We start from the raw sequence: 144,179 nt of genomic DNA on the forward strand, positions 1-144,179 counted from the left end.
TGAGACTGCCGTAACTCTTGAGAGTACCACTCATCTAGATATGGAGCTATCTCAGACTTTGAGAATTACGATCTGGAATCAGAATACACTACGCTCTCATGATGAAGAAGCATTGGATTTCCCAGACCGCATAACTACCGTTTTGTGTTCTCTCCAGAAAACAGCACACTCCATCCCTCTGTGTAGCAGAGAAGCAAGATCCACACAGCCTTTATAAATAGCACAACGGAGCAGATCTTGACTCAGTGGACTTTCATTAAAGGAAACACCGCCAGCCCATGCAGCTATCCAACTGAACTATTCCACATTTAACACCCAAAAAAGTAAATTAGCCCTACCAGCATTGACATACTGCAATTGTCAATTGGGTATAGGATAAAGTGGAATGTGCATTATTGTTAGTCGCTTGTCTTGTCTAGGGTTATAACTTATGCAGAGACATGGTAGTGACTATACAAGCTAATTCGAAAGTTCATCGTTCTTTATAACCTGAGTTATAGTTTCCTATTATTGTTAATTCTGCAATGTTAATCTGTTTATCCAGTGTATATCAACGCCCCTATCCATCTTTTGTCAGTACATGTCTGGGATTATAGTTGAAGCCTGCTAATAATTGTTGTTCCTTTTAAGTCTGCATTTATAACTGTATAACTCTTTTGCTTTATAGCACTGAGGGTGATGTTCTAATAAGTCAGTAATGTGATCTGCTTTAATACTGCATCCACTAGTAAATACAGTGATATGCTTCCCCACTCAATACAAACAAGGGTAGCCCTATAAATAGTCTGAGGTTTGGGACACATTATCAAAATACATGTATTGTGCAGCTGGGGCGTAGATTGCTGCTGTTCCTATTTGCTGCTTATGCAAGGTTTAATGACTTAGAAGCTCATTTATAACGCAATAGGGCTCCCTATGTGTATTTACTATTCCTCATGTATATCTTGTGATATTTAATTGTATACCATAGAACTGCTTAGTCAGTTGTGTCCAATCTTCCTTCTAATGCTGTTCACATACTAAAGCTAGGACTAACTTATACAACCCTTTGTTTTGTTCTTATGTGTTTACGCTGTATAGATTTTGAACTATGGGTGCACTTGAATACAGTCAAGGCTTACTCTAGTATTTTATTATAATGACTATGTCTGTTTCATCTGCTTAAGGTTCTGTGTTAAATGAGATGTTCACCTGTCTTACCTGATATATGTTTTAGGTTCTACACTTAGTGTGACTCTTTCACTCCTAGCACAACCTATCCCCATGTACTACCCCAGTAGCTAAATAAATGGCGCAGTGCTACCTGTAGTGCCCATACTTGTAACTTTATAATAAGCCCTCCCATAGCCCCATTCACATTATTAATTGGACATTCTAGATAGCTCTTCTCCTCATTCCCCTTTCATTCCCCTCCTTTTCTAACACGAGCGGATCTTGCCCGCTGATTTCTTTCTCCCCTTTCTAGACCACCTCGGTCTGAGAGCAATCAAACAAATACTACGCCACACTTACCTCATTCCTATTAGAATAAATAAACCTGCAAATTCTCTTCATAGTAAGGCGTGGGCCACATCTCTTATATATAAAATATAAAACTGAGGTTCCATTATTTTATGCACAAACATATGTTCCGGTACTGACATCCCTGTTTCACATGGTTATATATAGCAATCTCATATGCCTCTTATCCATTGTTAATATATACCTTTCCATAGGAGAGTTATGAATACGGGTCATAGGAGTATTTTCCATAACGATTGTATATATTCTCCTCTAAAGGCGCATAGAATTTACTCCAAGATTTGCTACTTCTTTGGTTTACGACTATGCTTATGTCATAAGGATGTATATTTCAGAATTATGCTATCTTTGTTATTGGATGAATATGTTATGTAACCTTTATTATAACCTCAATAAAAAATTTAAAGGAAAAAAAAAATTATTACTAATTTAACATACAATATTTCTATTTAAATTAGTGAGATTATATTTATGCAAGACCTGTTGAATCCTAATATTATTTTTAGAGTTAAAGAGATAGTGACCAGCAATGCAAACTAGTGCAGGGGTCAGGGTCATATCTCATATAAATTATCTGTAATTCCCAACCATCACTAATGGAATCACATAATATCCCCTTCTAAACAGCTAAGGGGATATTGTTACAAGGCATTCTGTCTTTCTTCATTATTTTTAGATAGCAAGATATAGTGATTAAAATGTATATTCATTTTTTTATCTTGGTATTGCTTTAGAGGTCTCCCATAAATAAATACAATATACAGTGGTACTTACTTGGACAAGTGAATTTATTAAAATGTATCAATCCAATATGCATTGTGAATTAAAAATTACAAACTAAGCGCAAATACACTATATTGTTGCTTTGAATTATACAGTATACATATTAAATTAATACACATGAACAAATTTCAGTTTATGAACCCACTTATTGTGGGACTCTTCATCTATACTATCTATCTTCATCTATGCCATCTATATCAATAGGCACAGCCATATTTGAGCTGACAATTTAGGTGCCTATACATGGGTTTTTTGGACAATTCTCACATAGGCATTCTTGTGTTTTTAATTTGTTTGTAATTATTTTAATTGTTCTTAATAAAAGTTATGTTTTATTTTTGACTTCTCTCCGTTTCATAGGAACAGGTGATATTTAATGCATTGTTTTAGCCAGTTCTTTCTGACTTATATGTAAATATTCATAACTCCTGTTGGGTTAGTGAGCGAGTATAGGTGTTAGGTTTTTTTCAGTTTGCGCTCACCATTGACTTCTACAGAGAGAAAAAGGTAGCTCGGTCACAATATTTGGTTAGGTTTCGCCCACTCGTGCTTGTCAACTTTTTAAATACAGGAGCACCCCAACGTGCGCAAAAAGCCTCTGTCTAGCAAAGTTAGCACTCCACTTGTAATCTAGCCCTGCATTATTTAAGTATTGTATCTAGTTTAAAATGTTTTTTTTGATTGTTATTTCCATTATGTTTAGTACTTTTAATGGCAAATCCCTGCAGTAAAGTTTATTTGACTTTTAGTGGTGCTGTCACAGTGTTATAATATATATGTATACCAAGATTTAGTAACAACAGTCAATAAACATAAAGTTAGAAACAGAAATGTGCACAGTGAGTAAGTCATACTTAAAGTAATCTGACCTCCTTTTAGACTCCCTAGTGCACAGTGACATCAATATTTTGCATCAGGAAATCTATTGCTACAGCTATGGATCTTACTGTGAGGGTCTGGATGTTCATGCAATTAATAAGAAGGGTTGGAGGAGCAGCGAAGCAATGAGAGAAGCTGGGTAATGTAATATAGAAACAAAATTTGATTCCAGCCTCCTTTCCTTTTAGAATTAGACCATTATCGTCACATTTGGGTGATCAGTTTGTAAATGGCAATGTTTCAGGCCTGTTATGGACTCTTAATCATGCCTGAGCTGGACTAGGAGTTCCCAGAGTTGCCAGGCGGGTCAAGGGTTGAACAGTAAACCAGCACCATGGAGCCTGAACTGTTTGAATCCTAGGCCCCTGCTTTCTCCCCTCTCCAGAATAGACAATCCATAAAATAATGCTTTTATCTAACTAAAATAACCAAACTTATAATTATCCACAAAGACACTTAATATATCTCTGTCATAAAATTGCCCTTGGATGGTTTCTGTTCTTTCCATTTTCATTTTATACACGACACTAACGTTATCCAGTTCTAGATCTCATTGATAAACATGAGGTAAAGCAAAATGACTTGAATATATTATCTGTGCACATAAATTAAGGAACAATCCAGATAACTGATTTTAATTTTCATATACAAAATAAATACATACTGAAATTGAAAAAAAAAAAAATAGATATATTTATATATATTTCCACATCTTCAAAGATAAATAACAATTGCAAAGTAGAACACAGAACCTACAGTACAAAACAATCATGCATAAATGAGTTTGGAAAGTTGAAAAGTCAATAGAAACACAATGGTATGAATATTTTATTTGCTAAAATAATGCAAGTGGGAATAAATCTAATTTAAATTTCTCTCTGGTATATAAAAATGCAATATTAAAAAATAATCATAAATAAGAGAGTAATATAAGAATAAATAATGTATTCAATCAAATTTAATAAGCTATAATGTACAATTATTTAACTGGTAAATTGGTAGTACAATTACTATAAACATTTTTTTATATATTAGGGCAATCGATAAACTGTCTGAAAATAAATTAATGCTGTTTATTCCTTAAGGTTACAATATAATTTCCACATAAAATTAATTTTACTAAAGATAGAGGAAAACAAAACAATAACCATTAAGTGTAAGAGATTAAATGAAAGTAATGCAATTTTTACACATATTCTTTAGAAATTCCTGTTGCAATTAACTCCTTCTGGGCCTGGGGTTAGAAGAATTTTTCTACCATTGGAGGCCATACAGATTTTTATGATTTGCTATTCGTCCCTTTGCACTTTTTGGTTAAGGCTTTTTATATATACAAAGGAAAACTATATATTTTTTCAGCAACAATTCAGCTTTCATCCAATGTCTTTTTAACATGATTTATATTACTACAGTTTAAAATACATAATAATGCAGATTTCTGCTAGGTAAACACAAAGGGCCAGATTATGAATGGAGTGCTATTTAGCGCTTATGCTAAAGCGCTAATTGTGGTAGAATAAATCGTTTTGCGTGCGTCGGGTTGCGCTCGTATTGTGAGTTGAAAGTAAAAAGTTATCACACTCGTGCTATCCTGACACGCGTAAACAGCGTACTTCTAGCGCAATTATAATATTGCGTGCACTATAACCTATTCCGCCATAGAAGTCAATAGAGAAAAAAAGTGGAAAAAAGCTAACCCGAACGCATATTCTCATATACGATATGAATATTTTACATTCCAGTTGTCTGCAAATAGCAGAATATGTTCTATTTATTCATAAATACATATTTCTACATATATCTAATGTATTTTGGAACAATATATATCCATACATTATTATGTATATTTATAGATATGTACAGGTATTTATAGGAATATATTTTTAAAAATACATAGAACATATTCTGCTAAGTGTAGAACATTGGAATGTCAAATATTTACACTAAATACACAGTATAACACAGTATATGAATATTGCATAAATATGATTTTACATGTATTCATTTACTTAACTTCAAAGTGTTCCAATGCACTTAAATATATGTCTATATATGTATACATATGTATTTATGTGTTTACATGTGTATATATGTCTGTAAGTACATATATACACATAAATATATAAATACATATGTATACATATATAGACACACACACATACAGGATATATATATATATATATATATATATATATATATATATATATATATATATATATATATATATATATCCATATCCATCTTTAGACGTGTATATGTATGTTTCTCAATGTTAAAGCCCTTTGCCTGCCTTTTTTTTCTAACACCTGAGACCTCATATCTCTAAGCACTTATAACTTTTGTGTGCATTTTTTTTTTAATAATTGTTATAAGCTGATGTTATGATGAGTGCAATATATTTTTGATGTTTTGAGAGACTTTTTCTTTTTGCGAAAAAAGCTCTGAACACGCGCTAACCCGACAAACATTAACTTAAATTGTGCCCAAGCAATCGTGTTTACTTTCAACTCATAATACGAGCGCAAGTTAACCTGCACGCAAATGGTCGGAAAAACTCAATATCGCCATTGCACTCCACTCGTAATCTGGCCCAAAATCAGCATTAACCTGGTTACAAGGCCAAACTACTACTCAGTTCCAAATTAAAAGCATAGACATTTATAGTCTCTAAAATTATACATATTAAAGGAACATGAAATCTTTTTTCTTCTTTTATGATTCAAATACAGAATACAATTTTAAAAAAGTTCCCAGTTTACTTCTATTATCAAATTTGCATCGTTCTCATGTTATTTTTTTTTTACATGACAGGAAATAATGCTGCATCTAGTGCTTTTGCTAATGTATAACACTGTTTCAAAACTGCTGCCATATAGTGTTTCACGCTCTTGAACTTACCTTTCTGCTTTTCAACAAAGGATAACAAGAAAATGAAGGAAATTTGATAATAGAAGTAAATGAATAGTTGTTTAAAATTGAATGATTTTTGAATGATGGAACTAAATGTGGGTGTTTTATGTCCCTATAAGTAATATTAAAACTCTCATCAGGTCTTCATCCATATAAATACCTGTTAATTTTAAAACACCTAGATTACGAGTTTTGTGCTATACTTGGTGCGTAAATAACGCAATAAAATGAGCGATATCGCACTTTCCATAGCGCTGCCATTACGAGTTACTGAAAAACCTCCTTGTGCTGTGTGTTATGGTGCATTAAGCTCCATACTGCACAAAAGCAAAGGGCTGAGTTTACGTGTGCTCGTGCACGCTTTCCCCTATAGACATAAATGGGGAGACAGTGTTAGAAAAAAACTATCACCTGCCATCGCGGAATGGCAAATCGCCTTAACGCAACGCCATTGATGTCTATTAGGGAAGGAAAATTAAGTTTAAACCTAACACCCTAACATAAACCCCTATTCTAAACACCCCTAATCCATTGCTCCCCGACATCGCTGACACTAAATAAAATGATTAACCCCTAATCCGCCACTCCTGACATTGTCAACACTAAATAAACCTATTAACCCCTAAACCTCAAGCCCTACACATTGCAACTAATAAACTAAACCTATTAACCCCTAAACCGCCATCCCCCCCATATAAACTAATAAACTAAACCTATTAACCCTAAACCACATTCCCCCCACATTGCAAAACACTAAATGAAACCATTGACCCCTAAACCTAGCACCCCCAACTTTAAATTAAAATAAATAAAAACATACCTGTGAAATAAAAAAACTAAGATTAAACTATAAATTAACCAAACATAACTATTCTAATAAAATAAAAAAAACTACCAATTAAAAATCCTAAATTACATGAATGAAAAATACAAAACCTTAATTACAAATTTAAATAAACCTAATACTACAAAAACATTTTAAAAATCTTACATTACAAAAAATAATAAACACTAAATAGTTGAAAAATAAAAAATTCTAAGGTTACAAAAATAATAAACGAAATTATCAAAAATAAAAACAGTTACACCTAATCTAATAGCCCTATAAAAATAAAAAGCCCCTCCCCAATAAAAACACCCCCTAACCTAACAATATCCTTCTAATAGCCCTTAAAAGGGCCTTTTGAAGGGCATTGCCCTAAGTTAAACAGCTATTTTACCTACAAAAAATTACAAAATATAAAAACTTAAGTCTAAAAAAAGCCTAAGCTACCCATTGCCCCTAAAGGTGCATTTGTATGGGCATTGCCCTTAAAAAAGCATTCAGCTCTTTTACTGCCCTTTAAAGGGCATTCAGCTTTTTTACTGCCCAAAGCCCTAATAAAAAAAAAAACCTCAAAGAAATGAAAAAAAAAACAACTAACACTAACCCCAGAATATCTACTCACAGTTCCTGAAGTCCGGTCATCCATCCTCATCCAGGTGGCGAGAAGTCTTCATCTAGGCGTCCGGTCATCCATCCTCATCCAGGTGGCGACATCTTCCTCCATCGCAGAACCATCTTCAATCTTCATCCCAGTGGTGCGGAGCTGAGGAGGCATGGAGCGGAGCTGTCCAGGACCGACGATGGCATCCTATGCAGAGCTTCCTCTTCATACGATCACCGCCGTACACTAAAGCTTGAATGCAAGGTACCTGTTTAAAAATGGGGTACCTTGCATTCCTATTGGCTGACATTTTCAAATCAGCTGATAGGATGAGAGCTACTGAAATCCCATTGGCTGTTCTATCAATGAAGATAGAAGATAGTCCCACGATGGAGGAAGATGTCGCCGCCTGGATGAAGACTTATCGACACCTGGATGAGGATGGATGACCGGACTTCAGGAACCATGAGTCGATATTCTAGGGTGAGTGTTAGTTTTTATTTTTTCATTTTTTTGGGTGTGCTTTTTTTTTTTTTTTAGATTAGGGCTTTGGGCAGTAAAAGAGCTGAATGCCCTTTTAAGGGCAGTAAAAGAGCTGAATGCCCTTTTAAGGGCAATGCCCATACAAATGCCCCTTTAAGGGCTATTGGTAATTTATTGTTAGGTTAGGGAGTGTTTTATTTTGGGGGACTTTTTTTATTTTTATAGGTCTATTAGATTAGGTGTAATTGTTTTTATTTTTAATAATTTAGTTTATTATTTTTTGTAATCTTAGAGTTTTTATTTTTCATATATTTAGTGTTAATTATTTTTTGTAATGTTAGATTAGTTTTTTTTTTTCCTAGTGTTAGTTTTTTTAATCATGTAATTTAAGATTTTTAATTGATAGTTTTTTTTATTTTATTAGAATAGTTCTAAAGAAGCAATGAAGTCGTCCTGAAAGGTAACCATTGTTTAAGTATAAACTATTATCATCATTTTAATGCTTTAAAGTTCTATTGGATGAAGTTAGACCGCCATGTAGGAGCCAGATTCAAGTTTGGTGAGTACAATCTTTGGGGTTTAGTGTGTTTTTTATTTGTATTATTATACTTTTGAGCAGCATATAAACTAAATGCCCTTCTCAGGGTAATGCCAAACCAAATGCTTTTTCAGGGCAATTTTTAGAGTAGGCTTTTTTAGATTTAGTTTAGTAAAAGTTTTTTATTTAGGGGTGTTTTTTGTTTTTAAATGGGGCTTTAATTTTAGAATAGGCATAACTGTCTTTTTATTTTTGGTAATTTATTTGTTTTTTTCTGTAATGGTAAGTTTTTTATTTTTTGTAATAGTAGTTTTTTTCATCTAATGTTAGTCTTTTCACTTAAAGGACCAGTCAACACATTAGATTTGCATAATCAACAAATGCAAGATTACAAGACAATGCAATAGCACTTAGTCTGAACTTCAAATGAGTAGTAGAATTTTTTATAACACATTTTAAAGTTATGTATATTTCCACTCCCCTTGTACCATGTGATAGCAATCAGCCAATCACAAACGCATATACGTATAGTCTGTGAATTCTTGCACATGCTCAGTAGGATCTGGTGACTCAAAAATTGTAAATATAAAAGACTGTGCACATTTTTTTAATGGAAGTAAATTGGAAAGTTGTTTAAAATTACATGCTGTATCTGAATCACGAAAATTTAATTTAACCTGAGTGTCCCTTTAATGTTAGTTTTTTTTTCATGTAATGTTAGGTTTTTGGTTTTCAGGTATGATTAGTTTTTTTGGGTAACCTAGGGGGTGTTAGGTTAGGGAGGTTAGCTGGTTAGGGGGTTTAGATGTTAGTGTGTATTTTGCAATGGTGGTTGTGGCGATTTAGGGGTTATTAGTGTAGCAGGTACTTTGCAATGTGTGGTGTGGTAGTAAAGGGGTTAACACGTTACCTTTCGCTATTTGCCGTTAGTTTCAGCTTGTAATACGCTACCTAACTTCAGCTCTTTGTTATTAGTTTCAACTTGTAATACGCTACCCAACTGCATGCAAAGAGCCAAAATTGAGTGGAGTGGGCGTGTGAGTGGGAGCAATAAATAGTGCTCCACTTGTAATATAGCCCACAGTAAGGGAGATGTACTTATTTAACCAAGTGGAAAATGACTGACAGCAGAGTGTTCCGCACTTTCTAAAGAAGCAATGAAGTCGACCTGAAAGGTAACCATTGCTTAAGTATAAGAATGTCTGTTGTATTGTTGCAACCAGGTGTATAATGGTTGTTACTATTTAAGTAGTTAAGGTAGTCTGTAACTTAACGGCACTGACATAAAATTGAAAAAAGTTTGGACAACTTCCAGATAAAATTTAAAAGGCTTTAATGACGCGTTTCTCAACCAGCTACGGGTCGTTTCATCAGATATAAAGCAGATAAAATACACTTCAAATTGTAACATTATATACACATTTGACTAATTAAAACCGGAAGTTGTCACTGAAAAAATAACCAATGGGTACATCTGAAAAACTCCAACTGAGGTGTCAAAATCGTATCCTCAGCTGTTACATTCTAGCATTATTTAAAAATTATTCAACAATCAAAGGATTTAACAAACAAGACTTTGTTACCATAATGTGTTCATGTCGATGTGAAAGATAAGGGAGTATATATACACAGAATCCTAAGTATATTTTATTGTTGTTATTATTTCGACCTTTTTGGGGTAGTATTGAACTGAATGGTCACATTTATTGGGTGCAATGTTTTAGATTTCTTGATAAACCATAAAATTTATAGTGTCTTATTAAGTGTATGTGTGCACTAGTGTGTTCATATTAGACTGTGTGTTTTGATTAGTGAAGTGTAGATTTACTTTAAAATCCCTGTTTAACAAAGGAATTTAAAGGATATGTATATCATATGCCTCTTGAGTGTTTGTATTTCTAACCTTAGACCTATCTATTTAAATTCTTCTTATATGTCTTTTCAAAGTCTTGGAATGTATCGACATATTCACTCCGTTTTCAGAGAATAGTAAATGGTAATAATAATAAAAAATATATATAAAAGTAAAGAATCTGATTCAAAATAAATATGTTAAGTGGACAAAAACTTTTTTCGAATAAAAAAACTTTTCTGATTTCGTTGGTGACTGCATTCCTAAATGTCTTTGCAACCAAAAAAACATTTATGTGCAAATGATGTTGCATATCCAAGTCTTAAAAACTATGTGTTTGAACCAAAAGATGTTTAAGAAATGCGTGTTGTTGGCTGCATGTGATCTGAAACATATTTTGGTTTTATATATATGTGTATTATCCAAGATGAATTTTTGCTCTAGTTTTTTTAAATATACATAGATGTGTTGTGATAGTAAATGTGTTTGATATTAATCTGAAACACATTTTTTGGGGGTATATATATGTATGTATTGTCCATAATTAGTGTCTTACTTCAAAATTTTTCGTGCTGTAATTCGGTTGGATATATCTATATTAGACTAGGTGTGGTATATATCTACATGAATGTTAGAAACAATATATTTAAATGAGTATGGATTATTTATCTAGTATATATAAAAGAGGAATTGGTAATTCTGAAGGTATATTATGACAGAGTTTAAACTAAAATATGGTCATGGAATCATATGTGTGTGTTGAAACTAGTAATTTCACCTTGTTTTTTGGGCAATGTATATGTGAAATTTGGTCTGTATATGGGTTTGTGAATGTGTATAAACATATAATGCTGTGTATGTGAATGTGTGTTAATGTTCACTAGTCGGTGTGTGTGTCCTCCAAATAAAAAATGATGTATGTGTGTGTCTGTAGACTATATTAACTAAACAGTGTGTATGTACTCAAAAATACATGTAATAGTGTTAGTGAAAATAGTTAAAGTGTGTTGGTGTTTCTGGTACTAGCTAACCCTATTGGGATCTCTAAGGGTTCCTAGAGGGGAATTGGGGTGGGACGAATTTTGGAAAAAAGTCTATATTTCTTGACCCCATTTTTGGTGTCCATCTCTATTATTTAAATGTGCCTAAAAAGAGAATGATGTGAATCTACTAGTTGAAAGCTGCTAAATCCAAATTGGCGTTAAGCCCAAATGGGTATAGAGTCTTCAACCGGTAGATCCAAAAAGTTTCGCGTTGTCTGAGTCTGATTAATCTATTGTAATCCGTGTTTTTGGGAACATAATCTATCGGAATGTATTTGAAAATATATGGGTTCCCATTGTGTTTCAATAAACAATGATTGGGTATACTGTGTTTTATGTTCTTTTTTCTGCAATTTTTACAATTCCGGTGGTGTTCTCCCCATCTAGTTCTCAATTTTCTGGAGGTGCGGCCTACATATTGTAGGCCGCACACACATTCCATAAGGTACACCGTATAGGATGATTCAAAATTGAAGAAAATGGGAATTTGAAAGGTTTCACCTGTGACCATTGATTTAAAAGTTTTTATGCTGGATTTAATTATTTTGCATGTGCCACATCCTGCTTTCCCACATTTATACAATCCACATAGGCCAAAAATCCCCCTATTTAGTATTTGAGTTTGGTTAGTCTTTTTGGTGTGTATGTGTTTAACTTTTTTACTTGGAGCAAGTTTGCTTCTAAGAGTAGGAGCTCTTCTATATACAAATTTTGGTTTGTCTTTCACTAGACTTTTCAAAATTGGATCCCTCTGAATGATATGCCAGTGTTTGGACAATATATGCTGTATCTTATTAAAATCAGAGTTGTATTGGGTAATGAAGCATATGTCTTTTAGTTCTGAAGAATCTGGTTGACTTTTGTTCTTATTATTCACGAGAATATCATCTCTATTTAATTCTGATGCTCTATGTAAGGCTTTGTCCAATAGTGACGGAGGGTATTCCTTCTCTAGGAATCTATTGTATAGAATATTACTTTGCTCCAAAAAGGTGTCATGATTGGAACAATTGCGTTTGATTCTGCGAAACTGACTATAGGGAATGTTACGTATCCAATTTTTATGGTGATTACTGTTGAAATTAAGAAAGCTATTGCTGTCTACCTCCTTAAAAAAGGTTTCGGAAATTATCTTCTTGTTTTCAAAACTTAATGTCAGATCTAGATATTCAATTTTGTGTAACTGAATGTTGGCTGTGAATTGGATTCCCATATTATTGTTGTTTAAATGAGTGATAAAGTTGTCTGCTGAAGAGGTATCACCCTCCCATAGGAAAATCAGATTGTCTATGTAACGGCCATAGAAGATCAGGTTCGACCCCAAGTTTGCAGAGTAGATATATTTCTCTTCAAAAAAAACCATGAATAGGTTAGCAAAACTTGGGGCGAACCTGGTCCCCATGGCCGTACCTTTTGTTTGCAAATAGTATTTGTCTTGATATAAAAAATAATTATGTTGTAAAATGAATGCGATGCTTTCCAAAATGAAATCACACTGTATGTTTGGTAAATAAATGTCTTTTTGGAGATAATAGGCAATTGCCTGTAGCCCTAGTTCATGTGAGATATTTGAATACAGTGAGCTAACATCGCATGTGATCCATAACAGATTCTGATCTGTAATATTGATGTTGCTTAATTGTAGTAATAGATGTGTACTGTCCTTAATATATGAGGGTAATGTGATCACGTATTTCTGAAGGTATTGGTCTATGTAATATGATAGATTGTATGTCAAATTTCCTATTCCCGCAATAATTGGACGTCCTGGTGGATTTGTTTTATTTTTATGAATTTTTGGTAAATGGTAATAATGGGCTATGCTCGGATTTTGTATTCTTAAATAATCTTTTTCACTTTTGTTAAGAATTTTTAAAGAAAAACCTTTGTCTATATGTTCAATGTATGACTGTAAAAAGTTGGCAGTAGGATCTTTGTGTAAAATTTTATAGTAATTCTTGTCATCCAGGATCCTGTTGGCTTCTTGGATATAGTCCTCAAGATCCTGGATGACAATTCCCCCGCCTTTGTCGGCGTCACGAATAATAATGTTTGGATTATTTTGCAAACCGTAAATAGCTTTCTGGTGACTAAGAGTGGCATAATTTTTCTTGCGTTTTTTTGTATGTAGAATCTTATCGAAATCCTCCAGAACCATATGTGGTTATCTATTAATTTAAAATATCTCTACTTTCTACTAAATATAATATACTAAATCTCTATTGTGAAACCACTAAAACCAACACAGATAAATTGTGAAAATAAACTATATCAGGATCCTCCATTATTTGTCAAACAGTTTATTTAGGAATCAATATATGTTAATAATAAGATAAATATTTACAGGTATATATATATCAATCTATTTTACAGATACAGTCCACATTTTAAGATACAGGGCAACTTTTCTAAACTAACCCCAATTGTGCTACACAGAATATTATCCCAGAAATACTTAGCTAGATTCTCTGTGTCCAACATCATCCATCTTTACAGCATGCCCAGGATACAAAAAAAGAGGCAGAGGCTCTGGTGTTACAATATTTTATAACCCAATTCAAAAGGGAGTGGCTTATCAAATGCCACTCAAAAAGACCAATGGGAGTGTCTATAGTTCAGAGAGAAAGGTGTACCTGGGGGAAGGGATCCCAATAACAGCTAAGTGAATATTCCAGTGATAAAATGTCACCACACCATATTCTGGAATAGATCAATATATTCTCTTCCTACATTGGTTGGATTGAAATTTGATTTGTTTTTAACATCGGTATGTAAAAATTCTTCAAAAAGATGTGTGGTGAGGTTATCTGTTTCTGCAAACAAACAGACTGTGTTTTTGTTAGATTGCATTGTGTCAGTCAGAATTAATTGTGTTTGAGAACTTTCAATTTGGTTATTTTTGAGTTTCTTATTCGCAAAATATTTTTGTAATGTTAATTTACGCGTGAAATTGTTTAGGTCCACAAAAATATCAAACATTCTAGGAGTGTTTGGGGGGCAAAAAGATAGACCCTGTTTCAAAACTCTTTACTCATGAATGGATAGTTGGTGTGAGGAAAGATTATATATACCCTGATCTAATCTGGATAATTCCTTTTCCTTGGCGGCAAGGGCTCTACCTCTTGAGCCTCGTTTTCTGGCATATGGGGTCTTTTTCCTGCTCTTATCTGTGGGCTTTCGATTCTCATGTGTGAGCCTATCTCTAAAGAAGGAGAAGGGATCTGACTGGTACTTGGACTATCTAGCAATGGAATATTATCTCTGCGTTCAGTTGATAGAATTCTAAACCTGTTTGGATGTTCAAAATGTTCTTGATATGTTTGATGATGTGTGGAACTGTGATGTGCATTGTGATTTGGTGTGTTGGATCCTGGATTAGAATGTTTGGAAGAGTTAGGATAGTGTGTATATGAATCTGATCGTGGATAATAGTGATTCATTTTATTTACTGGCTCATCTTGGTGATTCTTATAAAAAATATCCCTTTTGTTGCCTGACTCATGTTGATAATTCCTTTGATAGGCATTGGATATTTGATGTGTTCCTGGTTTGTTTCTATTATTATAACGCCAATTTGGATTTAGCAGCTTTCAACTAGTAGATTCACATCATTCTCTTTTTAGGCACATTTAAATAATAGAGATGGACACCAAAAATGGGGTCAAGAAATATAGACTTTTTTCCAAAATTCATCCCACCCCAATTCCCCTCTAGGAACCCTTAGAGATCCCAATAGGGTTAGCTAGTACCAGAAACACCAACACACTTTAACTATTTTCACTAACTCTATTACATGTATTTTTGAGTACATACACACTGTTTAGTTAATATAGTCTACAGACACACACATACATCATTTTTTATTTGGAGGACACACACACCGACTAGTGAACATTAACACACATTCACATACACAGCATTATATGTTTATACACATTCACAAACCCATATTCAGACCAAATTTCACATATACATTGCCCAAAAAACAAGGTGAAATTACTAGTTTCAACACACACATATGATTCCATGACCATATTTTAGTTTAAACTCTGTCATAATATACCTTCAGAATTACCAATTCCTCTTTTATATATACTAGATAAATAATCCATACTCATTTAAATATATTGTTTCTAACATTCATGTAGATATATACCACACCTAGTCTAATATAGATATATCCAACCGAATTACAGCACGAAAAATTTTGAAGTAAGACACTAATTATGGACAATACATACATATATATACCCCCCAAAAATGTGTTTCAGATTAATATCAAACACATTTACTATCACAACACATCTATGTATATTTAAAAAAACTAGAGCAAAAATTCATCTTGGATAATACACATATATATAAAACCAAAATATGTTTCAGATCACATGCAGCCAACAACACGCATTTCTTAAACATCTTTTGGTTCAAACACATAGTTTTTAAGACTTGGATATGCAACATCATTTGCACATAAATGTTTTTTTGGTTGCAAAGACATTTAGGAATGCAGTCACCAACGAAATCAGAAAAGTTTTTTTATTCGAAAAAAGTTTTTGTCCACTTAACATATTTATTTTGAATCAGATTCTTTACTTTTATATATATTTTTTATTATTATTACCATTTACTATTCTCTGAAAACGGAGTGAATATGTCGATACATTCCAAGACTTTGAAAAGACATATAAGAAGAATTTAAATAGATAGGTCTAAGGTTAGAAATACAAACACTCAAGAGGCATATGATATACATATCCTTTAAATTCCTTTGTTAAACAGGGATTTTAAAGTAAATCTACACTTCACTAATCAAAACACACAGTCTAATATGAACACACTAGTGCACACATACACTTAATAAGACACTATAAATTTTATGGTTTATCAAGAAATCTAAAACATTGCACCCAATAAATGTGACCATTCAGTTCAATACTACCCCAAAAAGGTTGAAATAATAACAACAATAAAATATACTTAGGATTCTGTGTATATATACTCCCTTATCTTTCACATCGACATGAACACATTATGGTAACAAAGTCTTGTTTGTTAAATCCTTTGATTGTTGAATAATTTTTAAATAATGCTAGAATGTAACAGCTGAGGATACGATTTTGACACCTCAGTTGGAGTTTTTCAGATGTACCCATTGGTTATTTTCTCAGTGACAACTTCCGGTTTTAATTAGTCAAATGTGTATATAATGTTACAATTTGAAGTGTATTTTATCTGCTTTATATCTGATGAAACGACCCGTAGCTGGTTGAGAAACGCGTCATTAAAGCCTTTTAAATTTTATCTGGAAGTTGTCCAAACTTTTTTCAATTTTATGTCAGTACCGTTAAGTTACAGACTACCTTAACTACTTAAATAGTAACAACCATTATACACCTGGTTGCAACAATACAACAGACATTCTTTTACAAAGTAACGTGTACGGCTAAAACTGCAGACTTTTTACAGAGAGTCGCATACTGCAAGAAACAGAGAGGACACCCCAACACACAGTATACTAGCCGCTGTATAAGGTGCTAGCAGGCGAGATTGCACTGGTCACAGAACAGTGACGATTCCTTTGGTAAGCATAATACATGTTTCCTCCATCTTTTTGAAAAGACATATTACACTATGTGGAGTCCCCTCTCTACTTTTTAAGGTTTACATATCCTTGAGTCGAATCCACGGAGCATCTGGAGGATACATGCCTATACACAGTGTACTGGCCGCTGAGTAAAGTGCCAGCAGGCGATATAGCACTGGTCAGAGCTCAGTGCAACTTGTTTTGGTAAGCGCAATATTTGTGTTTTATTATCTGCTGTGAACCAAACAATATTACACTATTGGCGCCCTCTTTTTTCCTTTCTTTTTTCTGCCACAGTATTACCCCCCCCGCTCTCTGGGACCAAGAGGAGCTGACCCGCCACAAACACGTCCGGCGGCAATCTGTTTTCTATGGACCAAGACACAGTTTTTTAACACATTGGGACTTGGTATTATATCTATGATAACTATCACTCTGCCTTAGAGGATCTATTGCATTTTTATTTGCATATCTGTATGTTTTTATTCTTGTTGCATCGTTTGTTTTTCTATTTGGGTGCAGAGTTATTTGTCACTCCCATTATCTTCCCGCCCAGATTTTTCAAAACCAACAGCGCGCCTTTTTGTATCCCCTTCTGGGATACTATAGATTGATTGCTTAAGTATAAACTATTATCATAATTTTAATGCTTTTAAATTCTATTGGAACTTCTATGAAATTTTAACCATAGATAATTGGGAGAAATATGTTTATGAGAGAAAAACAAAACTACTGTCTAACTACTCTTCCCTTTAAGCTACAACTCTTAAACTGTAGAATTCATAAATATTTGTATATCTGTACATCATTCTTCATTTTAAATCAATGCAATAACTATCACAAAAATAACTTCAAAACCTTACCAAACTAGCGGATAGATTACGAGTCTTGTATTATGAGTAAAAAGCACCATTAAGCCTCGAAACGCTGCTTTTTTACTACCGCTGGTATTAGGAGTCTTGCAGATTTAGGGGCACCGCACACTTTTTTGGCCTTACCGCAAATCAACTTACGCAATTTGCGTATAGTCTATTTTCAATGGGACATTCATAGCACCAGTATTACGAGCTTGTCCTGGGAGGCCAAAAAGTGAGCGGTACACCCTATCCCGTCAAGATTAGTACCACATTTTAAAGTCAGTAGTTATGAGTTTTACACTACAAAGCCATAGCATTTAACTTATAACTAAAGTGCTAAAAAGTACACTAACACCCATAAACTACCTATTAACCCCTAAACCAAGGCCCTCCCGCATTGCAAACACTAAAATAAAATTATTAACCCCTAATCTGCCCCTCCTGACATCACCACCACTAGAATAAACATATTAAACCCTAAACCTCCGCACTCCCGCCTCGCAAACATTAATTAAATATTATTAACCCCTAATCTGCCATCCCTAACATCGCAGCCACCTACCTACATTTATTAACCCCTAATCTTCCACCCCCAAATTCGCCGCCACTACATTAAATTTATTAACCCCTAAATCTAAGTCTAACCCTAACACCCCCTAACTTAAATATAATTAAAATAAATCTAAATAAGAATTCCTATCATTACCTAAATAATTCCAATTTAAAACTAAATACTTACCTGTAAAATAAACCCTAAGCTAGCTACAATATAACTAATAGTTACATTGTATCTAGCTAAGGGTTTATTTTTATTTTACAGGCAAGTTTGTATTTATTTTAACTAGGTAGAATAGTTACTAAATAGTTATTAACTATTTACTAACTACCTAGCTAAAATAAATACAAATTGACCTGTAAAATAAAACCTAACCTAAGTTACACTAACACCTAACCTAACCCTAGAATTAAATAAATTCCCTAAATTAAATACAATAAACTAAATTTAAAACAATTAGCTAAATTTCAAAAACAAACAAACACTAAATTACAGAAAATAAAAAACAAATTACAAGATCTTTAAACTAATTACATCTAATCTAATAGCCCTATCAAAATAAAAAAAGCCCACCCAAAATAAAAAAAAAAACCCTAGCCTAAACTAAACTGCCAATAGCCCTTAAAAGAAATCAGCTCTTTTACATGTAAAACAAAATACAAACAACCCCCCAACAGTAAAACCCACCACCCACACAACCAACCTCCCAAATAAAACCTAACTAAAAAAACCTAAGCTCCCCATTGCCCTGAAAAGGGCATTTGGATTGGCATTGCCCTTAAAAGGGCATTTATCTCTATTACAGCCCAAAGCCCTAACCTAAAAATAAAACCCACCCAATACATCCTTAAAAAATCCTAACACTAACCCCCGAAGATCCACTTACCTGGAGAAGTCTTCATCCAAGCGTCAAGATGTCCTAAATGAAGCTGGCAGAAGTGGTCCTCCAGACTGGCAGAAGTGGTGCTCCAGACAGGCAGAAGTCTTCATCCAGACGGCATCTTCTATCTTCATTCTTCCGACACGGAGCGGCTCCATCTTCAAGACAACCGGCGTTTAGCATCCTCTTCAATAAACGTCTTCTTGCTGAATGAAGGTTCCTTTAAATGACGTCATCAAGATGGCGTCCCTTAGATTCCGATTGGCTGATAGAATTCCATCAGCCAATCAGAATTAAGTTTGAAAAAATCCTATTAGCTGAGGCAATCAACCAATAGGATTGAGCTTTAATCCTATTGGCTGATCCAATCAGCCAATAGGATTGAGCTCGCATTCTATTGGCTGACTGGAACAGCCAATCGAATGCATGCTCAATCCTTTTGGCTGATTGGATCAGCCAATAGGATTTTTTCAACCTAAATTCCGATTGGCTGAGAAAATTCTATCAGCCAATCAAAATCTAAGGGACGCCATCTTGGATGAAGTCATTTAAAGGAACCATTCAGCAAGAAGATGTCGATTGAAGAGGATGCTCTGCAACGGATGTCTTGAAGATGGAGCCGCTCCACGTCGGAAGGATGAAGATAGAAGATGCCGTCTGAGTTAAGACTTCTGCCTGTCTGGAGGACCACTTCTGCCCATCTGGAGGACCACTTCTGCCAGCTTCATTGAAGACATCTTGCCGCTTGGATGAAGACTTCTCCCGGTAAGTGGATCTTCGGGGGTTAGTGTTAGGATTTTTTTAAGGGTGTATTGGGTGGGTTTTATTTTTAGGTTAGGGCTTTGGGCCGCAATAGAGCTAAATGCCCTTTTAAGGGCAATGCCCATCCAAATGCACTTTTCAGGGCAATGGGGAGCTTAGGTTTTTTTAGTTAGGGTTTTATTTGGGGGGTTGGTTGTGTGGGTGGTGGGTTTTACTGTTGGGGGGGTTGTTTGTATTTTTTTTTACAGGTAAAAGAGCTGATTTCTTTGGGGCAATGCCCTGCAAAAGGTTTTTTTAAGGGCTATTGGTAGGTTAGTTTAGGCTAGGGTTTTTTTTATTTTGGGTGGGCTTTTTTATTTTGATAGGGCTATTAGATTAGGTGTAATTAGTTTAATGATCTTGTAATTGTTTTTTTATTTTCTGTAATTTAGTGTTTTTTTTTTTGTAATTTAGCTAATTCTTTTGAATTTAGTTAATTGTATTTAATTTAGGGAATTTATTTAATTGTAGGGTTCGGTTAAGTGTTAGTGTAACTTAGGTTAGGTTTTATTTTAGAGGTTAATTTGTATTTATTTTAGCTAGGTAGTTAGTAAATAGTTAATAACTATTTAGTAACTATTCTACCTAGTTAAAATAAATACAAACTTGCCTGTAAAATAAAAATAAAACCTAAGCTAGATACAATGTAACTATTAGTTATATTGTAGCTAGTTTAGGGTAATATTTTACAGGTAAGTATTTAGTTTTAAATAGGAATTATTTAGGTAATGATAGTAAGTTTTATTTAGATTTATTTTAATTATATTTAAGTTAGGGGGTGTTAGGGTTAGGGTTAGACTTAGATTTAGGGGTTAATAAATTTAATATAGTGGCGGCGATGTTGGGGTGGCAGATTAGGGGTTAAAAAATGTAGGTAGGTGGCGGCGATGTTAGGGACAGCAGATTAGGGGTTAATATTTATTTAACTAATGTTTGCGAGGCGGGAGTGTGGCGGTTTAGGGATTAATATGTTTATTATAGTGGTGGCGACGTTGGGGGCGGTAGATTAGGGTTTAAAACATTATGTAAGTGTCGGCGAGGTTGTGGGCAGCAGATTAGATTTTAATAAATATAATGTAGGTGTCGGCGATGTTGGGGACAGCAGATTAGGGGTTCATAAGTATAATGTAGGTGGTGGCGATGTCCGGATCAGCAGATTAGGGGTTAATAAATCTATTGTAGGTGTTGGCGATGTCAGGGGTGGCAGATTAGGGGTTAATAAGTGTAAGATTATGGGTGTTTAGACTCGGGGTTCATGTTAGGGTGTTAGGTGTAAACATAAAATATGTTTCCCCATAGGAATCAATGGGGCTGCGTTACTGAGATTTACGCTGCTTTTTTGCAGGTGTTAGACTTTTTCTCAGCCGGCTCTCCCCATTGATGTCTATGAGGAAATTGTGAATTAAGCAGTGCTGGTATTGGTGTGGGGTATGGAGCACAATTTTGCTCTATGCTCACTTCTTGCCTTTTAACGCCGGGTTTATAAAAACCTGTAATACCAGCGCTGTAGGTAAGTGAGCAGTGACAATAACGTGCAAGTTAGTACCACACCCCTCATAAAGCAAAACTCGTAATCTGGCCGTAATTAAGTTAAAAAAAGAAAAAAAAAACCTCCATGTATAAACCAGCCCACTCTAACATTTTCAGGATATTAAACTTCAAAACAATTAAAGAAGAAAAAAAAATACATATACAGTATATATATATATATATATATATATATATATATATATATATATATATATATATATATATATATACAGGGAGTGCAGAATTATTAGGCAAGTTGTATTTTTGAGGATTCATTTTATTATTGAACAACAACCATGTTCTCAATGAACCCAAAAAACTCATTAATATCAAAGCTGAATAGTTTTGGAAGTAGTTTTTAGTTTGTTTTTAGTTATAGCTATTTTAGGGGGATATCTGTGTGTGCAGGTGACTATTACTGTGCATAATTATTAGGCAACTTAACAAAAAACAAATATATACCCATTTCAATTATTTATTTTTACCAGTGAAACCAATATAACATCTCAACATTCACAAATATACATTTCTGACATTCAAAAACAAAACAAAAACAAATCAGTGACCAATATAGCCACCTTTCTTTGCAAGGACACTCAAAAGCCTGCCATCCATGGATTCTGTCAGTGTTTTGATCTGTTCACCATCAACATTGCGTGCAGCAGCAACCACAGCCTCCCAGACACTGTTCAGAGAGGTGTACTGTTTTCCCTCCTTGTAAATCTCACATTTGATGATGGACCACAGGTTCTCAATGGGGTTCAGATCAGGTGAACAAGGAGGCCATGTCATTAGATTTTCTTCTTTTATACCCTTTCTTGCCAGCCACGCTGTGGAGTACTTGGACGCGTGTGATGGAGCATTGTCCTGCATGAAAATCATGTTTTTCTTGAAGGATGCAGACTTCTTCCTGTACCACTGCTTGAAGAAGGTGTCTTCCAGAAACTGGCAGTAGGACTGGGAGTTGAGCTTGACTCCATCCTCAACCCGAAAAGGCCCCACAAGCTCATCTTTGATGATACCAGCCCAAACCAGTACTCCACCTCCACCTTGCTGGCGTCTGAGTCGGACTGGAGCTCTCTGCCCTTTACCAATCCAGCCACGGGCCCATCCATCTGGCCCATCAAGACTCACTCTCATTTCATCAGTCCATAAAACCTTAGAAAAATCAGTCTTGAGATATTTCTTGGCCCAGTCTTGACGTTTCAGCTTGTGTGTCTTGTTCAGTGGTGGTCGTCTTTCAGCCTTTCTTACCTTGGCCATGTCTCTGAGTATTGCACACCTTGTGCTTTTGGGCACTCCAGTGATGTTGCAGCTCTGAAATATGGCCAAACTGGTGGCAAGTGGCATCTTGGCAGCTGCACGCTTGACTTTTCTCAGTTCATGGGCAGTTATTTTGCGCCTTGGTTTTTCCACACGCTTCTTGCGACCCTGTTGACTATTTTGAATGAAACGCTTGATTGTTCGATGATCACGCTTCAGAAGCTTCGCAATTTTAAGAGTGCTGCATCCCTCTGCAAGATATCTCACTATTTTTGACTTTTCTGAGCCTGTCAAGTCCTTCTTTTGACCCATTTTGCCAAAGGAAAGGAGGTTGCCTAATAATTATGCACACCTGATATAGGGTGTTGATGTCATTAGACCACACCCCTTCTCATTACAGAGATGCACATCACCTAATATGCTTAATTGGTAGTAGGCTTTCGAGCCTATACAGCTTGGAGTAAGACAACATGCATAAAGAGGATGATGTGGTCAAAATACTCATTTGCCTAATAATTCTGCACTCCCTGTATATATATATATATATATATATATATGCTTATATATCAGCTCGCTAGCATTTAGACATATTGAGGCCTATTTATCAAGCTGTCAACCGCAAATACGCTGGAATTCTGCAGCGTAATTGTGGAGAGCCTGATTCCCCTTATTTATCAAAGCCAACAGACCGGCAAAAGTAGAAATTTGTGATGTAACATACGATCCGCCGGTCTCAGTCCGACACAGATCGATGCTTACGTCATTGCAGATGTTCCAAATACAAATTCGTCACTATCTGACTACTTTTGCTACTTATCAAATTTCTAACAGGTATGCTTGCCACTATTCTGGCCCAGCATACCTGGTTTTCAATCCGCCCCCTGGAGGCCGCGGATGCCATAGGAATCAATGGGAGTCTGAAAGCAGCGAAAGGTTATGTCCCATTGATTTCTATGGTAGAATAAAAGTTACGCTTACATCTAACACCCTAACATGTACCCCGAGTCTAAATACCCCTAATCTGCCGCCCCCTACACCGACACCACCTACATTATACTTATTAACCCCTAATCTTCAGCCCCTACACCGCCGCCACCTACATTATACTTATTAACCCCTATTCTGCCGTCCCGACACCACCGCCACCTAAATAAAAGTTATTAACCCCTAATCTGCCGCTTTGACACCACCGCCACCTACATAAAGTTATTAACCCCTATCCCGCCACTCCTGGAGCCCACCGCAACTAAATAAATACATTAACCCCTAAACCCCTGGCCTCCCACATCACTACCACTTACTAAACCTATTAACCCCTAAACCGCCAGCCCCCCACATCGCCATAAACTAAATTAAACCATTAACCACCAAACCTAACAATCAGCTAACTTTATATTAAATATCAACTCATCCCTATCTTATAATAAATGTAAACTTACCTTTAGGTTTAAATTAAACTATATTAAACTATATTAAACTAATAAATAATCTACACTAACTATTAGACTAAAGTTACATTAAACTATATTAAAATAATAATTAACCTACCCTAACTATTATACTAAAATTACATTAAACTATATTAAACTATTAATTAATCTACCCTAACTATTATACTAAAATTACATTAAACTATATTAAACTAATAATTAATCTACCCTAACTGTTAAACTAAAATTACATTAAACTACAAATTAAATTAACTATATTATATATTTGAACCCCTAATCTGCTACCCCCAACATCGCTGACACCTACACTATATTTATTAACCCCTAATCTGCTGCCCAAAACCTCGCCGACACCTACATAATGTTATTAACCCCTAATCTGCCGCCCCCAATGTCGCCGCCACTATAATAAACATATTAACCCCTAAAACGCAGCACTCCTGCCTCGCAAACATTAGTTAAATATTATTAACCCCTAATCTGCTGTCCCTAACATCGCCGCCACCTACCTACATTTATTCACCCCTAATCTGCCGCCCCCAACGTCTCGCCACTATATTAAATGTATTAACCCCTATATTTCTTAAAGGGAGAACTTATCCACTCTCCAAAGCTGAAACCAAATTCATGGAGGAATGCATCCAAGAGAACCTAGCTAAAGGTTTAATTTGCCCTTCCTCCTCTCCTGCTGGGGCAGGCTTTTTTTTCTGTCAGTAAGAAGGATGGCGGGCTCAGACCCTGCATCGACTACAGGGCCTTGAACAACATAACCATCAAGAATCGCAATCCCACACCATTGATCAATCCCACACCATTGGACTTACATGGGGCATACAATCTGATTCGTATCTTTCCAGACCACAAATGGAAGATCACCTTCAACACGAGATCTGGACATTGCGAATACCTTGTAATGCCTTTTGGGCTGTGTATCGCCCCTGCAGTCTTCCAGGCATTTGTCAACAATGTCTTCCGTGACCTCCTCAACCACACTGTCATTGTCTATCTGGATGACATCCTTGTTTTCTCTTCTCACTGAATTAACAAAACAGAACAAAAACTGTAAACATTGGTCTCCCGAAGCCATAAGTGCCCTCTCTAGTCTGAAAAAGGCTTTCTGTCCAGCTTCTATGTTCTGCCATCCTGATCCTGACCTACAGTTCACTTTAGAGGTTGATGCCTCCGAGATAGGGGCTGGAGCAGTTCTTACCCAAAGGGATCCTTTAAACTCCAAGTCACACCCTGTAGCCTTTTTCTCAAATTGCTTTACTCCTGCTGAGAGGAACTACAATGTGGGTAATCGTGAACTCCTAGCCATTAAGATGGCTTTGACCAAATGGCATCATTGGTTAGAGGGCACCGCCAATCCCAATCAGATTCTCACCGACCACAAGAATCTGACTTACCATAGACTGCTTATCGACTCAATCCTCGACAGGCCAGGTGGGCCTTGTTCTTTTCCCGCTTTAACTTTGTGGTCTCTTATCTTCCTGGGACCAAGAACAAGAAGGCGAATGCCCTTTCCCGTCAGTTCCCTCACTCAAGTGATTCTTCTGAAACTCCTATTGAACACATCATACCCCCTCCTGTGTGGTTGCTTAACTAAACACCACCCTTCTACAAAGATTGCAACATGCCCAGTCTAGTAAACCTCCTGGAGCCCCCATGGCCTCTGATATCCTCTTTGTACCTCTGAACCTACACATCCCTGTGCTAGCCCGGACTCATGATAGCAAACTCTCAGGACATCCTGGTTTAACTAGAACTTTCAAGCGTCTTTCCTAACATGTATGGTGGCCTACTATGACGTCTGATGCTCAGGAATATGTGAAGAACCATTGTCCATTCACAAACAACCATGGACACATATAACAATGGATTTCATTGTAGACCTTCCTCCTTCTGACCACCAGTTATTTGGGTTGTGGTGGATCACTTTTCCAGACTGGCTCATTTTGTACCCCTAACCAAACTGCCTTCTGACCATGAATTATCATCTCTCTTTCTCTTGCATGTGGTACAACTTTATGGCATTCCTGTTAATATCGTTTCTGACAGAGGTCCACAGTTCAATCTCTGCCTATTGGAAAGCCTTTTATAAATTGATTGGAACCACTGTTTCTTTGTCTTCTGGCTACCATCCTCAAACCAATGAACTAGCTGAGAGAGAAAACCAGGATCTTGAAACCTACCTTAGAGCCTTTGTCTACGCTCACCATACCAACTGGTCTGAGTTGTTACCCCTAGCTGAGCCGGAAAAAAAACACTCATTGGCACTCTTCTCTTCGAGCTGCAGCAGCTTGAAATGGAGAACATCCACTACTCAGTCCACTGGGGTTCCTGCCGCAGACCGACACGTCACTAGACTCACCACTCATTGGCAATGTATTCGCTCTCAGCTGCGTTCAGCTTTCTCTAGATATAAGAAATTTGCTGATCGTCATAGAGCTTCTGTACGTGCCATCCCAGTGGGTGAATGTGTTTGGATCTCTACTCGACACATTCGTCTACGTCAACCCTGTCACAAATTGGGACTCAGGTTTATCGGCCCTTACAAGGTCCTGAAAAGACTGTCTCCTGTTGCCTACAAAGTGGCCTTGCCCAAAACCCTGCACATACACCCAGTCTTCCATATCTCACTACTCAAACCTTATATCAAGAACAGATATACCCGGCTCCAAACTCCTCCTCCTCCGCTCCGTGTCCGAGGTGACTCTGAATATGAAGTAGCTAAGATCCTGGACTCCAGGACTGCAGTATCTGATACATTGGAAGGGTTACTCGGTGGCAGATCGTTCCTGGGTCCCTGCCCATGATGGGGCGGCAGATTAGGGGTTAATAACATTATGTAGGTGTCGGCAAGATTGTGGGCAGCAGATTAGGGGTTAATAAATATAATGTATGTGTCGGCGATGTTGGGGGCAGCAGATTAGGGGTTCATAAGTATAATGTAGGTGGTGGCGATGTCCGGATAAGCAGATTATGGGTTAATGAATCTAATGTAGGTGTTGGCGATATCAGGAGTGGCAGATTAGGGGTTAATAAGTGTAAGATTATGGGCGTTTAGACTCGGGGTTCATGTTAGGGTGTTAGGTGTAAACATAAAATATGTTTCCCCATAGGAATCAATGGGGCTGCGTTACTGAGATTTATGCTGCTTTTTTGCAGGTGTTAGAATTTTTCTCAGCCGGCTCTCCCCATTGATGTCTATGGGGAAATTGTGAATTAAAAAGCAGCGCTGGTATTGGAGTGCGGTATGGAGTACAATTTTGCTCTATGCTCACTTCTTGCCTTTTAACGCCGGGCTTATAAAAACCTGCAATACCAGCACTGTAGGTAAGTGAGCAGTGACAATAACATGCAAGTTAGTACCGCACCCCTCATAACGCAAAACTCATAATATGGCCGTAATTAAGTTAAAAAAAAAAGAAAAAAAAAAAACTCCATGTATAAACCAGCCCACTCTTAACATTTTCAGGATAGAAAACTTCAAAACAATTAAAGAAGAAAAAATACATATATATCAGCTTACTAGCATTTAGACATATTGAGGCCAATTTATCAAGCCGTCAACTGAAAATACGCTGAAATTCTGCAGTGTAATTGTGGAGAGCCTGATTCCCCTTATTTATCAAAGCCTACAGACTGGCAAAAGTCCGACACAGATCGATGCTTACGTCATTACAGATGTTCAGAATACAAATTTGTCGCTATCTGACTACTTTTACTAGTTATCAAATTTCTAACAGGTATGTTCGCCACTACTCCGGCCCAGCGTACCTGGCTTTTAATCCGCCCCCTGGAGGCCGCGGATGCCATAGGAATCAATGGGAGTCTGAAAGCAGCAAAAGGTTATGTTCGCTGCTGCCCGATATCCCATTGATTTCTATGGTAGAATAAAAGTTACACTTACACCTAACACCATAACATGTACCCCGTGTCTAAATACCCCTAATCTGCTGCCCCCTACACCGCCGCCACCTACATTATACTTATTAACCCCTAATCTTCCGCCCCTACACCGCCGCCACCTACATTATACTTATTAACCCCTATTCTGTCATCCCGACACCACCGCCACCTAAATAAAAGTTATTAACCCCTAATCTGCCGCTTTGACACCACCGCCACCTACATAAAGTTATTAACCCCTATCCCGCCCCTCCCGGAGCCCACCACAACTAAATAAATATATTAACCCCTAAACCCCTGGCCTCCCATATCACTACCACTTACTAAACATATTAACCCCTAAACTGCCAGCCCCCCACATCTCCATAAACTAAATTAAACTATTAACCACTAAACCTAACAACCCGCTAACTTTATATTAAATATTAACTCATCCCTATCTTATAATAAATTTAAACTTACCTTTAGATTTAAATTAAACTATATTAAACTAATAATTAATCTACACTAACTATTAGACTAAATTTACATTAAACTATATTAAAATAATAATTAACCTACCCTAACTATTATACTAAAATTACATTAAACTATATTAAACTATTACTTAATCTACCCTAACTATTATACTAAAATTACATTAAACTATATTAAACTAATAATTAATCTACCCTAACTGTTATACTAAAATTACATTAAACTACAAATTAAATTAACTATATTATATTTTTGAACACCTAACCCTACTCAAATAATTTAAATCAACACTAAAAAAATACTAAGTTACAAAAAACTAACAACTAAGTTACAAAAAATAACAAACACTAAGTTACAAAACAAAATAAACACTAAGTTACACAAAATAAAAAATAAATGATCAAAGATTTAAACTAATTACACATAATCTAAGAGCCCTATGAAAATAAAAAAGCCACCCCCCAAAATAAAAAAACTCTTGCCTACAATAAACTACAAATAGCCCTTAAAAGGGCCTTTTGCGGGGCATTGCCCCAAAGAAATCAGCTCTTTTACCTGTAAATAAAAAATACAAATACCCCCCAACAGTAAAACCCAACACCCATACAACCAACCCCCCCAAATAAAAACCTAACTAAAAAATCCTAAGCTCCCCATTGCCCTGAAAAGGGCATTTGGATGGGCATTGTCCTTAAAAGGGAATTTAGCTCTTTTTGCAGCCCAAACCCCTAATCTAAAAATAAAACCCACCCAATATATCCTTAAAAAATCCTAACACTAACCCCTAAAGATCCACTTACAGTTTTGAAGATCCGACATCCATCCTCCAATCAGCCAATAGGATTGAGCTTGCATTCTATTGGCTATTCCAATCAACGAATAGAATACGAGTTCAATCCTGTCCAGACTAGAAAATGTATGTTAAAAATACATATAAAAACTATAATAAAATTTATGAACAATAAATATATATAAATACCCTTTTCAAATCAGTTCACATTCTCATGTCCCAGTGGGTCTTCTAAGCCCTTATTTATTACCCCTGAAACTAACCTCACCTAGGGGTACTTCTCATGGAAAAAAAAAAATGGGGAAAAAATCACACCATTGGGATGCTGGTGACCCACAATTGGGTCTAAGATTCTAGATCACCTAATAACCTAATCTGGCCCTGACAAAGCCAGATGGTGAAACAATCGTTGGCATTCTATAGTTGGCTCCCTGAAGTTTTTTTTTTTTTTTTACCACACCAATAACACAATCATACAGCTTTACTACACTTTTACCACGGCTCTGAAAGAAATAAAGGAAATTGGAAATAGAAATATTCTATACTGGATATTTGCTTGCTGCTGAGAAAATCGTTTATTAAGTTTATAAGGCTTATCAAAGGTAATCCAAGGTCTTAGTTACCTGCTCTTTAAATACCGTATTGTAATGCTCATGGGATATTCCTCTATCAGACCGAACTTGGCCAGTAGTCTTGTTATCCCGGCATCAAGCCAGAAAGATAGGGAATATCTTTCTTTTCTTTTTTTATATAGGGAGCATAGAAAGTTAGTAAGATGAGGAAGGCGGCACTCACCACAGGCAGGGCAGTCCCCAGCGGCAACGGCAGAGTGGTCCAAGGACAAAAAACTAGAATGGTCAGGCAGGCATGGTATGGCAACAGCAAAACAGTCCAAGGGGACACCACTAGAATGGTCAGACAGGCAGGATTTGGCAACAGTAAAGCAGTCCAAGGGCACACCACTAGAATGGTCAGGCAGGCAGAGTTTGGCAACAAAGAGGCAATCCAGAACAACAGGGGTTAATAAGCAGAGCAGTCAAACAGGCAGGGTTCAGCAGCAGTATATCAATCCAGAAGTTAGGGGCTATAGCAGACAGAGTAGTCAGACAGGCAGAGTTCAGTAGCAGTAATCAATCCAGCAATTTAGGGGTTAAGAGGCAGAGTAGTCAGACAGGCAGAGTTCAGCATCAATAATAAATCCAGCAATTTAGGGATTATGAGACAGAGTAGTCAGACAGGCAGAGTTCAGCAGCGGTATAATAATAAGGCAGTAAGAAAAGTATGATCTATCATACCCAGGAGCACACAAAGTAGCACCTATACTTGGGCAGTGATAGATCGTACAAGGAACACTTACATAGGCATAGGATTCATGCCAAAAGCATCTGACCGGCATCAGAGAGGGAGAGGAGCGTGCAGCGATGATGTCAGCACAGCACGCCTCTAGACCCAACACAGTCCTAGGCAACGAGCAGGGAAGGAGACACCGCGCCCCTAGCAATGGCTAGTGTGGCGCGGTGTGACATAGCCCCCACTTCTGGGAACCAGAGTCGGCCTCAAAGTATGAGCAGCATGGAAACTTGAGACCAAGGATGGAGCATGCAAATTATGGGCAGGAACCCATGAACGATCTGCCATGAGTAACCCTTCCAATGTATCAGATACTGCAGTTGTCTGCATCTGAATCTGGAGTCCAGGATCTTAGCTACTTCATATTCAGAGTCACCTCGGACCAGGAGCGGAGGAGGAGGAGTTTGGAGCCGGGTATATCGCCACCACCTACATCGCCACCACCTACATTATACTTATGAACCCCTAATCTGCTGCCCCCAACATCGCCGACACCTACATTATATTTATTAACCCCTAATCTGCCGCCCACAACCTCGCAGACACCTACATAATGTTATTAACCCCTAATCTGCTGCCCCATCATGGGCAGGAACTGCAGTCCTGGAGTCCAGGATCTTAGCTACTTCATATTCAGAGACACCTCAGACAAGGAGCGGAGGAGGAGGAGTTTGGAGCCGGGTATATCTGTTCTTGATATAAGGTTTGAGTAGTAAGATATAGAAGACTGTGTGTATGTGTAGGGTTTTGGGCAAGGCCACTTTGTAGGCAACAGGAGACAGTCTTTTCAGGACCTTGTAAGGGTCGATAAACCTAAGCCCCAATTTGTGATAGGGTTGACGTAGACAAATGTGTCGAGTAGAGATCCAAACACATTCACCCACTGGGATGGCACGTACAGAAGCTCTATGACAATCAGCAAATTTCTTATATCTAGAGAAAGCTGAACGTAGCTGAGAGCGAATACATTGCCAATGAGTGGTGAGTCTAGTGACGTGTCGGTCTGCAGCAGAAACCCCATTGGACTGAGCAATGGATGTTCTCCATTTCAAGCTGCTGCAGCTTTAAATGGAGAACATCAAAGAGAAGAGTGCCAATGAGTGTTTTTTGCCGGATCAGCTAGGGGTAAGAACTCAGACCAGTTGGTATGGTGAGCGTAGACAAAGGCTCTAAGGTAGGTTTCAAGATCCTGATTTGCTCTCTCAGCTAGTCCATTGGTTTGAGGATGGTAGCCAGAAGACAAAGAAACAGTGGTTCCAATCAACTAACAAAAGGCTCTCCAAAAGGCAGAGATGAACTGTGGACATCTGTCGGAAACGATATTCATAGAAATGCCATGAAGTCGTACCACATGCAAGAGAAAGAGAGATGATAATTCATGGCCAGAAGGCAGTTTGGTTAGGGGTACAAAATGAGCCAGTCTGGAAAAGTGATCCACCACAATCCAGATAACTGGATGGTGGTCAGAAAGAGGAAGGTCTACTACAATGAAATCCATTGTTATGTGTGCCCATGGTTGTTTGTGAATAGACAATGGTTCTTCACATAATCCTGAGCATCAGACGTCATAGTAGGCCACCATACATGTTAGGAAAGATGCTTTAAAGTCCTAGTTAAACCAGGATGTACTGAGAGTTTGCTATCATGATCCCAGGCTAGCACCGTGATGCGTAGGTTCAGAGGTACAAAGAGGATATCAGAGGCCATGGGGGCTCCAGGAGGTTTACTACACTGGGCATGTTGCAATCTTTGTAGAAGGGTGGTGTTTGGTTAAGCAACCACACAGGAGGGGGGTATGATGTGTTCAATAGGAGCTTCAGAAGATTCACTTGAGTGAGGGAACTGATGGGAAAGGGCATTTGTCTTCTTGTTCTTAGTCCCAGGAAGATAAGAGACCACAAAGTTAAAGCAGGAAAAGAACAAGGCCCACCTGGCCTGTCGAGGATTGAGTTGATAAGCAGTCTCTGGGTAAATCAGATTCTTGTGGTCGGTGAGAATCTGATTGGGATTGGCGGTGCCCTCTAACCAATGACACCATTCGGTCAAAGCCATCTTAATGGCTAGGAGTTCATGATTACCCACATTGTAGTTCCTCTCAGCAGGAGTAAAGCGATTAGAGAAAAAGGCTACAGGATGTGACTTGGAGTTTAAAGGATCCCTTTAGGTAAGAACTGCTTCAGCCCCTATCTCAGAGGCATCATCCTCTAAAGTGAACTGTAGGTCAGGATCAGGATGGCAGAGCACAGGAGCTGAAAAGAAAGCCTTTTTCAGACTAGAGAGGGCACTTATGGCTTTGGGAGACCAATGTTTACAGTTTTTGTTCTGTTAATTCAGTGAGAAGAGAAAACAAGGATGTCATCCAGATAGACAATGACAGTGTGGTTCAGGAGGTCACGGAAGACATTGTTGACAAATGCCTGGAAGACTGCAGGGGCGATACACAGCCCAAAAGGCATTACAAGGTATTCGTAATGCCCAGATCTCGTGTTGAAGGTGGTCTTCCATTCGTGGTCTGGAAAGATACGAATCAGATTGTATGCCCCATGTAAGTCCAATTTGGTGAAAAAGCGAGCATCCTGGAGTGAGTAATACAGTTCTATGATCAATGGTATGGGATATAGATTCTTGATGGTTATGTTGTTCAAGGCCCTGTAGTTGATGCAGTGTCTGAGCCCACCATCCTTCTTAAAAAAAAGCCTGCCCCAGCAGGAGAGGAGGAAGGGCAAATGAAACCTTTAGCTAGGTTCTCTTGGATGTATTCCTCCATGAATTTCGTTTCAGCTTTGGAGAGTGGATAAGTTCTCCCTTTAGGAAGTGGGGCTACGGGAAAGAGGTCGATCTTGCAGTCATAAGGACAGTGGGGTGGCAGCACGTTGGCTGCTTTTTTCTCAACCACATCTGCAAAGTCTGTGTATACTGAAGGAATGTTAGAAGGAGTCTGTATACTGGCTATGGGGATATTGGCAGAGGAGTGATTTTAGCAAGGCAGGAGTGGAAACAGGAGGTACCCCAGGAGGCCAGTTATCCCTCAGCCCAGTCGAACTGTGGATTGTGTACCCAAAGCCAAGGAAGACCAAGGATGATAGGCTGTGCTGGGGAATGAATTACCTCAAACTGCAGCTGTTCGGTGTGAAGGACCCCCACAGTCAGGGTCAGGGGTGCTGATTCAAAATGGATCAAGCCTGAACCAAGGGGGGTGCCATCCAGAGTAGTTATTTTGAGCCAATGTCTTTTCTGCAGAAGAGGCAAGCCACCTTGAATCCTGAAACGATTATCCACGAAGTTCCCAGCTGCCCCTGAATCAACGAAGGCTTGAGTGTGGACAGTATTCTGAAGGAAGGTAAGGGTAACAGGTACCAGGATCCGAGTGGAGTGAGAAAATTTAGTAGAGATCATGCTTAGGGGTACCCCTGTGTTATCCCCTAAGCATTGGCTTTTCCCGGCCGAATGTCACAGTCCTTTAGTTGGTGGGAGTTAGATCCACAATAAAAGCATACTCTCAGTATCCTTTTTCTCTGTTTTTAAGACTCTGAAGGTTTGAAGGAGGAGAGATCCATGGGTTCCTCCACTGAGGTAACTGGAGCTGCTGAAGGGGTAGTGGATGCTGCCGAAACTAGGCGAACAGGAGGATGGAAGGGAAGGACCCTCCTTGTTCTGTCTCTCTTGGCTTGTCTCTCCTGAAAGCGAGAGTCCAGACTGATACAAAGTGTTATAAAGTCATCCAAAGAAGAAGGAATATCATGATAAGTGAGTTCATATTTGATGCTTTCATGCAAACCCTTCCTAAAGGCTGCTTTGAGAGCACTGCCACCCCACATGGTTTCAAGTGCTGAGGTGCAAAACTCGATGGCAAATTGTGCCACAGTTCTATTGCCCTGGCGTGAGATCCAGGACAGAATATTCTGCAGCAGAGGTACGGCCAGAAGCCCCAAACACAGAAGGTAAAGCAGAAATGAACTCATCAGCATCATGCAGGAGTGTAGCATTCTGTTCCAAAATGGTAGAGACCCAGGCTAGGGCCTTGTCTTTCAGTAAGGAAATGATAAAGGTTACCCATGAATGGTGAGATTGAAAGGTGTGAGGATAATTGTGGAAGTGCAGCCTGCATTGGTTTAGAAAGCCCCTACAATCAGTAGTACCTTAATACTTGTCAGGCAATGGTACAATGGTATCCAGGGTATACTTCCAGAAGCAGAGGAGGAAGTCACAGTACTAGGAGCAGGGGCTGGTGAAACAACAGAAGCGGTATCCTTCGCTGTAACTAATAAGGAGAGTTGAGCAGTAATAGCCTCTAGCTTGGAATCCATATTCTGCAACTGTGTGGTATGGGTTCCCAACATCTGTCCCTGAAGATAAACAGCTCGTGGCACCTCATTTGACTGCATGGCCCAAGTATAATGTAATGCTTGTGGGATATTCCTCTATCAGACCGAACTCAGACAGAAGTCTTGTTATCCCGACGTTGAGCTGGAAAGATAGGGAATATCCCAGAGCAGAGAAAGTTAGTAAGATGAGGAAGGCGGCACTCACCACAGGCAGGGCAGTCCCCAGCGGCAACAGCAAAGAGGTCCAAGGACAAACTACTAGAATGGTCAGGCAGACAGGGTTTGGCAACAGCAAAACAGTCCAAGGGCACACCACATGAATGGTCAGGCAGGCAGTATTTGGCAACAGTAAAGCAGTCCAAGGGCGCACCACTAGAATAGTCAGGCAGGCAGGGTTCGGGAACAAAGAGGCAATCCAGAACAACAGGGGTTAATAAGCAGAGCAGACAGGCAGGGTTCATCAGCAGTATATCAATCCAGAAGTTAGGGGCTATAGCAGACAGAGTAGTCAGAAAGGCAGAGATCAGCAGCAGTAATTAATCCAGCAATTTAGGGGTTAAGAGGCAGAGTAGTCAGACAGGCAGAGTTCAGCAGCAATAATCAATTCAGCAATTTAGGGGTTAAGAGACAGAATAGTCAGACAGGCAGAGTTCAGCAGTAGTGATGCCGCGAACATAAAATTTTCCGGTCGCGAATGGCGAACGCAAACTTCCGCAAAAGTTTGCGAACGGGCGAACCGGGCGAACCGCCATAGACTTCAATAGGCAGGTGAATTTTAAAACCCACAGGGACTCTTTCTGTCCACAATAGTGATGGAAAAGTTGTTTCAAGGGGACTAACACCTGGACTGTGGCATGCCGGAGGGGGATCCATGGCAAAACTCCCATGGAAAATTACATAGTTGATGCAGAGTCTGGTTTTAATCCATAAAGGGCATAAATCACCTAACATTCCTAAATTGTTTGGAATAACGTGCTTTAAAACATCAGGTATGATGTTGTATCGATCAGGTAGTGTAAGGGTTACGCCCACTTCACAGTGACAGACCAAACTCCCCGTTTAATGCACCGCAAACAGTCCATTTGCACAACCGCAAACTCCCCATTTGCACAAGGTTGGATATCAAGCTAGCCATGTCCCGTTCCTTGTCCTCACTGATGTCATTGAAGGTCTCTTCCTCCACCCAGCCACGTACAACACCAAGGGTCCCCGAAAGGTGACAACAAGCCCCCTGGGATGCCTGCTGTGTTTGGTCTTCCACCTCCTCAAAGCCACCTTCCTCCTCTGACTCCTCTTCTTCAGACTCCTCTCTCTACATTGCCTCTGTCTGTGTTATTATAAGGCGTGTTAAGTAGTACTATTCCTATCAGTTTAATCCCTGTTACGTCCCCTATCAGGGGACGTGTATATGGCATCGATTTTAGGAACCGGGAGATGGAAAAAGATGCTTGGCCGGTCCTCCTACTTCAAATTTGGGGCACTGCGCGTGCAATCTAATGTCCCACCAGATAGGAGTGGTGTGTTAAGTAGTTCTATTCTTATCAGTTTAATCCCTGTTACGTCCCCTATCAGGGGACGTGTATATGGCATCAATTTTAGGAACTGGGAGATGGAAAAAGATGCTTGGCCAGTCCTCCTACTTCAAATTTGGGGCACTGCGCGTGCAATCTAATGTGTCACCAGATAGGAGTGGTGTGTTAAGTAGTACTATTCTTATCAGTTTAATCCCTGTTACGTCCCCTATCAGGGGACGTGTATATGGCATTGATTTTAGGAACCGGGAGATGGAAAAAGATGCTTGGTCAGTCCTCCTACTTCAAATTTGGGGCACTGCGCATGCAATCTAATGTGCCACCAGATAGGAGTGGTGTGTTAAGTAGTTCTATTCTTATCAGTTTAATCCCTGTTACGTCCCCTATCAGGGGACGTGTATATGGCATCGATTTTAGGAACCGGAAGATGGAAAAAGATGCTTGGTCGGTCCTCCTACTTCAAATTTGGGGCACTACGCGTGCAATCTAATGTGCCACCAGATAGGAGTGGTGTGTTAAGTAGTACTATTCTTATCAGTTTAGTCCCTGTTACGTCCCCTATCAGTGTTGTTTTTTTTAAATGTACACTACTGTTACACCAGATATGAGTTGCACTGGTGTGACACTGTGCCCTGGCAGGCAGGCACTGAAACGCACACGTGTGAAGGAAACTGACTGCTATTATTTCACAGTCAAAAAAGTGTTGTTTTTTTTTTAAATGTACACTACTGTTACAACAGATATGAGTTGCACTGGTGTGACACTGTACCCTGGCAGGCAGGCACTGAAACGCACACGTGTGAAGGAAACTGACTGCTATTATTTCACAGTCAAAAAAGTGTTGTTTTTTTTAAATGTACACTACTGTTACAACAGATATGAGTTGCACTGGTGTGACACTGTGCCCTGGCAGGCAAGCACTGAAACACACTCGTGTGAAGGAAACTGACTGCTATTATTTCACAGTCAAAAAAGTGTTGTTTTTTTAAATGTACACTACTGTTACAACAGATATGAGTTGCACTGGTGTGACACTGTGCCCTGGCAGGCAGGCACTGAAACGCACACGTGTGAAGGAAACTGACTGCTATTATTTCACAGTCAAAAAAGTGTTGTTTTTTTTAAATGTACACTACTGTTACAGCAGATATGAGTGGTGGCATTGGTGTGACACTGTGCCCTGGCAGGCAGGCACTGAAATGCACACGTGTAAAGGAAACTGACTGCTATTATTCACAGTCAAAAAAGTGTTGTTTTTTTTAAATGTACACTACTGTTACACCAGATATGAGTTGCACTGGTGTGACATTGTGCCCTGGCAGGCAGGCACTGAAACACACACGTGTGAAGGAAACTGACTCCTATTATTTCACAGTCAAAAAAGTGTTGTTTTTTTTAAATGTACACCACTGTTACAACAGATATGAGTGGTGGCACTGGTGTGACACTGTGGCCTGGCAGGCAGGCACTGAAACGCACACATGTGAAGGAAACTGACTGCTATTATTTCACAGTCAAAAAAGTGTTGTTTTTTTTAAATGTACACTACTGTTACACGAGATATGAGTGGTGGCACTGGTGTGACACTGTGCCCTGGCAGGCAGGCCCTGAAACGCACACATGTGAAGTAAACTGACTGCTATTATTTCACAGTCAGAAAAAATGTTGTTTTTTTTAAATGTACACTACTGTTACAACAGATATGAGTGGCACTGGTGTGACACTGTGCCCTGGCAGGCAGGCACTGAAATGCACACATGTGAAGGAAACTGACTGCTATTATTTCACAGTCAAAAAAGTTTTTTTTTTTTTTAAATGTACACTACTGTTACACCAGATATGAGTTGCACTGGTGTGACACTGTGCCCTGGCAGGCAGGCACTGAAACGCACACGTGTGAAGGAAACTGACTGCTATTATTTCACAGTCAAAAAAGTGTTGTTTTTTTAAATGTACACTACTGTTACAACAGATATATGTTGTGGCACTGGTGTGACACTGTGCCCTGGCAGGCAGGCACTGAAACGCACACGTGTGAAGGAAACTGACTCCTATTATTTCACGGTCCAAAAAGTGTTTTTTTTTTTTAAATGTACACTACTGTTACAACAGATATGAGTGGTGGCACTGGTGTGACACTGTGCCCTGGTAGGCAGGCACTGAAACGCACACGTGTGAAGGAAACTGACTGCTATTATTTCACAGTCAAAAAAGTTTTTTTTTTTTTAAATGTACACTACTGTTACAACAGATATGAGTGGTGGCACTGGTGTGACACTGTGCTCTGGCAGGCAGGCACTGAAACGCACACTTGTGAAGGAAACTGACTGCTAATATTTCACAGTCAAAAAAGTGTTTTTTTTTTTTAAATGTACACTACTGTTACAACAGATATGAGTGGTGGCACTGGTGTGACACTGTGGCCTGGCAGGCAGGCACTGAAACGCACACGTGTGAAGGAAACTGACTGCTATTATTTCACAGTCAAAAAAGTGTTGTTTTTTTTAAATGTACACTACTGTTACAACAGATATGAGTGGTGGCACTGGTGTGACACTGTGCCCTGGCAGGCAGGCACTGAAACGCACACGTGTGAAGGAAACTGACTGCTATTATTTCACAGTCAAAAAAGTGTTGTTTTTTTTAAATGTACACTACTGTTACAACAGATATGAGTGGTGGCACTGGGCAAGTGGGCACAGTATACGCTGTGAGCCTGACACACACGCTGGCAGGCAGGCAACTGCAATTAGATTACACAGGAAAAAAAAAAGCAGACTGATGTTCTAGCCTTAAAAAGGGCTTTTTGGGGTGCTGTCCTTACAGCAGAGATCAGATGAGTCCTTCAGGACTGTAGTGGACACTGAATACACTAGCCTAGCTATCGATTTCCCTATTAAATCAGCAGCAGATACACTGTCCCTCCTCTCACTAAGAATGCAGCTTCCGAATGAATCTAAACTGGATGCTGTCCAGGAGGTGGGAGAGTCTGGGAGGGAGGGTCTGCTGCTGATTGGCTGGAATGTGTCTGCTGACTATGAGGTACAGGGTCAAAGTTTACTCAATGATGACGAATAGAGGGCGGATTGAACATCGCATATGTTCGCCCGCCGAGGCGAACGCGAACAAGCTATGTTCGCCGGGAACTATTCGCCGGGAACTATTCGCGACATCACTATTCAGCAGTGGTATAACAATAAGGCAGTAAGAAAAGTACAACCTATCACACCCAGGAGCACACAAAGTAACACCTATACATGGGCAGTGATAGATCGTACAAGGAACACTTAAATAAGCGTAGAATTCACGCCACAAGTGTCTGACCAGCATCAGAGAGGGAGATGAGCATGCCGCAATGACATTAGCGCCGCACGCCTCCAGACTTGACACAGCCCTAGGCAACGAGCAGGGAAGGAGACGCCACGCCCCTAGCAATGGCTAGAGTGGCGCGGCGTGACATGTATGATATCGTTTGGGATCTGATGAAGGGGTGAATATCCCGAAATGTCACTGTAATAAAATTGTGTTATACACAAGACCAGAGAGTGCATCGTCTATTAGCTCTAATTTACCACTCCTAGCACCCTGGCATACGAAGTTTGTTAGTGGGAGTGCACCTATCTCTATAGAATATATATCTGATGAAGCGTGGGTATGCCTACACGAAACATGTCAGGAGTTTTTCTGTTTATGTCTCCTTCTGTGGACGAATACAACTTACCTGATTGAACAGCACATAATATTGATTTGCAGAGTTTTGTTCCTTGTCGTTTTATATATATATATATATATATATATATATATATATATATATATATATACATATAATCATAAAAAATTAACTAGTGTCAAAAATCCAAAAGGGGTAGATAAAAGGTGTATTATCAATAAAAATATATAAAAAAAATATATAAAGAAATATGTATAAAAATGATATATATATATTTGGAAAAAGATATATTGATAAAGTGCTGTTATGTGTTTCTGTAAATTTTGGTAACGTATGTGACATAAGGGGAAACCGTATGGGTAGAAGAGGTCTATATCATAGGCGGTGAAGAGGTTTGTGATAGCTCAAAGTGTGTAGAATATGAATGACGTATGTATGGAAAATAGGGTGTGCAAAAAAAGAAAATAATTAGATGATGAGACTTTCGATTGAAGAGGATGCTCCGCGTCAGATGTCTTGAAGATGGAGCTGCTCCGCGCCGGATGGATGAAGATAGAAGATGCCGTCTGGGTGAAGACTTCTGCGGGCTTGGAGGAAGACTTCAGCCGCTTGGATGAAGACTTCTGCCGGCTTCTTGGAGGATGGATGTCGGATCTTCAAAACTGTAAGTGAATCTTCTGGGGATAGTGTTATGATTTGTTAAGGGTGTATTGGGTGGGTTTTATTTTTAGGTTAGGGCTTTGGGCAGCAATAGAGCTAAATGCCCTTTTAAGGGCAATGCCCATCCAAATGCCCTTTTCAGGGCAATGGGGAGCTTAGTTTTTTTTAGATTAGGATTTTATTTGGAGGGTTGGTTGTGTGGGTGGTGGGTTTTACTGTTGGGGGGTATTTGTATTTTTTATTTACAGGGAAAAGAGCTTTGGGTCAATGCTCCGCAAAAGGCCCTTTTAAGGGCTATTTGGAGTTTATTGTAGGTTAGGGTTTTTTTTTTATTTTGGGGAGCTTTTTTATTTTCATAGGGCCCTTAGATTAGGTGTAATTAGTTTAAATCTTTGATAATTTCTTTTTTATTCTTTGTAACTTAGTGTTTATTTTTTTGTGTAACTTAGTGTTTATTTTTTTGTGTAACTTAGTGTTTGTTATTTTTTGTAAGTTAGTTGTTATTTTTTTGTAACAGTAATTTTTTAGTGTAGATTTTAATTATTTGAGTAGGGTTAGGTGTTTAAATATATAATATAGTTAATTTAATTTGTAGTTTAATGTAATTTTAGTATAAAAGTTAGGGTAGATTAATTATTAATTTAATATAGTTTATTGTAATTTTAGTATAAAAGTTAGGGTAGAATAATTATTAATTTAATATAGTTTATTGTAATTTTAGTTTAAAAAGTTAGGGTAGGCTAATTATTTATTTAATATAGTTTAATGTAATTTTAAAGGTAAGTTTAAATTTATTATAAGATAGGGATGAGTTAATATTTAATATAAATTTACTGGGTTGTTAGGTTTAGGGGTTAAGGTTAATTTAGTTTATGGCGATGTGGGGTGCTGGCGGTTTAGGGGTTAATAACTTTATTTATTTGCGGTGGGCTCCGGGAGCTGCGGGATAGGGGTTAATAACATAATGTAGGAAGCGGCGGTGTAGGAATTAGCAGATTAGGGGTTAATAACATTATGTAGGTAGCGGTGGGCTCTGGGAGCAGAGGGATAGGGGTTAATACATTTATTAGAGTTGCGGTGTGCTCCTGGAGCAGCTGTTTAGGGGTTAATAACTTTATTTAGTTGCAGCGGGGTCTGGGAGCGGCGGAATAGGGGTTAATACATTTATTTAGTGGTGGTGGGCTCCGGGAGCGGAGGGATAGGGGTTAAACATTTTAGTATAGTGGCGGTGCTTAGTGACAGTATCAAATAAAGCTTGGAAAAAGCTGAATAGCAGCGAGATCGATGACTGTTAGTTGACAACAGTCCGCTGCTCATCGCCCGGTACTCGGCATGTGGTTTTTTGACAGCTTTTTTGTTAAATATGGAGAGCATATTCAGGTCTGCAGCAGCGATGTTAGGCGATGTCAGGCAAGCGTATTGGTGCCGGAGAATGCAGCACAGTTGACGGATTGATAAATAGAACTCAGTATGTGATGGCGCATAAAGATGTGTATAAGTGATAGAGGTGTTGTATATCATAGAATACAAAAAAGAATATATGGTGTGGGTATATATATGTGTATAAGTGAATCTGCATGAAGGTGTCATGCCAATAACCGTATTATGTGTGTTAAAATAGGGGTGTGTGATGTGAACAGAAGAAAGTGCATTGAGGTCATGGTCATGGTGTGTGTTTGAGGGATGAATGATAAGTGAGGGGATGTGGGATAGGTTGTTTGAAAGCAATACATAAAAACATGTTATGTTGTATGGGGGGGGGGGGGGTCATACACACACCATTACCATGCCCTCAATGCACTTTCTTCTCTTTTATACATATTTCTTTATATATATTTTATATATTTTTCATATTATTTTTTTTTGTCTACCCCTTTTGGATTGTCTATTAATTTATATTTTAACACTAAGTCCATGCGCCATGCACAATGATTTTTGACACTAGTTCACTTTTTTATGATATCAGCTTCTTGCTAATTGTATATATACTTTTTTCTTTACATATTATATTATTCTTCATTATGGATCGACAGAAATTATTATGGTTTGCTCATATTATATGGTCAGTTTTTAAATACTGCAGTGTATCTTTGTTTATTCAATGTTATTATGTATGTTTAGCGCTGTATTGGTTTTTAGATTAGTTTTATGTTTCTTTGTATAATTCAAGTGTTAATAATGCACGGATTGAGGATCTAATTGTGTACCCCATTGCTTCTTTTAACACTACCAATGTAGCTATTTAATGTTATGGACTTTTATTTCACAGCTGAATACTCAGCTTTCGAAACCTGTGGCTTGGGAAGTCTCCGCGAGGATCCTGTGTATCTTTCCCGATATTCACACTGAAACAGTGTGCAGAGGAATACAAAGTCTAAGGACCTGTGGGGATCGCAGTTTGGAGCTGTGTACCTGACGCCGAAGGTGGTCGAATTTACAGCACGCTGACTGCTGTTGAAGGTCAGCCTGCCTTTATGCACCTAATCAATCCAAGGTACCACCTGTCTTGTGAGTAGTTTTCATACCTCTCCTGCTTTCAGACACTATTTGCAAGTAAGTTGCACTATGAGGCGCCCCTTGTCTTTTTTATGTTTTTATACAGTCTAACCATCACACCAGAGGACACAAGAGGAGCTTGCCGAATATACCACCATCTTTTTTTCTGACCCGCAGCCACTTGGGGACATATTTCAATTGTTGACACTTTTAAATGTTGATAATATATCGATTGCAATTTCATCCTTTTCTTTTTTTTTTTTTTAAATCTTTATTTATTATTCAAAAATATAAATGCTTGAGCCTCTCAATTGGGTTTACCTTCCACCTCGCAGGGTGTTATACCAAAAAGGATTCAACAAGGAAAAAGGCTTAATACAACAAAAAGAAAAGCAAGACATATGAAGATAGCATGGCCTCTCACTTAGGCCTTCTTTTACACCACGCAGGGTGCTTTTTAAATTCTAACAGAAAATTTATTAAATCTATACTTTTTTATATATTAACATTAGCTAAATTGGTTCCTTCTGATCCTTGCTCAAATTGATAGGAATTAGCACATATATGGCCTTGAACGTTTAGTTTTAAATTTCCACACATAAATTAAAACCTTATCCCTTCAAACAGACAGAACAAAAACAATAACAAGAACAAAAACAAAAACAAAGCAAAAACGAAACAAAACAAAAAAAAAGTTTCCCCTATGCTATTGACACTCTATCTTCACATTAATTTCCGGCAGCCTCTCTGAAAGGGTGCCAGAATTGTTCCTGTGTAGTATCTGGGAGTGAGTATATAAGTTTTTCCCATTTCTTCCTATATTCGTTAATTGTGTACTCATTTAGTTCTTGAATATCATATTGTTCTATAATTGCTTGTTTTATCAAGTAGTTTTTCCATTCTACAAAGTTGTTTTTTACTATTCTTCCAATTTCTGAAGATTATACTCCTAGCTGACAATATGGATGTATTTATGAATTTCCAGTCTCCCCCCTTTTCTTTGAATCCTGAAAGGAACACTAAGGCCTAGATTTGGAGTTCGGCGGTAAAAGGGCTGTTAACGCTCCGCGGGTTTTTTTCTGGCCGCACCATAAAATTAACTCTGGTATCGAGAGTTCAAACAAATGCTGCGTTAGGCTCCAAAAAAGGAGCGTAGAGCATATTTACCGCAAATGCAACTCTCGATACCAGAGTTGCTTACGGACGCGGCCGGCATCAAAAACGTGCTCATGCACGATTCTCCCATAGGAAACAATGGGGCAGTTTGAGCTGAAAAAAAACCTAACACCTGCAAAAAAGCAGCGTTCAGCTCTTAACGCAGCCCCATTGTTTCCTATGGGGAAACACTTCCTACGTCTGCACCTAACACTCTAACATGTACCCCGAGTCTAAACACCCCTAACCTTACACTTATTAACCCCTAATCTGCCGCCCCCGCTATCGCTGACCCCTGCATTACACTTTTAACCCCTAATCTGCCGCTCCGTAAACCGCCGCCACCTACGTTATCCCTATGTACCCCTAATCTGCTGCCCTAACATCGCCGACCCCTATGTTATATTTATTAACCCCTAATCTGCCCCCCACAACGTCGCCGACACCTGCCTACACTTATTAACCCCTAATCTGCCGAGCGGACCTGAGCGCTACTATAATAAAGTTATTAACCCCTAATCCGCCTCACTAACCCTATCATAAATAGTATTAACCCCTAATCTGCCCTCCCTAACATCGCCGACACCTACCTTCAATTATTAACCCCTAATCTGCCGACCGGAGCTCACCGCTATTCTAATAAATGTATTAACCCCTAAAGCTAAGTCTAACCCTAACACTAACACCCCCCTAAGTTAAATATAATTTTTATCTAACGAAATAAATTAACTCTTATTAAATAAATGATTCCTATTTAAAGCTAAATACTTACCTGTAAAATAAATCCTAATATAGCTACAATATAAATTATAATTATATTATAGCTATTTTAGGATTAATATTTATTTTACAGGCAACTTTGTAATTATTTTAACCAGGTACAATAGCTATTAAATAGTTAAGAACTATTTAATAGTTACCTAGTTAAAATAATAACAAATTTACCTGTAAAATAAATCCTAACCTAAGATATAATTAAACCTAACACTACCCTATCAATAAAATAATTAAATAAACTACCTACAATTACCTACAATTAACCTAACACTACACTATCAATAAATTAATTAAACACAATTGCTACAAATAAATAAAATTAAATAAACTATCTAAAGTACAAAAAATAAAAAAGAACTAAGTTACAGAAAATAATAAAATATTTACAAACATAAGAAAAATATTACAACAATTTTAAACTAATTACACCTACTCTAAGCCCCCTAATAAAATAACAAAGCCCCCCAAAATAAAAAATTCCCTACCCTATTCTAAAATACAAATATTACAAGCTCTTTTACCTTACCAGCCCTGAACAGGGCCCTTTGCGGGGCATGCCCCAAGAATTTCAGCTCTTTTGCCTGTAAAAAAAAACATACAATACCCCCCCCCCAACATTACAACCCACCACCCACATACCCCTAATCTAACCCAAACCCCCCTTAAATAAACCTAACACTACCCCCCTGATGATCTTCCTACCTTGTCTTCACCATGCCAGGTTCACCGATCCGTCCTGGCTCCAAGATCTTCATCCAACCCAAGCGGGGGCTAGACATCCACTGAAGAAGTCCAGAAGAGGGTCCAAAGTCTTCCTCCTATCCGGCAAGAAGAGGACATCCGGACCGGCAAACATCTTCTCCAAGCGGCATCTTCTATCTTCTTCCATCCGATGACGACCGGCTCCATCTTGAAGACCTCCAGCGCGGATCCATCCTCTTCTTCCGACGACTAGACGACGAATGACGGTTCCTTTAAGGGACGTCATCCAAGATGGCGTCCCTCGAATTCCGATTGGCTGATAGGATTCTATCAGCCAATCGGAATTAAGGTAGGAATTTTCTGATTGGCTGATGGAATCAGCCAATCAGAATATAGTTCAATCCGATTGGCTGATCCAATCAGCCAATCAGATTGAGCTCGCATTCTATTGGCTGTTCCGATCAGCCAATAGAATGCGAGCTCAATCTGATTGGCTGATTGGATCAGCCAATCGGATTGAACTATATTCTGATTGGCTGATTCCATCAGCCAATCAGAAAATTCCTACCTTAATTCCGATTGGCTGATAGAATCCTATCAGCCAATCGGAATTCGAGGGACGCCATCTTGGATGACGTCCCTTAAAGGAACCGTCATTCGTCGTCTAGTCGTCGGAAGAAGAGGATGGATCCGCGCTGGAGGTCTTCAAGATGGAGCCGGTCGTCATCGGATGGAAGAAGATAGAAGATGCCGCTTGGAGAAGATGTTTGCCGGTCCGGATGTCCTCTTCTTGCCGGATAGGAGGAAGACTTTGGACCCTCTTCTGGACTTCTTCAGTGGATGTCTAGCCCCCGCTTGGGTTGGATGAAGATCTTGGAGCCAGGACGGATCGGTGAACCTGGCATGGTGAAGACAAGGTAGGAAGATCATCAGGGGGGTAGTGTTAGGTTTATTTAAGGGGGGTTTGGGTTAGATTAGGGGTATGTGGGTGGTGGGTTGTAATGTTGGGGGGGGGGTATTGTATGTTTTTTTTACAGGCAAAAGAGCTGAAATTCTTGGGGCATGCCCCGCAAAGGGCCCTGTTCAGGGCTGGTAAGGTAAAAGAGCTTGTAATATTTGTATTTTAGAATAGGGTAGGGAATTTTTTATTTTGGGGGGCTTTGTTATTTTATTAGGGGGCTTAGAGTAGGTGTAATTAGTTTAAAATTGTTGTAATATTTTTCTTATGTTTGTAAATATTTTATTATTTTCTGTAACTTAGTTCTTTTTTATTTTTTGTACTTTAGATAGTTTATTTAATTTTATTTATTTGTAGCAATTGTGTTTAATTAATTTATTGATAGTGTAGTGTTAGGTTAATTGTAGGTAATTGTAGGTAGTTTATTTAATTATTTTATTGATAGGGTAGTGTTAGGTTTAATTATATCTTAGGTTAGGATTTATTTTACAGGTAAATTTGTTATTATTTTAACTAGGTAACTATTAAATAGTTCTTAACTATTTAATAGCTATTGTACCTGGTTAAAATAATTACAAAGTTGCCTGTAAAATAAATATTAATCCTAAAATAGCTATAATATAATTATAATTTATATTGTAGCTATATTAGGATGTATTTTACAGGTAAGTATTTAGCTTTAAATAGGAATTATTTATTTAATAAGAGTTAATTTATTTCGTTAGATAAAAATTATATTTAACTTAGGGGGGTGTTAGTGTTAGGGTTAGACTTAGCTTTAGGGGTTAATACATTTATTAGAATAGCGGTGAGCTCCGGTCGGCAGATTAGGGGTTAATAATTGAAGGTAGGTGTCGGCGATGTTAGGGAGGGCAGATTAGGGGTTAATACTATTTATGATAGGGTTAGTGAGGCGGATTAGGGGTTAATAACTTTATTATAGTAGCGCTCAGGTCCGCTCGGCAGATTAGGGGTTAATAAGTGTAGGTAGGTGTCGGCGACGTTGAGGGGGGCAGATTAGGGGTTAATAAATATAACATAGGGGTCGGCGATGTTAGGGGTAGCAGATTAGGGGTACATAGGGATAACGTAGGTGGCGGCGATTTGCGGTCGGAAGATTAGGGGTTAATTATTTTAAGTAGCTTGCGGCGACGTTGTGGGGGGCAAGTTAGGGGTTAATAGATATAATACAGGGGTCGGCGGTGTTAGGGGCAGCAGATTAGGGGTACATAAGTATAACGTAGGTGGCGGTCGGCAGATTAGGGGTTAAAAATTTTAATCGAGTGGCGGCGATGTGGGGGGACCTCGGTTTAGGGGTACATAGGTAGTTTATGGGTGTTAGTGTACTTTAGGGTACAGTAGTTAAGAGCTTTATAAACCGGCGTTAGCCAGAAAGCTCTTAACTCCTGCTATTTTCAGGCGGCTGGAATCTTGTCGTTAGAGCTCTAACGCTCACTGCAGAAACGACTCTAAATACCGGCGTTAGGAAGATCCCATTGAAAAGATAGGCTACGCAAATGGCGTAGGGGGATCTGCGGTATGGAAAAGTCGCGGCTGTAAAGTGAGCGTTAGACCCTTTAATCACTGACTCCAAATACCAGCGGGTGCCCAAAACCAGCGTTAGGAGCCTCTAACGCTGGTTTTGACGGCTACCGCCGAACTCTAAATCTAGGCCTATGTGTTCTAATTTAATGTTACTAGGTTTCCTTAATAACTTATCTAACCAATATTTAATTTTACACCAAAATTGTCTAGTTATGGGGCATTCCCATATCATATGTATTAAGTTAGCTGCTATTTTGCTACATTTTGGACATTTGTTAAACTGTGGATTGCCCCACTTTACTCCCTTCTCTGGGGTATAGTAAATACTATATAATAATTTTAAATGGGCCTCTCTCTATGTTTCAGAAATTGTTGTTTTAAACACCCGAGAGATTGATTCCTTTATCTTTTATTAGACTCATTTACTTCTGTAATGAGGGGACTCCATTTATGCGTTAAAATATCTAGACTTATTTGGCCTTCATGGCCAGAAATAAGTTTATACCAAGGTGAGATTGAATATATACCCTGCGTAACCATTTTTAACCAAGGTTCTATTTTCTCCCATCCCCAATTCCAACCATGAACCCTGATGAGTTGTTGAGCATAATGCCTGACCTGAAGGTAAGCGTAGAAATCTATGTTTTCTATCAGGAAGTCAGATTTCAGAGAGTCAAATGTTTTAACAGTCTTCCTTTCTAGGTCTAATATCTGATATATGAATTTTAGCCCCTTAGCTTCCCAGTTCTTAAAGAGGGTAGAATTAAAAACCTATTGGAAAAGATAGATTATATTGTATAGTTAGATATTTAGATAACCCATGCTCTATTCCTATATTCTTGCATAGCTTTTGCCAAGCTATTATGGGATTAATAATAGTTTTTAAATTTTTAATGGTTGTCGGAAATTTCTGCCACTGATTATGTATGAGATTTAATAAGTTATGCGGCATACAGATATTCTTTTCTATTTCTAAAATCGTGAAGTATTCAACCCCTGTAATCCATTCTACTACTATTCTACCCAGCATTACCCAGTTATAATATTCTAGATTAGGTAGGGCTAATCCACCCATCTCTCTTTGCAGGTAAAGTTTGTTCAATGATATTCTAGGTTTCTTGTTATTCCATATGAATTGTCTTAAAGCTACTGATATCTCTCTTATATCTTTTTTAGACATCTGGACAGGGATATTTTGGGTTAAATACAAAAGTTTTGGAAACAATATCATTTTAAGTATATTAACTCTACCTGTAATTGATAAGGGTTATTTAGTCCAAGCTTTTAGATCTTCTTTTATTTTTCTAAGTAGTGGTATATAGTTTGAGGAGTACCAGGTGTCTACCTGAGTTGAAATTGAAATTCCTAGGTATCTTATGCCCTCTTTAGCTACCTTAAAATAATTCCCTGGGTTTAAAGTTTCATCCTCTTTGATTATCATAAATTCAGATTTACCTAAGTTGATCTTGTAGCCTGTAAAGGAACTAAAGTCTGCTATTATTTCTAATATTATCGGAATATTTTCCTTTAGGTTACGAATATATAATAACAAATCGTCTGCATAGAGAGAGACTTTGCACTCATAATTACCCACCATTATGCCTGAATAATAACGGAGAGAGAGGGCATCCCTGTCTAGTACCTCTACCTAGAAAGAAGTTTTCTGATACCTGGCCATTCACTAATATTGCAGTACGAGGATTTCTGTAGATATTTTTTAACTAATTATATTATTATTTCTGGAAACCCAAATTCTAGTAACGAAGTGAATAAATGGTCCCATTCCACGAAATCAAAGGCTTTCTGCGCATCTAAAGAAAGTATGGCTAAACTTGGTCTATTCTCTTTTTTATTTTTATTTTTCTGTTTCTGTTTTACATTTTTCGTGTGATCTAACACAAGGACTAACTTACGTAGATTAGATGCAGAATTTCTACCTACCATAAAGCCCGTCTGATGAATATGAATTATGGATTTTAAAACTGCCTGAAATCTATTTGCTATTATACCTGTTAAAATTTTGTAATCTGAATTTAGCAAAGATATAGGTCTATGATTCCAACAGTGTTGAGTCTTTATGTGGTTTTAATATTAAGGTGGTCCAAGCTGTCGTGAAATGGGATGACATTTCCTTCCCCTTTATTAAATATTGATTAAATAGCAAAGTTAAAGTAGGGACTATGCAATCTGATAGTAATTTATAATATTCATTTGGCAAGTGGTCTGGGCCAGCAGCTTTATTATTTTTTAGTTTCTTGATGACATTAGTATCCTCTTCTTCTGAGATTGGACTGATGAGTTTATTTTTTTCCTCTTCCTTAAGTTTTGGGTTGTTAATCTTAGCCCAGAATTCATTTTATTTACATGGTTCAGACTGCCCGGACTATAAACCTTCTGGTAGTAATCCTTGAACAATTTTAAAATATCTTCAGTTCTATTTTCAATCTTCCCATGCAAACTTATGGAACTAATATAATTATGTCCTTTTGCTCTTCTTGCTAGCCTGGCAAAAATGTCCTTGTTTTATTTCCATGTCAATGAAAATTAGCACTCAATCTGAGTTCTTGTTGGTAGTTTTGTTAAGGAGCCAGATGTCTCTGGCCTCCTTGGCTTTTACAAAATGTTGCCAATTCAAGTTATTTGGTGCATCTAAATATTTATTATATGCGAAGGATAATTGCTTTATTGTTTCATTTTCTTTGATTTTTTGTTTTTTCCTTTTTTTACTCATAAAAGCGATGACTTCACCTCGAAGTACCGCTTTTGATGCTTCCCAATTAGGGAACCAGAATCTTCTCATGGGGGAGTAACCATTGTTCATTTGAATTTTAAGGATTATTGGGGCATGGTCTGAGAGTACTATGTCTTTTATTTCTACTTCTGCCTCCAGATCAAACAGTTTTTCTGAGATCAAGAACATGTCTATCCTTGAGAACATGTTATGGGCCTTAGAGGCACACGTATATTCCCTACCAATCGGGTTCCTTTCCAGATATCTTTTACCTTAAGATTAGATGTAAGTCTGCCTAATAACTTAGCCTCAAGCTTGTCTCTTTTAGTTTTCTTCCCATCGACTCCTTTCCTTACCCTATCTAAGGGAATTTGAAACACCATATTAAAATCCCCCCCCCCCTATTATAAGAACCTTATCTGCCTTTTCCAATAGCTGAGATTGTAAATCTCACCAGAATGTTGGAGTATGATCATTGGGACATAGACATTACATATGGTAATTTTTTTTTCTCCACTTCCAGTTTTAAGATCATATACCTTGCTTCTAAATCTAGGTCCGAGGACAATATTGTGTATTGAAGTTTTTTATTTAAAAGAATTGTCACTCCTTTCTTTCTTTTACAATATGGGGTTCCAATTACTTCTCCCACCCAAACAGATTTTAACTTAAGGAGTTCTTGTTCACTCAGGTGTGTCTCCTGGATGAGAGCTATATCAGCCTTAAAATTTTTAAGTTGTCTCAGTATTGCTTTCCTTTTTATCAGCGAGGTGATACCACCCACATTCCAGGAGACACACCTAACTTGATTTACCCTTTAAACAATTAAGAATTTATTTACCTGAGTGCGAACAGCATAGGGGAAAAAAAAAAAAAAATAATAAACCCTCCCCACTCCCTAGACCCCCTCCCATACCCCGTAGAGTTCTACATTCTATTTGTTTCTTATCCATCAATGTGAAGGTTAATTTTTTATTATGTTCCATTATATAACCTCCTCACACATGAAATCTTCAGCTTCTCTATGATTTTCTAATAGCCTGTTCCCTTCAGTCCCTTGTATGTGTATTTTAGCGGGGTAGATTAGTGTGGCATTATAGGCTTTATTAATTAATTGAGTGCATACAGGCACCATCAGTTTCCGCTTGCTAGATACCTCCGCAGAGAAGTCCTGGAAAACAAGGATCTTTTTCCCTTCTATAGCTATATCTCTCTTTTTTCTGTAACATTGTAATACTTTCACTTTGTCTTAATAATTAAGGTACTTAGCAATTATTGGCCTAGGTCTATCAAAATTACTATCTTCCCTTCTATACCTTATTCTATGTGCTCTCTCCACTATCAATGGTAACTGTATAGGAGGTATCTCAAGCATTCTGGGTAAGGTGTCAGACATGGATAAATTTAAATACTTATACTGTGTATTTTCTGGTAGTCCTATTATCCTTTCTTGTCTCAGAGTTATTCAAGCCTTGGCCTTCCACCCTATCCTCCAAATCTGATAGGCGCTGCTCAGCCTCCCCTAGTCTTTTAGAAAATTGTCTTACTTCATTGGCTAGGCCTCATATCTCAGTTTTAATCAATTCGAACTGTGGCAGAAAAATATCCGACATCATTTTAATTAAAGCCTGTGTGTCACTTTTTCCTTTATTTATTTCCCCCTGCTCCTAGCTGCCATAGCTGGGGATTTACTTTTATGCTGTGATATAAATTTGTCCATGTGTGACTATTACACACTTTGTAGAGAGTCTGTAAGCCTCTATCCTACTTATTTCACCTATTAGGTATTCTAAGAAGATACTCAGGTAATTAAACCAGCCTTACATAGCGATTGAAATCAAAATGGAATCAAATATATATAAAGCTGTATAACCATATGCTTTATATAATGTACCCCCTATATATTGCACACCTTGCTAATGTGCCACACACACAAAAAAAGCCAAGGGAGTAATACCATGTTATTCTAAGAATTGGATACACTGTTAAAAGATGAAGAGAGCAAGTTTTCTTAAAGTGTTAAATCAGCCCTGCTACACTGCCGAGATCAAACTGGATCAGGTGTAAAGGAAACAATGTGACAGCAGGCTATATATAGTATACTATTTGCTATTTCCCTTAATAAGTAATATGTTTAGGTATCACTCCATATATTGAGCTATATATTTGACTATTAATGGTACAAGTTTACAGACATATGTTACATGACCGCTTTTTTTTTTTTTTCCATTGGAAGTCTTCTTACAATTTTTTTAGAAAAAAACCCAGCAGTGCCACCTTTATATCTTCCCAAATACTTTTATCTTTTTTACAGACCACTTATACCAATAACTTATGCTTAATATTGAGTAAATCTCCGGGGCCTGAGCTTAAGTTCAAATAAGGTCAGGTGTGTATATAACAGTATAACCGTAAACTATATATATTATGCACCTTGCCAATATATCTCAGAGAAGCAGCACTAAATTACTCTAGACGTTTAAGTGTATTTTAAGAACTAAAAAAGAGCACTATTCATAAGGGGTTAGAGCGGCCCTGCTTTGTTACCAAGATTAGGCAGAATCATATGTGTGAGAAGACACTATTGCCTAGATTTAGAGTTTGGCAGTAGCCGTCAAAACCAGCGTTAGAGGCTCCTAACGCTGGTTTTTACCGCCCGCTGGTATTTGGAGTCAGTCAGGAAAGGGTCTAACGCTCACTTTCCAGCCGCGACTTTTCCATACCGCAGATCCCCTTACACCATTTGCGTATCCTATCTTTTCAATGGGATCTTCCTATCGCCGGTATTTAGAGTCGTGGCTGAAGTGAGCGTTAGAAATCTAACGACAAAACTACAGCCGCAGCTAACGCCGGTTCATAAAGCTCTTAACTACTGTGCTCTAAAGTACACTAACACCAATAAACTACCTATGTACCCCTAAACCGAGGCCCCCCCACATCGCCGCGACTCTATTACATTTTTTTAACCCCTAATCTGCCGACCGCACACCGCCGCCACCTACGTTATCCCTATGTACCCCAATCTGCTGCCCCTAATACCGCCGACACCTACATAATATTTATTAACCCCTAATCTGCCGCCCCGAATGTCGCCGCCACCTACCTACACTTATTAACCCCTAATCTGTCGACCGGACCTCACCGCTACTATAATAAATGTATTAACCCCTAATCCGCCTCACTCCCACCTCAATAACCCTATAATAAATAGTATTAACCCCTAATCTTCCCTCCCTAACATCGCCGACACCTAACTTCAAGCATTAACCCCTAATCTGCCGACCGGACCTCACCGCTACTCTAATACATTTTTTAACCCCTAAAGCTAATTCTAACCCTAACCCTAACATCCCCCTAAATTAAATATAATTTAAATCTAACAAAATAAATTAACTCTTATTAAATAAATTATTCCTATTTAAAACTAAATACTTACCTGTAAAATAAACCCTAATATAGCTACAATATAAATTATAATTATATTGTAGCTATTTTAGGATTAATATTTATTTTACAGACAACTTTGTTATTATTTTAACCAGGTACAATAGCTATTAAATAGTTAATAACTATTTAATAGCTACCTAGTTAAAATAATTACAAAATTACCTGTAAAATAAATCCGAACCTAAGTTACAATTAAACCTAACACTACACTATCAATAAATAAATTAAATAAAATACCTACAATTATCAACAATTAAACCTAACACTACACTATCAATACATTAATTAAATACAATACCTACAAATAAATACAATGAAATAAAGTACAAAAAATAAAAAAGAACTAAGTTACAAAAAATAAAAAAATATTTACAAACATTAGAAAAATATTACAACAATTTTAAACTAATTACACCTACTCTAAACCCCCTAATAAAATAACAAAGACCCCCAAAATAAAAAAAATGTCCTACCCTATTCTAAAATTAAAATAGAAAAGCTCTTTTACCTTACCAGCCCTGAAAAGGGCCCTTTGCGGGGCATGCCCCAAAGAATTCAGCTCTTTTGCCTGTAAAAAAAAAAATACAATACCCCCCCAACATTACAACCCACCACCCACATACCCCTAATCTAACCCAAACCCCCCTTAAATAAACCCAACACTAAGCCCATGAAGATCTCCCTACCTTGTCTTCACCACACCGGGTCCCGATCGGTCCAGAAGAGCCTCTGATGTCTTGATCCAAGCCCAAGCGGGGGGCTGAAGATGTCCATGATCCGACTGATCCGTCTTCTATCAAGCGGCATCTTCAATCTTCTTTCTTCCGGATCCATGTTCATCCCGCCGACGCGGAACATCCCATCTTCACCGACGACTTCCCGACGAATGACGGTTCCTTTAAGGGACGTCATCCAAGATGGCGTCCCTCGAATTCCGATTGGCTGATAGGATTCTATCAGCCAATCGGAATTAAGGTAGGAAAATTCTGATTGGCTGATGGAATCAGCCAATCAGATTCAAGTTCAATCCGATTGGCTGATCCAATCAGCCAATCAGATTGAGCTCGCATTCTATTGGCTGTTCCGATTAGCCAATAGAATGTGAGCTCAATCTGATTGGCTGATCGGATAGAATCCTAATATTTTTCTAATGTTTGTAAATATTTTTTTATTTTTTGTAACTTAGTTCTTTTTTATTTTTTGTACTTTAGTTAGTTTATTTAATTGTATTTATTTGTAGGCATTGATATTTAATTAATTTATTGATAGTGTAGTGTTAGGTTTAATTGTAGATAATTGTAGGTATTTTATTTAATTAATTTATTGATAGTGTGGTGTTAGGTTTAATTGTAACTTAGGTTAGGATTTATTTTACAGGTAATTTTGTAATTATTTTAACTAGGTAACTATTAAATAGTTATGAACTATTTAATAGCTATCGTACCTGGTTAAAATAAATACAAAGTTACCTGTAAAATAAATATTAATCCTAAAATAGCTACAATATAATTATAATTTATATTGTAGCTATATTAGGGTTTATTTTACAGGTAAGTATTTAGCTTTAAATAGGAATAATTTATTTAATAAGAGTTAATTTATTTTGTTAGATTTAAATTATATTTAACTTAGGGGGGTGTTAGTGTTCGGGCTAGAGTTAGCTTTAGGGGTTAATACATTTATTATAGTAGTGGTGAGGTCTGGTCGGCAGATTAGGGGTTAATTATTGTAGGTAGGTGGAGGCGACGTTGGGGGGGCATATTAGGGGTTAATAAATATAATATAGGGGTCTGCGGTGTTAGGGGCAGCAGATTTGGGGTACATAGGTATAATGTAGGTTGCGGCGGTGTACGGAGCGGCAGATTAGGGGTTAAAAAAATATGTAGGGGTCAGCGATAGCGGGGTGGCAGATTAGGGGTTAATAAGTGTAATGCTAGGGGTGTTTAGACTCGGGGTACATGTTAGAGTGTTAGGTGCAGACTTAGGAAGTGTTTCCCCATAGGAAACAATGGGGCTGCGTTAGGAGCTTAACGCTGCTTTTTTGTAGGTGTTAGGTTTTTTTTCAGCTCAAACTGCCCCATTGTTTCCTATGGGGGAATCGTGCACGAGCACGTTTTTGAAGCTGGCCGCGTCTGTAAGCACCGCTGGTATCGAGAGTTACAGTGGCGGTAAATTATGCTCTACGCTCCCTTTTTGGAGCCTAACGCACTGAAAACGCAGCCATTCTGTGAACTCTAAATACCAGCGGTATTTAAAAGGTGCGGGGAAAAAAAAGCATGCGTTAGCTACGCGGGTCGTTACCGACAAAACTCTAAATCTAGCCGTATGACATTAGGTTTTACTTTCTTTACATTAGGAATTTCCTTAAGGATGTCTGCAATCCACCTTTTTCGGCATATGCTGCCTTTATACCTTTGTAATAATACCTTTATAGATACCTTTATCTTTATCTCAGGCCACCTATATCGCTATTTTATGCATGTTACTTAGTAAACAACAAGAACCTAAGCAGCCTGCGTTATTTTTTATCAAGTACTTTTAGCTAGGTATCTGAATCTGCTTTCTAACTATAAGCAAATTTAAAACTATTCTCAACAGGAGAAACATATAGAAAAATGTATACACCGTGGTTGTTTACATATACAGATGCAATTATGTCTACTATTGTACCCCAGTTGAAGGGGGAAAAAAGGGCATTAAAGGCAGGGAGAAAGTCACTAATAGTTAGCTTTAGTTTAGTCCAATTCCTAAAAAAAAGGATTTATGCATCCATAAAGCGTTAAGTCTGGGTTCATAACTTTTCTCTTGGTAATCCTTTCGTGATTTCTTATCATTCCACCATACCAGGGTTGTATTACAGTCCCCCTGTTAAGTATTGCCCTTCAAGATCAATAATGGGTAAAACAGACAAAAAGTTACCTTGGTGGCTTTGCTTCCTTACCACCTATAAGCATGTACTCCAACTTAATCTGCAGGAACAGGTGCCAGCCTGCTGCTCTCTCGCTGCAAATGCCTGAAGCCTTTACGTGATTGCAACATCCTGGAGAGCAATTATCTTCCTCTATGACACCCCTTATTTAATGGGAAATTTGCACCTTTATCCTGTGTGCAGGTATTGATAGCCCTCTGGTTCCGCTCCAGGAAGATCCAGGCTTCCCCGGAACTCCAATCCAGGCCTCTCAATCAGACCTGTCTGCAGCTTCTTTAGCTATCCCTCCGCATACCAACACTGTGACTCTGCTTGCGGCTGTTTCACGACCTCAGGGTCAAGCCTTCCCTTCACCTTCACCTCCTGACTGTAGAGGACTTTGAAACAAAAAAAGAAAGGGCGCCTCCTAGTGTAGCCAATTTTTGTAAGTAGATAATATATATTAGCAGATTTTGTACTCACATGTAGTGAAGGCAACAATAATGCCTAGGTAGATGGTCTGGAAACTTATCAGTGTCCCAGTTGACTGTGCACCATGGGAAGGGCTGCTCCTCTTGAATGGAAAAGATCTGGAAAACTGGAAAAATATACAGAGGGCGACTCCTAGTGCAAATCAGTTGATACAGTTGTAAACCCCAAATGATCCCTTTAGAGAGATACTCACATATTATGGAGCACACTATAGTGCTAATGAGGCTAGCTGGGTATATTATGGTGGCCCAGCGCACATAACACTCTGGCAAGCAGTGGATCAATGTAGCAAATAAAAGATAGGAGACTCCAGAAGTATATCAAAAATAAGTTTTATAAAAATAAATAAATGAACATAAAAACAATCAGTAAAACACGCTACGCGTTTCTCAGAGCTCACCACTCTGTTTCCTCAGGCAAGTTCTTGCCTGAGGAAACAGAGTGGTGAGCTCTGAGAAACTCGTAGCGTGTTTTACTGATTGTTTTTATGTTCATTTATTTATTTTTATAAAACTTATTTTTAATATACTTCTGGAGTCTCCTATCTTTTATTTGCTACATTGATCCACTGCTTGCCAGAGTGTTATGTGCGCTGGGCCACCATAATATACCCAGCTAGCCTCATTAGCACTATAGTGTGCTCCATAATATGTGAGTATCTCTCTAAAGGGATCATTTGGGGTTTACAACTGTATCAACTGATTTGCACTAGGAGTCGCCCTCTGTATATTTTTCCTGTAGAGGACTTTGTGTGTCTTCCGGCACTTGGATCTCCTGATCCTGACCCGGCTTCCACTTCTGGATCCTATGGTCCGTTATGAGGGCTGTAATTGTGGCGTCTCACACCCACGAGGCAGACACGCTCCGGAGCTGCAGCTTGTTCACAAGCTCCTCCTCCAACCGGAACTCAATACGCAATTTCATCCATTTCTATTGTCCCTTTTAGATATCCCTTGGGATATTACTAATTTACACATTACAACTTTTCAAATTAAAGGGACAGTAAACCCCCAAATTTTCTTTATTGATTCAAATAGAGGGTACAATTTTAAACAACTTTCCAATTTACTTATATTATCTGATTTGCTTCATTCTTCAGATATCCTTTTTTGAAGAACTAGCAATGCACATGGGTGAGCCAATCACACAAGGCATCTATGTGCAGCTACCAATCACCAGCTACTGAGCCTATCTAGATATGCTTTTCAGCAAATTATATCAAGGGAATGAAGCATATTAGATAATAGAAGTAAATTAGAAAGTTGTTAAAAATTGTATGTTCTTTCTAAATAATGAAAGAAAAAATGTGGGTTTCATGTCCCTTTAAGTCAAAGAGCTCCATTTAAAGGGACAGTCTAGGCCAAAATAAACTTTCATGATTCAGATAGAGCATGTAATTTTAAACAATTTTCCAATTTGCTTTTATAACCAGTTTTGCTTTGTTCTCTTGGTATTCTTAGTTGAAAGCTTAACCTAGGAGGTTCATATGCTAATTTCTTAGACCTTGAAGGCCACCTCTTCTCAGAATGAATTTTAACAGTTTTTCACCACTAGAGGGTGTTAGTTCATGTATTTCCTATAGATAACACCATGCTCGTGCACATGAAGATATATGGGAGCAGGCTCTGATTGGCTAGACTGCAAGTCTGTCAAAAGAACTGAAATAAGGGGGCAGTTTGCAGAGGCTTAGCTACAAGATAATCACAGAGGTTAAAAGTATATTATTATAACTGTGTTGGTTATGCAAAACTGGGGAATGGGTAATAAAGGGATTATCTATCTTTTAAAACAATAAAAATTCTGGTGTAGACTGTCCCTTTAAGAATGGCCAGACAGATAGAGGCAGACTTCTCTACCCCTGTCTGCCTGGCATTGCGGCTAGAGATGGACATAGCACGCATATTACGAGCTGAAAGTAAACATGTTCACTTGAGGGCAATAGAATTTAACAACTCTTCAGAGCTCTGGTTAACTGTTACGCATGACAAAAAAGTTGCACAAAACACATAAAAATACATTTAAAGTTACAGTCAAGTCCAAAATAAACATTCATGATTCTGATAGAGAATGTAATTTTAAACAATTTTCCAGTTGACTTTTATCACCAATTTTGCTTTGTTCTCTTGGTATTCTTAGTTGAAAGCTAAACCTAGGAGGTTGCTATAGATATAGATAAGTATATATATATATATATATATATATATATATATAATGCACTCTCACCAACGCTTGCAACTTGTCAGGGTGCTGTAAGGATGATTGTAGAAATGTAGAAAAAGAAGCACTCACTGAACTTACTCCAACAATGACAAAATTTAATAGAATATAGTGAGTGACATTTCGGGACAGCAACAGTCCCTTCCTCTGACCAATTAACAATGTGAAAAAACAGCCTTTAAATAGGCTCCAGATAACACTCCCCACAAGATTGACCACTCACGGCCAATTGTTTGACACACCCCTCATAGTGACCAATCAGGATCCCTGATAGATAACAAAATGTTTGTGTATTACAAATGTGTATGACAAATATATATCGAATAACTAATTAAAAATGTACCCTGAAAAGTCAGTGCCATGGGGCAATCCCACCCTCACTGGGCGCATAGATAGGAAGGTGATAAAGTATCTTTAATATGATAAACAAACAGACAAAATTAAAGATCGAAATTCCACCAATCAACAACAACATAGTATTCTCAAACCCATACGTCATCACAAGGTAACAAACATACATGCCCCTTGTTACTAGGGATGCCTACAGTGATCATACCACAACATATAAACATGAAAAGTAATGGAACTTGACGATTGCTCAGCCGGAGCGCTTCACAAACTTTACACCACTATTGTGAAAAATAGCCCATTTGTCAGTAATTAACATAACAAATACACGTTATGAACCCAATATGGTACTATGTGACAGAGCAATTTTATGAAGCAAACAAACTCATAAACCAAACGATTAACTTATGGCATTAAAACTCGATCCAGTTATACACATGATCAGCTAATGTCCTTTAGCGCACATCGCTAATATAAACATAGAGACAATGTTCGGCCAATCGATGAGCCTCACAGGGCAAACCAGCCCCCAAGAAGGAGTGTCCAAGCGGATCACCAATGCGAATAGGCTACACGCGCCCAATTGGGCATAACAGACAACGCCAAAACAGCTACACCTTAAATTAATGTCAACCAATTAGATCAACAGCATTGTGGGAGGCATGTTTGTGTCGTTCAAGCATAGGTTGCCCCACAAAATGGGCGTGCTCAACACAAAAGTAAACAAAGTCTATACTGACACTTTATTTACCTCCAACGGAATAAGTCCAAAAGGACAATCAGTATAAAGGAGCAGGGCACTAACACTCGTCATAAGTATATCACTTAAAGAACAATCTCAAAAAAGGCTCCAATTTACTGGTATAGAACGAATGTAACAATTCCCTAGTGAAGGCAAGGTAACCCAGGTTTGAGGAAAAAATCTTAGAATTTAACCAGAGAAATACCACTCGAAAAAATATACTGAAACCAAATAAAATATCAATAAACAACAGTTTTTATCCTATGATTTATATGGCTAACATACATATCAAATAAACCAAAATAGCAGTCACAGTCGCTGCTAATCTCGCATATGTGTCATGGGGATTGGCAAGGGCTTCAAATTACTAAAAAATAAGGCGAAAGTTGTATCAAATCAATCTTAACCTACTCTGTAGCACCAAATGAAGAGTGAGAAAAGCCCCAGGATGACAATTACAGGGAACCATACATAAAAAATAGTGATAAGTGAATTAAAATAGTTAAGAACATAATTTTGCACAAATGGAACTGACCAAGACCTAAGTATTTGTGGCAATGGGTATGAGGAGGACCCATCTCAAAGGATATAATTACAATGTTAGCAAAGAAATTATTAACACTTATTGTTATAATTATAGCCACCCGTTTAACTCAAAATAGAGTTGGGATTACAATGAAGCCTCCATATGTATACTGTAAAGCAAACAAACAATGGATGATGCACTCTCGAACAGAGTAAATAAGAAAAGAGAGAAGAATCAGAAAGAAACTGAGAAAAAACAAAGAAAAGCAAAGAGAAGAAAAGAACAAAAAGGAGGAAATAGAAAGAAAAGAAAAGAAAAAAGAGAAAAAAAGAAAAAAGCTAAAAAACAAAGAAAAAAAAGAGAAAGAGAGAAAGCAAAGAAAAAAGAAAAAAGATGAAGAAAAAAGAAGGAATGAACCACTAAGGGGTGGGAGAATGAATCATGGACTCACCCATTATTGGGTAGTGAACCCAACTAGTGGATCATGAACTCTCAGAAATTATCATAGGTAACATTGCCATCCTGTATGAGTATTCAGACCCCTAGGGTGCAAGGTCCCAAGTTCGTATATCCACCTTGCTTCTTTGCGTAATAGCATGTTTCCTCTGTCTCCTCCACTTCTAGGGATTGGCACGTGATCGATCAATTTGAATCTTAGGTCATTGACCGAGTGTCCTGCCTCCAAGAAATGTCTTGCCACCGGCTGGTCTGCCTTTCCACTTCTTATGGCCAAGCGGATGCTTGACCTATGGTTGGCCATCCTAGTTCTTGCATCATCTGTTGTTTTGCCTGTGTAGAATTTGCCACAGGGGCAATTCAGGAGATATACTACGAATGGAGTCGTGCAAGTTAGAAAATGTTTAATCTCATATGTTTTATTGCTTTCTGGGTGGCGGAAATGAGTGCCGGTTAACATCCCACTACATGTCACACAGCTGACACAGCGGTAGCAACCTTTCTTTTTTGTCTTGAGCCATGTTCGTGTGCCCCCTTCGGGGTTGATGTCCGCTTTGACCAAATAGTCTCTCAGATTTCTTCCTCGTCTAAAGCCAATCCTCGGTGCTCTCCAGTTTTTGAATGGTAAGGTATGATCAGCTTCAACCAATTTCCATTCTTCTTTGATGGTGTGAGTTAATGGTATAACATCAGGAGAGTATGTAGTCACGAAGGTGAGTTGGTTCACTGGCTTGGGGGGAATATCTGCTATTGATTCTGAAGCTAGCAATGCTTGAGATTTCATCTCTATCAAGCCTTTTTGCTTATATCCTCTTTCCACAAACCGTTGTGTCATCTCTTGTAGCTGTTGTTCACATAATATTTAATTGATGTTATTTCTAACTACTCGCTGATACTGAGCCTTGGAAATATTGTGAATGAGGCTAGGTTGGTGGCAACTTCTAGCATGTAGTAATGAATTATGGTCAGTGGCTTTACGAAATAGGGTTGTCCCCAATTTACCTTCAACTTTGAACACCCTGACGTCCAAGTAGTCCACAGTGGAGTTGCTGGCTGTGTGAGTAAATTTAATGGGACTCGCACTGCACTAAACTTGCTTCTCCATCTGACCATATCAAGAATAGGTTGTCTATGTATCGACAGTAATATCTAATATTATTGTCCTCGAAGACCTTCATTACAGATGATTCATGATGAGCCATAAAGAGATTGGCCAGCGATGGGGCCACATTGGACCCCATCGCTGTACCTGAAATCTGTAGATAGAAAGTAGAATCAAATAGAATTTTTTTTTCGGTGAGACATAACATGTGGAAACCAATCAATACCTCTTCTGAGGGGCCAATGTATACATCTTTTCTGAGGGCCTGAGTGACAGCCATAATACCATCCTGATGAGGGATAACCGTGTAAAGACTTGACACGTTAAGGGTTACCAGAAGATCACCATCAGTGATATTCTCAAATTTCTTGATTTGAGTGATTAAGTCATTTGAGTCCCGTATATACGATGGCATAGTTTGTACCAAAGGCTGTAAATAAAAATCTTTGAACTGTGCTAGAGGTTGAAGCAATGAGCCCCTAGCAGAAATGATAGGCCTCCATGGGGGGCTGTTGCCATTTTTATGCACCTTAGGTAGAGTGTATAGCAAGGGGATTAGTGGATGATCCCGACGTAGAAAGTTGTAATCCTGTTGTGTGATTAATTCTCTTTCTTTAAATTCGGTCAGCAATGTGTCGATTTTCCTTTTCAACCTAAGGGTTGGTTCTCCATTTAGAGGCAGATATGTTTTTTCATCTGATAGTTGCCCCAAAATTTCGGTTTTGTAGTATGTTGCATCCATCAGGACTATCGGAGGATCACAATCGAGGTGTCTTCTTTCAGCGATTTGAGGGCTAATCTTTCTTCCTTAGTGAGATTATCTCTAATCCTCATTCTTGGTCTGTCCTTAATAGATTTTGTAAGAAATCCAGTGAGAGTGTGAATGGTTGAATTGTTAGAAGAGGGATCAAATGACCCCTTAGATCTAAAGTTACACCCTTGTTCCTGATCAGTTTTAAAAAATTATTTTAGTCTTAGGTTTCGGCCGAATCTCTGAATGTCAATGTAAACATCAAATTCATTTATTCTGGAGGATGGCACAAAGGATAAACCCTTATTGGGCAGACTCATTTCTGTCTGAGTCAGTATTTGTGAACTGATGTTGAACACAATGTTTTCTACATTCTCCTTGACTGGTAGCAGCGGGCAGTGCCCCCCCTGCCTCGTATGTGGCCTCCGCCTCTTCCTAAAAAATGATTTGCTGATGGATGAGCAGCCAACGGGGGTAATGCTGCAGTATAGGAACTAGAGGCCTCCCATTCATTTATGTTGCCTCTTGATCGAGTCGTGACCCCCCTCTGGGTAGTGGTTATATTAGTCTGTGGTGTTTCAGTTCCTGAGCTGTCACCCGAGCTCGTATCAACTGTGGTCAAAGATTTTTTTGTATTTCTCCAATCATGTCTAGGTTGAAATGTTCTTCTATCTTCTGGTGACATCATCCATCTGTAGATTGATTTATATGTATAGTCCTGTGTGACTGTTTGGAGTTTGCGATTTTTAAAAGCTATAAGTTCTTGTTTGTAGCTCTTGATCTGGAGACTAAGTTTGGGCAACCAATTAGTATTGGTATCCAATTCAAACATTCCTAGTTTTTCCATTTCAAGTGTATGTATCTATGCTTTGACTTCTTGAAGGAGGCAGCCCACTTCTCTGATAACTAATAAGATTAAGTCAAATGAGCACTTGTTTAAAATTTTGCACCAATTGATGCAAAATTCATTATTAGATCTTCCAATCGTCGGGATGTTTCTGATTCTAAACCCCCTAGGTATCATCCTCTTTTTGTGATAATCTGACAAATAGGAGCCGTGCAGATTCAAATCTATTTCTCTTTGCTTCAATTTTGTCAGTGTGTTATATAAGGACTGGGTTGTTTCTTCCATTTGTTGCTCCTCTATGGAGCCAAACCGAATCAGTTCTGCATCCTCATCGGTAAAGGTGAAAATGTCCTCATGTTTGTCGTCAGAGGTGATGCCACTCGGGTTGACTGGGACCTCAATGTCCATAGTATCAATGTCCTCTCTATTGGTCATGTTGTCAGTTCCACAGATGTGTCAAAAAAGAATAGGAAGGGGGAAGAATGATCCGGGTATTTAACAACCCCAATATGGGTGCACTGCACATTAAAGTCAATATTCCAAAAGAATGGTGTAAATGCAATCTCACCAATGCTTGCAACTTGTCAGGGTGCTGTAAGGATGATTGTAGAAATGTAGAAAAAGAAGCACTCACTGAACTTACTCCAACATTTACAAAAAGAGAGAAGTGCTTTACTTAGTGTGGGCCTCTTCAGTGAGGTGCAGCCCTATCCCTCTAGGCACACTGAGCAACGATCCACGTCTGATTTCCTGCATCACCCTTAAGGAAAATTCCTTCAGGGTCATAATTTTCATATACAAAAAGAGAATGAACAAAAGCATAATAGCTTGGTCTATTGCTAGTTACCACCCTAAGAGCAGCTTTTTTTTGCTCAAAATGTGCCTTTCACAGAGAATATATCAGTCTGATCCGGACTAAACAGTGCAGTCCATTCCCGAAATACCAGGCCATCCCTCTGAACAAGAGAAACGGCAAAATCCCAGACGTACGTTTCAGCCTAGTTTACATTAACATTATCAGATATATATATATAGAAATATATATTTTAAAAAAAACGTACATTATTTCCTTTGTAAAGAACATAGAAAATGTAAAATATGTATAATGCAATTTAGGACTAATTCCTAAATTAGCGCAAATAAAGCATTGCTATCTTCAATGCATGTTTTTGAAATATTAAATATAAACTATTAAAAAAAGTAATACAAATTATTTTAAAATACTATACATATTGTAAAAATATAGATATATTCTATTGATTATTTAGAATATTTTACAGTATATTTAATAATGTCAAATAAGTTTTATTATTTTTTTAAAATATTTTATATTCAATATTTCATTAACACGCACTGAAGATAGCAATTCTTCATGTGTTAGTCCTAGATTGCGAACCCCATGCTCGTTACGCGTATATTACTTTCCTATGTTCTTCACATCGAAAATATTGCACTTTTTATTATTAAATATATGTTTCTATATTTGTCTGATAATGTTCATGTAAAATACAAATCTATACCTATATAAATATCTATAGGAATAGATCAACAGGTATAGGTATATATATACTGTAGCTATATATATACTGTAGGTGTTAGAGTGGGTTTTTTTCAGTTTGTGCTCTCCATTGACTTCTATGGGGAGAATATATCAATGCGGTTTCAACATTTTGTTAGCAGGTGGTGGGTTTCGCACACGCACAAACTTTTTACTTTCAATTTGTAATATGAGCACAACCCGACGTGCACAAAAAGCCTCTGTCTAACGATGTTAACAGGGGAGTTGGAGTGCGAAATAGAGCATAACTCATAATATAGCCCTGAATAGTGGGAAAAAAATCAAAGGATGTTAACATTAATACAATTTACAACACTAATTGTAATTACCAACTGATGTAACAAGTCAGTAACTATAAAACATTACATTTACTGTATATTTACTATAGATTTTTTTTCTTCTTCTTTAAATCAAGGTGACCAATTAATTACTTTTAATTATGCTGTTAAAAAGAAATACATACAAACATTTTGTAATTTCTACATATAATTCTTGCGAAAAGAATCATACAGAATGCAGATCTACAAGACATCATTCACTGTCTCTTTCAAACAAGTTTGTAAATGCAAACAATATGTATTTGAAAAATAAAACAAGTGCGTTTCAAACAGTAGGCAACTTTTAAAGAATTGGTGTCTAAGCATATTTGTTATTTCTATGGGGAAAGCTAATGCCACACTCCGTTCGTAGGCGCTCAGTGTGTAGAAAAGTTCCATTCACCTCTCTCTTTTTCTCTCGTTCACCGTGCTGTGTCTTCACTGTCGCTGCCGCTGCAGCAATACCTTGTCTCACCTCCTCAGCGCTCCCCACGGGAGCTGTGATCAAGACAAAGGTTCCGGTCTGACTGGTGCAAATAGGATGTATACAGGGAACTTCACCACTTTCCCTCAGTAGAAAAAATCTGTAGAACAACCGGAATCCTCGCACTCAAAAAGGGTTAGTAGAAAAGGGTAAAAGTAAATAAAGTACCGCCAGGCTGAGGCTTAAAAATATAAAGCTCCTTTATTTGAAAAATACATAAAAGGCATACACGCCAACAAGGTGACAAGGTCAAACGCGTTTCATAGTTCTCACTTCATCAGTGACCTATACCAACACCTGAAAACTCATCCTTAATAAAGGTGTTAACCACTCCCATTACAGGTGCAGAGCATTGGCTCAGGTGAATCAGAAAAAAGGAGGGCAATCTTTATTCAATACATGTATTGTGTGATTTCTAACAGATAAGCATATTTACATATTTGTAGTGAGTTAGACAGAAATATTTTCATTTCAAGCTGTCAAATCCTATTTACTATCAAATCTGATTTCAATACAATATTCTAAACTAATATATAGGACTCAACCATAATTACTGACAGCATTTTCCTAATTAATTTAATCCATCATATTTATTACCAAACACTACCATATTTTGTATTCATGTGAAAACAATTCCATTATACATTTATTACACCATTATGAAAGAGAAATTGAAATATTCATATCTATCAACCTATCATAAGAGGGGGATTTTTATTAGAGTCCATGGAGTAATTGAATATACTGAAACTGCCCAAATATCTCTAAATATTCTTTAAAAATTATATGGATATAGTGGGAAAGGATACATATCAAAATTTATAGTGCATTCCGATGAAATGTGAATATATGTGAATTACACACTATAACCTTAGTCTGACTATTCTACATAAAGTTTGATATCCCAATCAGAATTAAGTCCATTTGGGACCCTTGTATTTAGCTGGAAAATCCAGTATACTTCCTTTTGACTTAGAATTTTAAGTCTGTTTCCTCCCCTTTTGGGTCTCCTAACATGTTGTATACCCTGAAAGCTTAGTAGACTTTTATTTCCATTATGTTCATTCTTAAAATGCAGGGCAACTGGAGTATCTGAATTCTCATCTCCAATTGACCTCAAATGCTCCAAGATTCTAGTTTTCAGGGTTCTGGTCGTTTGACCAACATACTTTATGTTACAAAGTTTGCACGTGAGTAAGTATATCACGTACGAAGTATTACAATTTATGTACTCCTTGATTTTGAAAGACTTATCATCACCTGTAGATTTAAAGGTATCACCTAATATGGCATATGAACATGATGTACATTTTCTGCTTCCACAGTGAAAAAAGCCTTTTTTTGGTGTAAGCCAATTATCTGTATTATTTGTGGGAAGCATTGATGGGGAAAGAATGTTGGCCAATGTTCTCGATTTACGTGTCACATATTTACATCCTCCCTCTATGATCTTATCCATAGTTTCATCAACACTAAGAATAGGGAGGGACTGTTTAATAATTTGACAAATGTCATTGTACTCTTTGCTATACATTGTGATGAACACGGGTCTCTGCTGGTAATCAATCTTTTCCTTCAATTTGCCTTTAATCATCTCTTGTCTAGCCATAGAATCCACTTGTTTCTTGGCCTCTTTTAAATCCTGTATTTTGTATCCCCTCTCTAAAAAACGTTCTGTAGTTTTCTCTGAATGTAACTCATATGCCTCTGTAGTGCTACAGTTTCTTTTTGTCCTCATGTACTGGCCTTTTGGTATGGCCCTTATCACATGTCTTGGATGGTTAGATTTAGCCATCAGAAGGGTGTTTCCTGCACTCTCTTTCCTGTATAACTCTACTTCGATGCTATGTGTGTCAATATTAGGCTTTATTAGCACATCAAGGAAAGGCATTTCCTTTCTACTCGTGTTCATAGTGAACCGCAGGTTCTGGTGATTGTCAGATAGATAATTAAAAAAGTCATCTACCATCGAATCATCGCCTTTAAATATAAACACAAGGTCGTCTATATAACGGCCGTAATACGCTATTCTTTCTTTGAAGGGATTACCGTCACCAAAGACACGGGACAGCTCCCACCAACCTAAAAATAGGTTGGCATATGTGGGGGCAAATTTAGCTCCCATTGCTGTCCCCTGTCTTTGGCGATAGTAATCCCCCTCAAATAGAAAAAAGTTATGTGAAAGCAAAAATTCAATAGATTTCAAAATGAATTCTGTGAGATTAGCATCATAATCTGTGAACATCTCTAAACATGATTGTATAGCCTCAATACCTTTGTCATGAGGGATGGAGGTATAGAGGGACACAACATCAATGGTGACAATACTATGATCATCCAACCATTCCACTTGCTCAATCTGTTTAATGAATTCTGTCGTGTCCCTGATATAGCTCCTAAGGCTCAATACAATAGGTTGTAGTAAAGTGTCTATCATGGCACTTAAAGGTTCATTCAATGAACCTATGCCCGCAACTATGGGGCGTCCTGGGGGCGAGGTCATGCTCTTGTGGATCTTTGGGAGGTAATGGAAGATTGGTACTATAGAGTGTTCAACCAACAAAAACTCCAAATTTGACTTAGTTATAGCACCAATCATAACCGCCCAATCCAAAAGATCATGAAGTATCCTCCTGTACCTAAAAGTAGGATTAAAGGGGAGTTTCTCATAAACCTCCTCGTCCTGTAATTGTCGAAAGGCCTCTTTTACATAATCAGTTCTGTTAAGGACAACAACATTTCCCCCCTTATCAGAGTTACGTATTACAATAGATGAATTATTCTTAAGTTGTTTAATCGCAATCCTGTCATGTTTGCTCATATTGTCATTTTTGAAGGTTTCACATTTGTCCACCTTTCTTTTGTATAGTTCTGTCACTTCCTTCTCAACTGTTTTATGGAAAATTTCTATACTGTTGTTTCTAATATGTCTCGGATAGAAATCAGATCTACTTTTAAACTTCTTTAGAGGAATATCAGTACTCTTTAAGTTGTGGATATCACCACCTGCTTCCCTCTGTAGATCTGTTAGATCCATCTCAGCACATATATCAACAAAAGATAAAATCCTATCATCCTGTACTACCTCCTCATTTTGATTACTATCCTCAGATGTATCCAAAGCATCATTGTTACCCATTGTTTCAAAAAAATATTTCTTAAGGGTAAGTGATCGCACAAATTTATTAATGTCAACAATGGTTTGGAACAAATCAAAATGTGAACTTGGTGCAAAATTTAATCCCAAAGATAGCACTTTTATCTGATTTTGAGTCAGTTTAACAGATGATAGATTGATTACATTTTTAGATCCTAAACATATTTCCTGCTCTGAGATCTCCGTTGTCTCCTGGGATAACGGTGTGTCCTCCCTTGGCCTACCTGATGACCTCTGCCTACCCCTGCCCCTCCTGCCTCTTCTTGTCCTACGTTTTTTTCTTTTACTCTGGTGTGTAAAATGCCCTTCAAGTTTTTTAAAACCTGGGAATTAGGAATAACATTACCTTCCCTGTCTGTAGAGGGCTGTAAAACAAAGGATGTTGAGGAATTAACATCCTCTGTAACCCCCTCAAAATCTGATGAGTCGTAATCATACTCTGTATCAGTTTCATTGAACTTGACTTTCTTTTTATCTTGTTTCAAATTACTATTAACTCTCTGTCTCTTCCTCCCTCCTGTATGCATCCATCTATAAACATTTCCCTTCTCATAGTCATCCTTATCTCTTGATATTTTTGAGTGCGAGGATTCCGGTTGTTCTTCTATGGGGAAAGCTTCCTGTATATTACTATATAGTTCCCTTGATAGATCTTCAATTACTTACAAGTGTTTTAAAATAGTATACCACTTCAGTTTAATCTAAGCACCTATCATCTTTTCAGTTCCAGTTCCCACTCTTAGTTAAAGTCAAACTTTCAATCAGACTTTTTTAAATCCAGTTTTAAAGACAAACAGATAATACTAACTTTTCAACAGTGTTTATCAATATCCCCATTATAAATAAACTGCATGTAGGCTTTAATCATTACAACATATTATGTGACTGTAGTGTCAGTGTATATCTGTCTGCATATCAAGCAAATTTGTTTTGATTTGTAACAGTGCCTGTACAGTTATTAGATCTTTTCAATTTGTCTAATTCTTTCTCCTTGACAGTTCTGTAAATAAGCCAACTGGATTATTAGTATTTCTTGGAAACTCATCAACAGAATGAATACAGATAGAGAGAGTCTCCAATCACTGTACTCAAAATAAGCATCTCTTTTATTCTGCCTGTCTGTTATTTCTGGTTAGTCTCAGCAGCTGAAATGTGTCCAACTTTATTAATGTATCTTTTGCTACTACTATTAATTTTCCATTGGGATTTTGACTAATGTACAGTTGTATAGATGGCAACTGCAAAAAAACATGAATTGATTAAATGTGTCCCTCTCTTCATCTGTTATATATATTATTAGCTATGTCTACTGGTATCTTTCCATTAAACATCTCTTAAGTGAGCTACTTAGCAAAACAGATATGCTGTAAACATGACATAAAGAAGCAACACACACACACATATAATAGTATTATTATTATTTTTACACAACACATACAAAAGAAGTCTGGAACTCTTGCAAACAAACAGCTAGATTAAAAAGCAGAATGGAAGTGTTAGTTAAAGCATTTGGCCAAATGGTGATAGGTCCTGGACCACTTCAAGGTCTCTACCTCCCTGGGTCCCTATTCTAACACATACAAAACACAAACATGGACTGCACTCCCAAACCGGACTTGGTAGACATTCTATGACCCTCTTTAGATAGTATTGAATGACAGTACAATTTACATGTATGGACTGAAACTGAATCCCTTTCGTTAGAATACAATGGTGAAGTTCGTACATGAATAATACATTTATATGAGCTTGGGGATTGTGGGTATTTTGTACATGTGCATAAAGGGCCGGATTGCAAGAGGTGCACTAATAATAGTGATAAGCAATATCGCTGTACCATGCTAACATTAGCGTGCAACTTGATATTACAAGTCAATGGTAAATCACATTTATCAGTGAAGGGTTAGCACAGCCGACATTACTGTAGTGCAACTTATACCTGGATATTGTGACCATGGTAAATAGCGCACATATTAGAAGTTGAAAGTTATAGGTCGCGCTCGAGCACAAGCTGAAGCTGCCTTAGAATATTTAGCACAACTTAAGATCAGAAGTAAAGTGTAAGGTTTATAACAAATTAAAAAATACATAAAAAACATTTTAAAATAAAGTATTCAACTCATGTCTATGTGTATATGTGTATGTATACATGTTTATATGTGTATACATGTGTATTAATTTGTTTATGCATTAATATGTTTGTGCATACATACATACATATACACACATTTAAAAACATATAAGCACATATATAGTCAAAAACGATAAACACATAATATTATTTTTATTCATTTTTATTGTGCTTTTTATATAAATTCTTTAAATTCTTATGTTCTTCATTTAGAAAAGAATATATATTTTTTAAATATAGCACGCCACTTACTTATAGTGTTTTATATATAAATAAATATAGATATATTATTGTGTATTTTAAAGGGCCATGATACCCAAATGTTGAAACACTTGAAAGTGATGCAGCATAGCTGTAAAAAGCTGACTAGAAAATATCACCTCAACATCTCTATGTAAAAAAGAAAGATATTTTACCTCAACAGTTCCTCAGTAGCCACATCCCATTGTAAAGAACTTCTAAGCAGCAAATCAGTATGTCTGTCCCGGGACAGGCAAAGTGGCGAGCTTTGTGCACGTTCATCTTATTTCCCTATTCAGTTTAAAGAAGTTTACTATGAAATCTCGTGAGAGTTAAGTGAAATCTCATGAGATCACAGTAAAAGAGTTAATGACCTCAGCACTGTTGATTCTGATTGGTGGCTGTTCATTTCTTCATTTTTTTTTTTAACTGCAGCTGGGCAGCAGCTGAATTATAACTTTTTACATAGAACTTACTCTGCTGAGCTTAGGAAATTGTGAGGTAAAATATCTTCCTTTTTTACATAGAGATGCTCATGTGATATTTTCCTGTCAGCTTTTTACAGTTATATTGCATCAGTTTTAATTGATTTAGCATATGAGTATTATGTCTCTTTAAGTAAGCATGCAATTTAAATAAACATGTTTTAATTTGGCATACATTTTGGAGTGTTTTTTTCTTTTTTGGAACAAGATTTTGTGTACAGGATAATAATTTCCTATTGAAGACAGTAGCCATAACTTTTTGGTTCCATATCAGGACCAGAAAATTTAAAGCTCTCTGCTTAGGCGAGATGACCTAAGAGTTCTTGTCAGCATGGTGAGGTTCCTCAAAGAATTTTAGAAACACAAATTTTAGTTTCAGAGCTGTTTATCTTACTATGCAAAGTTCTTAGTGTGAAGAAGAGATACATAGATTATAATATAAGGTCTAAAACAATTGCAAAATGTTGCATGATTTCTCTCATGCCTGCAAGTTTTTGATCACCAGGCACTCAGTGAGAGCCTCCCCATAGCTAAACTCTTTAAACACAATTCAAATAAACTTTTAAGGATTTGCATGCCCAGCATGAAAATAATTTAAATGGTAAGTAGTAGTATATACCTCACAAGATTAATATTTTTAAATTCTAGCATACAACATTTTTGTTATATTTTCTTGTTCTTTTTTATGCTTTTAGTGTAAATAACACCAAGGGCTCCATGTACGAAGCAGCGTCATTCTCACAATGTAAGAAGCAACAGTCATTAGACTGCAGCTCCTTACACTCTTCGCCTTCTCTGAGGTGATGAAGAGAAATTGACAGACCCTTCTCTCATGCGATTGGTTGTGCAGTGGAAAAGGAAGACATTACACACTTATGGGACTGTGTAATCATGCATATGGGCTAGCGGATAAACAGATGCACTGCAAATATGCAGGGAAGACATGTGGACAACTTATCTGGTTGAGAAGCTTGTGCGCATGCTGGTTAAAGGGACACTAAATCCAAATTTTTTATTTAATGATTTAGATAGAGCATGCAATTTTAAGCAATTTTCTAATTTACTCTTATTATCAATTTTTCTTCATTCTAAGATAAGAAGTGCTGATCTTGATGTATATCTACCAATTACAGGGGAGCCTCTGGAGGGTTCCTTTGTCCTTTGGGACCATCTTTGATGGAGGGCGTTTTTGTAGTTTCGGACCATCTTTGATGGAGGGCGCCTTTGTCCTTTGGGACCATCTTTGATGGACACAATTTGGTGGCTCCTAGGTTTACATTCCAACTTTTTCAAATAAAGATACCAAGAGAATAAAGAAAAATTGATAATAGGAGTAAATTAGAAAATTGCTTAAAATTTTATTTTTTGACATTTTTTCGGTTGGAAATATATGTTATATAATAGGTTGTTAACATACACCTAGATTACGAGTTTTGAGCGCTATAGAGAAAGTAAAGAATGCAACAAAAGTTTTTATTTAATGATTCAGATAGAGCATGCAATTTTAAGCAATTTTCTAATTTACTCCTATTATCAATTTTTCTTCAGTCGCTTGGTATCTTTTTTGAAAAAGTTGGAATGTAAACCTAGGAGCCGCCAAATTGTGTCCATTAAAGATGGTCTCAAAGGACAAAGGCGCCCTCCATCAAAGATGGTTCCAAACTACAAAGGCGCCCTCCATCAAAGAGGGTCCCAAAGGACAAAGGCACCCTCCAGAGGCTTCCTTAATTGGTAGATATACACCAGGATCAGCACTTCTTATAACAGGTGGAAATACTAAACAAGAAAAAAAGAGGAAAAGGCGTTCCAATGGTGCAGATGGTTACAAGATAAACTAAAAATATTCCAAAAACCCCTCTAGAGAAAGGTACTCACAAAAATGATGCACTATAATGCAGTGCAAGTCAGGCAGGCTGGATAAATCAGAGCCCACCAGCTGGCTCACTCCAGGTCATGCGGCACCCTTAAACTGCTATATAGACAAGAAAAAAGGGAGGGGAAGAGGCTCATATGGTGCAGAAAATCACAACAATATATTGATTACTCCCAATACCCTCCAATGAGTTATACTCACAAAAGCGGTGCACTATAATGTAGTACAAGTCAGGCAAGCTGGATGGATTAGAGTCCACCAGCTGGCTCACTCCAGTAATCAGATACACGTCCAATATGGAAAGTGGTAAAAAATGATTCAAAATTCCTAAAAAAGATTCACAGCTCCTTAAAAGCAGCATACCCCTGTGTCTAGGGGGTATTTTATTAAAACACAAGTAAAAAAACATACATAATCTGCAACGCCTATCAGAGTGCTTCTGGCAACCTTTCCTCAGGCAGTAAATACAAAGAATGAGGAAAAGGGTGCCAGAAGCACTCTGAAACGTGTTGCAGATTTTGTATGTTTTTTACTTGTGTTTTAATAAAATACCCCCTAGACACAGGGGTGTACTGCTTTTAAGAGCTGTGAGTCTTTTTTGGGAATGTTGAATCATTTTTTGACCCCTTTCCATACTGTACTTGTATCTTATTACTGGAGTGAGCCAGCTGGTGAGCTCTAACCCATTCAGCTTGCCTGACTTGCACTGCATTATAGTGCACCGCTTTTGTGAGTATAACTCATTGGAGGATATTGGGAGAAATCAATATATTGTTGTGATTTTCTGCACTATTGGAGCCTCTTCCTTTTCTCTTGTCTATATAGCAGATTAAGGGTACCGCCTAACCTGGAGTGAGCCAGCTGGTGGGCTCAAACCTAGGAGCAGGCCCATTTTTGGTTCAGCACCTGGGTAGCGTATGGAATGATTATCATAAGTTAATTTATAAAATAATTATTCAATGTATCTCTATTGTCTTTTTTTTAACTTGTTTCGGTTGGAAATATATGTTCCATCATAGGTTGTTAACATACACCTAGATTACGAGTTTTGAGCACTATAGGGAAAGTAAAGACCACAACAAAAGCTGCGTTATTTAACCCCCTATAGCGCTGCCATTACTAGTTTAAAAAAACCTGGCTTGTGCAGGTGATATGGCTGCGTTGAGCTCCATATCGCACACAAAAGCAGCGGTGTTTTGATGTGCTCATGCACGCTTTCCCCATAGACATCAATGGGAAGAGCCAGCAAAAAAAAGTCTAACACCTGCGATCACGGAAACAAAAGCTCCGTAACGTAGCCCCTTGATGTCTATGGGGAAAAAGAAAATAACGTTAAACCTAACACAACATAAACCCTGAGTCTAAACATGCCTAATCTGATGCCGCTGACATCGCCGACGCCTGCCTACAGTTATTAACCCCTAATGTGCCACTCCCGATATCGCCGCCACCTAAATAAATGTATTAACCCCTAATGTGCCGCTCCAGATATCGCCGACCCACTATACTAAAGTTATTAACCCCTATTCCGCCGCACTCCAACATCTCCGCAACTATATTAAAGTTATTAACCCCTATTCCGCCGTTCCCCAACATCGCCGCAACTAAATAAAGTTATTAACCCCTAAACCTCTGGCCTCCCACATCACTACCACTAAATAAACCTATTAACCCCTAAACCGCCAGCCCCCCACATCACAAGCAACCTAAATTAAACTATATTAACCCCTAAACCTAACCCTAATGTAACCCTAACGTAATCCTAACCCTAACACCCCATAACTTTAACATAATTAAAATATAGCTAAATTAAAATTACAATTATTAACTAAATAATACCTATTTAAAATGAAATACTTACCTGTAAAATAAAACCTAAGCTAGCTACCATATAACTAATAGTTATATTGTAACTAGCTTAGGTTTTATTTTTATTTCACAGGTAAGTTTGTATTTATTTTAACTTGGTAGATTAGTTAGTAAATAGTTATTAACTATTTACTAACTACCTAGCTAAAACAAATACAAACTTACCTGTGAAATAAAACCTAACCTGTCTTACACTAAAACCTACTATTACAAAATATAAAAAACCTACCATTACGAAAAAAGAAACAAAATTATCCAAAAAAATTAAGATTATTCCTATTCTAATATCCTTTTTAAAAAAAAAAAAAAAAAAAAACACCCCAAAATAAAAAAGCCTAATCTAGAATAAACTACCAAGGGCCCTTAAAATGGCCGTTGTAGGGCATTGCCCTAAAGATATCAGCTCTTTTAGAGATTTTTTTTTTACAAAGACCCAATAACATTACAAACCCTCACCCCCCCAAACCCACAAAATAAAAAAAAACTATCTAAGAAAACCTAATCTACCCATTGCCCTTAAAAGGGCATTTGTATAGGCATTGCCCTTAAAAGGGCATTTAGCTCTTTTACTGCCCAGACCCTAAATAAAAAAAAAACCCACCCAAAAAAACCCTTAAAAAAGCCTAACAATAACCCCTGACGATCCACTTACAGTTTTTGAAGTCCCGCTAGAACGATCTTCATCCCGGATTTGAAGTTGTGATCCAGGAGGCGAGAAGTCTTCATCCAGGCGGCCTCTTCAATCTTCATCCCGGCGGAGAAGTCCTGATCCAAGCGGCGAGAAGTCTTCATCCAGTCTTTATCTCCTATCTTGATCCCGGAGGCGCGAAGCGGGTCCATCCTGAAGATATCCAGCGCGGAGCATCCTCTTTATATGGTTGCCGCTGTACACTGAATCTTCAATGCAAGGGACGCGATCTAAGATGGCGTCCCTTGCATTCCTATTGGCTGAAAATTTTGAATCAGCCAATAGGAATTAGAGCTGCTAAATTTCTATTGGCTGTTCAAATCAGCCAATAGGATTTAAGCAGCTCTAATTCTATTGGATGATGAATCAGCCAATAGATTGAGAGCTGTTTAAATCCTATTGGCTGTTCAAGTCTGCACTCTCAATAAGTTTTTTTTCTTGAACTGGTTCTCATAATGATATTTTGATATCCCAAGATTTTTTAAAATATAGGACATAATTATTTTAAGGGTTGATGTTATTTAAAAGGATATGAAACCCATTTTTTTTCCTTCATGATTCAAATAGAGCATGCAATTTTTAGCAACTTTAAAATGAACTCATATTATCAATTTGTCTTCGTTCTCTTGAAAGAATCTTCTTTGGTTCAGCACCTGGGTAGCGCTTGTTAATAGATGGCTAAATGTACCCACTAATCAGCAAGCACTACCCAGGGTGATAAAACAAAAATGGGCTCCTTAGTTTACAGTCCAGCTTTTTAAAAACAAGATACCAAGAGAATGAAGAAAAATTGATGAGTAAATTATAAAGTTGCTTAAAATTGCATGCTCTGTCTGAATTATGAGAGAAAAAAATGTGGGTTTCATATCTCTTTAATTTAAAATTATTATGTGTGCTTCTTTAAGTTTTTAGTTGGGTTAAAGATACATCATTTCATCCAGTATCTTCATGTTAGAATTTTAGCAATGGAGATATAATAGGAGCGTTGACAGGCTAAAGTATGAAATCAGGCGACAGACAATATTAAAGATAAAGTATAAATTATTACATTTATTATAAACTACTAGAAAATAATTCGAACATATTAAAATTAAAATTGTCTAAAATGATGGTAGGATAAAAACAAAAACAAATCTCTATCACCTACATTACAAGATTTTTGCTAAACAGGGTGTGAAACTAATGCCAAAAAAGTTGCGTTATTTCACCCTACATAGCGCTGCCATTACAAGTTACTGAAAAGCCTTCTTGTGCGTGCAAGATGGTGGCATTAAGCTCCATACCGAACAAAATCCAAGGGCTGCTTTGACGTGCTTGTGCACACTTGCCCCCATAGACTTCAATGGGGAGAGAGTGTTAGAAAAAAACCTGTCTTAATAAAGGCCCCAAGTTGGACTGAAACGCGTTAACAGAGATTTGAGGCTTGAGTTTCCTTTTTGGTAAGCATATCTCTATTTGGTCACCACCCTTTAGGAGATTTTGCACATGTTTGTATATTTTCTTCTTTCTTAGGTTTTCCACAGCGGATTCACACCTTTATCACACGGAGCTGAAACATTAGGAATTCTATTTTTATTTTTAATATATATATATATATGTGTGTGTGTGTGTGCACAGCGGAAAATTTTGTTTCGGCTAGTTTCGGATCGATTCTGATTTTTTCTAATTTTGTTTTGGATCAATTCGAATTTGGATTTTTTGAATGTATTCATTTCTGCTTAAATCAGATTCAAATAAGTTCGGTATGTGTTATGTTAATTCAGATGGTTCCAAGTAACCAAACAAAATAATTTCACTGTTCTATCTCACTAAATTAAATTTTTATACTGAATTGTGAATATAAATTAAATTTTTATACTGAATTGTGATTAGTCCATGGCCATTCGAATGTAATGAATAAATCTGAACGAATTCGGATTTATTCGTTACAAATGCATTGGGATTAGTTTAGTTTCGTTGTTAGGGTAATTCGGAACGAAACGAAACACACATATCTTATATATATATACAGTATATATATATATATATATATATATATATATATTTATTTATTTATATATTTTTTTATTTTTTGGGGGGGACATTTTCCACTTTTTATTTTTTAACTTTTTAGGTTTTTCGAATACATATTCATTTTCACAGTTTTCGGGATATCTTTAGGAGACTTCCAGGATTAACTTTAGGATTTTACATTCAAGGATTACACTACTTATTAGAATTTGTACTTTTGCATTACTGGACATTGGGACTATTAGTTCTTTTATTGATTTTTTGTACTTCACATTTGGCTAGATAAAAAGTGTTGCAGTACGGCTTTTAACGCTGATTCCAGTGTAATAACCAGAAACGCATATTACGAGTCGTGGCGGTATAGCTATACCACAAGCATTTTAGCCTGTAATGCAACGTCCATTCCGCACTAAAAAAAAATACGCTTTTGTGTGGGATTTCCATAGTGCTGGTATTACAGGTTGTTCAGTCCGGCTAAAATGCTTGCGTTACAGTCTTCCAGGATTAACATTAGGATTTTACATTCAAGGATTACACCACTTATTAGGATTTGGACTTTTGCATTACTGGACATTGGGACTATTAGTTCATTTATTGATTTATTGTACTTCACATTCGGCTAGATAAAAATTGTTGCGGTACGGCTTTTAACGCTGATTCCTGCGTAATGGCCAGAAACGCATATTACGAATCGTGGTGGTATAGCTATAACACAAGCATTTTAGCCTGTAATGCAACGTCCATTCCGCACTCAAAAAAAAATACGTTTTTGTGTGGGATTTCCATAGTGCTGATATTACAGGTTGTTCGGTCTGACTAGAGAGCAGTAGTTATGGATTTTGCGAAACAAAAATCTTTCACAAAACTCATAACTAAACTGTTACAAAGTACACTAACACCCATAAACTACCAATTAACCCTTAAACCACAACCCTCCCACATCGCACACACTATATTATACCTACTAACCCCTAATCCCCAGACCACCCACATCGTGACTATTAAATAATCCTATTACCCCCCGACCACCTACATCGCGACTATTAAATAATCCTATTAACCCCTAATCTGCTGCTCATTCACATTGCCAACACTATTTAAATTCCTTAACCCCTAAACCGCTGCTCCCCGACATCGCCACAACTATAATAAAGTTATTAACCCCTAAAGATCCGGCCTCCCACATCACCAACACTAAATAAACCTATTAACCCCTAAACCGCCGGCCTCCAACATCGCCAACGCTATAATAAAGTATTAACCCCTAAATCTCCAGCCCCCCACATAGTAACTACTAAACTAAACCTATTAAACCCCTAGACCGCCATCCCCACATCGCAAAACACTAAATTAAACAATTAAACCATAAACCTTACACCATCCCTAAATTTTAATTAAAATTACAATTTAACTATAAAAACTTGGGGGACGGAGCTAGCCATCATCGAGAAAAGACGTGTCTCTGCATAGCTCCTAAACGTAAAGTTAATTTAAGTTAAAAGTTGCGCTTTTACCTGGATTGCTCTCAACATTTCATAATAGGCTGCCAACTACCCCCGGTTGGGCATGAGAGCAGATCCAGGGGTTTACCTTCACTGAGAACAGCGCTCTGTGTGAGAACATGTAGTGGCAGAGCCTTGGGGCTTACCAGCAGCGGAGTAGTGGGACGGTCGGGGTGAGATCAATCGGACTCACCCGACACGCATCGGACCTCAACATTGAGAGGGCTTGAGCTCTGTCGGCCCTGCTGGCTGCTTGAGATCACTGGAGGCAGCTACAAGGTGGACCATCACATAGAAAGACTGGGGCTTCAGCTTGGCGTGAGTTGCCATCTTAAAGGTACGCAAGAAACAGATCAGTGCAGCCCGACCCCAGGCTCCTGTTTAAGCCTAACCCAAAATAAGCATCTGAGACTCTTTAAGTGAGGACCACCATAACTTGCTGCAGTGTTCTGTACTTCTTGTAGTTAAAGCTGTGATGCAGTGATAATTGGGGGATATTAACTTCTGAGCAACCTGCACTTCACAGAATATACAGGCCAAAGCCTCATACAGTGTACAGCGCTCTCCTAAAGCCCAACAAGGCTACATTTACAACACCTGAGATTGAGGAAGCACATTGAGATCCTTGCTTTATTAGTAGATTTATGGTAAGGAGGGATAATACGGATTTTCTACATAAATTCTCCAACTTTTGGGGCTCCAAGCACTTGTACTACTAGACCTTCTTCTTGGTGTCTTAGATTCTCCTGTAGTGAGTACAAACTACATTACCACCTGTCCAGTAACACAAAGCAATACTCACCCCCTAATACTCACTCACTATCCCTGTAGCATAAAACTCATAACTAAAGTGTTAAAAAGTACACTAAACACCCATAAACTACCTATTAACCCCTAAACCGAGGTCCTCCTGCATCGCAAACACTATAATAAATGTATTAACCCCTAATCTGCCGCTCCTCAACATCGTCGCCACTATAATAAACCTATTAACCTCTAAACCGCCACGCTCCTACATTGCAAACACTATTTAAATATTATTAACCCCTAATCTGCTGTCCGCCCACACAGCCGCTATAATAAAACTATTAACCCCTAAACCGCAAGCCCCCCACAACGAAATAAACTAAAATAAACTATTAATCCCTAAACCGAAAGCCCCCACAACGGAATATACTAAAATAAAATAATAACCCCTAAACCCAAAGCCCCCCACAACGGAATATACTAAAATAAACTATTAACCCCTAAACCTAATGACACCTAACTTTATATTAAAATTACAATTTCCCTATCTAAAATTAAATTAAAACTTACCTGTCTAATTTAAAAAAATAATTTTAAACTAACAATAAAACTATTATAATTAATAAACTAAAATTAAACTAACTACCAATTAAATAAATCTAAACTACACATTAAAAAAATCCTAACACTACTACTAAATTACAAAAAGTATCTAATTACAAAAAATAACTAAATTACAAAAAACAAACAATAAATTACAAAAAAATAACAAACAATGATCAAAAATAAAAAAGAATTACACCTAATTTAATAGCCCTATCAAAATAAAAAAGCCCCCCCCCAAAAAAACCTAGCCTACAATAAACTACCAATGGCCCTTAAAAGGGCCTTTTGTGGGGCATTGCCCCAAAGATATCAGCTCTTTTACCTGTAAAAAAATACAAACACCCCCCAACAGTAAAACCCACCACCCCAAATAAAAAAACTATCTAAAATAACCTAAGCTAACCATTGCCCTGAAAAGGGCATTTGTATGGGCATTGCCCTTAAAAACACATTTAGCTCTTTTACATTGCCCAAACCCTAATCTAAAAAAACCCACCCAAACAAAACCTTAAAAAACCTAACACTGACCCCCGACAATCCACTTACAGTTGTTGAAGTCCCGCTTGAAGGATCCATCCAGCCGGCGAAGTCATCATCCATGCGGCAAGAAGTCTTCATCCAGGCAGCCTCTTCAATCTTCATCCAGCCAGCGTGGAGCAGGTCCATCCTGAAGACATCGGGCATGGAGCATCCTCTTCATACAGTTGCCGTCGTCTACTGATTCTTCAATGCAAATGACACAATCTAAGATGGGGTCCCTTGCATTCATATTGGCTGAAAGATTTCAATCAGCCAATAGGAATTAGAGCTGCTAAAATCCTATTGGCTGTTCCAATCAGCCAATAGGATTGAGCTCTCATTCTATTGGCTGTTCCAATCAGCCAATAGGAGTAAGGTCTCATTCTATTGGCTGACTGGAACAGCCATTAGAATGAGAGCTTTATTTGTTTTGGATAATTTCGTTGTTTTTTTTGTTATGGTAGTTTTTTTTAATTTTTTGTAATAGTAGATTTTTTAAAAAATTTTTTGTAATGTTAAGTTTTAGTGTAAGGCAGGTTAGGTTTTTATTTTACAGGTAAGTTTGTATTTATTTTAGCTAGGTAGTTAGTAAGTAGTTAATATCTATTTACTAACTAGTCTACCTAGTTAAAATAAATACAAACTTACCTGTAAAATAAAAATAAAATCTAAGCTAGCTACAATGTAACTATTAATTATATTGTAGCTAGCTTAGGTTTTATTTTACAGGTAAGTTTTTAGTTTTAACTAGGTATTATTTAGTTAATAATTGTAAATTTAATTTAGTTTTTTTAATTATTTTAAAGTTAGGGGGTGTTAGGGTTAGGGGTTAATAGTTTAATTTTGGTTGTTGCGACGTGGGGGACTGGCGGTTTAGGGGTTAATAGGTTTATTTAGTTAATCATTGTAAGTTTAATTTAGATCTAGTTTAATTATGTTAAAGTTAGCAGGTGTTAGGGTTACGTTAGTAATAGGTTTACTTTAGGGTTACGTTGGGGTAAGGGATTATTAGTTTAATTTAGGTTGTTGCAATGTGGGGGGCTGGCGGTTTAGGGGTTATTAGGTTTATTTAGTGGTAGTGATGTGGGAGGCCAGAGGTTTAGGGGTTAATAGTTTTATTTAGGTGGTGGCGATATCAGAAGGGGCGAAATAGGGGTTAATAACTTTAATATAGTTTTGCGATGTTGGGGTGCGGCAGAATAGGGGTTAATAACTTTAGTATAGTGGCGACAATATTGGGAGCGACAGATTCCGGCTTAATTTCTGTAGAAAGGCATTAGCAATGTAGGGGGCAGCAGATTAGGGGTTAATAACTGTAGGCAGGTGTCGGCGATGTCAGGGGCAGCATATTAGGGGTGTTTAGACTCAGGGTTTATGTTAGGGTGTTAGGTTTAAACTGTAGTTTCTTTTTCCCCATAGACATCAATGGGGCTGCGTTACGGAGCTTTTGTTTCCACGATCGCAGGTGTTAGACTTTTTTTTTCGGCACTCCCCATTGATGTCTATGGGGAAAGTGTGCATGAGCATGTCAAACACAGCGCTGCTTTTGTGGTATGGAGCTCAATGTAGCCATATCGCCTGCACAAGCTGGGTTTTTTTAAACTTGTAATGGCAGCGCTATAGGAAGTTAAATAACGCAACTTGTGTGGCATTCTTTACTTTCCCTATAGCACTCAAAACTTGTAATCTAGGTGATAGAAACTTGCCAAATTTGTCACTTTACCTAGCTCGGGTTTAGCAACACTACATAAAAGGTCCAAATGAAGGGGCGCAATCAATCTGTCTAAGAATGCCTCTCAAAGTCACAACTGAAGAAAAAACAGTTGGCACTAGAGACCTCTCTGGAGGAGGATTCTGTGTCATCCACGCCTAAGAGCCCATCACCTCCATCTACTTTAGCCTCTATGAATGTAGAGCTCCTGCAACAAATTAAACAACTTTTTCACGAAGAGATGAGAGCGGCACTTTCTGAGCTGAAACAGGACATTTCTAATATTGGTGATCATACAGCCTCTTTGGAAGATAGAGTAGATGATATTTCAGATGAAATACCAAACTTAAAATCAACAATCCAAACCCAACAGGAACAGATCCACAAGCTAGAAGATTCTTTGGAGGACCTTGAAAATAGGTTTCGAAGATCCAACATTAGAATTCGTAACCTGCCTGAAATAACCTGTCAGAGATAGTCACACGTCTTTTTCAACAAATTCTACCTGAGGCAGATGAGTCCTTATTACTTATGGACAGAGATCACAGGGCACTTACGAAACCACCAACACCCACAGCAACAAGAGACGTGATCACTAAATTTCATTACTTTCATGTCAAAGATCAAATTATGCAAGCAGTCCAAAAGTCACCCAAAATTACTTTTGAAGGACACACCTTACAACTATTTACAGACCTGTCACCCACTACCCTCAGAAGAAGATGTGAGCTCAAGCCTATCGTTGCAGCCCTGATTAAGGCTCAAATAAAATATAGATGGGGTTTCCATTTAAGCTAATCTTTATGTACAAAAGATCGTCTTATTACTGCCCCTCACTAGCTGAAGGACAAGCCATTTTGGACAAATTCCACCTTGATAAGACAATCTCAGAGACATCTACATCTCCCAAACCGCAGTGCAAGACCTTTGCACGAGACTGGACCCCAGTAAACAGAAATGGCAAGAATTCAAAGTCTAGACGAGACTCTGAGAACCCTACCTGAGGACCTTACAGTAAACTATTTCTTTCTCTCCACGGTCTATACTCAAGTCCTGAGTAGACTTGAATTCCCTCCCTGGGATAGTTCTTTATGATTCACGTTTTTCATAACTTTTTACAAGTTTAAAATACAAAGTTGGTAATCTCTGATACCCTTTTTCCCCATTGTTCTCCCCTACCCTTCCTTCTCCTAACCTCTTCCCTCCCGCTGAGTCCATTAACATCTACTTATTTCATGGGTGCTAACTGGTTACCCATTGTTTTTTCATTGTTGAGTCTGAAAGTCAGGCTCTTTTACTTTTTGGTTATTTATTATCTGATATGGTTATCATTTTTTGTTTGTATTGTATTCAATTGTTCCATTTACAGGTCACGGTCACAGAGTCGCTCCTTCATAAGGTACCTATTATGTTTAGAATGTTACTTGTATCTTATTGTTGCATATTATCTTAAAAAGTCAGATCCAGCTGAACTGATTCTGGCGAGAGTGCTAATAATACCTGCAGCGGCCTCTCAATTCCTCACAATGTTTTATCTAGTACCAGTAATTTCCACACAATGTCGCTGAATGTTATCTCGCACAATGTTAGGGGTTACACTCTAACATAAAAAGGTGAAAGGCCATTTCTACATATCGATCTTTAAATACACACATCATCCTTATGCAGGAGACGCATTTCATGAAAGCCCAAACACCCAAATACTGGGATAAATCGTATTCCACACAGTTTCATGCCACTTGCCAAAAAAAAATGTGGGGTTTCCATTCTAGTCCATGACAGTCTTAAAGGGACACTGTACCCAAAAATTTTCTTTCGTGATTCAGATTGAGCATGATATTTTAAGCAACTTTCTAATTTACTCCTATTATCAAATTTTCTTCATTCTCTTGGTATCTTTCTTTGAAATACAAGAATGTAAGTTTAGATGCCGGCCCATATTTGGTGAACAACCTGGGTTGTTCTTGCTGATTGGTGGATAAATTCATCCACCAATAAAAAAAGTGCTGTCCAGAGTATTGAAACCAAAAAAAAGCTTAGATGCCTTCTTTTTCAAATAATGATAGCAAGAGAACGAAGAAAAATTGATAATAGGAGTAAATTAGAAAGTTGCTTAAAATTGCATGCTCTTTCTGAATTACAAAAGAAAAAATTTGGGTTCAGTGTCCCTTTAACTTTAAAACAGACAAAACTACTATTGACAAACAAGGCCGCTACATCATAGTAAGAGGTAGGATCCATGACACACACATTATCATTGGTAACATATATGCCCAAAATGAGGCCCAAGCCCCCTTTCTATCTAAAATTAGCAAACTATTGACAAATTGGAAGCAATACCATCTTATTATTGGAGGCGATTTCAACGTAGTAGTTGATGCAGATATAGATAGATAGATCCATATAATGCCTTCGCAACCTCAGAATATCAAAAAAATATTATATGACTTCTTACTGGATAATAATCTTATATAGATAGCTGGAGAGCATATAACGGAAAAACTAGAGACTATACCTATACTCAATAGCACATAAAGTTTACTCTAGAATTGACCATATCTTAATCAGTCAAATTTTGGCCCCGTTGGTTATTACCTCTGATATTATCCCTAATACCTAGTCTGACCATAATATAGTTTTAACAAAACTTACAGGCTTAATTAATCCTTTAAGAAATAAAAGCTGGACTCTGAATCCCACTTTATTAAGAGATAAGTTATTTTCTGAAACACTGAAGACAGAAATTAGAGGCTTCATGGAGACAAACCAACAGTCAGTTAGAAATCCTTCCTTTGTGTGGGGTGTGCTTAAAGCCTTTACACGAGGACTGATAATTAGGGAAGCTAGCATTAAAACTAAAAGCGCACAGCTGTTGATAGATAACCTCAAGAAAGAAATCGGACAACTGCACGCTGAACATTGTTCTACACATAACACTTCAGTGCTTCGAACTCTTAATTTCAAAAAGGAAACCTTAGATAATCTTCTATCTCAAGAAGCTACTAGGTCATTAAAGCTTATAGATACTCAATATTTCACTTATGCTAGCAAGCCTGATAAAATGTTGGCTAACAGGCTGAAGGACATAACCAGACTAACAACAGTCCAACAACTACAAAAACCTGATGGAACTACCACTAACCACCCACAGATTATAGCAGATACATTTTCTACTTATTACCAATCTCTTTATGCCCACCCCAGCAGTTAAGGGGTAAACAGGCAGAGTGGTCAGACAAACAGGGGTCAGTACCAGTATAAAATTCCAGCATACAATAACACACAGGAGAACAGTAAGTAACACCTATACTTGGGCAGTGATAGGTAGCAATAGAGTCACTTACATAGGCACAGAATTTGCGCAACAGGAGATCCTGACCAGTTTCTGAATGTGGGAGCGTGTGGCGATGACGTCACCATCGCACGCAGACAGGAGCCGACTCCCTCCTAGGCAACGAGCAGCAGGTGCCACATCCCTAGCAACAGCTAGAGTGATGTGACACTAACCTACAATTAACTAGCAATAGCCCTCAAAATACCTTAAAACACTAACCCCAGAATATCTACTCACGGTTTCTGAAGTCCGAACATCCATCTTCACCCAGGCAACGAGAGGTTTTAATCCAGGCGGTGACACCTTCATCCATCTCGGGGACGTCCTCTATCTTCATCCCGGCAGCACGGAGTGGAGCTATCCTGGAAGCCAAAGACATCCTGCGTGGAGCGTCCTCTTCATACAGTCAACCCCATACACTGAAGTTAAATGCAAGGTAGCTGTTTCGAAATGGCGTACCTTGCATTCCTATTTGCTTATTTGATTCTTCAATTGTAAATCACCCAATTGGATGAGAGCTTCTGAAATCCTATTGGCTGTTCAAAACAGACAATAGGATGAGAGCTACTGAAATCCTATTGGCTGTTCAAACCAGCCAATAGGATTTCAGAAGCTCTCATCCTATTGGCTGATTTGAATTTAAAGAATCAAATCAGCCAATAGGAATGCAAGGTACGCCTTTTGAAACGGCTACCTTGCATTTAACTTCAGTGTACGGTGGTGACCGTATGAAGAGGACACTCCGCGCAGGATGTTATCGTCGGTCCAGGATAGCTCCACACCATGTTGCAGGGATTAAGATAGAAGATGTCCCCGAGATGGATTAAGGTGTCGCAGTCTGGATGAAAACTTCTTGCCACCTGGATAAGGATGGATGTTCGGACTTCAGGAACCATGAGTAGATATTCTGGGGTTAGTGTTAGGTGTTTTTTTTTTTTTGGGGGGTGTTTTTATTTTTAGATTAGGGATGGGCACTTGAAAAAGAGCTGAATGTCCTTTTAAGGGAAGTGAAAAAGAGCTGAATGCCCTTTAAAGGGTAAAGCCCATATAAATGTCCCTTTAGGGGCAATGGGTAGTTTATGATTTTTTAGAGTTAGGTTTTTTATTTTGGGGTTTTTACTGTTGGGGGCCTATTTTAAGGGCTATTGGTAGTTTATTGTAGGTTAGGGGGTGTTTTCATTTGGGGGAGGCTTTTTTATTTTTATAGGGCTTTTAGAGTAGGTGTAATTGTTTTTATTTTTGATAATTTCGTTTATTATTTTTTGTAAGCTTAGTGTTTATTATTTTTTTACTTTTTTCGTAGTGTTAGGTTTTTTTAAATTTTAAATTTAGGTTTTTAATTGGTAGTATTTTTTATTTTATTAGAATAGATATGTTAGGTGAATTTATAGTTTAATGTTAGGTTTATTTTTATTTCACAGGTAAGTTTTTATTTAAAAATAGTTATATTGTAATTTAATTTAAAGTTAGGGGGGTATTAAGTTTAGGGGTTAATAGTTTAATTTAGTGTTTTGCAATGTGGGGGGGCGGCTGTCTAGGGGTTAATAGGTTTAGTTTAATAGTTACTATGTGGGGGACTGGGGGTTTAGGGGCTAATACTTTATTATAGCGTTGGCGATTTGGGGGGCCAGCAGATTAGGGGTTAATAGGTTTAACCCCTTAACGACCGAGGACGTGCAGGGTACGTCCTCAAAAAAAAGGCAGTTAACGCCTGAGTACGTACCCTGCACGTCCTCGGTGTGGAAAGCAGCTGGAAGCGATCCTGATCGCTTCCAGCTGCTTTCCGGTTATTGCAGTGATGCCTCGATATGGAGGCATCCTGCAATAACCTTAAATGGCCATCTGATGCAGAGAGAGCCACTCTGTGGCCCTCTCTGCACCGGACATCGATGGCCGGTATCGTTGGTGGGTGGGAGCGAACTTGGGAGGCGGGTGGGCGGCCATCGATGCGCGGTGTAATGTGCAGGGGGGCGGGATCGGGGGCGGGAGCGACGGGGGGGGGGGCGGCGGGCGGGTGCGTGCGCGGGGCGGGAGCGGGAGGGATCCGCTACACTACAGAAAAAAAATCTGAAAATAGCTCTAATAAATAAGAAAACAAAAATGTTCAATAAAGTTTCAAAGTGATCTGCAACTTGTGGGAGGTTGGTGGGGAAGCTACACTACAGAAAAGGTTTTTTTTTTTAGAAAAAAAGATTCCTTTTTTTACTAAACTGGGTACTGGCAGACAGCTGCCAGTACCCAAGATGGCGCCCGCTAAGGCAGAGGGGGAGGGTTAGAGAGCTGTTTGGTGTGGGATCAGTGAGGTTGGGGGCTAAGGGGGATACTACAAAGCAGCATATGTAAATATGCTAAAAAAAACCTAAAAAAAAAAACAAATATACCTTTTATTTTAGTACTGGCAGAGTTTCTGCCAGTACTTAAGATGGCGGGGACAATTGTGGGGTGGGGGAGGGAAGAGAGCTGTTTGGGAGGGATCAGGGGGTCTGATGTTTCAGGTGGGAGGCTGAGCTCTACACTAAAGCTAAAATTAACCCTGCAAGCTCCCTACAAGCTACATAATTAACCCCTTCACTGCTAGCCATAATACACGTGTGATGTGCATCAGCATTTAGTGGCCTTCTAATTAACAAAAAGCAACGCCAAAGCCATATATGTCTGCTATTTCTGAACAAAGGGGATCCCAGAGAAGCATTTACAACCATTTGTGCCATAATTGCACAAGCTGTTTGTAAATGATTTCATTGAGAAACCTAAAATTGTGAAAAATTTAACGTTTTTTTTTATTTAATCGCATTTACGGTGAAATGGTGGCATGAAATATTACCAAAATGGGCCTAGATCAATACTTTGGGTTGTCTACTACACTACACTAAAGCTAAAATTAACCATGCAAGCTCCCTACAAGCTACCTAATTAACCCCTTCACTGCTAGCCATAATACACGTGTGATGCGCAGCGCCATTTAGCAGCATTCTAATTACCAAAAAGCAACGCCAAAGTCATATATGTCTGCTATTTCTGAACAAAGGGGATCCCAGAGAAGAATTTACAACCATTTATGGCATAATTGCACAAGCTGTTTGTAAATAATTTCAGTGAGAAACCAAAAGTTTGTGAAAAAATTTGTGAAAAAGTGAACGATTTTTTGTATTTGATCGCATTTGACGGTGAAATGGTGGCATGAAATATACCAAAATTGGCCTAGATCAATACTTTGGGATGTCTTCTAAAAAAATATTTACATGTTAATGGATATTAAGAGATTCCTAAAGATATTAGTGTTCTAATGTAACTAGCGCTAGTTTTGAAAAAATAATGGTTTGGAAATAGCAAAGTGCTACTTGTATTTATGGCCCTATAACTTACAAAAAAAGCAAAGAAGATGTAAACATTGGGTATTTCTAAACTCAGGACAAAATTTAGAAACTTTTTAGCATGGGTGTTTTTTGGTGGTAGTAGATATGTAACAGATTTTGGGGGTCAAAGTTAGAAAAAGTGTGTTTTTTTCCATTTTTTCCTCATATTTTATAAAATTTTTTATAGTAAATTATAAGACATGATGAAAATAATGGTATCTTTAGAAAGTCCATTTAATGGCGAGAAAAACGGTATATAATATGTGTGGGTACAGTAAATGAGTAAGAGAAAAATTACAGCTAAACACAAACACTGCAGAAATGTAAAAATAGCCTTGGTCCCAAACGGACAGAAAATGGAAAAGTGCTCTGGTCATTAAAGGGTTAATATAGTGTTTGTGATGTGGGAGGTTGGCAGTTTAAGGGTTAATAGGTAGTTTATGGGTGTTAGTGTACTCTGTAACAGTTTAGCTATGAGTTTTGTTATGCAAAATCCATAACTACTGCTCTCAGATGGCGGTATGGATTGTGTCGGTATAGGCCAGGGGTGGGCAAAAGATTAGATTGCAGTCTACCAGTGGACCGCGAGCGAATTTTGAGGTGACCGCCTGGAAGATTTCAAAAGTCTGCATAATAAGAGAAACATTTCTCACACATCTAGATACTGAGTGAAGAGCCTTATCATCGTAGATATATGATAAATGTTTCTGTTATGCAGACTTTTGAAATCGGCTATGAGTCTATGACGGCGGTGTGTGGGTACTTAAGCACGTGCGACGCGGCTATAGCTGAACTCGCTGCTCCAGCTTTTGGTCCCAAACTCTGATACTTTTTGTCTCAAAAGCGGTCAGTCTATAGTACAGACTCTTCATGTGCCAGGGTGAGATTCAGCCAGCAGTTCCTATTTGTGGCAAAAATACAATTTTCACCTAGCAGGTCCTATTTGTGGCAAAAATACAATTTTCACCTAGCAGGTCCTATTTGTGGCAAAAATACAATTTTCACCTAGCAGGTCCAATTTGTGGCAAAAATACAATTTTCCGCCAGCGACTGGTGTTTTTTTTTTTAGTTAGGTGACCACGTCACTTGGAATAAAATTAGAGGTAGCCCTTGCCTTACAAAAGTCTGCCCACCCCTGGTATAGGCTGTAATGCAAGCATTTTAGCCAGACTGCACAACCTGTAATACCAGTGCTATGGAAATCCCACACAATAATGTAATTTTTTTGAGTGCAGAATGGATATGCGTTACAGGATAAAATGCTTGTGGTATAGCTATACCGCCATGCCTCGTAATATGGGTTCCTGGCCATTACGCTGGAATTGCCATTTTTCAGCGTTAAAAGCCGTACTGCAACACTTGTAATCTAGCCGATAGAGATTTGTTTTTGTTTTTTATCCTACATTCATTTTACACAATTTTAATTTAATCTGTTCAAATTGGTTTTTAGTAGTTTATAATAAATATAATCATTTATACTTTATCTTTAATAGTGTCTGTTGCCTGATATCATACTTTAGCCTGTTGGTGCTTCTATTATATCTCCATTTGTAGCTGTCCTAATTATCCTAGGTTTGTTAGGTAACCTTTAGTAGTGAGCTTGTATGAGTGTATCTTAGGCACTGTTAGCTATCCTCTTTTGTTAGAATTTTAGCAATGCCCACTTCAATTAGGATTTTTTTTTCAAATCTGCATATCATTGAACATTTTCAATTGAAAGAATATCTTATTATTTTATTTGTTCCTTCTCCCTTATTTTTTTTTTTTTTTATTATTATTATTTTTTTGCTTTGCACTAAACTATATGTTAACAATAGAATATTTTTCCTCTCTTTCATTATATTACATAATGAAATATTTATAGAGTTGTCTGGTTTTTATTGATTTTTCACATCAAGTATTCCAATACAGTTGCACATAATTGGATTGTAGATTTTGCATTATTCTTAACATTGCTATTATGTTCCCAGTCTGACTTAAAACATGCTCAATAAAAAAGAAAAATGTACTGCTAAAATTTATAAATTGACTAAAATATCTGCTATATGCTAGACTCAATATTTGCCTTTTTAAATATATATATCTTTTCAGGTGCACTGTTACATCTTATTTTTTTGCATTATATATATGTATTCAGATTATATTGCTGTTGTATTAGGTTGTGCAATGGTGCAATGGAAAAGCACTGACAGGCGGACAGACATCGCCGCAATTCAACCTGATCGAGTACGATCGGGTTGATTGACACCCCCTGCTGGCGGCCCATTGGCTGCGAGTCTGCAGGGGGCGGCGTTGCATCAGCAGCTCTTGTGAGCTGCTGGTACAATGCTGAATACTGAGAGCGTATTGCTCTCCGTATTCAGCGAGGTCTAGCGGGCCTGATCCGCACTGTCGGATCAGGTCCGCCAGACTTTGATAAATACAAACAGTCTTGTCCACAGCACTATTTTCTCAAGTTACCTTTATTTTCTGTTAGGTTACAGACATAAAACAGCGACGTTTCGAGTGTTACCACTCTTACTCATGCTAGTTACTAGCATGAGTAAGATTGGCAACACTCGAAACGTAGCTGTTTTACCTAACAGAAAATAAAGGTAACTTGAGAAAATAGTGCTGTGGACAAGACTGTTTGTACTATTGTGATTGGGGGACCTTGGCAGAGTCCCTGTCTTCACGTGCACTAACCTCCGGTTTTGTTGCTGTACTGTCAAGTTGCTACAGACTTTGATAAATAGAGGCCCTGGTCTGAAGAAGGAGTCTGCAAACCCCGAAACATTACAACTTAATAAATAATAATTGATTTATCTAAATCCAGTGAGCGCAGTCCCTGCTTGACATATATATATATATATATATATATACAGTATATATATGTAGTATATTTTTAAACTTGGTTTTATTTGTGTGCGATCCTGTGATGCTTTTTATTGCTGCTAACATGCTTATATTACAGTGTGTTGCTTGCTGCTAATTTGTTTGTGCTATTTAATTACCCCTGTAATTGCTGTCTGTAATATGGTCCTGTTGTATTTAATAAATATATATTTTATCACTTTATTTGGAGTTTCTGTACTTCTATGGGAGCCATGGGGCTTTTCACCCCACTGCCTGACTTCTAAGAGCATTGTGAGCGTCCTGTATCCACTTATATCCACCATAGTCAAGGCTTCTCCATCTTGGTCCATTGGAACACTCACTTTCTTGGATTTTTATACTATATGCTATTTTTTTGGTTATTTATATAATATACACTTGGTGTGATTTTATTTACTTTGAATATCTTATGGCTAGATTTAGAGTTTGGCGTTAGCCGTCAAAAGCAGCGTTAAGGGGTCCTAACACTGCTTTTTACCGCCCGCTGGTATTTAGAGTCAGGCAGGAAAGGGTCTAATGCTCACTTCCCTATCGCGATTCCAGGCTACCGCAGATCCCCTTATGCCAATTGCGTATCCTATCTTGTCAATGGGATCTGCCTAACGCCGGTATTTGGAGTCTTGGGAGAAGTGAGCGGTAGACCCTCTACCGACAAAACTCCTACCGACAAAAAAAGTCAGTAGTTAAGAGCTTTATAGGCTAACGCGTGAATATAAAGCTCTTAACTACTGTGCTCTAAAGTACACTAACACCCATAAACTTCCTATGTAACCCTAAACCGAGGCCCCCCCACATCGCCGCCACTATAATAAAAAAATGTAACCACTAATCTGCCGACCGGACACCGCCGCCACCTACATTATAGCTATAAACCTCTAATCTGCTGCCCCTAACATCGCCGACCCCTATATTATATTTATTAACCCCTAATGTGCCCCCCCAATGTCGCTGCTACCTTACCTACACTTATTAACCCCTAATCTGCCGACCGAACCTCGCCGCCACTATAATAAATGTATTAACCCCTAAACCACCGCACTCCCGCCTCGCAAACACTAGAATAAATAGTATTAACCCCTAATCTGCCCTCCCTAACATCGCCGCCACCTACCTACAATTATTAACCCCTAATATCCCACCCGCACCGTTGGCCGCTACTATAATAATGTTATTAACCCCTAAACCTAACTCTAACCCTAACCCTAACACCCCCCTAACATAAATATAATTTAAATTAAACTAAATAATATTCCTAAAATTAAATAAATTAATCCTATTTAAAACTAAATACTTACCTATCAAATAAACCCTAATATAGCTACATATATATATATAACTAATAATTACATTGCAGCTATTTTAGGATTTATATTTATTTTACAGGCAACTTTGTATTTATTTTAACTAGGTACAATAGCTATTAAATAGTTAATAACTATTTAATAGCTACCTAGTTAAAATAAGTACAAAATTACCTGTAAAATAAATCCTAACCTAAGTTACAATTAAACCTAACACTACACTATCATTAAATAAATTAAATAAATACAATAAAATAAACTATTCTATAATACAAAAAAAAAACAAAACACTAAATTACAAAAAATAAAAAAGAATTACAAGAAGTTTAAACTAATTACACCTAATCTAAGCCGCCTAATAAAATAAAAAAGCCCCCCAAAATAAAAAATTCCCTACCCTATTCTAAACTATCAAAGTAATCAGCTCTTTTACCAGCCCTTAAAATGGCTTTTTGCGGGGCATTGCCCCAAAGTAATCAGCTCTTTTACCTAAAAATAAAAATACAATACCCCCCCAACATTACAACCCACCACCCACATACCCCTACTCTAACCCACCCAAACCCCCCTTAAAAAAAACTATCCCTAACCCCCTGAAGATCTCCCTACCTTGAGTTGTCTTCACCCAGTCGAGCCGAATTCTTCATCCAAGGTGCGCAGAGGAGGTCCTTGATCCGGTAGAAGTCTTCATCCAAGCGGCAAAGAAGAGGTCCTCCATCCGGTAGAAGTGTTCATCCAGGCGGCGTACGGAGCCGACGCGGAGTCATCCTCTTCAACCGACGACTTCCCGACGAATGAAGGTTCCTTTAAGGGACGTCATCCAAGATGGCGTCCCTTCAATTCCGATTGGCTGATAGAATTCTATCAGCCAATCAGAATTAAGGTAGAAAAAAATCTGATTGGCTGATGCAATCAGCCAATCAGATTGAAGTTCAATCCGATTGGCTGATCCAATCAGCCAATCGTATTGAACTCGCATTCTATTGGCTGATCGGAACAACCAATTCCTTCATGCCTATAACACAGCTCAATTTAAACATGTTAAAATATCTTATTGCATAAGAAATAAGTAGTTTAAATTTATTGTACAGCACTGTTTATTTAAACGTACATTTTACATGTTTAACACCATAATGACTTACCTTTTCAACTAAAAAAATTATTGGATCCAATTTTTATATTTACTTACAGCTAATTATCTGCTGTAATTACTTTCGAAAACACATAGGGCCAGATTATGAGTGGAAAGCAAACATATGCACAAGAGCGATAAGGGGTTTATCGTCTGTGCTTGTGCTCATCGGGCTTATTGCTCTTATTACGAGTTGAAAGCAAACAAAAACACTTGACCGCAATCACGATTTACACTAGAACAATTACTGCATCCTCAGAGCTCTAGTTGACTTTTTCGTGAAACAAAAAAGTTGCACTAAAATACAGGAAAAATACATTACAAAGTACAGTTACACTCAAAATAACACTATCTAATAAAAATTATTTAAAAAAAATTACACAAAATAGTTATAAGGGCTCAATGATATGAGGTCTCAGGTGTTAGAAAGAAAAAGGCTGCAAATGGCTTTAACATAAAAATATATATACACATCTCAATATCATGTCTATATATGTAGATTTGTATTTATGTATTTATGTATTTATATGTTAAATATGTATTTACAGACATATATACAAATATAAACACATAAATACATATATATATATATATATATATATATATATATATATATATATATATATATATGTGCATTGGGAGCCCTTTGCAGTTAAATAGAAGAAAACATATAAAAGCATATTTATGCAATATTTATATAGCGGAATATGTTCTAATTATTTATAAACAGATATTCCTAAATGTATCTGTATATCTGTATATATCTATACCTATATATAATTATATATATATATATATATATATATATATATATATATATATATATATATATAGAGAGAGAGAGAGAGAGAGAGAGAGAGAGAGAGAGAAATATGTTGGTACTCAGAGTCTTACTGTAATGTAAAAAGGAACAACAATAAGGTAAAGGGAAACTGACCTGAGGTGTGCCGAGTTCACATGGTCAGTATGCCTAAAAGGTTAATGATAAAGGAAAAGGGATGTGTGGGTGAGTGAAACAAAAAGGAAACACAGACAAGGTGAAGGAGACATAAGCAAGCATATATAGGGTAAGACACCTTCTACAAATTAAGCCTAGCCAATAGCCAGCCTTCCTACATATTGTACCACAAAAACATCAAATATATGTAGAAATTTGTATTTAGGAATAAATAGAACATATTCTTCTATGTGAAGAACATTAAAATGTGAAATATTCATATTTTCATGTTGGGTTAGCGCACATGAGAATATGCAATCTGGTTTGTACAAGAGTAGGGGTTTTTTTATTCACTTTTTTTTCCATTGACTTCTATGGGGGAATAAATGAATGCACACACTTACCTCTAGCGCAACTAACGAGTAGCGCTCCCCTTTTAGTCTGGCCCATAATTTACCATAATATTTGATAGACATGAGTCTGGAGCCATCATACTAGTTTTAAAGTGAAGAAGAAATTATTTGCCTAACAAATTCCTAAAAACTGGTAACAATGAAAACATAAGAAAATAGAAAAATACATCAGTCATGTTCAAGTCAACTGTTATAACAGTTATTTTTCAATAAAATATTGAATTCATGTTTTGATAACACTTAATGATACAGATGAATCATTCAAGTTGTAGATATTTAGAAACCATTAAATCTATAATGAACAAATCCATCTCAATGTATCAATAAACTAAGCTTTGATTTCCACAGCATGTGAACTTTATTTGCTGTTTCATAGTAGATGAATAGGTTGCTGTCAAATTTTAATAACAATACTTAAAAAATGACAGTCTTATCTAATAATGATATTCCAAAACAAATTATAACAGTTACTGATGTAGTTATACATTAAATGTAGACATAGGCTATATAGTTACAGGTAAAACAAATGCAATAAGTTGTGCACTGGCTGCAGATCTGATACCTGTGGATTCAGATGCCTTAACTTAATTCCCATAATGCTACAGTCAAAGAACTTTGTCATCCTCCAATAGACCATGATGAAGGGCAATAAGTGCAATATATAGTGTACAAATATAATACAGTCTTTGTGATATATAGAGAACCAAACAGTGGAGTCAGCTTTTCAAGTCACTTTAATGTCTTTTTAAAGGAATATGAAATGCAAAAGTTTTCTTTTGTGATTCAGACAGAACATACTATTTTTAAAAAGTTTCCAATTTATATCTGTTTTCAAATTTGCTTCATTCCTATGATGTTCTTTGTTGAATAGATACCTAGATAGGCATCTGTAGCATTACATGGTAGGAAATACAGTAGTGCTGCCTTCTTGTTCTCTTGCAAATAGTTAACATTCTTGCAAAACCAATGCCATATAGTGATCCGGTAATGGGCAGACTTCTAAGCATATGTACATACAGAAAGAGAAGTAATCTGCCAGAAATGAACAGCTGAGTGGCTTGTCTTACCACTCGAGAGCAGATTCTTTTAGCCCAATTGTGCTTTTCACAGAGAAAAACGTTCCTTAAATATATCAGTTTGATCCTGCCTAACAAGGCCAGTCCAGCCCCAAAATACCAGGCAATTCTTCTCTGAACAAGGGAAATGGCAGTGCAAAAATAAAGTGTCATATGCTAGCAATAATAAAATAAATGCTCTAACTATTTGTTTAACCCCTTAATGACCGAGGACGTGCAGGGTACGTCCTCAAAAAAAAGGCAGTTAACGCCTGAGGACGTACCCTGCACGTCCTCGGTGTGGAAAGCAGCTGGAAGCGATCCTGCTCGCTTCCAGCTGCTTTCCGGTTATTGCAGTGATGCCTCGATATGGAGGCATCCTGCAATAACCTCACATGGCCATCCGATGCAGAGAGAGCCACTCTGTGGCCCTCTCTGCACCGGACATCGATGGCCGGTATCGTTGGTGGGTGGGAGCCGAATTGGGAGGCGGGTGGGCGGCCATCGGTGTGCCGCGTGATGTCACGGGGGGCGGGATCGGGGGCGTGACCGTCAGGGGCGCGCACGGGCGCGCGCGCGTGCACGGAGGGTGGCGGGCGGGCGCGTGCACGGGGCGGGAGCGGGTGGGAACCGCTACTCTACGGAAAAGTATTTCATAATCATTTCATAAAACCTGGCTAATCATGTTTGTGCAAAAGCACAAAAAACGATCGTGGAGGGGTGGGGGGGTTGGTTTGTGTGTGGGGAAGCTACACTACAGAAAATTTCAACAAATTAAAAAAACAAACCATTTTTTTCTTCTAAACTGGGTACTGGCAGACAGCTGCCAGTACCCAAGATGGCGCCCATTAAGTTAGAGTGGGAGGGGATAGAGCTGTTTGGGGGGGGATCAGTGAGGTTGGGGGCTAAGGGGGGATAGTACACAGCAGCATATGTAAATATGCTTAAAAAAATCATTAAAAAAAAATATATATAGCTTTTATTTTAGTACTGGCAGACTTTCTGCCAGTACTTAAGATGGCGGGGACAATTGTGGGGTGGGGGAGGGAAGAGAGCTGTTTGGGAGGGATCAGGGGGTCTGATGTTTTAGGTGGGAGGCTGAGCTCTACACTAAATCTAATATTAACCCTGCAAGCTCCCTACAAGCTACCTAATTAACCCCTTCACTGCTAGCCATAATACACGTGTGATGCGCAGCGGCATTTAGCGGCCTTCTAAATACCAAAAAGCAACGCCAAAGCCATATATGTCTGCTATTTCTGAACAAAGGGGATCCCAGAGAAGCATTTACAACCATTTGTGCCATAACTGCACAAGCTGTTTGTAAATGATTTCAGTGAGAAACCTAAAATTGTGAAAAATTTTACGTTTTTTTTAATTTGATCGCATTTGGCGGTGAAATGGTGGCATGAAATATACCAAAATGGGCCTAGATCAATACTTGGGGTTGTCTACTACACTACACTAAAGCTAAAATTAACCCTACAAGCTCCCTACATGCTCCCTAATTAACCCCTTCACTGCTGGGCATAATACACGTGTGGTGCGCAGTGGCATTTAGTGGCATTCTAATTACCAAAAAGCAACACCAAAGCCATATAAGTCTGCTATTTCTGAACAAAGGGGATCACAGAGAAGAATTTACAACCATTTGTGCCATAATTGCACAAACTATTTGTAAATAATTTCAGTGAGAAACCTAAAGTTTGTGAAAAAAATTGTGAAAAAGTGAACGATTTTTTTTATTTGATCGCATTTGGCGGTGAAATGGTGGCATGAAATATACCAAAATTGGCCTAGATCAATACTTTGGGTTGTCTACTAAAAAAAAAATATATACATGTCAATGGATATTCAGGGATTCCTGAAAGATATCAGTGTTCCAATGTAACTAGCGCTAATTTTGAAAAAAAAGTGGTTTGCAAATAGCAAAGTGCTACTTGTATTTATGGCCCTATAACTTACAAAAAAAGCAAAGAAGATGTAAACATTGGGTATTTCTAAACTCAGGACAAAATTTAGAAACTATTTAGCATAGGTGTTTTTTGGTGGTTGTAGATATGTAACAGATTTTGGGGGTCAAAGTTAAAAAAAGTGTTTTTTTTTTCAATTTTTCCTCATATTTTATAATTTTTTATAGTAAATTATAAGATATGATGAAAATAATGGTATCTTTTGAAAGTCCATTTAATGGCGAGAAAAACGGTATATAATATGTGTGGGTACAGTAAATGAGTAAGAGGAAAATTACAGCTAAACACAAACACCGCAAAAATGTAAAAATAGCCTTGGTCCCAAACGGACAGAAAATGGAAAAGTGCTGCGGTCATTAAGGGGTTAACAACTACAAAGAGGTTAAGCAGGTTAAAGCCAGGTTCATAGCAAAAAAAGCACTACTTGGAGTTTGTAGCGAACATCTGGTTAGCCAATTAAAAAAGCCACCCTTAAGAACATTACTACTCCTGAGTCCACTTATATATGCTTTGCAACAAAGGATATCAAGAGAAAAAAAGTAGCAGGTTGATCACAAGTTTATGTTTGTTTTAAGGGGAAAAAAATTCTCTACCTTGTCAGTTTTTCTAGTGAACACAATTTTAAAATTGTTCAGTCTTTAATACCCCTCAAGGTTTATATTGTAACTTCCTGAAAACAACATGAAAACATTATATGCCTCATTTATATCCCGATTTTGATATCCAAGAACCAAACAGTCATGATTAGGGGAAACAAAATGGTGATTTCTGGGAATGAGCAAATACACCATAAGATTAAAGGAGTATATGTTAATTGATCTCTTTTGATAGTGCAGTGAATATGTGTGGGTGCTTATAACTGGACAACTCTAGTAGAAAGGCAATTGCAATTTCTTTGGAAAACACCAGCTACTCAGAGGATTTAAATGGCAAAATTCTCTTTGCCATAATTGGTATTTTACATGGTTTTGCAGCCATATGCACTTGTGCTCTTAATAAACTAGGCTACCTATTGCCAATTATATTGTGATCACATACTGGGGCGATATATATAATAGCCCCCTACATAAATGGATACACATAAAATGATTTAAAATGTATTGAAACATAGAAGGGTAGGTGTGTTACAGCTATCACAACAACCAGTTACTGAGGGAAACCCATAATCGTGATGTTTAATCAATATGTCACAATCATTTAAAATGTCAAATGAATGTTGTAAGAAATGTTTGGGTTAAGTAAAATGTAACTGCAGTGAAAAAGCTCTTTTCAATAATATTGTAAAAAGCAATTTATTTTTATGCATACTATGGGGCCAATTTATTATGCCGCAAATTGACAGTTCCGTGCAAGCCTTCCGGACAGCAATTAGCCCTATCGGATACGATCTGGTTGATTGACACCCCCTGCTAGTGGCCAATTGGCCGTGAATGTGCAGGGGACGGCATTGCACAAGCATTTCCCCTAAATGTTTGACTGTGTACAAAGATGCTGAGACACACACAGCATGCATTTGCTGTGTTTCCTGCTACTACACAATAATTCTGAACTGTGCAGTTAATGTTAATACTCTAATGCTAATGTACAGCTCTGGCAAAACAACGAATGCAAGTCTACAGTACAAGTGGCTGCAAATTATTGTAGTGTGAGAAAGTATAAGTTGCTGATAAACTTGAACTATAATAGAAGCAAAAGCCTCCACAAAGTCATGGCAAAGAGCAGTAAAACTTCAAATACAAAGCAAGAACGATGTTTTGTGCATAAAGAACAACAAATACAATAATTATACTTGGAGGGGCCACTAGCATCCTCTTCCACTCCTTTTCTGCTAGTTTCCCCTATGGTAATCTCAATGCCTCTCTTCCATCTCTTATGCCTATTAGTGCCCCCCTCAGTAATCACACCGCCCACTTTGGTAACCAGTGCTCTGGTGCAACCTATAATTCTAATGGATTTTGCAACAGTGCTAAATAGCAGTCATATTACAAGTTGAATGTTATAACGCGCTCAAGCACAAGCTAAAATAGCGCTAGAATATTTAGCGCACCTTGAGATCTGAAGTAAAGTGTATGGGTTAAAAGAAAGTTTCACAAAACACATCAAAAACATATTAAATAAAGTATTACATTCATACGCATGTACACATTTAAAAAAAATATTCTGGTGAATATTAAAAAAATATATATATTTAAAAGGGTTAAAAGGGATTTGGTATATGGCAGGGTATTTGACTGGGAAGGGTTTAAATGTGTGTGTGTATATATATATATATATATATATATGTGTGTTTATATATATATGTGTGTTTATATATATATATATATATGTGTGTTTATATATGTGTGTTTATATATATATATGTGTGTTTATATATATATGTGTGTTTATATATATATATATATATATGTGTGTTTATATATATATGTGTGTTTATATATATATATGTGTGTTTATATATATGTGTGTTTATATATATATATATATATATGTGTGTTTATATATATATATGTGTGTTTTTATATATATATATATATATATATATATATATATATATATATCACTCTCACAAACAAATGCAACAGCAACGCGGGTACAGGTAATGGAATAATTCAGGAAACAGACTGCCCGCACTTCCTGGTTTTAGCAAACAAAGAACTGTTGTTTATTTCATGGGTGACATTTCAGGGCTCAAAACCCCTTCCTCAGACCAAACCAAACTAGAATGATATTACAAACAAACTTTTAAAGCATACAAGACCCCTCCCTCAGAAGATAATTGTTTGTGGTTTGTTACCATAGAGCTAACAGTGTAAACAAATGGTGTACAAGGATAGTGCATACTAGAAAAATATAGAACATTAAGCTTAAAGGGACGTGAAACCATGATTCTGATAGAAAATATAATTTTAAACAACTTTCCAATTTACTTCTATTATTTAATTTGCTTCCTTCTCTTGTTATCCTTTGCTGAAATATTTAGAAAACAATAGTGCATTGCCGCTCCTTCAACAAATAATACCAAGAGAATGAAACAAATTAGATAATAGAAGTACATTAGAAAGTTGTTTCAAATTGTATTCTCTGGGGCATATTTATCAAAGTGCGAGCAGACATGATATTATGTAGCGTATCATGTCCGCTGCACATCTATAAATGCTGACAGCATACACTGTCGGCATTTATCATTGCACAAGCAGTTCACCAGAACTGCTTGTGCAATACCGCCCCCTGCAGATTTACGACCAATCGACTGCTAGCAGGGGGTGTCAATCAACCTGATCGTATTCGGTCCGCTGCTTCATAACTTCTTCGGAGCTTGATAATTCGGCCCCTCTATCTGAATCATGAAATCAATTTTTTGGGTTTCATGACCCTTTAAGATAAAGTTGCTGTTTACGAAACCTAACAAGTGATGCATTGGAAAATTGCATGGGATAGCATACAAAATATATTGAGCAATGTCAGGGCTTAGAATGATTTCTGTCCGCCGCCTCAGAGCAAGCGGACAGGTTATGGAGCAGCGGAAACACGGGGCATCAAGCTCCGTACGGAGATTGATAAATTGACCCCTAGGTCTTCAGGTGCACTAATCCATTGAGCGCAAATTTTGTTATTTTAAACGTATTATATGCGCGCTAGTTAGCAGGGTCATAGTATTGCTTATCGTGAGTCATTGTAATCTAGCCCCAAGTGTATAGTCAAATCTACATAAAAATCCTTCTGAAATAGGTGCACCCTGTATTCAATATCATGAGAAGCATCAAAAATAATAGTAGTAGATTTTAACTCAATCTAGATTTTAACTCAAACTGATAAAGCATACAGTTTTAAACGTTCAAATTTCCATTTTACTTCTATTAACACATTTTCTTTGTTCTCTAGGTATCTTCTTTTTTTTTTTAAGCAGGGATGTAAACTTCAGCAGTGGGTATGTGTTTGGCTGCAGTTTTGCCAGAATGTTATTCATTTTTAAGAGCACTAGATGACAGCACTGATCCTGCCATGTAGTGCACCAGACTGAATTAAATGTAGGATTATATTCCAATAACCCTATAGGGGGCACAGACACTGATACTAAAAAATCTAGCATTAGGAGGGATACAAATAAAAATGAATAAAATGGAAATCCATGAGCACACTATATGAAATTGTGTGCACAATGAATAGTACTAGATAGAAGAATAGAACTCACAATAATGTTGGCATTGACGACGTACAGTGCTATATGTCGGTGTGAATCACAAAAGAAAATTGTTGAGTTTCATTTCCCTTTAAAGGTATGTAGTATATTTTTTTAAAGGAAGAGTCAAGTCAAAATTTAACTTTCATGATTCGCATAGGGCATGCAATTTTAAACAACGTTCCTATTTATTTTTATCATCAAATTTGTTTTGTTTCCTTGGTATTCTTTGTTGAAAGCTAAACCTAGGTAGGCTCATATGCTAATTCATATGCCCTTGATGGCCTCCTCTTAACTCAGTGCATTTTGACAGTTTTTCACAACAAGACACTGCTAGTTCATGTGTGTCATATAGATAACATTGTGCTCACTCACGTGGAGTTATATATTAGTCAACACTGATTGGTTAAAATGCAAGTCTGTCGGAAGAACTGAGATAAAGCGCCAGTCTGCAGAGGCTTAGATAAAAGGTAATAACAGAGATAAAAAGTGTATTAATATAACTGTGTTGGTTATGCAAAACTGGGGCATGGGTAAAAAAAGGATTTATCTATCTTTTTAAACAATAAACATGTTGGTGTAGACTGTCCCTTTAATCTAGCTGTTAAAGGCAATAGCTGTCCTTACCTCTATTTAATAGGATGCAGCAAATTAACTGTTTGTAACAAGTCAGAATAATGGATACCAGGGAGGTGGGAAGAGAGATTGATGAGGAGGCTTAGAGTTTACAGGAGGGCTTAGATAATGAACAGAAGCTGGTATGTGATGGTTAGTGGCATTGAGAAATAAGGGAGCATGGAGTGACTGAGAAGTTGCTGAGAAGTTGAGATAAAGGGAGTGAGGGGTAAAGAAACATGTTGTGTGTGGGATTTATATATATATATACAGAACAACTTTCAAAATATGGGGGGCATATTTAACAATGTTCGAGTGGACATGATATGAAGTAGCGTATCATGTCCACTGCACATCACTGCCCATTGATAAATGCCGACAGCAATTCTTGTGAACTGCTGGTGCAATGCCACCCCCTGCAGATTCGTGGCCAGTCAGCCGCTAGCAGAGGGTGTCAATCAACCCGATCGTATTCGATCCGGTTGATTTCTGTCCGCTGCCTCAGAGCAGGTGGACAAGACCGCTGCTTCATAACTTCTTGAAAACTTCGGAAACAAAGGGCCTCAAGCTCCATATGGAGTTTGATAAATATGCCCCAAAATGTAAAGTAATTAACTCATTGTTTAATTCATTGGAAAAATCTATACAAGTCAGTAGACTTGCTTTTCCCACAGAAATCTTCTGGATACATTGTTTCCATGCAGCAAAGAATTCTGGGTAAGATATGCAAATGAGGTTCACAATGACTCACAATTTTACTTCATTTTGCTTTTACGCAGACTCCCTTTACGCCATAGCATCACTGCATACACAGCTTTTAACCTAAGCTAGGGTTAATCACTGTACTCCCGATTTGTTAAATGAACTACACAATGGGATAGATTTATCATAGTGCGAGCGGACATGATATTATGTAGCGTATCATGTCTGCTGCACATTGATAAATGCCGACAGCATACGCTGATGGCACTTATTGCACCAGCAGTTCTTGTGAACTGCTGGTGCAATGCCGCCCCCTGCAGATTTGCGACCAATCGGCTGCTAGCAGGGGGTGTCAATCAACCCGATCATATTCGATCAGGTTGATTTCTATCCGCGGCCTCAGAGCAAGTGGACAAGGTATGGAGAAGCGGTCTTTAGACCGCTGCTTCATAACTTCTGTTTCCGGCGAGCTCAATATGGAGCTTGATAAATCGGCCTGATGAGTTATTTTATTTACATTATATTTATTTATATATATATATATATATATATATATATATATATATATATACATACACACAGACACACAGCATATGTACATTATATTTATTTTTATATATATATATATATATATATATATATACACAGACACACAGTATATGTACATTATGTACTTTAAAGCAATGACATTTGCTAAAAAAATATGATGTTAACTTTATGATTTTAAATGTTCGGTTATTTATTTTTTTCATACAAAGTAAAGTAGTGAAGAAATAGCATATTGATTTATTGAAACCTGACAACTGCATAATAATTAAAAAAACTGAGAAAATTAGTTAAGCATTATATTTATTGTATTTCTATTTTATGAGTAACATCTCTCTAAAAATATAACTTGGTTACCAGAACTCTCAATTGTATGTTACCGAGTATGCTTAGAAAATCTATTTAGAATCTGAAATGCTTACAGGAAAATGGCAGATACTGTGACCTGAAAGGTTAAGGCTCTAACTATTTTAAAATCCTGCCAGTACTTGAGGTTAGGAACTCTCTGAATTAAAGGGTTAAGTATATTTTATTGCAAAATGTTCAGTTGCCTTAGGCAAATCACTATACACATCAGTTGTCCAGTGTGAAGATTATTGGTTGTAGCTGACCACAAGGGAAAATTCACAATTATATTTTCCAAAGCAAAGTTGGATAGATAGAAAGCAACACTACAGCAACTTAGATTTATTGGAGCAAATGTCACAGGAAATGATTACAAATGGTTGTTCTTCAACAATATTCTTTCAGCTGAAAAGCTTGATTGCATTAAATGCTTAGAAATAAATGTATTATAAGTGTTAGTGTATTCAAGTACTCTAAAACAGAGTATAAAACCAATTTAAATGTTTAAATATTACATAGAAATGAGATGCATATCTCCCTCTCTCTCTGTCTCTGTCTCTCTCTCTCTCTCTCTCTCTCTCTATATATATATATATATATATATATATATATATATAAACAATGGAATGGATTTGCACTCACACCTTTAAATAATCATGCCAGGGTGACAGGAACAAAAGAAGCATAGCGGAGTTGAAGGATCCGCACTCACTGAAATTGTACAAAGTAATAATTTATTCAGCGGTGTGATGTTTTGGGGAACAAACAATCCCCTTCTTCAGACGTCTGTGTGGATCCTTTATCTCTGATATATATATATATACACAAATAGAAGAATGGACAGGATTTAGGGAAATCCTGTACAAAGCAAGGGAATACAGCACTCTTTATAATCAAATGTATTAATTAATTAGATGCATTGGCCTCTATTTATCAAGGTCTGTTGGACCTGATCCGACAGTGCGGATCAGGTCCGACAGACCTCGCTGAATACGGCGAGCAATACGCTCGCCGTATTCAGCATTGCACCAGCAGCTCGCAAGAGCTGCTGGTGAAACGCCACCCCCTGCAGGCTCGCTAGAAACACGGGGCATCAAGCTCCATTCGGAGCTTGATAAATATGCCCCTTAGTGTGTGGAACTTATATACACATAACCGTACAGAAAAAAACCCTTGTACATAGTGCTAGCCAGCAAACATAGACTAATATGACGTTTCATATATAGATAATGCACAGCCTCAGCATAGAACTAATGCATAATACACTAAGAAATGGTATAATAGTGTATACAAGGTACGTCAGCAAAATATCACAACTAAAGACACATGTATCACTAGGCTTAGATCGTCAGAGCACACAGTTCATAGAGTTAAAGCCATTCAGGCCAGATCCCTGCGTGTTAGAGGCAGTTCCTGAGACAGTAGCAAACATGGTTATGGCTATTAGCGATTATAAAATTAACTAGAGATAAGGGCCTCGATCCGATATGCAGCGTTGCCCACAGAAGCCGGCGACGCCAACATTTGCAAGGGTTTGTTATCCTATATACGGCGTAACCTAGAAGTTACGCTCGTATATTTCTGCCTTCGCCCGTAGTTTTTTGGGCCATAGGCAGGTATACCAAACCCGCGCAGTTTGGTATCCAATATACAGCGTAAGTACTTACGCAGCGAAAATGGAGAAATCTTACTCCATTTTCACCTCGCCACAAAATGCAGCCGTAGTAAGCCTTACGCTGTCTATTGGAGCCCCGTAACTCCCTAAACTACCTGCCAAATAAAACCTAACACCTAACGCATGCGCAAAATCTATCTACCTGTCAACCGCAATCTGCTAAATAAAACCTAACACCTAACACCTAACGCATGCGCAATGTCTTTCTACCTGTCAACCGCGATCCCCCGCCGCAATCCCTAATAAAGTATTTAACCCCTAAACCACCGCTCCCGGACCCCGCCGCCACCTACATTAAAAGTATAACCCCCTAATGTGATCCGCCTACACTGTCGCCAGCTACATTACATACCCCCTAATGTGAGCTCCTACCCCGCCGCCAGCTATATTAAACTACCCCCTATTGTGAGCCCCTTACACTGCCGCCATCTACATTACCTACCCCCTAATGTGAGCCCCTTACACCGCCGCCATCTATATTACCTACCCCCTAATGTGAGCTCCTACCCCGCCGCCAGCTATATTAAATTTATTAACCCCTAATTTAATCCCCCTACACCGCAGCCAGCTATATTAAATTAATTAACCCCTAATCTAATCCCCCTAAAGTAATCACCTCTATTACCAGCCCTTAAAAGGGCCTTTTGCGTGACATTGCCCCAAAGTAACAGCTCTATTGCCAGCCCTTAAAAGGGCTTTTTGTGGGGCATGCCCCAAAGAAATCAGCTCTTTTACCAGCCCTTAAAAGGGCTTTTTGCAGGGCATTGTAACAAAGAAATCAGCTCTTTTGCATCTAATCTAAATCCCCCTACACCGCCGCCACCTATAATAAATGTATTACCCCCTAATCTAATTCCCCTACACCGCCGCCACCTATATTAAATGTATTAACCCCTAATCTAATCCCCCTACACCACCGCCACCTATATTAAATGTATTAACCCCTAATCTAATCCCCCTACACCGCCGCCGCCTATAATAAATGTATTAACCCTTAATCTAATCCCCCTACACCGCCGCCACCTATATTAAATAGATTAACCCCTAATCTAATCCCCCTACACCGCCGCCAGCTATATTAACTATATTAACCCTAATATAAACTTAATATAGTTAATATAGCTATTATATTATATTATATATATTACCTATATTAACCCTAATTATTTTAGGGTTAATATAGTTAATATCGTTATTATATTATATATATATTAAGTATAATAACCCTATCTAACTCTAACATCCCTAACTTCTGAATTCTGAATTCTTATTAAAATAAATCTAATTAATATTAATATTATTAATTAAAATATTCCTATTTAAATCTAAATACTTACCTATAAAATAAACCCTAACGGCTAGATTTAGAGTTTTGTGGCCAAAGGGGTGCGTTAGCTACGCGTGTTTTTTTTCCCCTGCACCTTTTAAATAACGTTGGTATTTAGAGTTCTCTGAAGGGCTGCGTTAGGCTCTAAAAGGTAGCGTAGAGCATAATTTCAACTCTCAATACTAGCGTTGCTTACGGTAGCGGCCATCTTGAAAAACGTGCTTGTGCATGATTCCCCCATAGAAAACAATGGGGCATTTTGAGCTGCAAAAAAACCCATGCAAAAAAGCAGCGTTCAGCTCCTAACGCAGCCCCATTGTTTTCTATGGGGAAACACTTCCTGCATAGTCTGCACCTAACACTCTAACATGAACCCCGAGTCTAAACACCCCTAACCTTACACTTATTAACCCCTAATCTGCCACCACCGCTATCGCTGACACCTGCATTATACAATTAATCCCTAATCTGCCGCTCCGGACACCGCCGCCACCTACGTTATCCCTATGAACCCCTAATCTGCTGCCCCCAATGTCGCCAACACCTACATTATAATTATTAACCCCTAATCTGCCCCCCCAACGTTGCCACTACCTACCTACACTTATTAACCCCTAATCAGCCGACCGGACCTCGCCGTTACTCTAATAAATGTATTAACCCCTAAAGCTAAGTCTAACCCTAACCCTAACACCCCCCTAAATTAAATATAATTTTAATCTAACGAAATAAATTATTTCTTATTAAATAAATTAATCCTATTTAAAGCTAAATACTTACCTGTAAAATAAACCCTAATATAGCTACAATATAACGAATAATTATATTGTAGCTATTTTAGCATTCATATTTATTTTACAGGCAACTTTGTATTTATTTTAACTAGGTACAATAGCTATTAAATAGTTATTTACTATTTAATAGCTACCTAGTTAAAATAATTACAAAATTACCTGTAAAATAAATCCTAACCTAAGTTACTATTAAACCTAACACTACACTATCAATAAATAAATTAAATAAATTAACTACAATTACATACAATTAAATAAACTAAACTAAATTACAAAAAAAACAAACACTAAATTACAAAAAATAAAAAAAGATTACAAGAATTTGAAACTAATTACACCTACTCTAAGCCCCCTAAAAAAATAACAAAGCCCCCCAAAATAAAAAAATGCCCTACCATATTCTAAAATAAAAAGTTAACAGCTCTATTACCTTACCAGCCCTTAAAAGGGCTTTTTGCGGGGCATGCCCCAAAGAAATCAGCTCTTTTGCCTGTAAAAAAAAACATACAATAACCCCCAACATTACAACCCACCACCCACATACCTCTAATCTAACCCAAACGCCCCTTAAAAAACCTAACACTAAGCCCCTGAAGATCTCCCTACCTTGTATTCACCTAGCTGGGTATCACCGATCCGTCCAGAAGAGGGTCCGAAGTCTTCATCCTATCCGGCCAGAAGAGGTCCTCCAGAGGGTCCGAAGTCTTCATCCTATCCGGCCATAAGAGGTCCTCCAGAGGGTCGGAAGTCTTTATCCAGGCGGCATCTTCTAACTTATTCCATCCGGAGCGGAGTGGGTCCATCTTGAAGAAGCCGACCCGGAGCCATCCTTCATCACCGACGGACTAACGACAAATGAAGGTTCCTTTCGGAACAGCCAATAGAATGTGAGCTCAATCTGATTGGCTGATCCAATCAGCCAATCGGATTGAACTTGAATCCTAACCTAAGTTACAATTAAACCTAACACTACACTATCAATAAATAAATTAAATAAATTAACTACAATTACATACAATTAAATAAACTAAACTAAATTACAAAAAAACAAACAAACACTAAATTACAGAAAATAAAAAAAGATTACAAGAATTTTAAACTAATACATTTATTAGAGTAGCGGCGAGGTCCGGTCGACAGATTAGGGGTTAATACTTGAAGTTAGGTGTTGGCGATGTTAGGGAGGGCAGATTAGGAGTTAATACTATTTATTATAGGGTTTGCGAGGTGGGAGTGCAGCGGTTTAGGGGTTAATACATTTATTATAGTGGCGGCGAGGTCCGGTCGGCAGATTTGGGGTTAATAAGTGTAGGTAAGGTAGCGGCGACGTTGGGGGGGGCAGATTAGAGGTTAATAAATATTATGTAGGTGTCGGCGATGTAAGGGGTACATAGGGATAATCTATGTGGTGGCGGTGTGCGGTCGGCAGATTAGGGGTTAAAAAAAATTATTAGAGTGGCAGCAATGTGGGGGGACCTCGGTTTAGAGGTACATAGGTAGTTTTTTTTTTTTTACAAATAAATCGCTTTTTAATGTTGATAGTTTTCTTATGTAACATTTTTTTTTTTTAATTGAGGACATATAACGGTAAGTTCACAATACATAAAGCAAAGCAATAAAGAAAACATATGTAATACATCAAATATTTGCATCCTACTGGAAAAATAAACATTGTGTAAATCACGCTACAGTCCTCCTTTTTCTTTTTTATAGAACAAAAATAGCTCCCTATTTACTAGGAAGTAAAGACCGGAGCAGTACACAGCCAATTAAGCTTTACAGCCCATTAACAACAGGCCAGTTGCGCAAATCACTTTTAAAATAAATGGAGAAATGGGCAGACTTACTTGATAGGAAGTAGGAGAATCTGATGGGTATAAGTACTAACTCAAAATAAATTGTCAGTAATTATTAGAGTAAGGTTCTCATCTCTCCCAAAACTATCTTTACACGTTGCTGCCAAGCAAGCCTGCTATTATACATGTGTGGCTTTCCGTTAAACAATTAAAATGGTTTTTTTCAACTGGAGGCTAGCTCTATAACATCGTGCAACCCTCCAGCATTTTGGAAATGCAGTGTAGATGTCAATAATAGGTTACCCAGGACTCAGTTACTGTAAAATTAGAAGCCCTCTAAAGTTAGCTTTTATAGTAAAGGATCTGTGGCTTGATTAAATGTAAGACTCATCTGCAACTTTGGCCGCCAGTCACAGGATGAGCCCCAATTCTATAGCGGTAATTATAGAACCTTTCTGTGTACGTGTGTACAATATATTTAAGGAGGGCTTAATATAAATGCGAGAAAAAGATACACCCTTAGTGATTACATACCTTTCATGGGGAAAGCAATATTACATATGTTTAAAGTACACCCTCAGCGATACAAAACTTATGTGGGTGAAGAATACAAAAAAAAAAAAAGTCAAGATTGACAAACATTAGGCTAAAAGCTACTACAACAATCATTATTTCACGCTAGAAACAGAACATTATGTAAAACCTGAGAACTGTAACAGTGCCAAGACTTTTATAATAACTGAAGTCAGGGTATATTAAGTTTATTACTTTCACTCTATCCACCCGAGGAAGATTTCAACTCACTCATTCTCTCTCGCAAAAAGTTCTCCACTGAATCTCCCTGGAACAGCAAACCAGTATCCGCATGGTGAAGAAGCTTATCAGGATTCTTTACAGGGTAGGGTGTTTGAGTCTTGGATAAGCCCTCACTTGAGATCTGGGCTTGCAATGCGGCAGACAAGCTGGCCTGTTGCCTGAAATCTAGGTTGTGGTTCAGTGGCATGTTGTCTGCACATAAGATCATAGACTCCGTTCTCCTCATTTTCCAAAAGTTCCCCTCATATTCCCCGAGCTGAACACTATGACAGTCCCATCTTGGCGACCATATCGGTCGTTTGAGAGACTTTGATGCTGATGTCGTGTATGGCTGTGTGTAAGGATTCCATTCCTGGTTTTCCTTGCTACTGCAGCTCACCTTCACACACCTGTATTTAAGTCATGTCTCCGCCCCAAACAAGTGCTTAGTTATTGTGTTCACTACAGCTAAGCTGTTTGCTCAATTCTTAAAAGAGTACCTTTTTTTCATGGAAATTGAATACAGATAATATACAAGCATTGGATTACAAATACCACTTCCATCTGGTTTATATTTGCTCTGCTTCCTCATTCAGTACCAGAATTGCTATATACCTACAAACTTGCCTAATTGATCTCTCAGATTCCATTTGGTTACACTGCCTGCTAACTGCAGTTCCTTTCTGCCTTCTCTACTGAGGATATTCACACTGCTTCAGTTACTTACAATCTGGGAGCTACCGGAACTTACACGGGAATTATCAAGTGAGTTAATTTTCAGCTTACGCTTTTAGTACACACAGACTTTGCTATTACATTCTCATACCTCCTGCTATTTGGGGAATCGGAGATAAGTTATTTGGAAGCCACCTCCGTTACAGCGCTACGGTGCTAGTGTGACGTCACCGAAAGGGAATTCCCCTGCAGTCAGTCACGCCTCTACCTGCAGATTCAAGTTTCACTGCGCTAGTTCCTGGCTACACAGAAGGAGTCACTGAAGCCTGTCAGCAGCTGCACATCACAAGACCTCACACTTGTACACAGGATTATTAAGTGAGAGTTCATAGCCATAACACTGCCTGTTACATTGAGAGTAAAAGTAACAATTTCTTTTCATGAATAGCATTATCGCTATATCATTTGTTGCCATATCCCTCGTTATTGACCAAAGTGTCATTTGATAAAATCTCACTCTGAAAGAACACAGCCTATGCTAATACAATAGTCTGTTGCTTAGAGTGATACAATTTAAAAGTAACAGCTCCGGCAGTTGCGATCCTACTTAAGCTAAGTCATAATAGAATCTTACAGAATAACTAAGCCACATTATGGATCCAGCCGAGCTCCCTCAAATTGTGTACAACTTGTCCCAAAGAGTAGACCAACTCAGTCAGGGACTAAGAGAGTTACAACTGGAGAATGAGACTCTTAGAAAAGTCATAAAAGACACTATTACTCCTAAACAAACATCTCTAGAGACCTCTCCTGAACCTTTTGTTGCTCCACCTGATTTCTTTCATGGAGACAGAAACCAATATCGTCATTTCAAAAATGCTTGCCTCCTCAACTTCAGTCTTAAACCCAAGACCTATCCCAATGATTGGGTAAAAGTTCTCACTATGATTAGTTACCTAAGGGGAGAACCACGAATATGGGCTGACACTCTATTTGAGAGTAACAATCCGGTTCTGTCATCTTTCTCATCATTTCTTGACGTTATGGATGAATTGTATAACGATACCAACCTGCAGCTGACTGCTGAGAGTAAAATGAGGAAATTAAAACAAGGATCTAGACCCGTGGAACAATATATAACAGAGTTCAAACAATATGCAATTGACTCTCAATGGAATGCCATAGCCCTCAGAAATCAATACAGGCTTGTCCTTTCTGATGCAGTCAAGGACGAATTAGCAAGAACCGAGTTGCCAGAAACCCTTGAAGCTCTTATGAGGCTAAGTAGTCAAATTGACAGAAGATTGAGAGAGAGAAGATCAGAAAGGCCATACTCAGATCAGGTGTACAAAAAGCTGTCCACTCCTTGTACACCTATTCGCAGGTCTAACAGTCCTAGTTCTGGCGGAGCTGAAGCCATGGACATAAATATCTTCAGGGGTCCCATTTCTCCAGAGGAACGGATAAGAAGGAAGACCAGGGGCCTTTGTATGTACTGTGGTGCTGCTTCCCATAGTCTCAAGGATTGCCCTGCTATACCCCAGAAAAAGAACAGTAAGTGCAACACTGACTTTATCTCTCAGATAGTACGTAACAAACCTCTTCACTGTTCTCTACTTTTGTCATTACAGTGGGCAAGTAAGCAGATGACCATCCCAGCCATCGTGGACACTGGAGCTCAAGGGAACTATATCGACAGCTCTCTAGTGTCTGACAATAAAATACCTCTGATAAAAAAATTGTCTCCAATTTCACTTCGTGTTGTTGATGGCTCAGAGATAGCCTCTGGACCTATTACACACCACACTATCCCACTCTCAGTTACTACCTTAAAAAATCACCATGAACATCTCTCTTTTGATGTGATTACATCCCCTTTATTTCCAATAGTTCTGGGTTTATCTTGGCTGCAACTACACGAACCCCAGATCTCTTGGAAATCTCTCCAAATACAGTTGAATTCAAAGTATTGCCAACAAACATGTGTTAGACAGTCTTTACTTTCTCTAACCCCTACATCTGAGTCTGTTATTCCCCTTGAATACACTCACTTCTCGGAGGTCTTTAGTAAAAAGGAGGCTGAAACACTTCCCCCTCATCGACCTTATGACTGTCCTATAGAATTAAAACAAGGTACATCCCCACCTATAGAGCACTTATATCCGCTCTGTCAATCTGAGCTGGACTACCTTAAAACTTATTTAGATGAGAACTTGAAGAAAGGTTTTATTCGGCCATCTGTCTCTCCTGCTGGAGCTGGGATGTTTTTTGTCCGGAACAAGGATCAGTCCTTACGTCCTATCATCGACTTCAGACAACTAAACAAGATCACCATTAAAAACCGATATCCGCTCCCACTCATTCCAGAACTCATCGAGAGATTACGGCATGCTACCATATACACTAAACTGGATCTAAGGGGAGCATACAATCTAGTACGCATCAGAGAGGGTGATGAATGGCTCACTGCTTTCAGAACCAGATATGGGCTGTATGAATACTTGGTTATGCCTTTCGGCCTCACCAACGCACCTGCTACTTTCCAGTTTTTCGTAAATGATATCTTCCATGATCTACTCGATATCTGTGTCATAGTTTACCTAGATGACATCTTGATTTATTCCTCTAATACAACTGACCACATAAAACATGTTAGTTGGGTTCTCTCACGTCTCCAGGTCCACCGACTTTACGCCAAATTGGAAAAATGTATTTTTCACACTAGGACTATAGATTTCCTTGGTTATTCCATCAGCCTCGAGGGCATTCAGATGCAAGAGGGCAAAGTTGATGCAGTAAAATCTTGGCCTACTCCTCTCACGAGAAAGGACCTCCAAAAATTCCTTGGTTTCAGTAATTATTATAGGAAATTCATTCGCAACTTTTCTAGAATTTCCAAGCCACTTACGAACCTTACCAGTCCTAATTCTACCTTCTGTTGGACAAAAGAAGCTGATGATGCTTTCAGTTTCCTAAAGCAATCTTTTTCTTCCGTTCCTATTTTAAAGTACCCTGATCCAGACCTCCAGTATGTCTTAGAAGTCGATTCTTCAGACTATGCACTTGGTGCAGTCCTCTCACAACGCAAAACAATTAAAGACCCTCTATTCCCTATTGGGTTCTATTCCAAGATTATGTCTACAGCAGAGATGAATTACTCCATAGGAGATAAAGAATTACTGGCTATTAAAAGAGCACTGGAATTTTGGAGACATCTTTTGGAAAGTACCTCCAGTCCCATCATTATTTATACTGACCACCGAAACCTTGAATTCCTACAAAACAACAAAACTTTATCTGCCAGACAGGTAAGATGGAGTCTCTTCTTTAGTCGTTTTGACTTTCAAATCATATACAGACCAGGATCAAAAAACGGAAAAGCAGATGCTCTGTCCCGTAGAGACCAAAGACCCATTCAGGAACAGGCACCTAGCTGTATTTTGCCACCCTCAAGATTCCTCGCTTTACTTTCTATATCAGTTCAAGACTATGAAGCTGCCTTTGGTTCTGATGAAAGTACCCCATTGAACTCTCTGATTAGGAAAGATGGCTTTTATTACCATGGCTCTAAGTTATATGTTCCAGAAAAACTTAGAGCACAGATCATTAAAGAACACCATGACCCACCTTTACTAGGTCATGCAGGAATCAGACGCACCAAAGAGCTCATAACCAGAACGTATTGGTGGCCATCTATGGAAAGAACTATCAAGGAATACCTTCAGCAGTGTAACAGTTGTATAGTATCCAAACCTGAGAGACAACCTCCATACGGTCATCTTATGCCTCTGGAGATCCCCACATCACCTTGGGCTCACTTAGGTATGGATTTCATAGTAGACTTACCACCAAGCTCTGGACTCACAATCATTTTAGTTGTAACAGATCACTTCACTAAAATGGCCCATTTCATTCCTTACCACAAGTTGCCTACTTCTTCAGAAACAGCACATTTGTTCTTGAACCACGTAGTACGATATCATGGCTTACCAACTGTTGTAACCACTGACAGAGGTAGCCAGTTCACGTCAAAGTTTTGGAAAGCACTCACTAAGTCTCTTCAAATAGAACAACGTTTGAGTACAGCCTTCCACCCCCAGACGAACGGACAAACTGAAAGGCTAAATCAATGGCTCGAACAATATCTACGTTGTTACTGTTCTTACCATCAAAATAAATGGTCATTCTTCCTTGCTATGGCCGAGTTTTCATACAATAACACGATCAATAGTACCACCAAATACTCTCCTTTCTTTGTGACTTATGGGTTCAATCCTAGATTTAGCATTCAACACTCTTCCTCAGAAGATACACCTTCCGTTGATGAATTAATTCAACGGTTAGCCGAAAACTTCCAGCATATACGCACCAATATACAGCATGCACAAGCAACTCAGAAAAAATACTATGACTTACGACGAAGAGCCGCTCCAAAGTATACAGTAGGAGACTTGGTCTGGTTATCTACAAAGAACATCAAATTACACCTTCCCAAGAAAAAACTGGCCAGTCTATTCATCGGACCGTTTAAGATTACACGTATTATAAATGAGAATGCTGTCACATTGGACTTGCCTGATTCATTAGTAATCCACCCCACATTCCACGTCTCATTGCTCAAACCTTATGTTGTCCAGGTCCCTTTCATACCCCTCCTTCCTCCTGATCCTGTAACCCTGGACAGTATTGTCTATGAAGTCGAAGATCTTCTGGATTCAAGGTATTCCAATGGAGTACTTCAGTATCTTGTCAGATGGAAAGGTTTTTCTTCAGATGAGGACTCCTGGGAACCCCATAACCACATAAATGCTACGAGATTAGTTGCACGTTTCCATAGACGTTTTCCGCAGAGACCTAAGCATCCAGCCGTGGTCGGCTTCCTTGAAGGGGGGGTACTGTAAGGACTCCATTCCTGGTTTTCCTTGCTACTGCAGCTCACCTTCACACACCTGTATTTAAGTCATGTCTCCGCCCCAAACAAGTGCTTAGTTATTGTGTTCACTACAGCTAAGCTGTTTGCTCAATTCTTAAAAGAGTACCTTTTTTTTCATGGAAATTGAATACAGATAATATACAAGCATTGGATTACAAATACCACTTCCATCTGGTTTATATTTGCTCTGCTTCCTCATTCAGTACCAGAATTGCTATATACCTACAAACTTGCCTAATTGATCTCTCAGATTCCATTCGGTTACACTGCCTGCTAACTGCAGTTCCTTTCTGCCTTCTCTACTGAGGATATTCACACTGCTTCAGTTACTTACAATCTGGGAGCTACCGGAACTTACACAGGAATTATCAAGTGAGTTAATTTTCAGCTTACGCTTTTAGTACACACGGACTTTGCTATTACATTCTCATACCTCCTGCTATTTGGGGAATCGGAGATAAGTTATTTGGAAGCCGCCTCCGTTACAGCACTACGGTGCTAGTGTGACGTCACCGAAAGGGAATTCCCCTGCAGTCAGTCACGCCTCTACCTGCAGATTCAAGTTTCACTGCGCTAGTTCCTGGCTACACAGAAGGAGTCACTGAAGCCTGTCAGCAGCTGCACATCACAAGACCTCACACTTGTACACAGGATTATTAAGTGAGAGTTCATAGCCATAACACTGCCTGTTACATTGAGAGTAAAAGTAACAATTTCTTTTCATGAATAGCATTATCGCTATATCATTTGTTGCCATATCCCTCGTTATTGACCAAAGTGTCATTTGATAAAATCTCACTCTGAAAGAACACAGCCTATGCTAATACAATAGTCTGTTGCTTAGAGTGATACAATTTAAAAGTAACAGCTCCGGCAGTTGCGATCCTTCTTAAGATAAGTCATAATAGAATCTTACACTGTGTGGAACTCACCTTCGCCTTAGTAGTTGTCGTGGCTTCTGCGGTAGTCGTGACTATGCATTGATCTGGTTCAACTGTGGGCACCATTTTAGAAAACTTGAGATCTCTTTTTCGCCTTATTTTTAGTAAAGGATACGGTTGATATGAGACTTTATTCAATTGACGGTCATACCCTCCTCTATTGCTAGGCTTATATGCTTGCGTTGACACCATTCCTATTATGCTTTGGTCCGCGCCCTCTTTAAATGGTAGTTGCGCTTCTATACTGTCTGCTAGCCGAGGCAACAACGGTATGTCACTGTTACTCTGCTGCCCAATTTTCTCCACCAGAACCTGTAAGTCCCTTTCTGAAGGCGCTTTGTCGATTAGAACTTGAAACATATCCTCCAGTTTTTTAAAGGAATTGTCCATGTTTTCAATTATGGTATCGTACCACATGGCTGATGTTGTGCCAATGCAATAAAATGTGCTGAAATAGAATTCAGTGACCAATGTCTACACAGTGTCGTTTAGCTGGTCTGTCCCTTGGCTATGCCCAGCTCCGGTCAAGTAACCCCAGTTTCCCAGGGGAGTGGCGCTGCCTGTTTATAGTGCCGCCACACCAGGCCTCAATCGTCCAGTCCTGGCTCCCGGATCATAAACACAGCCCAGTTGGAGATAAGTAGGGGTGGTATATGTTAACAATTACAAAGCCAGTTGTAAATTGTTCTATGTGCTGTAAAATCTATGATGATAACCAGCAGATTATCATACAATCCCCTGGAGCACAAGAGAAATGCGACCGGTTAGAGCCGCTACTTGGACACGCCCCCAGGGGTACATAGGTAGTTTATGGGTGTTGGTGTACTTTAGAGCACTGTAGTTAAGAGCTTTATAAACCGGCGTTAGCCCATAAAGCTCTTAACTACAGCCTTTCCATGGGCGGTAGGAGTTTTGTTGTTACAGTTCTAGAGCTCACTTCAGCCAAGACTCTAAATACCAGTGTTAGGAATATCCCATTGAAAAGATAGGATACCCAATTGGCGTAAGGGGATCTGCGGTATGGAAAAGTCGTGGCTGGAAAGTGAGCGTTAGACCCTTTCCTGACTGACTCTAAATACCAGCAGGCGGTAAAAAGCAGCGTTAGAACCCCTTAACGCTGCTTTTGACGGCTAACGCAGAACTCTAAATCTAGGCGTAAGATAGCTACAATATAATTAATAATTACATTGTAGCTATTTTAGGGTTTATATTTATTTTACAGGTAACTTGGTATTTATTTTAACTAGGTACAATAGCAATTAAATCGTTAATAACTGTTTAATAGCTACCTAGTTAAAATAATTACCAATTTACCTGTAAAATAAATCCTAACCTAAGTTACAAATACACCTACACTATCAATAAATTAAATAAACTACAAATATCTAAACTAAACTACAATTAAATACACTAAACTAAATTACAAAAAAAAACCACTTAATTACAAAAAAATAAAAAAAATTACAAGAATTTTAAGCTAATTACACCTATTCTAAGCCCCCTAATAAAATAACAAAGCCCCCCAAAATAAAAAATTCCCTACCCTAATCTAAATTACAAAAGTTAACAGCTTTATTACCAGCCCTTAAAAGGGCCTTTTGTGGGGCATGCCCCAAAGAATTCAGCTCTTTTGAATGTAAAAAAAAACAACAACCTCCCCATTACAACCCACCACCCACATACCCCTATTCTAACCCACCCAATCCCCACTTAAAAAACCTAAGTCTAACCCCCAAGTGCTCCTTACCTGTCCTGAAGACCGGCGGAGAAGGTCCTGTTCCAGGCGGCGACCTCTTCTTCCAGGATCCAGCCGGCGCGGAACGGAGGAGTTGAAGACCGATGACCGCGGAGCTGAAGACCATCCATCTGGAACTGAAGACCGGCGATGCTGGAACTGAAGATCGGTGACGCTGGAACCGAAGATCTCTGGAAATGAAGACCGGAGCCGGAACGTGGAGGATCCTCTTCATACGATCGCCGCCGTACACTGAATAGGAATTCAAGGTATGCGATTAAAAATGGCGTCCCTTGAATTCCTTTTGGCTGTTTTGAGCCTTCAAATTCAAATCAGCCAATCGGATGCAAGCTACTTTAATTCTATTGGCTGATTTGAATAGCCAATTGAATAAGAGCTACTGTAATTCTATTGGCTGAATAGAAGAAGAGGTCGCCGCCTGGAACAGGACCTTCTTCGCCGGTCTTCAGGACAGGTAAGGAGCACTTGGAGGTTAGACTTAGGTTTTTTTAAGGGGGATTGGGTGCGTTAGAATAGGGGTATGTGGGTGGTGGGTTGTAATGGGGTGGGTGTTGTTGTTTTTTTACAGGCAAAAGAGCTGAATTCTTTGGGGCATGCCCCACAAAAGGCCCTTTTAAGGGCTGGTAATAGAGCTGTTAACTTTTGTAATTTAGATTAGGGTAGGAATTTTTTTTTATTTTGGGGGGCTTTGTTATTTTATTAGGGGGCTTAGAATAGGTGTAATTAGCTAAAAATTCTTGTAATCTTTTTTTATTTTTTGTAATTTAGTGTTTGTATTATTTTGTAATTTAGTTTAGTGTATTTAATTGTAGTTTAGTTTAGATATTTGTAGTTTATTTAATTTATTGATAGTGTAGGTGTATTTGTAACTTAGGTTAGGATTTATTTTACAGGTAAATTGGTAATTATTTTAACTAGGTAGCTATTAAATAGTTATTAACTATTTAATAGCTATTGTACCTAGTTAAAATAAATACCGTTACCTGTAAAATAAATATAAACCCTAAAATAGCTACAATGTAATTATTAATTATATTGTAGCTATCTTAGGGTTTATTTTATAGGTAAGTATTTAGATTTAAATAGGAATATTTTAATTAGTAATATTAATATTAATTAGATTTCTTTTAATAAGAATTTAGTTAGGGATGTTAGAGTTAGATAGGGTTATTATACTTAATATATATATAATATAATGACGATATTAACTATATTAACCCTAATATAATTAGGGTTAATATAGTTAATATATATATTATAATAACTATATTAACTATATTAACCCTAATATAATTAGGGTTAATATAGTTAATATAGCTTGCGGCGGTGTAGGGGGATTAGATTAGGGGTAAATCTATTTAATATAGGTGGCGGCGGTGTAGGGCAGGGGCGAAACTACAGGGGGTGCAGAGGTCGCAGGTGTGACTGGGCCCCTGAGGGTGGGGGCCCAACTTAAAAAAGAAAAAAAAAATCTTTTTTTTTTTTATAATTTTTTTTTAATATATAAAAAACGTTAACCTACCACTGCCTGCACTGATATCATGTGAGTGGGACATGACTACAGGGGTTAGTGTTTACGTTTTACCCATTGGTGTTTATGTGTGTGTGTATATATGTGACTGTGTTTGTATTTATGCATGTAGTATGTGTGTTTGTGTATGTTTGTGGAACCAGCAAATTGCAGACCTTGTTACTACAGCATGGGGGGGGCAGGGGGTAAACAGTGTCACTATACAGTACCACTATATACAGTATGGGGGGTGGACCATGTCACTGACTACTGTGGTCACTTTATAAAGTACTGGGCAGGTAGGGTCAGGCCAGCCATCTCACTGGCAGATTAAAGACTGTTTCACTAGCTTACTATATACAGTACTGGGGGGTTAAATAGTGTCACTATATATATACAGTAATAGGGGGTCAGACCATCTCGCAGACTGTGGGCACAGGGTACCTCCTTTTGCAGACATGTAATCTGATTCACATTTTTTTCTGTGTTAAATGTAAAAAAAAAATATATATGTATTAAATTCACCTTTTTTGGAGGGGGGAGGGGTGGGGGGGGGGGCCTTCTTAGATTCTTGCACCTGGGCCCTGTGGTTTCTAGTTACGCCTCTGGTGTAGGGGGATTAGATTAGGGGTTAATCTATTTAATATAGGTGGCGGCGGTGTAGGGGGATTAGATTAGGGGTTAACACATTTAATATAGGTGGCGGCGTAGTAGGGGGATTAGATTAGGGGGTAATACATTTATTATAGGTGGCTGCGGTGTAGGGGGATTTAGATTAGATGCAAAAGAGCTGATTTCTTTGTGACAATTCCCCGCAAAAAGCCCTTTTAAGGGCTGGTAAAAGAGCTGATTTCTTTGGGGCATGCCCCGCAAAAAGCCCTTTTAAGGGCTGGCAATAGAGCTGTTACTTTGGGGCAATGTCACGCAAAAGGCCCTTTTAAGGGCTGGTAATAGAGGTGATTACTTTAGGGGGATTAGATTAGGGGTTAATGTATTTAATATAGCTGGCGGCGGTGTAGGGGGATTAGATTAGGGGTTAATAATTTTAATATAGCTGGCGGCGGGGTAGGAGCTCACATTAGGGGGTAGTTAATATAGATGGTGGCGGTGTAAGGGGCTCACATTAGGGGGTAGGTAATATAGATGGCGGCGGTGTGAGGGGCTCATATTAGGGGGTAATATAGATAAAATAGGTAGCGGCGGGGTAGGGGGCTCACATAAGGGGGTAATATAGATAAAATAGGTAGTGGCGGGGTAGGGGGCTCACATTAGGGGGTAATATTGATAATGTAGGTGGCGGCGGGTCCGGGAGCGGTGGTTTAGGGGTTAATAACTTTATTAGGTGGTTTATTAGGGGGGATAGCAGATAGAGGGTTAGACGTGTCGGGCTATGTTTAGGAGGCGTGTTAGACAGTACAGGTGATTTAATAACTTAGTCAGGTTTTGTAGGCGCCAGTACTTTCTAAAGTGCCGTAAGTCACTGGCGACTCCAGAAATTTGTACTTACGCAGATTTCTGGACATTGCTGGTTTGTGAGACTTACGGCACTTTAGCATCTGACGGCGGGGTATATTGGATAGCTCGAGTTGAGAGCTGAAACTACGGGCGGCGCAGGTTTCCACGCTTGCACCGAAACCTGCGCCGTGTATCGGATCGCTCCCCTGATCTTTTGTTAATTTTATAAATATGCCCCAAATGCCCCCAAAATACAGTGTAGTGTATTTTATTAAAAATAAAAATTGTACCATTTTTATGTTTTAATAAAATAACTGAACTAGGCAGTATTTTGGGGCTAAAGTTGGCAGGAGTTAGGTGTTAAAAAAAACAGCACTGAAAAGTGCCTTTACATTGCGGTCTATGGGGACTGTGTGTTCTCAATAAACATATGTAAATGCTTATTTAAATATATATTTATGTGTTAATATGTGTATATACACATATAAACACACACATATATATATATATATATATATATATATATATATATATAAAATCATATACATATTTATTTAAAATTGCTGCACTACTTACCCCCTTCGATGTGCTTAGGTTCTGATGCCGTCTCTGACAACGTGTTAGCATTGTGCTTAACTTGTAATACCAGCGCACATTAACGAAATTAAGCTCTCCACTTGTAATCTGGCCCTAAGATAGTATTTTGACTGTATTAGAACTATCCATTTGATTTATAGGGGCCAATTTACCAAGCGGTCAATCTGCCCCTCTGCAGCTGCTCCTTAACTGCTCCGCTGCCTCTGAGGCAGTGAACAGCAATCAGCCTGATCAAATTTGATCGGGTTGATTGACACCCCATGTTAGCGCCTGATTGGCCGCGAATCTGCAGGGGATGGAATTGCACAAGCAGTTCACAAGAACTGCTTGTGCAATGTTAAATGCCGACAGCGTATGCTGTCGGCGTTCATCGATGTATGTCGGACATGACCCACTGAGCGTATCATGTCGGACAGACCGATGATAAATCGGCCCATAGGGTTCAATTTATGAAGCTGCACATGCACCTTCACATGAGCAAGCCTACATGCTAGTTAAGTAGCTGGGATCTTAAAACCACTGCTACTTAACCTCTCTGCCCATGAGGTGGCGAGCCCGACCAGAATGATTGAAAAGTCCTGCTCTCCTGCAATTGGTTGTGTGAGAGTAAGGGGTGTGACTGCACAAGCAAATGATTGTACAATGAAAACTGAAGGCAGCAAACACTGCCCGCTCATTGTGATTTTCTGTCCAGTGTTTGATAAATAGGGCCCATAAACTTGATTTTTAATCAATAGATTCTAACATCCTGCAAGACACATTATGTGTCATTAACACACAGGTTTTTCCATGTTTCTGTTTGGCATCATATTAATAAAGAAGCTGAAGAATATGTAACACTGTGCTCTTTCCTAACACTGTTTTTTTATTTTAAATTAACCTCAGTAGACAATTAATTACTAAGTAATATAAGGTATATAATAAACTTTTTTTTGTTGTTGCCTGCAAGCTACACTTCCATCCCTTACGCCTTTATTCTTATATGACTGAAAATGCTGATAAACTATTATAAGCAATGTATCCTCAAAAAAGAAGACATTAAAAATACATGCAGTTAATTTTTCTGACACTGTTACTTGTCAGCAGGAAATTATTTTACACACAATTGATCATCAATGTTTTTCATATATAAGAAAAAAAAACCCATTGAAAATAATGCAGTAAAAAAAAAACTGACTAATTTACTTGCATGTTAACTTGTAACTTCCAAGTTATGCAGCTTTAATGTTTATGTTTTACATCATAAACAGGCTGCAAAATAATTAAGTGCCTGTCTATACTTTAATGCAGAAGTAGAGGAGGTAAAGCACATTGTGGCTTTTAATGACACAAATACATCCAGTTCTGTTTGTGATACATTAAAAGGAAAGTAATATAAACCTCAAAGTGCTATTATGCTCTTAATAGGAAATGAACAGAATTTGTTAAGATGAAAAATACAATTTCCTTGTAAAATAGTAGTTTACCACCAAATGTCTCATTAGACAAAGAGCTATGGATTTTACAGTCATATTCCCAAGTTAATAGGTGACCTTTACTTTCATATCAAGAAACACAATATAGAGCAATAAATTATTGACTATTATGGATTTATGGCACATGATTTCAGAATACATCATGATCACCTTTAAAATGATTACTGTTTGTTGCTTATATATCAAAACAAATATGTGTCTGATTAAAAATAATAAAAAAAAGGGATATGCTATATAAACAGATATGTTAAAAGAACAATATTTTATTTTTTTCTACTATAATATTGATCAGAAATTTGGAAATCTTCCAAACACTCTCTTCAAGGAGAAGTGGCTCCAGAAGTCTTCATTTAATTTGAGCCATTAGTGAGTCGATACAGCTAACCGGAAAAAGCCTAAACAGAGTGAAACCAGAGTTATCATATTCACTGATCTCACATAGAAACTCTGGACAATTGAAGAAATAGTGGATGAAAGCCGAGATAGTGCTAAAATTACTTTTTTTTTTTTTACATTTCATTTTACAGCTGAATCACAATGAAACCAAATGGATTATGAAGATTTTACTATTATGTTAAAAAAACATATACTAACAAAAGCTGCAAAATCACCCAAGGAAAGAAATTCAGTTATTGGAAACAAACCAAGGGAGGTATTCAAAATGTTTATATAATTCAGTTTTAAATTAGTTGCAGTTTTTAAAGGTGTTACAGATAACAACAACAAAAAGTTTTATTGAACGTTTAACTTTTAGAAGCAAATATGTTTTACTAATACTTGATGGCATAATCATCATTTTGCACCTGCTGGTATTACAAACCTGCTGGTCACTTGACTGACCTGATTAACTTTACATACAGAAAGAGAAACGCTCTACCAGGAATGAACAACTGCTCAGTAACTTGTTCTATGGTGAGTTTCTACCTAGGAGCACCCTCTTTAGCCCAATTGTGCTTTTCACAGAGGAAAACTCTTCTGAAGTATATCAGTCTGATCCTGCCTAACAAGGTCAGTTTAGCCCCAAAATAACAGGCAATCCTCCTCTGAACAAGGAACATGACAACCTCAGACAATTGATACCTTTAACTGTCTGACCTGTTATCCACTATCTTTCTCTGTTTACTATATTGGTCATTGCATTATTTTTGTCTGGACTTATTTATCCTACTTCTCTCCAATACAAAGAATTATAGAGAAGTGGTAATGTATGTATTGCTACAATATAGCTTATAAAGCTACAGGAGACCTTTAGGCTCATTCCTGGCCTCATGCCATTGATATCTGGTACACTCGACCACCTCATGACAACTAAGTTATTATGGAGGTCATAAATAGCAATGAGGATACTGGTGAGCTGTCTCAACGAGTGCCTTACAATAGCAACTAATATACAGAAACATTTTCTAGCAACTGACCCCTCTGTTGCTAGAACATGTTTCTGTATATTAGTTTCTGTTTTTCAGCTTACTTTCTTGATAAATCAATACACACCACTTTGAAATTAACAGTAACATCCAAAAGCTGCTGCAATCCGTCTTCTATGCCATATACATTTTTTTAAGTTAAATATCTATGATTTTCTACTTTGAGAGATTTTTTACAATTAAGTTTTCCTGTTGTGCAATAGGTTGTGGAATACTCAAAATTCTCTGTCCTCATACTCTGAAACAAAGTTTTCTATTATTAATGTTGACTTTGAATTACTGAGATCTTGAAGGTTCATGCAATCCCTGATTCTTCTTATCCTAAATTTTGGTACATATTCCAAATTACAGCAGTTTATAAAGGGATGTTCTGATGGCTTTAGTCAAAAAGAACTAAACAATTTACCTTTCCTTGTGAATATAATTGCCTCATAAAAAAATAAAATATGCTTTTGGCCTATAACATTATCTTTCTGAGAATAAATTGATGAACTGAGGGAACTTTAAGGTGGCAGCCATGATAGGTCACCACATTGTTTGCTGTTCCAGCTTTTCAGCTAGCTCTATAAACAGTATCCCTTTATTGCAAAAAAAAAAAACAATTTTTGCGATATTAAAGTAATAATTTCAAGAATTGCTGCTATCTGGGACAATCCAGAGCTACTTTTGAGGCTGCAGCCTTACATCACACCCCCTGGCAAGATTCCTTTGAGGTCCTGTTGTTACAGAGTGTGAGGAGTGCACTATATATCTTAGCTTACCACCTGATACTATGAAGACTGCTCTACTCTTAGATTAAATAAGCAATCTGCTCAATAAATATCAAGTGGGATTTGCAGAAATTCTTAGAATGATGCTTGGCCATCATTTCTCTTTGGAGGCTATTTTGTCCAACCTCTATCAGTGAGCATTGTGACAGTGGTGATTCCCTGGGTCCTCAGCAATTGATACATACTGTACCTCCTTATTTCTAGCTACCACAGGAAGACAGATCAGCCTGGTCAAAGTCTAGATGTGCTCAAGTCATGCCATTATATATCTATAATCATGAACAGGTCACCTGAATCTGCTGCACAGAGGAGGATGCTACTGAGCTCATATTGTTGTTGGGAGATCAATTACTAAGGATGCCAAGATAGAGGCTAACAACTGTACTTTGTGCCAATTCCTGTAACCAGTGTAAAAAGTGGATTATGGATAGTGATTTTAGGAGTCAATGGTGTGACAGCTGCATATACAACTTCCAAACATGAAAACTCCAGCCCCTGTTCTTTTTGAACAGACAGGATTGCTAGCCCTTTTGTTTGTCAAACACAACGGGAATTAAATAGCATCTTTTAAGATTATTGAATTATGATGAACGGGACAATATTACAACTGCCGCTTACATTGTCCATTGTTGTACCTCTTCTCCCAGGACTCAACTCTCAACAACATATTAAAACTCATTTGTTAGCATTTCCTCCTACTAAGATTTTGTGATCCCTAATGATGGTCAGAGAACCTGAGGTATGGGGACATCTGTTTTCGTGTATGACTAGGTGTTATTATACTTGGAGGTTTTTCCACTTGATTGACTCTCTGGACTTCCTTAAAATAATGTTTCTTATAATTGTCTAAAAATGTCTGCACTAACCCTTATTCTAGACTATATCATGTGCTTACAATGTTCTTTATTGTATATGTTCTAGGCCTAATAAGTATTTACTCTTTGCCTTATTTGTTTACCATGTTGAGATAAGCAATATATTCCATTTTATCTTTCCAGGATTCGTATAAGCTATTAAAGAGAGTTCATTCTCTCATTGTTTAGAATTGCTCTAAGACCCCTGCAAAAGTTGATAGCTTGATATTTTTTCCATATATCCAGAGGAAAATACCCTTGGATTAGTTCAATATAGGCAGATTTGTATACTTATGAAAAAGATTCCTTAGTTTATATAGTGGGTGGTTAACTTAAAGACCTACAATTACTTAGCATGGTGTTCATTGTTTCATTTGCAAAATATTTATGGTTTAAGAGTGACTGTTTATATTCTTACATCTTATAATTCCTGCTTTATACAGATAGCATATTTTAGGCCAGATTACGAGTGGAATGCAAAATGTTGCTTTTGCAAAAGTGATATTTGCACTCAACTGACTAATACCATAAGAACAATCACAGAAGCACGCTTCCATAGGCTCCAAAGGGAGCCTCATTCTCATGTTGTTAGACACTGCATGAGAACTAGTGCAGAGAAGGGGGTAAGTCTCATAGTGATGGGCAGCAAATATAAATATATATGTATATTTACATATATATTTATGTGTTAATATCAGTAGGCTACTATTTATCAGTAGGGGATATCTAGATAATGCTGATAATGCCATATTTATGGGGGGAATCTACAGGGAGTGCAGAATTATTAGGCAAATGAGTATTTTGACCACATCATCCTCTTTATGCATGTTGTCTTACTCCAAGCTGTATAGGCTCGAAAGCCTACTACCAATTAAGCATATTAGGTGATGTGCATCTCTGTAATGAGAAGGGGTGTGGTCTAATGACATCAACACCCTATATCAGGTGTGCATAATTATTAGGCAACTTCCTTTCCTTTGGCAAAATGGGTCAAAAGAAGGACTTGACAGGCTCAGAAAAGTAAAAAATAGTGAGATATCTTGCAGAGGGATGCAGCACTCTTAAAATTGCAAAGCTTCTGAAGCGTGATCATTGAACAATCAAGCGTTTCATTCAAAATAGTCAACAGGGCCGCAAGAAGCGTGTGGAAAAACCAAGGCGCAAAATAACTGCCCATGAACTGAGAAAAGTCAAGCGTGCAGCTGCCAAGATGCCACTTGCCACCAGTTTGGCCATATTTCAGAGCTGTAACATCACTGGAGTGCCCAAAAGCACAAGGTGTGCAATACTCAGAGACATGGCCAAGATAAGAAAGGCTGAAAGACGACCACCACTGAACAAGACACACAAGCTGAAACGTCAAGACTGGGCCAAGAAATATCTCAAGACTGATTTTTCAAAGGTTTTATGGACTGATGAAATGAGAGTGAGTCTTGATGGGCCAGACGGATGGGCCCGTGGCTGGATTGGTAAAGGGCAGAGAGCTCCAGTCCGACTCAGACGCCAGCAAGGTGGAGGTGGAGTACTGGTTTGGGCTGGTATCATCAAAGATGAGCTTGTGGGGCCTTTTCGGGTTGAGGATGGAGTCAAGCTCAACTCCCAGTCCTACTGCCAGTTTCTGGAAGACACCTTCTTCAAGCAGTGGTACAGGAAGAAGTCTGCATCCTTCAAGAAAAACATGATTTTCATGCAGGACAATGCTCCATCACACGCGTCCAAGTACTCCACAGCGTGGCTGGCAAGAAAGGGTATAAAAGAAGAAAATCTAATGACATGGCCTCCTTGTTCACCTGATCTGAACCCCATTGAGAACCTGTGGTCCATCATCAAATGTGAGATTTACAAGGAGGGAAAACAGTACACCTCTCTGAACAGTGTCTGGGAGGCTGTGGTTGCTGCTGCACGCAATGTTGATGGTGAACAGATCAAAACACTGACAGAATCCATGGATAACTCTTTTATATTGGGGTACCGTTGCATTCCTATTAGCTGAAAAATTAAAATCAGCCAATAGGAATTAGAGCTGTTTACCTTGCATTGAATCCTCAGTGTGCGGCAGACAATCGCATGAAGAGGACCGATGGACCTCCGCCTGGACCTCCAACAGTTTTTTTTTTTTTAGATTAGGGCTTTGGGTGGAAAAAGAGCTGAATGCCCTTTTAAAGGGACAGTATACACTAATTTTCATATAACTGCATGTAATAGACACTACTATAAAAAATAAGATGCACAGATACTGATATAAAAATCCAGTATAAAACTGTTTAAAAACTTACTTAGAAGCTGTCAGTGTGGCTCTGTTGAAAAGGTAGCTGGAAAGCCCACTGCAAGTGGCAAATAAGACCCTCCTCCCCCTCCCCCTTCTTTTGCATATGAAAAGACCCTTTACACAAACAGGAGCAAGCTGGAGAAGGTAGCTGACAGTATTCACATAAAACTTTGGGGCTTGGTTAGGAGTCTGAAAATCAGAGCAATGTTATTTAAAAATAAGCAAAACTATACATTTATTAAAAAAAAAAACTTTATGGGCTATATAAATAGATCATCTACAAAACATTTATGCAAAGAAAAAATGAGTGTATAATGTCCCTTTAAGGGCAGTAAAAGTGCTGAATGCCCTTTTTAATTTTTAGCAAAAGAGCTGTTAACTTTAGGGAAATGCCATACAGAAGGCATTATAGTATTAGAATATGAATGATTTTTATTATTTTGGATCATTTCGTTTGTTATTTTTTATAATGGTATTTTTTTATTTTTGGGGTGTTTTTTTTTTTTAGTGTAGGCATTTTTTATTTTTAATTGCCCGAAAAAGAGCTGAATGCCCTTTTAAGGGCAATGCCCATACAAATGCCCTTTTCAGGTCACTGGTAGATTAGGTTTATTTTTAATTTGTGGGTTTGGGGGTGTGGGGGTTTGTAATGATAGTTTTTTTATTTTTTGTAATTTTAGTGTTTATTATTTTTTGTAATTGTAGTTTACATTTTTTAGTAATCCTAGGTTTTTTTATTTTTAATAATGTTAGGTTTTTTATTTTTTGTAATGTTAGGTTTTATTAGTGTAAGCTTAGGTTTTATTTTTATTTCACAGGTTAGTTTGTATTTCTTTTAACTAGGTAGTTAGTAAATAGTTATATTGTAGCTAGCTTAGGTTTTATTTTTATTTCACAGGTAAAAAAAACAATTAACTTAACTATTTTGCCGAAATAATTTTTTTTTTTTAAACTTAAGTAAACTAATTTGCCGAAACAAATTTTTTTTTTTTTTTTTTTTTTGTTTTTTTTTTGTTTTCAAACAAGCTTTATTTATGAGAAAAAAAAATAAGGAAGCTTTACAACAAAGTAATAATGCAAAATATCAATACATAAATTAACACGATGTACATATGCATATTATTATTATATTATACAAGGCAATAGTGTTTGGATACTAGGTTGTTCGAGCTTCTTTAAAGCTGGACTTTGAGCTCGTTACAACAAGTAATAAAACCCGTTGTGTGGGATAATTAACATATATATGGTAACATGTTCATTGAAATTTAACATCAGGATTATACAAACTGTAACAATTATGACCTCAGCTTCGAAACAAATTTTTTTTATCTAAATAATGAAATTTTTTAGCAACGCATATATCTACTATAATCTTATAGCATTTAATAGTTTCTAAAACAATTATTCCCCTCTGCTTTATAAATTCAATGTTGGTGGTCCAAGAGTGGACACTAGTTTTTAGCAGGGATATGTTGTATTCATCTAACTTTACTATATTCTATGGGGTTATTAGCTTAAATGGACAGTGCTCTATAAAATAGTTTCTGCTTAATGTGTTCCCAGTGACTCATTATGCCAGCTGCAGAGTATAAAATGTATTTATGCTTCTTTTTGCAAATGTAATAAATGGATTTGCTCTTTGAAACCAAAGCCCATCAAAATAGGCTAAGCTTGCAGTGTGATCATATCTTGTTATCTTATCGCTCAAATTCTTCTTTTCTTATCTCTGTCACTGTACAAATCTTATAAAGAACAAGTGAAAATTAACATTTTAGAGCTTTATCTCTTCTAACTCCCTCTGTGAGTGTAATTTATTCTGCTGTCTGTGTTTATATAGTTTGTTAATAGCCTATACCTAGGTATATAAACTTTCAGTATAATTAAGGATACTACAGGCTAAACCAGCTATTTCAAATGCCTACATAAAGGCTAAGGAGCTATTTGTAAACAATGTAATATACTCCAGCAGGTAAAATGGATAATTGGGAACAAACTAAAGGAGATACCTTTTTGGGGTAAATTGTCCCTTTAAAATATGAATAATTAAATAAAAAAGTGAGGATTACACTGAGGGATGCATGAGTAGTCTACTTTATTTTAGAGTGCTTTCTGTTACCATATTAGTTCCATAGGTTATGGAGATCCAAAAGTGGCCTCTTGGGCAATTCAGAAAGTCACAGAGACATTGGCATATTCTTTTAAGCTCATTTTCGTAAGATATTTATCTGTGGATTATTCTCTGTATTATTAATATTTGGTACATTTATTGTGTTCTTGGTCATTATTTTGTTACTCCTACTACTTGTATGCCTTGTAATAAGCCTCAAATATATCCAACAAATATTTGAAAAAGAAAATCATATGCCATGATGCTGCATTTAACCTGAGAAAGATTATAGTTAACACCGATTTCTATATCAGTACATAGTATTTGTGTTACTTTAACTGAATTTGAATATTAAAATAAAACATTTAACAGGTGTATACAACAAATTAATTCTATTTTACTTGACAAATGAAAATGATTCAAACCTTGGATTTGTTTTTATTTGTATCAAGGTGACTATTTAGCATGTTTTTATGTAACAGATTGCTTTTTGACTTTAATTAATTAACAACAGAAAATAATCAGGAGAAACAGATTTTCCCTATGTGATGCACTAAGATGTCAATATGAAGAGACCATTTTAATTAATGAAAGCAAATTAATAATCACTTTATTTCTAAGGTGGCCACAAGCACTTAATTTTCTTCTAGGGTAAAGCGTGATGCCACCATGGCAATATTTTTCAAGACTAATGGGATTTTAAGAAGTGGTACAAATTATATATATATTTTTTGTCATGTAGTTAGTAAAATCTGTAATAAATTCTCATTGGCTTCTAACATAGATAATAATTGTATTTTTGGTGAAAATAAACTTTGCACTGAATTATGGTTGAAAAGTTTGGCGCAGTTAAAAATGCAAATGAATTGCATTGCATTATGCATATGTCAGATAACTATAGACTGACCATATACTTTATTAGTAAAAACAACAAAAGACTCCATACAAATGTCTCTTATGGATTATAAAACCACAAAATATGAACTACAGACATCAAAAATCAGGGGGGACAAATGCTTAATTAAGTCAAGATCACTAGCATTATTGGGTCTTGAAATATCTTTACAAAGGGCCGGCATTAGAAATTTACTTAACCATTAACCAGCCCCCCCCCCGCCCTTTGACATGTGCAATTTTTGACCAATTGACTAAAACGTAAATGCAATTTATTCTTAAGTGTAGTCAAACTTGGAAATGTTGTAAGGGTAGTAACACAAACACAGAAACACACAGACACACTCATACACTGAAAAACACACTCACACATAAGGATTCACATAGAGACACTCTAGCAGACACGCAAAGAAGCAAACAAACACACTCAGACACAGACACCCACACAGACACTCAGCACTTGTTTACAAAATATGGAGTTCTGATTATATTTTTGTCAAGGAAGATGCCAACTATATGATGACAACAGCATGCAGTGGCTGAAAGGAAGGACCCTGAACTAATTTAAAGGTTAAGTGGTAGATTGGTGACTTCCAGAAAGATCTCATTAGTCTCAAAGTCTGTAGAAAGATGTGAATAATTAGTAGAAAGTTCAAAATATCCTAAAAAGGAACAGACAATGGACACACACACAAACTCAAACACAAACGTGCACATACACACAAGGAAACACATACAGAGACAGCCTAATAAAACACACAAAGACATACGCACTCACAGACACCCACAGAAAACACACAAAGACATACATACACACACACCCTCACTGAGACATCCACAGAAAACACACAAAGACATAAACACACACACCCTCACATAGACACCCACAGAAAACACACAGACATATGCACACACCCTCACAGAGACACCCACAGAAAATACACAGACATATGCACACACCCTCACAGAAACATCCAAAGAATACACAGGCATTCATAGAAGCACACACCCTCATAGAGACATCCATAGAAAACACAAAAAGACATACACACCCACCCTCACAGAGGCAACCACAGAAAATACACAAAGACATACATACACACACAGACACCCACAGAAAACACACAAAGGCATACTCACACACCCTCCCAGAGACACCCATAGAAAATGCACAAAGACATACACACACACCCTTACAGAGACATCCACAGAAAACACACAAAGACATACGCACACACCCTCACAGAAACACCTACAGAAAATGCACAAAGACATATGCACACACCCTCACAGAGACAGCCACAGAAAAGGCACAAATACATATGCAATCAACCTCACAGCGACACCCACCGAAAATGTACAAAGACATATGCACACACCCTCACAGAGACACCCAAAGAAAATGCACAAAAACATATGCAATCAACCTCACAGAGACACCCACAGAAAATGTACAAAGACGTATGCACATACCCTCACAGAGACACCCACAGAAAATGCACAAAGACATATGCAGACATCCTCACAGAGACATCTACAGAAAATGCACAAAGACATATGCACACACCCACACAGAGACATCCACAGAAAATGCACAAAGACATATGCACACACCCTTACAGAGACATCCACAGAAAATGCACAAAGACATACACACACCCTCTCATAGAGACATCCACAGAAAAAAAAATCATACACACTCATAGAGACACCAACAAAAGCACAAAGACATGAACACATACCCCCACAGAAACACTCACAGGAGGTACAATTACTGCACATTGCCATCCCCCAAATCAACAGTTTATGACATGCATGATAAAAAAAATAGCAGAAATTAAAAAATCCCTTTTTAAAGAATCATATTTTATATATATATATATATATACAGAGAGAAGTGCACTCACAGGAACGAACAACTGGCTCAATATCATTGTTAGCCTGTTCTATGGCGATTTACCACCTGGGTGCAGCTATTTAGCCCAGTAATGCTTTTCACGCAGTAGAACTTTCCTGTAGTATATCAGTCTGATCCTGCCTATTACGTTAAGTCCAGCACCGAAATACCAGGCAATTCCTCTCTGAATTGTGCTTCTCTCTGTGTGTGTGTGTGTGTGTGTGTGTGTATATATATATATATATATATATATATATATATATATATATATATATATATATATATATACAGGGAGTGCAGAATTATTAGGCAAATGTGTATTTTGACCACATCATCCTCTTTATGCATGTTGTCTTACTCCAAGCTGTATAGGCTCGAAAGCCTACTACCAATTAAGCATATTAGGTGATGTGCATCTCTGTAATGAGAAGGGGTGTGGTCTAATGACATCAACACCCTATATCAGGTGTGCATAATTATTAGGCAACTTCCTTTCCTTTGGCAAAATGGGTCAAAAGAAGGACTTGACAGGCTCAGAAAAGTAAAAAATAGTGAGATATCTTGCAGAGGGATGCAGCACTCTTAAAATTGCAAAGCTTCTGAAGCGTGATCATCGAACAATCAAGCGTTTCATTCAAAATAGTCAACAGGGTCGCAAGAAGCGTGTGGAAAAACCAAGGCGCAAAATAACTGCCCATGAACTGAGAAAAGTCAAGCGTGCAGCTGCCAAGATGCCACTTGCAACCAGTTTGGCCATATTTCAGAGCTGCAACATCACTGGAGTGCCCAAAAGCACAAGGTGTGCAATACTCAGAGACATGGCCAAGGTAAGAAAGGCTGAAAGACGACCACCACTGAACAAGACACACAAGCTGAAACGTCAAGACTGGGCCAAGAAATATCTCAAGACTGATTTTTCTAAGGTTTTATGGACTGATGAAATGAGAGTGAGTCTTGATGGGCCAGATGGATGGGCCCGTGGCTGGATTGGTAAAGGGCAGAGAGCTCCAGTCCAACTCAGACGCCAGCAAGGTGGAGGTGGAGTACTGGTTTGGGCTGGTATCATCAAAGATGAGCTTGTGGGGCCTTTTCGGGTTGAGGATGGAGTCAAGCTCAATTCCCAGTCCTACTGCCAGTTTCTGGAAGACACCTTCTTCAAGCAATGGTACAGGAAGAAGTCTGCATCCTTCAAGAAAAACATGATTTTCATGCATAACAATGCTCCATCACACGCGTCCAAGTACTCCACAGCGTGGCTGGCAAGAAAGGGTATAAAAGAAGAAAATCTAATGACATGGCCTCCTTGTTCACCTGATCTGAACCCCATTGAGAACCTGTGGTCCATCATCAAATGTGAGATTTACAAGGAGGGAAAACAGTACACCTCTCTGAACAGTGTCTTGGAGGCTGTGGTTGCTGCTGCACGCAATGTTGATGGTGAACAGATCAAAATACTGACAGAATCCATGGATGGCAGGCTTTTGAGTGTCCTTGCAAAGAAAGGTGGCTATATTGGTCACTGATTTGTTTTTGTTTTGTTTTTGAATGTCAGAAATGTTGAGATGTTATATTGGTTTCACTGGTAAAAATAAATAATTGAAATGGGTATATATTTGTTTTTTGTTAAGTTGCCTAATAATTATGCACAGTAATAGTCACCTGCACACACAGATAGCCCCCTAAAATAGCTTTAACTAAAAACAAACTAAAAACTACTTCCAAAACTATTCAGCTTTGATATTAATGAGTTTTTTGGGTTCATTGAGGACATGGTTGTTGTTCAATAATAAAATGAATCCTCAAAAATACAACTTGCCTAATAATTCTGCACTCCCTGTATATATATACTGTATATATGTAAATAAATAAAATCATATCTGCCAAAAGGGAACCTACCATTTGTGTATTGAGGAGGAAACATTTCTGCATGGTTTTAAATGTAGAATTTTCGACAGGATTATCAAATAATCATAAATACAGTGCTCCATATTGCTAAAAAAAATGTTTTTATGGACCCCTGGCCCCACCATACAACTATCACACTGAAGTTGCAATCTGAAATTGCACAAAGAAATAAAAAACATTTACTAAGTCCTTCCTCCTTTGCAAATGACAGTGATCTGCCGTCTGACTCAGGCACACACTGTACAAACTGAAGTGTCAAGTCTGTCTCACACTGTGCATAGTGGTTTAGTGGACACTCAGAAATCCTCTAATGCTTTACTCCTTGTAATGACATTTCTCAATAGCACTCTGTTGTAGTACCCTCTGGTGACTGCCAACATTTAAAAAAAAAAAAAAAAAACATTTTTTAAATAATAGTTGTGCTTGCGTCATCGGCCCCCTTGTCCAGTGGGCCCCTGACAGGAGTCACGCCTTTCACCCCCTGATGGAGGCCCTGTCCTTACATTCAATGATTCTAGCAGAGTCCTTGTTGATGTTAACTGTAAAGCCTAAGGGGAAGCATGGCATATTGTAGAACTGAATGGACAAATCATTTTTGCTTTAGTTTTGGTGGTGGTGGAACTCACTACTCTCCCTTTGGACTCCTAAACGACTCCTGTCGTTTAAACTTATTTTTTTGTGTATTAATAAAATATGCCAGTGATACAATTATTTAAATAAATGTTCCAAATAATAATACATCTGTGTCTTTATTTATTTATGTTTATAATATTGGGAAGTTTTTAATGACAACTTAAGGTACAATATATTGTACATCCTTTTGCAGTTTGCAGTTTGTTTTAAAGCAGCTGCAGTGTATATCTATTTTTTAATACAAGAAAAATATTTGGCTATATCTTGCAATTTGAATAAAATATTTTTAGTAATTTGTAACACTATAATAATGTTTCAATATTTAAAATAATCTAATTAATTGTAATAGTATTACACAAAAATTTATAGTAAGATGTGTGCAATTTTTCTAGTACACTGTTCCCTTAAACATATCTGTCTCAAGTAGTGGCCTATGTATTTACATAGCAGTCACTTCTTTGCGCTATATAGCAAATAAAAGAGTAAAAACTCCTTTCAAGATTAGCATGTTGATTACATAAACGCATTTGTGGGTGCACAATGTGAATATGTTTGGAACAGTTTTCAAGCACTCAAAAGAAATCTCTATAAATGTGCTGTTATATTGCTTTTGTGCATGAAGCTATTTCTGCATTTTATTGAAGTTAATTTTGTAATATTTGTATCCGCAATGTATTCAAATTATTCTAAAGTGTTGCACTAGTAATTGCTGTCTAATGGCTTGTTTGCAAACTACTTAATGGCCTCTATTTATCAAGCTGTCTACTTACTTGCATTCGACGGCCCCGATACGCTCGCCTAACATCGCCGCCGTGGACCAGAATACGTTTGCCAAATTTTTCAAGAAAGCTGTCAAAAAGCCATGCACCAAGTACGGTGCGATGAGCAGCGGACTGTTGTTAACTAACAGTCATCGATCTCGCTGCTCATCGGCTTATTCGCAGCTTTCTTGCTAGACTGTAAGCACCCACACTATACTATACTGTTTTACCCCCTATACTGCCACTCCCGGAGCCCCCCGCACCTAAAAAGAGTTATTAACCCTTAAACCGCTGCTCCCGGACCCCGCCGCAACTATAATAAATATATTAACCCCTAAACCGCCACTTCCGGACCCCGCCGCCACCTACATTATACATATTAACCCCTAATCTGCCGCCCCCTATACCGCTGCCACCTACATAAAGTTATTAACCCCTATCCTGCCGATCTCGGACCCCGCCGCAACTAAATACATTTTTAACCCCTAAACCGCCGCTCCCGGAGCCCTCCGCCACCTACATTATACATATTAACCCCTAATCTGCTGCCCCCTATACCGCCGCCACCTACATAAAGTTATTAACCCCTATCCTGAGAATCCTGGACCCCGCCGCAACTAAATACATTTTTTAACCCCTAAACTGCCGCTCCAGGAGCCCACGCCACCTACATTATACATATTAACCCCTAATCTGCCGCCCCCTATACCGCCGTCACCTACATAAAGTTATTAACCCCTATCCTGCCGATCCCAGACTCCGCCGCAACTAAATAACATTTTTAACCCCTAAACCACCGCTCCCGGAGCCCACCACCACCTACATTATACAAATTAACCCCTAATCTGCCGCCCCCTATACCGCCGCCACCTACATAAAGTTATTAACCCCTATCCTGCTGATCCCGGACCCCGCCACAACTAAATCAAAATTTTAACCCCTAAACCGCCGCTCTTGGAGCCCACCGCCACCTACATTATACATATTAACCCCTATCCTGCCCCCCTACACCGCCGCCACTATAATAAAGTAATTAACCCCTAACGCTAAGTCTAACCCTAACCCTAACACCCCCTAACTTAAATATAATTAAAATAAATCTAAATAAATATTCATATTATTAACTAAATTATTCCTATTTAAAACTAAATACTTACTTAATAATTAATTAATAATTACATTGTAGCTATTTTAGGATTTATTTTTATTTTACAGGCAACTTTGTATTTATTTTAACTATGTACAATAGCTATTAAATTGTTATTAACTATTTAATAACTACCTAGCTAAAATAAAGACAAAATTACCTGTAAAATAAAACCTAACCTAAGTTACAATTACACCTAACACTACACTATCATTAAATTAATTACATAAATTAACTACAATTAAATAAAACTAATTACAATTAACTAAAGTACAAAAACAAACACTACATTACAGAAAATAAAAAAAGTTACAAGAACTTTAAACTAATTACACCTAATCTAAGCCCCCTAATAAAATAAAAAATCCCCCCAAAATAATAAAATTCCCTACCCTATACTAAATTACAAATAGCCCATAAAAGGACCTTTTGTGGGGCATTGCCCCAAAGTAATCAGCTCTTTTAGCTGTAAAAAAAGAAATACAACCCCCCCAATATTAAAACCCACCACCCACACACCCAGCCCTACTCTAAAACACACACAAACCTCCCTTAAAAAAAAACTAACACTAACCCCCTGAAGATCACCCTACCTTGAGACGTCTTCACCCAGCCGGGCACAAGTGGACCTCCAGACCGGCAGAAGTCTTCATCCTAGCCGGGCAGAAGAGGACATCCAGACCGGCAGAAGTCTTCATCCTATCCGGGCAGAAAAGGACATCCAGACCGGCAGAAGGCTTCATCCAGACGGCATCTTCTATCTTCTTCCATCCAACGAGGAGCGGCTCCATCTTGAAGACATCCGACGTGGAGCATCCATCAATCCCGACGACTAAATGACAAATGCCGGTTCCTTTAAATGACGTCATCCAAGATGGCGTCCCTTGAATTTCCGATTGGCTGATAAAATTCTATCAGCCAATCGAAATTAAGGTAGGAAAAATCCTATTGACTGATGCAATCATCCAATCGGATTGAAGTTCAATCCGATTGGCTGATCCAATCAGCCAATAGGATAGACCTCACATTCTATTGGCTGATCGGAACAGCCAATAAAATGCAAGCTCAATCCTATTGGCTGATTGGATCAGCTAATCGGATTGAACTTCAACTCCAGCAATCATTGTAAACTGTCCTAAAGATGTAAATCCAATTAAAGTGACCTTTGTCCTTTCTTGTGCATATGCACATGGTAGATGTGTTAATATACAGTTGTTCTAAGTAAACACATTAATGGTTGTCACCATTTTAAATAATTAGTCTGTTTTAATTAAAAAATCTTGTTCATATCCCCTCAATAAATAGATGTCACAGTCCAAGCAAGCCTTTGAGAGTGTAAGTATACATAAACCCATAAATGGTGCGAGCATGAAATGTTTCTACTAGAGATGTGCAGCCAATAAATTTTCATTTCAGACAAAATTTTCATTCAGAATATTCAGGGAAATTTGTTTCCCCGAATATTCAGTGGCTGCACTGTTCGGTATTTGCTAGTTTAAAACAAACCGACTACTGCAGTTTAGTTAAACATCGACATTCGTTTTTGTTAAACCTAATGTAAATGTTTCAAAGCTACAGGTGAAAAAACTACAATACTTACCTTAATGTGCTCAGGAGAGCATGGATAGCACGCTAAGTTAAGTATTAAACCCTTAAAAAAAGTAGAATGAATACTGACGATTTTGTCAGTTTGTTTTCTTTAATTTTCATTGGTGCATTCTTCGGATATTCGTTTTGTTAAAATGAAATGAAAATCCGATTATCGTTACAAATGTAAATTAGTTTGCAAACAAATGCACATTTCTAGTTTCTACTTTTAACTTGTAATCCAACGCCAAAACATCATGCTCAA

The sequence above is a fragment of the Bombina bombina genome, chromosome 2, assembly GCF_027579735.1.
Source record: "Bombina bombina isolate aBomBom1 chromosome 2, aBomBom1.pri, whole genome shotgun sequence".
Lineage (NCBI taxonomy): Eukaryota > Metazoa > Chordata > Amphibia > Anura > Bombinatoridae > Bombina > Bombina bombina.